At 30.1% G+C, this 144179-nt stretch overlaps 11 protein-coding genes across 11 annotated transcripts; 3 read left to right on the forward strand and 8 right to left on the reverse strand.

Moving 5' to 3' along the window:
* The first annotated feature begins 35150 nt into the window (after positions 1–35150).
* Positions 35151–36980, forward strand: LOC114181160 (gibberellin 20 oxidase 2-like). The gene is made up of 3 exons (XM_028067520.1): positions 35151–35903; positions 36002–36323; positions 36428–36980. Exons 1-3 carry the CDS (start codon positions 35326–35328, stop codon positions 36689–36691), a joined length of 1164 nt encoding a protein of 387 aa, XP_027923321.1. The 5' UTR covers positions 35151–35325; the 3' UTR covers positions 36692–36980.
* Positions 36981–45708: 8728 nt separating this feature from the next.
* LOC114181081 (carboxylesterase 1-like) lies at positions 45709–47006 on the reverse strand. The gene has a single exon (XM_028067418.1). It carries the CDS (start codon positions 46890–46892, stop codon positions 45915–45917), a length of 978 nt encoding a protein of 325 aa, XP_027923219.1. The 5' UTR covers positions 46893–47006; the 3' UTR covers positions 45709–45914.
* Positions 47007–53233: 6227 nt separating this feature from the next.
* LOC114181293 (carboxylesterase 1-like) lies at positions 53234–54528 on the reverse strand. The gene is made up of 2 exons (XM_028067712.1): positions 53909–54528; positions 53234–53789 (listed from the first exon to the last, which is right to left on the reverse strand). The coding sequence occupies exons 1-2, from the start codon at positions 54426–54428 to the stop codon at positions 53329–53331; spliced, it is 981 nt and encodes a 326-aa protein (XP_027923513.1). The 5' UTR covers positions 54429–54528; the 3' UTR covers positions 53234–53328.
* Positions 54529–60620: 6092 nt separating this feature from the next.
* On the reverse strand, positions 60621–61902 carry LOC114181294 (carboxylesterase 1-like). The gene is made up of 2 exons (XM_028067713.1): positions 61306–61902; positions 60621–61187 (listed from the first exon to the last, which is right to left on the reverse strand). The coding sequence occupies exons 1-2, from the start codon at positions 61820–61822 to the stop codon at positions 60727–60729; spliced, it is 978 nt and encodes a 325-aa protein (XP_027923514.1). The 5' UTR covers positions 61823–61902; the 3' UTR covers positions 60621–60726.
* Positions 61903–67104: 5202 nt separating this feature from the next.
* LOC114181710 (pentatricopeptide repeat-containing protein At1g80880, mitochondrial-like) lies at positions 67105–70700 on the forward strand. The gene is made up of 2 exons (XM_028068241.1): positions 67105–67719; positions 68157–70700. Exons 1-2 carry the CDS (start codon positions 67160–67162, stop codon positions 69100–69102), a joined length of 1506 nt encoding a protein of 501 aa, XP_027924042.1. The 5' UTR covers positions 67105–67159; the 3' UTR covers positions 69103–70700.
* A 231-nt stretch (positions 70701–70931) lies between these two features.
* On the reverse strand, positions 70932–72260 carry LOC114181460 (carboxylesterase 1-like). The gene has a single exon (XM_028067924.1). The coding sequence runs from the start codon at positions 72128–72130 to the stop codon at positions 71060–71062; it is 1071 nt and encodes a 356-aa protein (XP_027923725.1). The 5' UTR covers positions 72131–72260; the 3' UTR covers positions 70932–71059.
* Positions 72261–78123: 5863 nt separating this feature from the next.
* LOC114180892 (protein MAIN-LIKE 2-like) lies at positions 78124–78972 on the forward strand. Its single transcript, XM_028067186.1, has 3 exons — positions 78124–78411; positions 78488–78888; positions 78957–78972. Exons 1-3 carry the CDS (start codon positions 78124–78126, stop codon positions 78970–78972), a joined length of 705 nt encoding a protein of 234 aa, XP_027922987.1.
* A 1208-nt stretch (positions 78973–80180) lies between these two features.
* On the reverse strand, positions 80181–83226 carry LOC114180894. Its single transcript, XM_028067188.1, has 4 exons — positions 81902–83226; positions 80849–81824; positions 80569–80760; positions 80181–80452 (listed from the first exon to the last, which is right to left on the reverse strand). Exons 1-2 carry the CDS (start codon positions 83224–83226, stop codon positions 80936–80938), a joined length of 2214 nt encoding a protein of 737 aa, XP_027922989.1. The 3' UTR covers positions 80181–80452; positions 80569–80760; positions 80849–80935.
* Positions 80288–80727, reverse strand: LOC114180893. Its single transcript, XM_028067187.1, has 2 exons — positions 80569–80727; positions 80288–80452 (listed from the first exon to the last, which is right to left on the reverse strand). The coding sequence occupies exons 1-2, from the start codon at positions 80725–80727 to the stop codon at positions 80288–80290; spliced, it is 324 nt and encodes a 107-aa protein (XP_027922988.1).
* A 5263-nt stretch (positions 83227–88489) lies between the features above and the next one.
* Positions 88490–92675, reverse strand: LOC114180895. The gene is made up of 4 exons (XM_028067189.1): positions 91547–92675; positions 90760–91155; positions 90615–90662; positions 88490–89931 (listed from the first exon to the last, which is right to left on the reverse strand). Exons 1-4 carry the CDS (start codon positions 92673–92675, stop codon positions 88490–88492), a joined length of 3015 nt encoding a protein of 1004 aa, XP_027922990.1.
* A 41628-nt stretch (positions 92676–134303) lies between these two features.
* LOC114182422 (PTI1-like tyrosine-protein kinase At3g15890) lies at positions 134304–136024 on the reverse strand. Its single transcript, XM_028069291.1, has 4 exons — positions 135753–136024; positions 135513–135657; positions 135122–135384; positions 134304–135038 (listed from the first exon to the last, which is right to left on the reverse strand). Exons 1-4 carry the CDS (start codon positions 135806–135808, stop codon positions 134537–134539), a joined length of 966 nt encoding a protein of 321 aa, XP_027925092.1. The 5' UTR covers positions 135809–136024; the 3' UTR covers positions 134304–134536.
* Between the last annotated feature and the right edge of the window lie 8155 nt (positions 136025–144179).

The following is a 144179-nucleotide window of genomic DNA, read 5'->3' on the forward strand; positions in this document are numbered from 1 at the left end:
TAAATTAAATTTAAATTTCGATTTTTTGTGGATGACGGATATTTGCGATGCCCGCATTTTATCTATTTATAAATAAGTATTTAAATACTTGCTATTTGATTACCAACTATATATCACAAATTTTATCCGCCAATACTTATGAACATTTTTATCCGCTAATAATTGTGAACACAAGTATTTCTGCCGTTATAATTCTGGCGAAGAAAGTTTTTGCCATAAAATTTCACATTTTTTCTCACAACAGTTCCATTGGAGTTTGGTGTAAATGTTTCTGGAAAAAAACTGGGCCAAATCCACAATGACCCAACCAACAGAATTAATATATACCATTTGCTTGGTGCACCACCACAACTTCTTTAGCACCCTCAAATTTTCTAAATGACCCTTTTACGCTTTGCAAAAGTGATTTTGAAATTACATCTCTGAAAATTTTCTGGAACAAGTTTTTTCTGAATTTCTGGAATAAATTTTCTGAACACATAAAATGCATTTTACAACAAGTTTTCTAAATGATATAATATCTTTTGGAATGAAATGAGTTTTCCGAAGTAAACTGTTTGAAATAAGCTTTCCAACACACATTAAATATATTTTAAAAAAAGTTTTGATGAACATGTAAGATTCCAGAAAAAGAAAATTTAAAAAGAAAGATTTTGTTACGTTCTCTTTGTGACAGTTTCTTCTTGCACCAACCATTTTTCTTACCGCACCTCTTAAATTTTACCGGTAAAAGTTCTGACCTACTTTCTCTTCCCCATTTTTTTTCTTTTGATTTAATCAATAAGAAAGTACATGTTTTTGTTACAAAATTTCAATAAGGTCCTTAATTTCTAAGTTTTTCCAATTAGATTATATTTAGTGGCGAATCTTGATTAAGAATGTTGGAGGGGCCAAAGTAATATGATTATTTGATTTGGATTGAATCATTAATATAATGTTTTCAAAAAATAACTTATGTAACTGAACAATTGAATCATCAAATTGGATCATATAATGTTTCAAAATATGTGAAGAAGTAGAATTTATCTTTTATCACTTTTAAAAAAACATTTATTATTTTATTCTTCATCAATATACTTTTTTTAAATATATTAAAAAATAATTTGTTATAATCTAATAAAAAATTGAGAGACATAATTATTAAAAGAGAAATATATGGTAGTCAAGTCACAATTAAAAATCGGTTATGAAAAAACACATAATACATTATTTTTTACTTCTATAATAATGAAAAATGAATATACAAGATACTCATGAAAAAAAAAATAATTTTAATAACTATTAAACTAATATTTGATTATCAAGTAAGAAGAGAGAGTTACATCTTGTTATTCGAGAAAGAAAAGAAACAAATAAGAAATTAGAGCAAAAATAATAAGAATAATATATATATATATATATATATATATATATATATAACTTTATTTTTTCTTCAAAAACAAAAAAGAAAATACGAGAGTGAAAAACTAAAAAGGCAATGAGAAAGAAAATAAAAAAATATTTTATTAAATATTTTGTTTAATTACTCTTTTGGTTACTATTTTCAAAAATATCAAAGTCTTTTCATTTTCTTTAGTCTCAATTTGATTTCAATTGTTTAGTCACAATTTGATATTTTTAGATGAAAACATAGATAAAAAAAAATAATTAAACATAAATATTTGTATTCTTTTTTATATTTGATTTTATGATTTATTATTTATTAGTATTAAATATTTTATTTTATAAAAGAAATAAAAAAATATAATATAATTTTCTTCAATTTCTAAAATACACTATCTATAATTTAAAAAAAAAAATTAAAATACTTAAAAATTTCAAAAATATAATTATAGTTTAAAAAAAAATCAAAAATATTTGGGAATGCCAAGGTCCTCCCAACTCCATAGAAACTCCGTCACTGATTATATTATTTGAAAAGTTTTTCCAATTAGATTATATTGTTTGAAAAGTTTTTCCAATTTAAGAATTTGTGCTATAACTAATTAAAACAAATTTTTAAAAATTAAAATTTAATAGAAATTTTATAACAAAAACGAAAACTTTCGAATAATTAAACTTTTTTTTTCCTTTGAAAAGTTTTTCCAATTTAAGAATTTGTGCTATAACTAATTAAAACAAATTTTTAAAAATTAAAATTTAATAGAAATTTTATAACAAAAACGAAAACTTTCGAATAATTAAACTTTTTTTTTCCTCTCCTGATGTTGCGCACTGCACCCCGTTTGCAGATCCATCACAAACAAAACTCCATCCTACAATTAAACAATCCGAAATATATTTTCTTAATTCGATAAAACGGATTAGATATTCTGAGTTAAACATTTTGAAATATAAATATATTTTCTAAAATGTACAAAATATCTTACCAAATTTAAAAATATATTTCAGATTAAACTATTAAAAAATATTATTATATTCCAGAAACCTATAATCCGGTATTATAGTGCTTCAGCAGTGTTGTTTCCGTTGTCTCTGGACCCAACTTCCAGTTCCACTCTCAGACCTTTCCTTTATTTAAATTATATTTTAAGCAAGATTGTTTATTATTCTATGCATGTTTGAAATTGAATTGAATTGAAAAATCGATTTTGTGTTGAATCGTTTTCATGAAAGCATTAACCAATATTTATAGGTTTTTTTAAAGTGAATTTTTTAATTTTAAACTAATTTTAAAATTACACATATTAGATTTTATATTAAAAGTATATAATCACATCATACTAACGTTAAACCAAACACACTCAGAATTAGTTGACTACTGACTGAAACTCAAAGACTTACAAGCCCATAGAGCGTGAATCTTATTGAGCCTAAAAAGCCCAAATCATATTATGTTTCAACAAAACCACAATTTCCAATTGTTTAAAAGATTTTTCTGTTTTTCCACTAAATATTTCCCTTTTTTTCAAGGTACTTAACTTCAAATATTAATAAATTATTCTTTTCTTGATTCCATATAATTAAAAAGTCCATCAAGAGGAGAGTATAATAGAATAAAGCATCTCTTAATTCTAAGAATTCATTTAGTGGAAAGAAGATGTGACGTAATGAGATCATGAGATAAAATATGATAAGATAAAAACAATAGTACGTAAGATAATAAACTAAATAATAGATATAACATAACTTGAGTTAAAATGACAGTTTGTCAATAAAATTGCGCACAATTAAGTTTTTTTCTTTTATAAACTATTAAAAATTATTAAAAAATTATTTTATCTGAATTGTACAAAATCATATTTATTTATATAAATTTTTATATTATTAAAAATTATACAAGATTTTAAAATTACAATTAATATCTTAAAAATATTTCAATAATTATTATTCAGCTTATTATTCTAATAAACAATATAACTTAAATTTAATTGTTATAGTAACTATAAATAAAAATGTATAAGATAATATGTTAAATAAAAAATTATGAAATATTATCATAAAATATTAACAATTATAAAAATTATATTATACCTTACAACGTACCTTATAAAAGATTTATAAATGAATCACAGGTTTTTAAAAAGTTATATCATGATAAAACTTTTGACTCTGATGCCAAAGCAGTTATACTTTAAGCTTATCAATTATGTTTGATACAAAATCCGATGCACCTTTGAAGGTAGAAAATTGATCGTACATGTTAAAAATGACTAATCAAACATGGTGTAGTTGGATAGAATTTTGCAAATGGCTGAAACAGGAATAATTTCCCAATGAAACATGAATTAAACAGAATCCTCGTTTTAATATCACAATAAATTTTTCAATTCCACTTTTTTATTATGAGTATTTTTCAATTTAGTTTCCCTTTATCTCCAAATAATATAATTTGTTTTCTAAATTTATGGTAATAACATTATTATAATGTCAAACTATATTAATTATTGTTTATGGGATTAAGTATATTTTTAATAACTAAATTTTGAAATAAGATCAGAGTTCGTTGTATCTTTCGAAAATTTCAATACATTTTCTGTTCTTAAATTTTAAATTTTAAACATAAATTAATACAGTTATTTTAATTTAATTATGTTATATTATTTAATGTGTCAAATATATTTTATATTAATATTTGAGTTGTTTATATTGTTTGACATAAAATTATATATTTAATTAAAAGAATTGTGTATTACCTCATAAATCTTTTATTAAAATTGATGAATTTGGATATTCATGATTAGCATTTGAAAGTATGATGATTGAGTGAATGGGGGTTATGTTGAGTCAGTAGTTTAGAGACAGCACTTTAGAGAAAAAGATGTGCAAAGAGATATAGATAGAAGAAGATAAAATGTGAAGTGCGTCACAATATGTATATGAATAGGGTTTCTTTTTGAAAGGTGCAGAGTCTCGTTGGGGTATAGTTTCAACTCACAACTTTTGTGAAGATACGTGCCTTAGTTTTTTGTGACATCCACAACATATAATACTTTTCTCTTGCATGAGATAGCTGAATTCAACTACTTTTTCGGTGTAGAAAAAATGTCGTAATATGACGAATTTGGGGCACTTGTCCCATCAAAATAAAAAATGGAAATGTGCGTTAATTCCGGCCACATATTCATCATCACATTTTGCAAGATCAAGTGGAATATTTAAAGGTCTAATTTCAAAATTTGTTGAATAATGAAAGCTAATTGCTTAGTTAGGAATGGTTACGTGATCGAAGACATAAGATCATGCATAATACAATGATATTCGAAAGAGACTAATTCTTTTAACACCATCACAAACTAGGTTAAAATATTTATTTTGTAAGAAGTTTTTATAAAACATACAACTTTAAGAATTGTAAAATTTATCGCGGTAAAATATTCATTGATAAATTTTATTTATAGATTTCAAAATTTGTCGATAAATATTGATTATCACAAATTTATTGTTGAATTCGCTAGTAAATATTTGTTGGTAATTATTATTGAATTTTGATCGTCAGTAAAAATTACAGTTGAATTCTTCTTCTTTTCTCTTTTTTTCTTCTCTTTTTTTTTCATTCTTTTATTTCTTTTTCCTCCTTCCATCCCTGCGTCCTCCACGTATCACTACTACCTTTAACTTATTCTCTTCCTCCTCTTATTTCTCAACTCTTTTCTTCCTCTACCTCCCTTTCCTCCTCCTTCTTCTCTCCCTCCAACTCCAGTCGTCGTCGTCGTCGGACCTCTACGTTGCACCAAGGTTTCACATCATCATCGTGCCACCACGTTGTCATCATGCTTCTACCGTCATCACCAATTCCAAGTTTTCCTTATCCTCCTCCTCCTCTTTCTCTCCTTCTCATCCTTCTTCTATCATTCTATTTTTCTTCCCACTCATCTTTCCTTAATATGTAAAAGATATCATTAAGTTTTTCTAAAAATTTACCACTCAATTTTCTAACAAATTTACCAACGAAAAAATTCATATGTAATAGAAGTTACAAGTTATTAACGAAATTGATCGTTGAATAAATTGTTGACAAAAATATTGATTGGTGATACAAAAACATTCGTCCATAATTTAAATTTTATATTTGTCATTAAAATTCGTCATTAAATTTAAGTTTACCAACATCTTTAATTTCATTATTAATAATAAAAATTATGGTAATAAAACCTATAAAAGTAATTACTTAATTTTATTTTTCTAAACTTATACAGTGACATGGCATTATATATTAAGATATAAATCTATAATATCTATAAAATATATAGGAAATCAAAGTAGACGTCCATGGAATTTTATTCGATTATTATATGACATTTTTTGTTGGGGAAAAATGTTGATGTATATTTCAGCAGCACTTTTATATTACCAAGGTTAAAACGTTTACCTTAACAATACCTAGAAGAAAGGTTGTTTACTTCTTTGTTTTTACTTGAGTGAAATATCTCTTACGGGTACCACAAATGGTTCACTTCAGAGAAAATACAACCTAAATCAAACAAGATTTTTAGTTATATTTTCATGAACCAGGAATGTATTGCTTAAGTAGTAATCTCTCAAAGGTGACAGATTTAACTAACTTACATTTGACTGAAATAATGTCACTTTAATGAAAATATCAAATAAAAGATATCTATATAGCAATTCCAAATATTTGGAAAAGATTAAGAAATCTTGTTCTAACACTGATAACATTTTTAACTAATTCAAAACACTCCAACATGATCATTTATGAATAAGATTTTATATTCAGTTTCAAATTCGACTAAAAAGAAAAATACTCTAAGGTACACCTAATCTTAATCAATTCCAACATGCAAAAGTTATTATAAACAAAACCTAAGTTGTTCATCCAACGCTTTAATGGACCATGCACCATATTCTTAACTTTCAAAAACTACACATACAGAGCCTGATAATTCTAACATAATTAACTTATTGCTAATAATTTAATAGAAATAACTTCATTTACCTATGACTTTCTCTTTAAGTAAAAGTTACGGTTGAACTTAAATATTAATAGAAAAAAAATATTTACTTTGAATTGAATTTTGTTTGGATAAAAATATTATTAACTTAGATATAATTTGATTTTGAAAATGACAAGAATAGAAGTATATACCTAGAGAAATATATTAAACAAAAAACTAATGACATCATTTTTCTTAATAAAAAGAAGAGAAAGAAAGATAAATCATCAAATGGGATTTGGCCTATGTGCTTTACATTATGTATCCAATATGAGTTTTTGAACTAAACTATTTGGTAATATTTTTTATCTAAATAAAATCCTATTAGAAAAAAAGGTAAATAATAAGGATTAACATTAATATAGTTAAAATGAAGATGGATTTGTTTTATTTTGGTTTCTGTATGTTCCATAAAAGAAAATTATTTTGAACAAGAAGCATTTATAATATAATTAAATTAGCTCAATGAATAAAATGTTATTTTTCATAAATAAAATTTAATTAGCCTTAAGAATCAAATAGACATTCTAATTAAGGAAAGATGACAGAATTTGAAGTAAACTATTAATTTAATAGTAAAAGATTCCTTTAACTTTTAATTTTTTTCTTAAATTTACATTTCAATTTTTAATAGTCTTTGTCAGTGTATGATTCGTTTCATATGGACATATTATATCTAATATGGTCATCAAATCATATAGGTTTGTTTAATCGAAAGTCAGTTGTTTGTTCAATCTGTTTCACCCATAAAATCATTTCGACATTGAACCAATGCAAATTTGGTAAAATATGCGATTTGAATGGTTCATTCAAATTTAATTAGTCCTTTTTTAAACGAAAAAAAAAACTCAAAATGATGTTTTAAGAGTTTATTATTTCCCCTTTTCCACACGTGTGACATTCTAACTTCTAAGGATACATTAGCAAACAATCCTTGCGAAGTGCAATGCCAATTCTCTTGCTTTCATCTCTTCCGACAACTGTATTATTACGATTTTTGGTGAGATGATTGTCTTCTCCAATGACATTTCCTTTGCTTATTGACTTCTATTTTCTTACGTTTTTGTGATGAGCTTTCAATCTCTCACTACTTGCTCCATTCTTCTACGGTTTTCTTTCCTTTTCTAGTGGCTTCTCTTTTTTATGACATGTTAACTCTCAAAGTCCCTTTTAAGGTGGGTTAAAAGTAGGGACAAAACGAGTTTGATTATATTACAAGACTTTAAGTAATTTCTAAATACAAGATCTTTAAGCTAAATTGAAAGTCAAGTCGAGTAAACTCGTGTCGAATGTTGATTAAATCAGTGTGGGTTGAAGGTCAAAATAAGTTGGCTTGCGCCGAAAATCGAGCCGAGTCAGTCTAGTCAAAGGGTCAAACCTTTGGCCCGAGATGACTCGACTCATCTTCAACCCTGGTCTACTCGGGTCGACTCAACTTGATCTTTAGCTTAGGCCCCCTCAGTGCAGGCCAACTAGACTCAGTTCGACCATCGACCCGAACTGACTCTGTTCAACCTTCGGTCTATATTGACTTAAGCCAACCTTTGGTCCAAGTCAACTCGACTTATCCTTCAGTTCAGACCGACTCAACTCGACTTTTGGACCCTTCAATTGAGTCGGTTCGGGTTGAACCTTCAGTTTATGCTAGTTTGGTTGGACCTTTCATCCAGGATGACTCAATTCGACTTTTCGTATGGGTTGGTCAGGCTTCACCTTCAACTTGGATTGAACCCGCTCGACTTGACTTTCAAATTATATCAATGTAATATACATAAAATTAATTTCAAAATTCTCATTGCATTTTGAATTATAATGATTCTGTCAAGACCGACTTAGTATTTTATATTGATGTAAATTTTGCATTAATGATAATTGATTATAGCATGACTTTAATAAATTTTGTTTCGTAAACTATACATATAAGATTATTCATTATGGAGAATAGTCATGGTAACAAAGCAATAAGGTGATTAAGGAAATATATAATGTTTTCTCAAGTCAAGTAACAACAATTAAGTTATCCTAAACTATCCCAAAATGTAAATAGCGAACAATGATTTTAGATGAAGAAAAAAGAATAATGAGAACAAAGTTAGAAGAAAAAGAAAGAATAATGCGAATGAAGTTAAAGATAAGAACAATATCTAACACCTCTACCTATACTAGTTAAGTCTTTAACACTATTCAACGTTTATGTTCAATCTTCTTCACATAATTACGTAAGTCATATACAAAAGAACATATTTATGTGATGTATAGAAAATTAAGGGACAAAAGAGTAATTTGGTGAACAACACATTAAAAACACGTAATTTAAATAAAGGCAAAGAATTAATCCTATTTTTTACATGAAGTAAAGTTAAAGTTGGTTTAAAAATAGTTTGTTAAAATATTTATATAAAATTTTAGTCTAATTTTTATATAAAGTTAAATTTAGTCTTAATTTAAATAAAAACAAAGTTATTTCATTTAAGAAAGAAGATTGAATTAAAAAAAATAACCAAAAATTTAAACTAAATTAAATATAAAATATTTATACGTGATATTAATACTAACAAGTAACAATGTTCTTATCACAAAATTGAAATTAAATTAAAGAACAAAAACTAAAATCACGTTAAAAAAAATTCAACGAATACATGATCGAAATTAGTAATTAATCTAAAATAAAATATTTAAAAAGTTGTAAAAAAATATAGAAAGGTTAGATTGTGTTTTGGAATTTGATGGATGATAGGAAAGGTAAGGTTTCCATATCTAAAAACTAGCCAATCAAAGTTTTCCGACCGCCTTATGTGGGAACTGCGTGTACGACTATCATTATGTCACCTTTTACATATATGCCACTAAATTATTTCCTACTTTTTAATCACACTTCTTACTTCAACTTTTAGCTCTCTCTTAAAAATAATTTATTGCATTATTTAATACTTTTTATTTAACCTTCTTTTCTCCAATTTTATTTCAAAAAGATATACATTGGTTTAACATTATGTAATACCTCTTTATACATATCCAAATGGATTTAATGTATAATCTTTAAAATATTTTTAAATAATAAGAATCTTTTCACTTATTATTGTTGTTCAATTCAAAATATATATGATATTATGATTTAATTATTAGATCATAAAAATCCATTTTTATATGAAATTATTAATAATAAAATATTTGGTTAAAGTTAAACCAGTCTAATTTATTATTCTATCTCATTCGTTTTAGATAAACTTATACATATAAGAGTATGAGCTATATCAATTTCCAAACTTATTTATAGGTTAACTTTAATTTATAAAAGTCAATTTATTTTAGTCTTACATCAATGAATACTTCAAAAAAATTAAAAATAAACTCATTAATATGATGTTTTTTTGAAGACTAATTTAAACATATTTTTTATGTGAAATTAAATTAAAATGAGTTCCACTTGTTATGACCACATAGCATAGTGCATAGCTTTGAAACCACTTTTGTCTTGAAAACTCCTCCACGGTATTCAAGTCCTCTGCCATTATATATATTTGATGTAACAGTTCAAGTAATATCATGTGTGTGATTATATATATATATATATATATATATATATATATATATATATATATAATATTTTCATACTCATCGGTGCTTTTTGTTTTGATTCACTTGAAGATCGTATATCACTTAAGTTTTTTACACTTGTGATAATTAATAAAAATACTGTAAGAAATTTATTCAAACATTTTTACTGTTAAAATTATTCACCGACCCTAAACAATAGTGTAATAATTTTAATTTTTAAAGTGTAGGGACAAATGTTATTTCAAACAATAAATGATAATAATAAATCTTAGAAAAAAATTTCAACAACCATACTTTTGACCTGTATTTATAGTTTTTCATATGAGTTTGTGATTAGGGTCGGCTTAATCATGGCTAAACTATTTTTTAAACCTGATTACTAACTTGTTTATGCTAATTACTAACTAGTTAACTCACTCGTATGTTTTTCGGCCTATCAACCGGACGACGTAGCACATCACTTGTCTAAAATGATCATGGGGTGGGACTTGTGGGTAATCCAATTGTTGGTCGTTAACATTGAGCAGTTGTTGGTCGTTAACATAACTTACATAAAAGAACATCATGGTCTTTAATCCAATTGTTTCATATGAAAATAGAGATAATATGTTTTTATGTAATTAAAATATAAAATTATTCTTTATTTATTTGTTAAACGTATGGAATTATCATTATATAAATTTTCTTTTTCTTTTAATTTAATACATGAGCAAATAAAATTTGTATCTCCTTTTTTTTTCTTTTCATTTTTGTCTCTTATGAAAAACCTAAAAACTATATATTCACTTATTATTATTATTTTTCATTTCGTTTCTTTTCTTTCCATCGATACATTGTTGGATGATACAAATATGATTAAATTGATATGAAACTTTAACTTTGACATGATAAGGTATGTGTCATGGAGACTATTGTCTAGAATAAGGATAAGAGCAAACAATGTTTTTGAATATTTTTAAACATTGGACAGGACTGGCATTCATGCTCTAGACTCAATCATGTCTTCTTTTATAATTTAAATATTAATATTTAATTTAAATAAAAATTCATATATTTAAACATTAATTTTAAATTGATGTTATTTTAATTCTTTTATCTTTTAAGTATTTTTATAAAGGGTTAAATATATTTTTGATCCTTCAACTTTTAGTGAAAATTGAAATCAGTCTCTCTTGAAAACTTGGAACCAATTTAGTTCCTTATCTTAAAAAATATGTGGATTTAGTTCTTTAAACCATTTTTTTAATTTTATTTGACATTTTAAATACATTTCGCAGCTAACATTGGAGCGAACATGTGTCAAACGGTGTAAACAAACTAAAATACTATAATGAAATGTATTTGAAACGTCAAATAAATTTAATAAAATTTGGTTAAAAGTTGAAGGATCAAATTGATTCAGAGTTTCTAAGAGGGACTAATTCCAATTTTCACTAAAAGTTGAAGGACCAAAAACATATTTAATCCTTTTAAAAATAAGATAATTTAAATTTATTATTTTTTATTTGTGTAAAATGGTTTAATTATCATTAAATTCAAAAAAATATTTAAATATTAAATTATTTTTAATAGTCAATAAAATATAAATATTCTATGATGCACATATATTTAAGTTTAGATCGTGTATCCGACATATATGTCAAATGCTTTAAAATATTTTACCAATATTTATTAATAAAATATTTAATCTATAAATTAATATTATTTTTATAATAACAATAATTTATAACTTTTTTTATATTAATAACGTTTAATATATATAATTTAAATTTAAATTCAGACCACATCTATATATATCATAAATATCATAAAAAAAAACTCGGGTGATAATAGTTGCGAATAATAAACAGCTAGTTTCCTTTGCTTCAACCATTTTCTCCTTAATTTTTGAAAAGTAAATGTTTTGCTTGAAGATAATAAACACGTGTCACCTTGGGAGCATGTTGTAAGGCCCTGTGTCCTTTATCGGTACACTTTATCGCACACGCCCAATTACTCATTTATGAATTCACGGGCACAACATCACAACTCATAATTCATATTAACTTTACGAATACTGGCCAAAACAAAAGTAGTGTCTCTATATTTTTTAAATATTTATATTATATTATAAATTAATAATATGTATAAATTAATTAAATTAATATTTAAGAGAAAAATAATAAAATAAATAAGAAGTATTGAATGTTAGTAATAAAAATTATATATATAAAAAATAATAATATGTGACAGTTTTATATAAAATATTTTAAAACGATAGCTATTTCTAAAAAATAATAATGATTCTATTTTTAAAAATTAGTTAATAATTATATTATGAAGAATAAAATGAAATTTATATTCACAAAGAAGCATCTTTTTACATATAAATACAACTTTAAGGTAATTTTTATTTCTGATCAAATTGCTTAATTCCTTTTATTTTCCCATCGATTCATTTCTTTCAAAAATACATTTTACTTCTAACTACATCCGAATTTTGTACTTCAACATTTCATTATTCTTTTCAAATGGTCATAATATTATTTTTTTATTTCTCCATTTCACATATATAAAAACATATTTAAGGGATAAAGTTATGATAATATATATATATATATATATATATATATATATATATATATATATATATGATTAGTGAATTGGCTCTTATAATATTTATCTTGAAAAGTCATATATATTTATTTACTATAATTTGTGTTAACTTCACCGTATTAAAAAAGTTAGACTGAAAATACATATAAATTAAATATTGAAATTTGCTATGAATTAAAGTGTTCATGTCATGAACTTATACAGTTATGCTCGCCCTTATTTTTAAGGAATTGTCCAAAACAATTCTATATTCCAACATATAAAACAGCCAATAATTGGATTCATATCAGTTTAAAAGTGTTCTGACTTGACGTGATCCAATAGTAAACTAAAGATAAAATGACTTGGTGTTAGTGCACCAATCATGAATAACAATTCTCTGTATCTTTTTGTATAAATTATTATATTTAAACAAATTAAATTATTATTTTTTACACTATTAAATTATTAATATAAGTCTTGTATCAATGTATTAAAAATTTGTGATTTGTTATGTTATATAATAAAAGATTATATTTAAACTTACTTATATTTCCAAAATAATTTTGATACAGGCAGCTTACTCTTCTATATTAAGAGATTTTTCGGTACAAAGTAAACGATCCTAGAGAGTGTTTTTGGTCGCTTACCGTGCATTAAGAGATTCCTTTATCCTGTTAGATGTATTTGTACTTGTTTGGTAGTATAGTTGGGATAGATACTGTTTTGTTTTATTAAAGATATTAATGGAAGTGGGAAAACTCTGAGTCGTTATCTGGTAAAACAAGTTGTAGATTGATGTGGCTGGTTGGTACCTTCATGATGATGGAGGAAGTGCAAAGGCACTAATTGCAGCAGCACTGTAATGAGGCACACTTGGATACCAGAGTCTGAGAAAACAAAAGAGAAAAAGGAAGGGAGAGAAGACACAGAAGTTAAAGAAAACGACAGAAAAATCATGGGCATGTGGCTTAGGGTAAGGTCCTAGGCCATGATAGGGTTCCATTAGAATAAGGGTGCACCATGTTAGCTACCCTAAACCTTACATATGAACACTATGAAGCTTGAAAGCAACTTGGTCATGTCATTTCCCTTTAATAACACAACATACTCAGAGTATATTGCAATCAACTTCGCCTTTTTCTTCAAATTCTAAACCAAAAATCACAATGAGGATTGTCTGTGCCCCCCAATTTCATTCTCCCACCACACCCACCAACAAATGATGCAGACATGCAAGGACCAAAACTCGGTAACCTTTAGTGCTCATAACAACAACATGGAATGTGATGGTGACACATCCTACCTCAATGAGCTATAGTATTTTGGACGAATCCAACACTTTTTTCTGGGTCAACATTTCATTATCTAAAATACTGATAAATCTCATGACGATCAAAAAATGTTTCTTTGATTGGTTTTTATCGAGGGAAGAGGATCACCGAGAAGACATAATACTACTGAGACTTGAGTTTAGCCATAAACATTGATACTATTAATCATAATTGTCTATCAAGAAAAGAACTCATTGGGAAGATACAATACCAATGAGACTCGAGTTCAATCATCGACTTTGATACCATTAATTATAATAGGTCTATCAAGAAGAGAACACATCAGAAAGACATAACAACAATAAGACCTAAGTCGTGCTCACACAAAGGATTGAAACCACATTCAACCAAAAATCTTAAGCTAATAGATTTCTGAGTCTTCAACCTTACATGTTACTCAATTTTTTCATATTTTTTTTTTCAATTTTGAATTTTCAAGACTTATTTATCAAATGTTTAAGAAATATGATGATCTACGACTAACAGATGTTGCTAATTGCTAAAATCCAAAGCTGAAGAACATGTCAATTTCATGGGATTTGGATCACTAATTAGCAATATCTGCATGATACTGTGACAACTACACCATCATGTTAGTTGCTTCTACAAATGGACACGAATGTGCTCCTTCTGTCCCTCCACCCAATATCCATTGTCTTCTTCTGAGGAATGTTAGATTTTGGGGAAGTCTAGATCTCACGATAAGTTTTAGAATTTTTGGGACCAATGTTGGCTACTGGGAACTTGGAAAGCAGTGTTACATTCTAATTACAAGTTTCGGGAAAAAAAATGAACATATTTTATCTATAAAACTGACACGTGACTACTTAGATTCAGATGCTAAAACGCAACTGCAAATGAAATTAGTTGCTGCATTTTTTGAACAATCACAGACACACACCCACATTCTTTGGGATATGAATTTCGTAAAGATAACTCAGAGATCAATACAAAAAGATAAACATGAACAAATGCTAGTGGAATAGCATGATGAAAAAATGGGGAGTTGACGGATTGAAAGGGATTTAATACTTGTAGGTAACAAATTAAGAAAGGTTGACCATCAAACAAATGAATTGATTGATAACACCATCACTTATAATAAATGAATGAAGTATTTGGGGTTGAGAACCGAAGGTAAATCTAAGTTTTATATCAAGTACAAAATCTATAAAATTCAACTTTAAAGAAAATATTCTTGAAATTTGAGTTTAAATATCACGTTATAATATTTCCCAGTAAAACCCTTCATTTAGAAAGAAGGTTTTCATCTTTCCGAAACTTATTTCATTTGCAGAGTTACATGCACGATGATGAATGTTATATGCAAATGGAAAAGACCTGAGTGGGAAAGTTAATGGCATGATGATACTCAATTTTTTATTATCTGATGAATTATTAGATGATATTTATGAAGTCTGTTTCTGTATATTAATTAGTGAAATTATTATGTTTGTCCACTTGCACTTTTGCGAGAAAGCTTACATTTTTGGAAATGGATTTTGTATTCATGCGTATTTTTAATAATTTTTTTCAGTCACAACTTTAAACTTTCAAGTCTGTCCCTTCCTATTAGAAATTGTAACGTAAATTGTACTTTTTTAAATAATATAATATTTTTCGGACAGAGCTTTAAAACTTTTAACCTGTCACTTATTTGAAATTTCCAAGGCAAATAGTATTTCTTTTAAATAACAGTTTATTTTTTCAGAACGAACTTTAAAAATTTTATTTCATATTTGAATGGAAAGTTTCAAATTTGAAATATATTACATTTAAATTCCTTGTAATTAATTTTTTATTTATTTTTAAAATAATTGATTTCAATAAAAAATTAAAATATTTAGTATCATAATTTTATATTTGAAAAAAATAATTAAATTTTTATGAGTTAAAATTTTATTTTCATAATATTTATTTTAGATTTAATTATATTTTGAGTCTTTTATAAATTTAAAATTTTTTTATTTAAAATTCATTTCAGCAATAGAATTTGTATTCATGTAAATTTATAATATTTTCTTTTTCGGTCACAACTTTAAACTTTAAACTATGTCCTTTCTTATATAGAAATTTGTAACGTAAATTGTATTTTTTAAAATAATATAATATTTTTCAGACAGAGCTTTAAAGCTTTTAACCTGTCACCTATTTGAAATTTTCCAGGCAAATAGTAATCGGATAAAATAATTGAAGTTTTTATTAGATAAAATTTTATTTTAATAATATTTGTTTTATGTTTAAGTATGTTTTGAGTTATCGATACATTTGAAAATTTTTAGTTTGAGTCTCTAGTATTTTTTTTATGTTTTATTGAGTTTAAAATTTAAAAACTTTTCGATCAAGATCTTACATTTAAATGAGACAATTAATTTTGTAACTTGATACTTATACTGTTTCTTTTTATACATGTTGTAATATAATATCTTGTTACAAAAGACCTGTTACAAAAGACCTGACGACGAGATCTTTCTCAAATATTTATTGTGTTTAAAGAAAATAATTTTTAAATTTAATTAAAATTATTAATTACAAAATTACAAAAATATAAAAATCTAAATGTAAAATTATGAAAACAAAATTATAAAACATAAAATTACAAATTAAAAAATTATAAAAATTATAAAAATATATACTTTTACAATTACGAAAATATAAAATATACAAATATAATTTTTCTTCTTTTTAATTTTATATTTTTTATAATTATAAATTATAAATTATAAAATTATAAAACTGTAAAATTATAAAATAAAAATTATATTTGCATATTTTATAATTATGAAATTGTATATTTTTATAATTTTGTAAGTTGTTAATTTTTCTAATTTTATATATTTTTATTTTTTGTTTTTATAATTTTTCAGTTGCATATTTTATACTTTTGTAAACATTTATTTATTGATTTATTTATTTTTAATTGAATAATTTTAATTAAATTTAAAAATTATTTTTGTTAAATATAGTAAATATTTGAAAAAGATTTCGTCATCACCGTCTTTTATAACAAATATTATGTGACACTATTTATGGAAAGTGACAATGCAAGATAACTGATACATGAGAGAGTTAGAAACTTAAGTACTTAAGTGTAGAGACTCAATTGAAATGTTTTAAAATTCTGAAGAGAGATCACAAAAATTTATTAGCACTCAATTAAGAGTTTCCAAATTTATCAAGCACTTAAAACATAATTAAGCATTTATTTTAATGTATAAAATTTTTAAATTAAATTTTAAAAATATTAGTCAACTTAAAATATTTAAATAATTTATATTATTAAAGGTCTAGAGAGTCACAGTGTGAGGTTGTGAGTGAAAAGAATTTCAAATTCCATCTATTTTGAGGGTATTTTAATTTCTATTAATTTAGCAATTGAAATACTTAAAAAACAAATACTTACATTTTAAATATTTTTAATTTCTCTGTCCAACCAAAACATTTCATTACAAAAAATTTTAATTTGTCCAAATAAATTAAAATTATGAGATTCATACTCTAATTTGGGCATAATTTGTCCAACATTTTTAAAACAAATTTATCTATATTCACTGGTGAAAAAAACATTTTTCAAATCGCCTAATAGATTTTGGTTTAAAAAAATTGAGGTCTTTCAAAATGCAATAACATTTTTAAAATTTTTTGCACAACTATAAACTTCGATTCTAAAATAACTGAGACCTATAATACTAGCTTCAATATTTTAAAGAACCGATGTCTATAGTTGTGCAAACATTTACAAAACTGTCACCAGTGGAATTTTTGAGATTTTCTGCAATGTTATAGGCTTTAGTTCTTTAAATAATTGATAGCCTATATGCATTGGTTATTCTAATAACCGAGGCCTAAAACTCTGTCTAGGGTTTATTTTCATGAGAGCCTCCCTTGCAAAATTCATTTTGCAATTTCACAAAAGCCTCATTTGTGAACGTCATTCTTCAGTTCTTTCTTTTCTGTTCATTTTTCTCCATCTCCATAGCCTTTGTTCTTCTCCTCCATTTTCATTCTTCTCCTCAAGAACGCGAACGTCGTCATCTCCTTCGTCTCCCTTTTTCATTTTTCATTATTCCATTCATAACTTTCCATTCGTTCTTCTTCTTGGAAACTTGAAAGGCGACTTCGAAGCCTTTGCGTCACTCCTCTTTTGAATGTGAAGCCTCCACGCCACTCAATAATCAAGGTAACATTGTATACAAACACGATTTCCTTTTTTTGTTTTTGTTTCGTTTGTTAATCATTTGGACATGTTTCAGTGCTTTGGTGAAGGAGAATATTATTGCATTGAGAAAGCGAACCATTCTGTACTTGCAACAACAAAATATTCACCATTGTCAAACTTTTGTCCTTGTTGAAACATGTGAAGCCTAATTCCCATTTTTTTCCATTACGGGTTATGTTTCGTTTTTGAAAGAACTGAAACCTATTATTAAAGTTTATGTTTCGGTTCATAACCAAAGCCAAAAAACCACACTTTTTTTATCTCATTCGGATATGTCTTGGTTGTGGGATCAAAGAAAAAATAACCAAAACACTGGTGTTATAATTGTTTCCTACACTAATAGTTTTGAAAATAGACACCAAAAATCTATTACGCCATATAAACGTTTAAATAGTTCAAAGACAATAACACATATATTTCAATCTATATCTCACTTAACCTTTGTAAATTAAACCGTATTAAAAAATATTAACATCCGGTGGATCCGAACTTAAGAATAATTTATTTTAACATTATACCTAAATTATTAATTGAGAGTATTAATTGACTATATATATAGTATGATTGATTATGAAAAACAAAACTGATTATTGCGATTTTACCTTTAGAAATGAAATTTTTTTAAGTATATTTAAATTATATTGTAAGATGAGATTCAAGTGAGATTTTAAATTGTGTATATAGTATAATTTAACTATGTTTTTAATTAAGATGAAATATTTAATATAACATCTTACATTGATAACTTAATATTTTGAATATGAAACTAGACCTTTATAAATGATTCATCAATTATTCTACGAATCTCATTAAAATAAAGTATGATGGAGATAAAAAAAAATGGATCTTTAATCTTTGAAATCACATGTTTTAGATATGAAAACACGTAATATAATAACAAATTTGCAGCTGTAGTGAACAATCTTCCACAAAATATTGTCGGCAATGTGTGATACCTGAGTGATAAATGGAACAGAGCTATAATCAATATCTTAATTATTTGGGGCATGAAAGTGATGTTTAAGAGAGATTGCACATTAATTGTGATTATTCTTTTTTACGAATAAAAATGAAAGGAAAAAAAAATAAAAAAAGAGTTCACATGATTTGTTTTCCTTGCCTTTTTTATGAAAACTACGAACCTATCACACTCTCTTATTTGTCCTTAACTCGTATGCAGAATGATTTGTGTGATTTTCACTCGTCACTTGGTCACTTCACAAAAAGAAAAGCAAAGCCAATATCTTCCTCTCATTTTTTTTTTCTTTTCTCTCTTCTTCTCTGCAACTTTTATTATATAATTTTTTTCATTTTAACTGTGTAACACTTAATTCATACTTAAATGTTATAATATTTACATTATGTTAGAAAATTATATTATAAATATTTTATTAATATTTACATCATATGTCGTTAATATTTTATTATTGTTTATATTTTTATTATTACAATGATAATGATATTAAAATAAAAATAAAAATAAAAATAAAAGTAAAAGTAAAGTAAAATAAAATACTTATAGTAAATAAATAAATTTCACCTTGTTTATTTCCCCTCTTTCTGTAATACAATGTAAATAAAGAATAAATGAGTGTGATGTGATTCCTTGACAAAAGCTAGTAATCTCTTTTCGCAGATAAATGTATGTACATGATTCACTATCTTTAAAGCATAAATGTTGTTGTGAAAACATAATTTAAAGATCATTAGCACAAAATAGACTTTAACGTATGCACATTCATATATGATACAGAGGTATTAGACATTAAAAATATCGATCACATACATGTAAATGAGTAATTAATATTTATGTTTGGTGTCCCAAGATCAGATTTGCGATACTTACGTCTAACCTTGAGTTGTCAAATGTAAACGTTAAATTTTTTATTTCAAATCCTCTTCTCCAGTGCTTCATCTTTGTGCGCGAAAGGGTTTTCTTTATGCGCAAAAGGGACGACGACATCAAACCCACCAAAGGTATGTTTCTAATTTGCTTCCATTTTGCGTTTGCTTCCGTTTTTGTTTGTCTCCATTTTCATTTTCCAAAAGCTTGAAGCCCTCCCATTTGCAACAATGGTATGCGACGGAGTGTGCATTTCTCGTTTGCTTCCATTTTGCATTTGCTTTTATTTTTGTTTGGCTCCATGTTCGTTTGCCTCAATTTTCATATCCCAAAAGCTTGAAACCCTCCCATTTGCAGTAGCGGTGTGCGACAACGGTGTGCGACGGTGTGGTCTCCAACTGCAGTGGGGACGTGACGGTGGGTCTCCTTCGAACTGTGGCAGCTACATGAACCACCATCCATAGTGGTGTGCAGCGAGCAACCTCCTAAAGCACTATTTTCCGCGTCTTCTACGTAAATTCATGTTTGGTTGTTTGCACTAGACGTAAATTCACATCTATTTTTTTTATAAATGTAAATTTATGCCTTATGATTCTATGTCTGATCTAAAGCAGACTTAAAAACAAAAAAGTGCGCCGGACATAAAAGGACATTTTTTGTGTTAGTGGATATTAAAACTTAAAATTGAGATTATTTTTGGGTGATTAATGAGCTATAAAAAAAAATCAAATAGTGGGATGAACTCATTTGCAGCAATCACATAAATACATGACAATTATTCATATTAGGAGCGAGTTGGTCTTCATGCTACCTATAATAGAATATTTAGAAAGAGATATTTTAATTTAAGAGAATGATATTATTAAAAAATAAATTTTAAACTTAACTCAACCCTATCAATGTAAAATTTTTAACATACCATTTTATATTATTTTGAGTGTCAAACTAAATATTTGTAGATAGTTTGATAATGGTATAATACCAATTGATACAATGTGTCTAACAAGTAACAAACATCATCAGGATATATTTTAGATGACTTTTATATCATATTAAAAAGTGAACTTTTCAGTCTAACATATATATTTATCATATATATATATATATATATATATATATATATATATATATATATATATGATAAATTTTCTATATGCTTAATTTATTAATTATGATATTCACTTACTTTTTTTAAATACTTTAATATGATTTTCATAGTTTTTTCTTTAGTTTAGTTTTAGTTTTTATAATTACAGGAAAAAGAGATTAAGTTTACTTTTTGATTGAACATCTAATATTGTTACGTTGAAAAAAATAGTAATGTCGTATCATTAAAAGAGTGTCACAGATCTCTTATTCTTTTTATACATTTACTCACATTATTAAACGTTCATAAACAGTTCACGAGTGTCTAAATTTTGTTACCATTATATTATCAAAGCTTTTTCAATCATAGTTTTATTATTTGTACACTATATATGTATATATATATATATGGATAAACTATATTTTTATTGCTTTGAAAAAAATTTTTGATTTCAACCTTTTCAAAGTATTTGTATCCTGTTTCTGTAACTTGAAAAAACTATAATTATATTTTTTTTATTATTTATAATTACCAATACCATTAATTATAATTACTTTTTGAGAATAAAAGTGGAGTATTTTACAATTAAAGTGATAAAAATAGGTCAAAATTATTTTTTGAAGGATTAAAGCGAATTTGAAATTTTCTTACAGACATCAAAATATTTTTTACCTTTTTTTATATATATTTATTCCTATTCTTGTCACTGTCATTATATTCATCCTTTTGCTATCATTGACTATTTTCATTTATATTGAATATGCACACATATTATTTTGTTCTTCCAAAAGTCAAGTACACATGATTGACTCGTGTGGTTGACTTGGACCTTATTGTTTGTGGCAGAATGCAATACATGCCTCAAAGATTATCATGACAAGTGATTAATTAATTGAGTCTTAGAAGACCAATATTCAGATATCGTGATTAGTGAAAAGATCTAATGAAATGTAATTATTATGGTCGGTGAGTCTTTTATTTCAAAATAAAATTCACCAATTATAAATTTGGGTGAAAATATACAAATACTATTTTCGATTTTTTTTTCATATATATTCTTTTTGGCTAATTTGTAAACAATACCTAGAAAGAAAAATACCATCGTCATTTTCTTTAGAATCTGAAAATTTTTCACATACTAGTTATTGACATTATTGTAGCAAGTAGGAACATAGATTCCATAATCTAATATGTGACCCGCCCGAAAATGGTGGAACATGTGGAGAAAAAATAAAAGAAAAGAAAAAAACTATCTTTCTAGTGGAAAGTGAAATAACATGAAGCATGTTTTTTTTTTTTTTTTTCTAAATCGCATTAATTTTCTATTTGTGATAGTAAAACCCTACATTATATGTTCTGCAAGTTAACATTAATGGAGCATTTGCTTAGCTTAAAATTGCATCTTCTAAAATTCCTAATGGAAGTGTTTGTTCATCCTTAATTACTCCTTTAGTTATACATAATCAACGCGATGAACCTCTTTTAGCATTATCGTCAATAAATTAATTATTTACAAAATAACTTGATTTCATAGATCTAAATAAAAAGTTAGAAATATATGAAGTCAAATTGTAATTTTTCTTTGATTAATATTTCTTTCACTACTAATTTTATTTTGATCACTTGGGGTAGGACCTTCATAAAATTTTAAAAAATTTAAAATTAGTAATATATATTGTACTAATAAAAATTAAATCAAGTATATTTTTACTTATTTTATAAAATATAACATTTAATGTTAATAAATAACAAAACATAAAATTAAATACAATAAAACAAGTTTATTAAAATAATTTTTTTGTTCTCTCTTATTATCTTTATTGGTTTCTCACATATTATGACTCATATTTGTTTTTTTTTATGAAAAAAAATTAGGAAGTTAGATACAAAATCACATTTTTTATATATTTTTATTTCTCATATATATATTATTTTATTATTAAAGATAAAAGGGATAATTGTATTTTATCTCACTTGATAATGAGATATTAGTTTAATAAATAGTATTTTTCATCTTATGAATTTTGTATATATATTTATTATTTTAAGAATAGAGAAGAAAAATTATGTATTATATATTTTTCTATAATCATTTTTTAATTTTGACTTGATTATTATAGATTTTTCTTTTAGATAATTACATCTCTCAATTTTTTATTAGATTTTGATAAATTATTTTTATTTTTAAACTTTTTTTTGTTAAATAGGTATTAGATAAATAATAAAAAGATAATTCATTTTTTAAAAATGATAAAAGGGAAGATAATTGAAAATAAGGCATATTATACTTCTTCGCATATTTTGAATTCTTTACATATTTTTTAAGTATCATAATAAAGATCCAATTGTTAAATTAGAAAACATTTTGTATGATTCAAAGAATTATGGGTGCAAATGAGGAGTTTCATATTAACTCTTTGAAACATATATAAATTTTAAGTATATTTGCTTGAGTTTAAAAGAAAATTATGAAATAATAATTAGTAATAATTATTAGTAGATAACATGTATTCATGAATCAAATACCATGATAGTACACATCCAGTCAACAAAACGAATAATTAAATATTTATATTCATTAAGGATGTCACTTTAGTATCTCTCAAAGTCTTGGGTACCAATTTTTTTGTCATTCATATCCATTATCTTAATATCAGAGTTAAATGAATATCTTAGTCAAGATTTTGGCCTATCGTATTACTCACTTAAGGTTTCCTTAATTCTCATTCGATGTCCTTGACGTGAGAAAGTGTGGTGAAATTTTTACATCAATTAGATATAATACCATATTATAATATATAAATAGGAACAAACCTCACATTTCTAAACCAATTTTATAAGGTTTAGGATGTTTAAGTTGTTAAACTAAGTTACGAACAAGTCTTAGAGTGAAAAGTTGTCAAAAATGTTATTTTGTATATGTTTTTATTTATCTTAATGATTGTTAAACTACGTTAGCGAGCCAATTTTTTTTTTTTTTGTCATCCATGTTTTATTTTAAATTAATTTTAACCAATGACATTTCATTTCTATTAATTTTAACCATATTAGCAAATATGTAATCTTACCACTTAATCTTTTAAGAAAAAAAATTATCTCTCACATTCATCTTATCATTCACAAACTTTTATAAATTTTATCTTCAAATATCTTCAATTTTAATTTCAAATATCTTAAAAGGAATACATTACTTTATCCTTCATTCTTACTCAAATTCATTCTTTGTTATCCTTCAAATCATCTCCCAAAAGAAATAGAGTATAACAGATACTATTTTTATTTTGACATGTTATAAAATCATTTTTTATTAAATATTTTCTAGGTTTTTGAATTAAAATATTTTCTAATTTTAATAATTTTCCAAAGAAATGAACAAAAAGTGATCAATATCATTCAAAAATTTGACATAAAAAATAATTACTAAATAAAAATTTCGTTGAATTAAAACTTACACTAACATTTGATTTGACTATATTTAAACTCAACAATCAGTAATTTAGTAACCCATAGTTAATTTAGCTATAAAGAGAGAGAGGGGTTCAAAATGTGATAATTTTTTTATTGTAATTCTTATTTTTTAAACCATATTATTTCGGTATCTATTTTTAAACTTATTTATATAACAATTATTTTTTGCACCCATATCAATATGTTGTATAAGTTTTCATTTAATTATAAGAGCATCTAGTTTTATCAAGTGAGACTTTGAGCTCCAACATTAAATGTTCCCTAAGATCCTTCTTGTAAATGAAAAATATGTCTCATTTAAACAAACTTTCTTGTTCTATCAAAGTATCTTCGCTTATATTACTTAAAAGTTAAATCATTTAGCCACATTCAATGTACCTCGCACAAGCGATCTTTTTGTTGATTTTCTTATTCTTATTTAACAAATTAATTACTTGTTAATGGGCTGGGACTTTTTTTCTCTTTTCTTTATTTTATTTGTTTTTGTTATTTTTTTTTCTAATCTACCCTTAAAACCCCAATCTCTTACCTCCGTAACACAGTTCTATGTTCATCGCCCTTTCATTTCGTTGAACCCATGGAGCTAGAATGATTTTGTATTTTTACGTATTAGTATATTGTATGTATTGTCATGATTAAACACGCTAACCATTAACATAAAAACTATAAAAACTATAGTCATTAGTTAGGGCATAACTTTTTTTATTTAAGAGTATAAAGATGTCACGAAAACTTTATTACAAGTCAATTGATGATACTTGCAACGATCTTCCCTTTAGCAATTGTTCTACCAAAAATCTCACGGTTGGATTCAACCCTCAACAATCTCTCTCTTAACAATTATCCACCAAGAACTAAACTCGTGACCTTGACTCCAATATCAATTATTAGGATCAAGCGCTTACCACTAGACTAAAAGTTATAGTCATTAAAGTCAAGATCATGAGTTCGATTCCTAGTGGACAATTGTTAAGGGGAGATTGTTGCGGGTTGCACAATTATCTTATGACGGTGACCAAGTGAACCAAGTCACAATCCAAGAGTGAGATTCTTAGTAGGACAATTACTGCGAAAGATTATTGCAGGTGACATCAATTCTCCCGTGACAAAGCCTAAATGAACCGAATTACAATCGAATCGTAATGTTTAGACTATTACACTCTCAAGTAAAAAGAGTTTTGTCCTGATTAGTACTATAGGTTTTAGTCATTCTAACATCAATACGTATTAATTATTGATTACATCGTATCTACAATTGAGGACAAAACTCACTCATCTTTTGTCAGCAATTCATCGTGTAACTTATGTGACACGGTTTTCCAATTTACGTATACCGTTATAAACACACTATGTATCTCCTAATTATTCTATTACTGTGTAAGCATGCTTCATTTCATGCATTTTCATTTTTTTTTTCTATGTCATGCATACACATTGTACGAAATATTCAGACAACTGTTAAGTGTTGAAGATATTATAACAAGTTGGTTTATAGTTCGATGGAAATAGATTCTCTTAGTTGATTTTGTTGATCAGAAATTGATTCTGATTAGCCAAATTAAAGGTAAGTATGTGTTTCACATTACCCGATTTTCAGTAGTCTCTAATGTATCAAACATAGGATGCACATGCACTACCCAAACACTTCTTTCAAGTGATTTGATTGATGCAATCGTTGACCATACAATGTGTTCATTATGAGTTTTACTTTTTGAATCATATTCACATTCATTTTTTTTTTATATATATCATTATTTCTGGACATGTTTTCAATTTTCAAACAATAATAGTACCAACGTTTTATATCAGATTTATCTTCACCGTCCACATTGTGTAACATACATTAGATTAAACATGTATTTTTAATAATTCTTAACGCTAAACATTAGTATTGTTCTAATTACTTTTACCTAATTTTTTACATTAAAGTATCATGATAAAAACTTACATAGGAACATTTTCTGAATTATTTTGTCAAGTACGTAAGATAACAAAACTCATATATAATGATATCTAATATGAACATATTCATACGTATATGTTAGTTTCGTGTTATTTGATAAAAATGCTTTTCTTATACATCTTTTGTGTTTCTCTTATCATGTTATTTATTTTCTTAAAATTTCGTATAACTATTGATAAGAGGAACCATCCTTAAAAGTCATAATAGATTCAACAAATTTCATTATTATATTATAAAGTGAATTATAACTTTTATTCAATTCATAAAACCAATTATATTTGTAGTCACTTAACTAATATAAAAAATTCAAGTTTAATACATTTTTATATTTAATTAATGTAAGAAATTTAACGCATTAAAATGACAGTGATATATTTGTTGGAAAAGCAAAAAAGTAAAAATTTTCCTTTCTCGAAAGAGTGTAAACATATTTACCCCATTGTTGGTGTGAGGATAAAACATGTCTGAACGTACGCATGCATAATTATTAAAGCTGGGGTACACATTAATTTGAAAGGATTTTGGTGAATTATGGTACAAAATGAAGTTGGAATATGTGGATACCAACGTTCTTCAAAATCCTCCTTGTCATAGCATATAGTCTCTTATGATGTCTTTACTTTCATAAAAAACATTCAAGTTTGTTTTCATACTCCAAAACCAACACACTCTTCTCTCATTTATCAGCTTCCATTCACAAATCTTGGAACTTACTTCTTTCTACACTAAAATCACTTTTCTATGGAATTCTATCCTCTCCTACCACTCCATTCTCCGCTCCTCTCCGTCACTATGTAAACCGTTCGATGGGATGTTATTAATGGTTAAGATTCAAGATGAAACTTTCAAGATAAATGTTTTGAATTAAATATGTTTTCAATCCCTAAATTTTAATGTGAAATTAAAATTCACTTATGTTCAAAATTTTGATACATTTTGATCTTTAAACTTTAAAAATAAGTAGATATAATTCTTTTAACTCAATTACGTCAAATTTTTTTAACGTGTCAAATATGTTTTCAACTATATATTGAATTAGAAACGTATCAAATAGTGCAAATAACTTCAATGTTAATATAAAACATATTTGACACATAAAAAAATTAAAGAAATTAGGTTAAAAAAATTAGATTCATTTATTTTTAAAGTTTGGAGATCAAAATATATAAAAGTTTTAAATATGAATAAATTTTAATTTTGCGTTAGAAAAAATAATTATCCTAAATGTTTCTCCGAAGTGAAATGAGAGAAGATTAAAGAAGACGATATTAAAAAAAATATTTTGGAAGCGTTTAAGGTTTTAAAAAATGAGAAAAATTGAACTTAGGATATTTGACTATTTAAGAGAATGATAACATCAAGCATTTCAAATTATTGAAAACAATTTTCTTTGCTTAAAATATTTAAAATAAAATTTTAATCTTGTTTTAAAAAAGAGATAAATATGTTCTTTTTTTTCTAAATTTTAAAGATTGAAATTCGTATTGTTATAAACTTTAATATATTTTGATATTTAAATTTAAAAGATCATATATATATATATATATATATAAATATAAAATGTTTTATGTTAAACGAGTTTATCATTTAGGTTATTTATAATATTATGTTTTTGCTAAAATATTAATCTGATACATAAAAATATTAATAACAATTAAATTAAAATGATTATATATATTTATTTTTAAAGTTTAAAAATTAATATATTAAAATTTAGATTTCAAAATATATAAAAATTTAAAAAATAACAAATTCTGATTTTATGTATATGAACTATAAACATATTTAGTCATTTGAAAAAAATTGCCTGACATTATAAAAAATGATTTTGTTATTTGCTCTTAAAATTGGCACCTTTGATCACAACCGTGAATTTGATCCAACGGTATACAAATAAGCTGCAGAAGACCGGAGAGAAAAAAGGTAGGAGAGGATCCGGTTCCCATATCTCCACCTCTCAATTTTTTTACCGTATTTTACGAAATAAATGCACCAAATCCAAGAAAAAATCTGAAGCAGATAAAATATATTGTTTTTTTATGGGTTCGATTCCCGTACACTATTCATATATATACAGTAAGTTTCTATGGTGTAACATGTAGTTTATTTTAAAAAGTTATTCAGAAAAATAAATAAAAAATACGTTGAAAACGATTTACGATTAAGTGCTTATTTTGGATTATTCCCCACTTGCAAAACACGTTAAATGGAATCCTTGTCTCACTGTGAATTCATGTTTATTGTGCTGCAATGTGAATACCGACGTATTCTATATTAGAAGGTATTCTTCAACAATTATAAATGCTTATGATATAAAATAATTTAAAATTAATTGTGAATATAAGTTATTATAAATAAATAGTCGCATTTAAGAGGTTTGAGTCTTGCAGCTAAAATGAAAGAAGTATGATTACTCAACTTTGAAAATCTCGAGACTTCTCATGCTTCTTGTCTTAGAGAAAAGCACGACTCTTCCTAAGTTTTGAAATATGCATGCTTCTGTCGACATTCTCCATCTTTCTCCACCCTCTCAAATTTCCTACTTTTATAATTTCATTAGGTTATATCGTTGACATAATTAATCACCTTTCCCTTCAATTATTCAAAATGTGATACATATATATTATATACTTTATGCACTTTTACTTTTTACTTTATTTTAATATATCTTTATAAGTATATTAGTATGACCATTACTTTGTTGTTAGTTCTTTTGTGAGCATTAGAAATATTTAGCATCAATAAACAAATCTATACGAAAGAATTTAAGATACTACTTTCAATTCAAAATCTTAAATAATAAGTTTATAGTTTTTCTAGTTATATATTGATTGTGTTAAAATTTTTATTCAACGAGAGAGTCTCAATTCACCTTAAATTTTTAATAAATTATTATATATGTTTTTGGTTCTCTTCTTCTCTATTATAAGCTCGTGATATATCTTTTCACTCATTGATGCAATCCAAGATGTGTCTGGATAAAATCTCTCAACATCTGATTGAGTGGTCTTCTTGCAAAGATACTTTGATGCTCACAAGTCCACTACGTGTGTAATAACTTCATAGGCTTTTACCTGGCTGAGTCTAGAGTATTGTTTGATGTGAGTCTAAGTTCCACATTGAATAAAAATGAGAAAGTAGAGGATCATATAAAGATGAAGACTCATAAACTCATCAACTTAAAGTTTTGCTTAAGATTTTGGGTTAAGAGTAGTGTCACTCATTGGTGTTATATCTTCTCGATGATCCTCTCTCGAAAGACCCAAGAGACCATCTAAATAGATACCTTTCTTAAGCTATTTATAAAAATAAAACTGTTTTAAACACTTAATTAAACTTCTATTATATATGGAAACAAAGTTCCCCATTAGGTGAATATATGATCGATTCAAAGCGTAAATGATTTGATAAAATATTTAGAATGGTTTGATTGGAAACTCAGCCAATGTTGAAGGGAAACCTACCCACCACACCGACTCATATGTTCATTGAAGTGTGTGGTGTTTTGGTGACATGAACTCCTCTAACTCTATATTCGTCATTTTGTTCTTTTGTAATCTTTGGTTGATACCAACACAACCATTTGTCTAAATGTCTTTACTCTCATATTTGATACGATTTCCCCCCATTTTCCAATTGCTTCCCTACAAAAGCTGCCTCTTCATAACTTTTGTCACAACATGTAATGTCCATTTTTGTAAGTACTTCTATGTTTTTAATGTCTTTTTTTTAATCATTTTTCACCCCACTTTAACTTTTTTTACCCTCTTTCTCAAATAAATTCATTCAATTTCACAGATATTTTATTGGCATGCTATGGTGATGGAGAAAAATGGTATTCCAAGACTAGAAACATAGCATAGTGGACAAGACTTTTGTAGTTTCTTCTGCTTTTGCCTTTCATAATTTGCATTAACTTCTTAATGGTGTTTCCCGTAAAGTGGTTGAAGGAGTTTTTTTAACAAACCGACTTTGAGTTGGATCGGAGGTATCAATGTGGAGTGTTTGTTTGAATTTAAGCATTTCATAACAAAATTTTTTATAACTTTTCAAATTTAATTAGAGTTCAGGTAAATTTTATTTTTTAAATAATGTTGGAGATTCTATATCAATTATATATAACTTAGATTTTCAGCATATAAGTGTATGTAAATTTTCAAGTCTTGTTTATTAGATCTATCATGTCATCATTATTAATATCTAATTTCATATTTGAAATATTTATACCTTAGACGAGAAATATGTTAAAAATCTCACATATTAACTATAAATAAGATCAAATTTTTAATATATAAGTAAATACAAAACTCATTTTACAAAAAATTTTACAATATTAAATTAAACTTGAAGTCCACTTCTTAAAAAATAATTAAAAAAAAGTGCTAAATATACTAAAATAATATTTAATAACAACTAAAATTAATTCAATATTTCGAATGAAATTTCAACATTTAAACTTGTAAACAAATATTATTGATCATTAAGTTGTATTATATGTTAAATTTCTTAGCTAATATCTCTTTTATTCTTATTTTATTTTTAGTGAAATTCCTTACTTAGTTGATACTCATTGAAATGAAAAGAGTGGATTATTTATTTATTTATTTATTTTTATATTGTTTAAATGTAACTTAAAGAATACCTCAAGCGTGTTTTATGGAACTCATCCCTTCATTGATAAGTGAAGCATGTAAGATGAAGTATTATTGAAAAGATAAAAGGTAAAAAAAAATGAATGAAAAGGTGTTCTTTAGCTAAGAAGAAGTATGATTTTGTTTGCTACTATTAACTTTATTTATTAATTTTTGTTATAATAATAAGATGATAAATAGGCATAGTGGTGTTAAAGAAGATAATATTAAGGATATCATCAAATAAAACACGTACATTTGTTATAAATATATATAAATAATAAGTCCAAATATGTTAACTATGTATATCATAATCCAAACAAATATCTAAAAAATAATTTGTTTAAGCATAACACATAATGTATGATTATTACAAGCCACCCTACTCTTTGATCTAATTATTATGAACACAAAAACGTACATGTTTCAACTAAAATTTCAACTAATTAAACCCTAATCATCATTTCATTCTTCATAAACGTAAGACTCATCATTATCCTTCGTACTCTGGAGAAAAAAAAAAGCCAAAAACTCCGTCACAAAATACAAATACCATAAGAATTTGGACCATTATTTAATTAATTAGGAAAACTTAGTTAATAATAGTATTTTTTTCTGTCTTAAATATAACAAAAATAAGTAATTATACAATGGTTAAAAATGTGACTTAAATTTATTTACTTTTTTAACTTCACAAAAAAAAAAACATTTTTAATTATTCTTTGTAAAGTCTCGAGCCTTAAAATCCTATTTCTTTTCTTTCTTTTTATTTCTCTCTACTTTTCTTTGTTTTTTTTTATCGTTTATTTTTTCTTTCAAAATTTTATTCTGCCGTTCTCTACCGATTTCTTTTTACCCAATTATCATATTTTTCAAAATCAAATTACATAGTAAGTAACAAGTCCATGATCACTTTATTTGGAATAAATTTCAGTTTAGAGTAAATTTAATCTTAAGTTTCTTTTCTGTTCATATTTATGTTTAATATAGTTAAGTTAGTTAATTGGTATTGTTTAATTTTTATTTTTGACTAAAACTGGTATTGTTTGATGTTGTCTAGTTTTATAAGATTTTGTAATTTTTATCAACTCTTTTTAGTTGTTATTTGTTTTGTTATTAATTCGGTTACTGTTGATTCAATAAATTTTGTTTCGGTTTTTAGTGAAATAGATTTGAAGAATTGGAAAGAGAATATAAAAATTGTTCTTGACTACATGGATTTTAATGTTATATTGAGGAGTAAGAAATTAATTTATCTTAGTGTCTCTAATACTTCTAAAAGAGATTATTCAACTTGCATGAGTCTTATGATAATTAAGTGTGATATTTCTGAGGTCATTTTGTAAGCACCATTAAAGATAAGGATTGCATTAAAAAAATTAAGGATCATAAGGACGAAACCGTTAAGGATTCAACACACAAAAAAAAAAAATCAGGGTGACAATTATTTCTTTTGCAGAAAAATGGTACATGTAAAGAAGAAATATATCAAATGTGATGTTTGACATGTAAAGAAATGTACATTTCTTAGTTCGATCCATTCTCGGAGGTCAATACTAAAATTGACAATATTATCTAAAGAGCATTGTGACACAAACACCTAGGTTACATTTCTATTAATAGAGTTGAATGACATGTATTAGATGAGATCTTGGATTCTATCGACTTCACAAACTTTGATGTTTGTGTTGAATGCATTAAAGGGAATCAGGCCAAACTAAAATGAAAAATCTCAAGGAAAGTATTCAAATCATTTAAGGTTGTAGTTAAAAATCAACTTAACAAAAGAATTAAGACCATTATCTGATCATGGTGAATAGTATGATATATATGATGGTTCAGGTGAAAAACATCAAGGACCTTTTTCTAATTACCAGGATGAATCTAGAATTGTTCCACAATGCATAATGTAGGGGTCACCTAATATGAACGGTGTGGCTGAAATACGAAACATGACTCTTAAATATATGGTAAGGAACATGATTTATTATTTTACCTTATCAGAGTCATACTGAAGATAGACATTAAAAACTGCAATTTACATTCTAAATAGAGTGTTCACCAAATCAACTGTAAAAACACCTTATAAACTTTAGATTGGACGGAAGTCTAGTTTAAATTATTTTTGTGTACATTGTTCTTCAACTAAAAGAAAGCATTATAATATATATATATATATATATATATATCACAATTCGTAAAAATATGAATCAAAATAGAGATACTTTGGTCACTTATAATTCATATATAGAATTATAGAATATCTTTAAAGTATAAAATTAATTTCTTATTTATATAACTTATATATATATATATATATATATATTTATTTATTTATTATGTTTATAAAATATGTAAAATTATAATTTTTAAAATATTTTAAATTATAGTTATTGAAAAAATTGTATAAATTTAAACATTGGAATAGTTTTGAAGCAATAAATAAATAAAATAATTAAAATTTATACATAAATATTATTAAAAATATTTGTATTGCTTAAATTTGAATATTGTTTCCCATGATTATATATATATATATATATATATATATATATATATATAATATCATAAAAAATATTCGTTTTTAAAATAAATTTATTTTTAATATATAAATGAGTTCTAAATAAATCCATTTTATTATGTTGGTCTCATTAATATAAAATTTTATATCTGTTAGTATAGCTATTGCTTTATTTTTATTGTTTATGAATATAAAAAGTCAAGATTTATTGAAGTGATTCCTTAATTTTTAGTAAAAAATGAAATTAGTTGGATCTTTTGAGAGGGGATTATCGGGAAGATATAACAATAATAAGACATGAGTACTCTAACTCATACATAAGGGATTGACATCACTCTCAACCCAAAACTTTAAGACAATGAGTTTCGGTCTTCATCCTTGTATGTTGCTCAACTTTCTCATCTTGACTCAATGTCGGATTTACACTTATACTTGGATTTCCAACAAAACTTTGGCTTAATTTAGTCTTCTGACTTTATAAATGTTTGGATTTAGTCATTTTAGCCAAAATTTGTTAAGTTGACTTAACGTTTTAAATTCGTTTTATGATAACATTGAGTTTTTTACATCCTTTTGACACATCTCCGCTTCAATGTTAGCTAAAAAATAATCTTGAAATACATTTGAAACATAAATAAACTTAACAAAATTTGGTTAAAAAGACTAAATCCAAAATCCAAACATTTGTAAAATTGAAGAACTAGATTGGGTCAAAGTTTCGAGAAGGGACCAATTCCAATTTTCATTTAAAGTTAAGAGACAAAAAAACATATCTAATCCTTAAATGAATCTAGAAAAGGAAAAAAATATGTTTTTGTCCCTAAAGTTTGACTTTAATTTGAAAATGATCCCAGTTGAAACTTGGTCACTGTTTGATCTTTACAATTTCAAAATCATTTTTTTTATCACTATTTCTAGATGGCGTTAAAAATAGAAAACTATGTGCTTTTGTTATTGAATTTTTTTATAAAATAAAAATCTAGTGTTGACCCACGATGAATTAAAAAATTAAAATATTAGCATTGGCATAATCCATGATATATTATTATATATTATAAATTAAATTAAAAGAAAGCTTAAGCTAGGTTTATGTTAGTATTTTAATTCTTTTAATTTCTTTTTTATGTAAGAATAATTTATTTACTTCCATAATTGTAACCAATAACTGTAGGGAAACATGAGAATTGTTCAAATTGTCAGAATTCGAGAATTATAAATCTAAGCCACTAAATCATTTACAAATGATCAAGGTCACAAATCAGTTAGTGTGAATCTTAAAAGAAACACACATATTTATCTTTTAATTTTATCCATTTAAATATAGACTAATTTTATTATTTTTGTTTCTTACAATAACTAACGGTTCTTAGATGCTAATCTCTATTCATATAAAACACTGTAAAAAAAGAATTGATTACAGAATGCATTAAAAAAGGTGTGCTAGGAAATATATTTCATTATTTTAAAAAGGATAACAGATAAAAAATATGTGTGAGAATACGAAAATATATTCCCTTTTTTGAAAGAGAGAGAGAACCTGTGCCTATATAATGCTGAATCCCTCTCTGTTTTCTCCAATAAGGGGCCTTGGCTTTTCCTTCATCCTCTCTCTTGAACAACTTATTCATTTCTCTCTCACTCACTCTCTGTTTTTCCTCTGTTTCTCTCAAACCATACCTTTAACTATTCCCATTATTTTAGTATTAGAAACTAGTTTTGCATTGTTAATACAATGGCCATAGACTGCATGACAAATATACAAACCATGTCTCAGCCACAAAAGCAGCACCAGCACCAGCAAGACCACAAAGAACACAAAGAAGATGAAGCTCCATTGGTTTTTGATGCCTCACTTCTAAGGCACCAACTCAACCTACCAAAGCAATTCATTTGGCCTGATGAGGAGAAGCCATGCATGAATGTGCCTGAGCTTGTTGTCCCTCTCATTGACCTGAGGGGGTTCCTCTCTGGTGACCCTGTTGCAACAATGGAAGCTGCAAGAAGGGTTGGTGAAGCATGCCAAAAGCATGGTTTTTTTCTGGTGGTGAACCATGGGATTGATGCCAACTTAATCTCTCATGCTCATAGCTTCATGGATGACTTCTTTGAGGTTCCCCTGCCTCAGAAACAGAGAGCTCAGAGGAAAACAGGGGAACACTGTGGCTATGCCAGTAGCTTCACTGGCCGATTCTCCTCCAAGCTTCCATGGAAAGAGACACTCTCTTTTCAGTACTCAGCTGAGGAGAAATCATCCACTATTGTCAAAGACTACCTGTGCAACACATTGGGCCAGGAGTTTCAGCAATTTGGGTAAGTTGCTGAAACTGTTTGTGTTTTTTCAACATTTTTTTTTTCTTTGACTGTGTGTTAAAACTCTGTGTGTGTGTGTGTTTTCCATTGTAAAACAGGAGGGTTTACCAGGACTACTGTGATGCCATGAGCAATCTTTCTTTGGGGATAATGGAACTTTTGGGAATGAGTCTTGGAGTTGGAAAAGCATGTTTCAGAGAGTTTTTTGAAGAGAACAACTCAATAATGAGGCTGAATTACTACCCTCCATGTCAAAAACCAGACCTGACTTTAGGCACAGGACCTCACTGTGACCCAACATCTTTGACCATTCTTCACCAGGACCAAGTGGGAGGGCTCCAAGTTTTTGTTGACAATGAGTGGCATTCCATTAGCCCAAATTTCAATGCTTTTGTTGTCAACATAGGTGACACCTTCATGGTATGTTTGGTCTCTCTTTGAATATGCACCAATGAAAGAGATTTGTTGTGTGATGTTGTTCTTATTAATTAAACCTTGTTCCACTTTGTTTTTGTGTTGTGTAGGCTCTTTCCAATGGGAGGTACAAGAGTTGCTTGCATAGGGCAGTGGTGAACAGCAAGACAACAAGAAAATCTCTTGCTTTCTTTTTGTGTCCAAAAAGTGATAAATTGGTGAGTCCACCAAGTGAATTGGTGGATGAATCGAACCCAAGGGTGTACCCAGATTTTACATGGCCTATGCTGCTAGAGTTTACTCAGAAACACTACAGAGCTGACATGAAAACCCTTGAGGCATTCACCAACTGGCTTCAACACAAAAGGAGCTGAAAATTTTTCAAGAACATCAATGCCATATTATTTATTAGCCTTTGATATTCCCATATGAAGATGAATAGTGACATGTGTAATTGATGGCGGAAAAAGGGTAGCAGCAAAAAGGCACTGAGAGAAGAAAAATTCATGTTTTGAGTGTTGCACACCAGTTATTAGTGATTAGTAGTAATGAAGAAAACGAGGGATATATAATATTTATAAGGAATATCCATAAGAAAGAATTGGGCAGCTAATTTTGTAATTTTTGTTTGGTGATATAGAAAAAGCTTTATTATTAATTAAAGTTGCAACATTTATTTTGTTTTGGTGTGAAAATAAAAGCAAGGGAAATAAGTGAGGTTGTGAATTTGGAGAATTATTGTGTTTTGTTATGTGAGGTGGAGTTTGACTGAATCGAAGAAAACGAAGGTTAACACCTAATGAATCCAAAAGGGTACTTAATAAATTGGTATGTATATGTTATAATGTTTGTTTATGTTGAAGGTGTTAAGAGTTGGAAGTATGTGAGGGAAAGGTTAAAAGGGAGGAAATAGATCCAAGAAAAGATGAGGCCCACAATTTGAATGATTCGGAGGAATAGGGAGCTAAAATCCATTGAGGATTGGCATAGATCTCATTTGCAATTTCTGCAACTTCAAGCACTTGTTTTTTGGTTTTATTATCCTGATTTTTCATACCTGGAAATTTGGAGGGTTCTGTAATTTAGAATGCTCACTACAATCCTCCCAGCACCTGTCTTGAGATGCTGCAACATTCTCCTCACGATACTTTAATCATTGCCCTTAAAAATTATATTAAATCATCTCTCATCTCCCACTATCACCTTTCTCTATTTCCCTTTTTCTAAAATTTAATAACATCAAAAACTTTAGTCTTTTCAATAAACCCTTCTAAACATTCACCATTCCCCAAAATATATATATATACAGACACACACTATGCTAAGCTAATCTTCTGCTTATACAAGATGAATTATTTATTAAGATTGGTTTCAAAAACATCTAACAGTTAGGAATTTAAGTGTGAATCTAAGTCCTACATCGGTTAAATATGAGAAAATAAAACACTATATAAGGATAAAGATCTATTAACTCATTGTCTTAAGATTTTGGGATCACAGTGATGTTAATGTCTTATGTGGTTGGACTTAGGTCTCATTGGTGTTGTATCTCCCTAGTGAAACCTCCTCTTTAAACTTAAGAAGTAGTATCAGAGCTGATAGATCAAATAAAATAATATAACTATTATATTAAAAAAGTTTTAAAAGCAAATTTTATTTGGATATACACAATTAAATAAAAAAAAGGTATGATTAAATGTATATAAATAAATGAAAGATGTTGAAAAAATATAAAATATGTTGATAATTAGTTTTATTTTTGAGTTGCTAATTTTATTGAAACATTTTGATTCATTGACACATACCTGTAAATGACAGTTTGAAGGGTTGTAACAACATATGAGAATGAGACATAAATCTATGTATCTATCCATCCAAGAATGTCAACATGTTCTTTAAAGGTTACATTCATCTTTTTTCATTTTGACACCATAAAACACCAAACATTGAAGAAAATGACATGTCATACGAAAAAAGAAAAAAAAAAGAGAAAATTATAATGATGAAGCAAATTGATTGTGAAATAATAAAATTGTGATGGAAAAGAGAGAGAAAAATGTGAATTTACAAATCCAGGCTTTTGTAGATTGAGTGTTAGTGTTTGGTTTATGGCTATGGAAAGGCACACAGCCGCCACAAGTAAGGACAATGACAGTCCCATTCCCGTACTCTCTTCCAAAAGGCCCGCATCACGTGGAAACCATTTCTTGTTTCTTCTGCCATCGCTTCTAATCCAACTCTTTGCATTATATTATATATGGTCATCAACAAATAAAACTTTACAAAATATAATTTATGCAGATGAAAAAAAAAAAAAAACAAAACATTTGTGTATGAAGCACAACTATGCTCTCTTGAAAAACGACATTTCTTAGGATTTCTGTCACAGATACCTCCTCTCCTCACCTATCTGTACCATTCTTGTTCTCTAGTTCCTTTCATGGTTCTTTTGTTTTCATCTTCATGTTCTCCTTTCTCTTCTTCTTTAAACAAATCATAAAAGCCCACTGGTTTATATTATGCACTGGATTAGGTTTCGATTTATTGAATAATGGGTTAAATATGTTTTTGTCTCTTAAGTTTCAGTGAATTTTGGAATTAGTCATTTTTTAAAACTTTATACTAATTTAGTTCTTTATCTTTAGAAATGTATGAATTTAGTCCTTCTTACCAAATTTTATTAAATTTATTTGACATTTTAAACGCATTTTAATATTTGAGTTAACATTAAAGTGAAAATGTATCAAACAGTGTAAACAATTCAAATATTATCATGAAATGCGTTTGAAACGTCAAATAAACTTAACAAAATTTGGTTAAAAGAATTAAATTCACGTATTTTTAAATATGAAGAACTAAATTGGTCCAAAATTTTGAAGAGGAACTAATTCCAAATTTCATTGAAACTTGAGGGATGGACTAAAAACATATTTAACCCTAGAATAATTGTACACTCATAGACAAAACACCAATGAAAAATAATTACAGTTTATATCAAGATCACTTTAATCCAAAATACAATAAATTTATGAATTTAATTTTGATTTAAATTTACACTTCGATTTTTTAGATATTAGAATCTTGGTTGAACAACCTAGCTAGTATTCAAACCCTAACTTATCCATGTCATCAAATATGATATATTCATATTGCTACCACACCAAATTCTCACCAACTTATTTGGTTGAATGTTTATAGGGCATCCCATAACCTCTAGGGTTTGCTACACCTTAACAATCCTATCCCACCATTAAAACGTGCATAACACACTAGGAATATCCATCCCTACTGCAGAAAACGTTGCCCATTCATGGTAAGCAAGGAACCCCACTCCCCTATGAGAAGAGGACAACCCTTGGCCAAGACTTCATGCCTATACCTTCTCTATTCTAATCATGACAATACATCGACTCTATAAAATGATTCATTTTTCAAGTCATTTTTATCGAAGTTTAAGTATAAATCTAAATCTCACATTAAGTAAATACTATATAAGAATAAAGATCCAAAAATTTATTATTTTAAAATATTGGGTTAGAAATTATAACAATCTCTTAAATAGAATGAGTTCGTTGTGTCTGTTCAGTAATCATCTATGTATTCATCACATATCAACTTAACAAGATTAATTCATTTATTATTGCATATATTCTCTTCATGCAAAATGAGTATTGTGGAGAAGGTGTTAAGTGGAGTTAAAAGGATTTGGATTCAATTGTGGAACCATTATTGGTTCATAGAGAATTAATATGTATAGGTTTTGATGTGGACAAATCTTCTCCTAATCTAAATCCTGGTATTGAAATGCTTGCTGCCATTTTCATTCAAATTTGTAACCTCTGAAGAGGCACAAAAATGGCAACAAGCGTCAATCTTGTCTTCGGAAGCTGCCCAATCACGAGTACTCCTTTTCTGCCCTTTTCTGTACCGCCGTTATTCTTAACGGGACACGCGTATTAACCATCGGCTCTGATACCACTTGTCAGGTTTTACAGACTGGGGAGAACAACACCGATGAGATCTGAGCCTAACCACATAAGACACTGACACCACTCTCAACCCAAAACCTTAAGACAATGAGTTTATGGGTCTTTATTCTTATATAGTGCTCTACTTTCTCATTTCTGGTCAATGTGGGACTTAGACTCATACTTGGATTCCTAAGATCAATTTTATTACTTCCATAAATCAAAGCCTTTTTTTCTTTTCTTTTTATGCGTACTTAATTTGTATTATTAAATACAGAGAAGGACAAAGTTTGTTCGTTTTCATTGGTATTCGTATTGTTATTTTTTGAAAGAAGATAACACAGCAAAGTAAAAAAAGAAGAAGAAAAGAATCATATATGAGCAATAACAACTGTAATAGGATACAATTTAAACTGCTCCTTGCAAAATGACAATCTCAATCTCATTGAATCTCAAAAATTTATCTTTATCTGCTAGCTAGAGCTCTAGGGATACTGCAATTTTTGTTGCAGCAGCTGTTGATTGAAATATATGTTTTTGTCCTATCTCATAATTTTCATTACATGCAAACGACAAAATTTCAATAATTTTTGCATTGCCATCTAGCTATATGTAAATATTAAATAAACTATAGATTTGAGCATGGAAAATAGGAGTACCACTGCAACCTCCAACTACCCCTGTTGATTATATATAATAATTATATTTAAATTTGATTAGTAGACACAACATGGGATAATTATTCTTTAATGAATAAGCCAACATCACTTACAAGATTAGGTCACTCCTGTGTTGCTAAGTTGGCCATTTGAGCACCATTAGGACCACAAAATGACAAAAAATTCAAGCTTTTATCCCTACCAAAATAAAATAGTTAGAATTAATCAGAAGTGGTTTTATAATTTTTTTTGCTTCAAATCTCATTCCATAATTACGTGCCAGGATGTCCAACACCCATAACGGTTTAATCAAACGCACGAAATCTTATTTCTTCTATGGTTTTGTCGTTTCTTTTGTTAGATTGTGTTGAAGGAGAGTGAAATATGCAAGAAGAAAAAAAAAAGAGCAAAGATATAGATATGTTTGAAAGATATACATCGTGTGGGTGAGCTTGCGAGAATGGCTTCCATTCGTTGGTTTTGTTTCTTTTCTTGTTTTTAAGACAAATGGAAATTGACTACTCGAAAAAGATACAACTACAATTACCTATCGCATGTTAAGCAAGGAACGTTTCAAGATATACAAATTCCAGTATCAACACACACAAAAAAGTATATATATGAAAACGTATATCTAAGCATTTTATTTTATTTTTATTTCCCAATATGAAAAAAAAAGATAAATATTAAATTTGATGGTAAAAGAAAATAATTCTTGCACTTTCAAACTCTTCAAGTTTTCAATAAAGAGTTTAAAGCTAATTATTTCATAAGAAGAAGAAGAATTTAATGGTGAGATTCAACGACAAATTAAGGTATAAAAGAAGAAAATAATGTCACTTTCATCTCCAAGTTTTAAGATAATAGATTTTTGAGTTTTTCTTTTTTTAAATATTATTAATTTTTTTCATTTTTGTGATTCATACTTGAATTTTTAATCATTGTTTTATTTAGATTATTTGAAGTTTTTCATGAGGACATATACGAGAGATTTGGCATAAATGAGTTATTAACAAGCTTATAAAAGATATTAGGATACTTTTTCAAACCAAAACTTTAAGGAATTTTATAAATTCTTTTACTTATATATTGATCATCTTTTTCATTTTTTTATCCGACATGAAACTCATTTTAAACTCTGAACAAATTATTTATTCTGAAAATAGTATTATAAAAAAAAAGGTTTGCATGCAAAATTATTTTGTCTTTACAAAATATTGGACATTTTAAAAGATTAAATGGACTATTTAGAGACAAATGTAATCCATTTCATATCCCATCTCTAAGTTCTTCTCAGCCAATCAATTATAATACAGATTCAAAACTATCACCAAAGGTGTGTACAATAGTTTTTAGATAAGAATAATCATAAAATTGAGGTGGAAAAAGATGCATATATATATATATATATATATATATATATATATGTTCTCTTTATGACGTCTCATTCTTTAACTAATAACACGCACGTACACTTCTCGATAATTTTTCAAATTTTCGATACTTCTTCTACATGAAAACCTCAAGAGCAGTGTTTTTCTTTTCTTTTTTCACAGCTCCATGTGCAAGAGATAGATATATACCTCAATCACTTCTAGAAGACAAGAAGTAATAAACTAACTACACTGTGTTTATACAGTGAATTTAGTCAGAATGACAAAGGTTTTTGGTGTTTGGTGTTGGTGACACACGTGATATTCTACCCCAAACAATAGCTCGAAGTAGATGATAAGGTTTGGCTTCAAATAAAAACGAAGTTTTAGTTTGTTTCAATGCATGAAAAAAATAAATATATGTTTATATTTTCTCTGTTGTTTTATGTACTTAAAAGGGTGATACAATTCGAAGCATGGTCCATGGTTATTTATTTGTGGATGATTATTGTTGATATCATCAAGATAGTGCCATGTTTAAGACACTTGTTAAACAAATCATAGAGTTCTTGATTAATACGCAGCTTGACTAGTTTGTCTGATGTTACAAAAACTTGTGTCACTAACAACATTGTAGTGAGTTTTTAATTACTTGTGATGTGTATGCACTTTTGTTTGTGGGTGAAGTTGACAAAGATAGAAGTTGGAAGAAACTCTCAAGATGGTTGCTTCAGTGCAAATGAACAATGCAAGCATAAAATAAAGCATGTTTCACGTCTTAATATATTTTTCATTTTTTAGTGCTGTTTTTTTTTTCTCTCTTTTTTTTTAACTATTTCCTTTTACTTACTTCCAAAACCTCTTACGTAATCCTTGAATGATGATATACTTGAACGTGATTCACTTATTTTTAATATTTCTTTCTCAAACACTTGTTCAATGACATGAATTCTAAACTAAAATAAACGGTTGAAAGTTTCACATCGACCAGAAATAATGTCAACTCACAATATATAAATGGGAACAATACTCATTTTACAAGTCAGTTTTGTGGAGTTGAATTAGGTTTAAAATCCAACATCTATTAGAACCAGGTTAGAGCTTATTCTAGCGAGATTTGTAGTCTCACGCACGATATTTGACGTGAGAAGAGTAAGTTGGAAATTCCATTTTATTAGATTAAAAATATTTTTAATTCTTTTCTAGTCACTTCGAACTTAAACTGATTAATCATATTTTTATTAGATTAATGATCGGTTGAATGCTCGACTTAAGTTTGATTGGGTTAATGACTAAATTCTATTTTTAATTCTTTTTGTGTCATTATTTTCTATTTATTCTTTCATATGTTATCCTTCTAAGAGAGTAAAAATGTTACGTAGCGAAGCTTACTCCATATAGAAGCATTCGCATTTGTTTTGGATCAAATCTGGCCCAAAATTAGAACCATGCGGGGGACAGTTTCTGCTTTTGACACCTCTTTTTCACTGTTCTCACCCGACTTTTGTTTCTCATATGTGTTGTATGCATATAGAAATATGTTGTGTAGAATGTTTTTGTTGTTTGTTCTATATTTCAAAATTAATTATCCGTATTTTAAATTTGAATATTTTACGTGAATAAACTTTTAATGATTCATTAACATGTGGGTCTGACATGCATTTGAATAAATACAACGATCATTCTTTTATTTACTATGTGCAATCTAAATTATTGACATGTGACTTGAATTTGTGCAATTTGGATTCTTGAGTTGGCATAATCTCAATCTTGTCTTTTTATTGACAAAGGCTTTAATCACTCACTTACATTATTTTCTTTTCCTAAGAACATGGATCCACTCTTTATTGTTGTATATTACAATGATATTTTCATAACAACTATTCTGAAAAAGTTTTTTTGTCAATTTATGTTTTAAAACTTTATAATTATGTCCCATTACTCATAGAACATGTTTTTTCTTTTGGATTCCTAACAAGACCAGTGTTGAGGTTCCATTACGCAGAAAAAAAAAATTAATTAATCAAATGAGTGATGCATGAGAAAAAAAAAACATTCACACACCTTATACCACTTAGCCAAGTTGGTTCCATCTAAACAGAAAGTTCAATGGCGATATAAATAATAAGTCCCCATAATCTTACATTGTAAACTATGCATGTTAGGCCGAATAGGTTTATTCTTTTTGCACCCGCATAATTTCTTTTTGTACCTTTATTAGGTGTGAAAAAAAGTTCAAATTGCTCATGAATATATTTTCAGATTGCGTAAATCAGAATATGTTTCTAAACTATGTACTCTGAAATATATTTTCAGATCTATAAATATTTTGGATTACATTATCTATAAATTGCGAATCTAAAAATGTATTTTTTTTATTGCAAAACCCATAACTCGTAATTATATTTTCATACTGGGCATTCTTAAATAAAATTTCAGATTATTTATTTTAAAATGCATTTCAGGATTTAAAGTTGCATGCTAAACATACAACATAATATTACGAATTTTGAAAATTATTTTATGTTGTACAATTTGAAATTCATAATTACGTGATTATCAAATGGAATGTTCCATAAAAAGTTTATAATTTCTAAATCCATAATATTTTGAAATGTATAATTTGAAAATAACTCAAAAATCAATGTCTATTTTCTCAAATATTTTGAAAATCATGAAAAACTTATAAAAAGGAATTTAACTAGTTTCAACACTTACAAAACATTAATAATCAATAGACTCTTTACTAAAATCAAAATGTTTATAGCAAAAGCTTACAAGCCAAGACACTAATATGACACAATAATAGATTTTTTTGGATATAAAATGAATTATAAAAAAATAAATAGCACAAAATGAGCATTTTAGAAAACTAAGGGGTGCAAGAATAAAGAGCCGCCCAAAAGTTTTTGTTTCAGCTATTTGCTCTGTTAATTGTGGACGTATGTGCATTGGACCACATAACATTAAAATTAAACATTGTTAACATTTTACATTATTCCAATTAGTTTAATACATAAAAGTAAATACAAAAATTATAACCAAAATTATTCTTTTCAAATTTTATTTTCTATAAAAATCAATTAAGACAAAGTCACAATGACAAAAGTAAATTTCTTCTTTTAAAATTGTCTGTTTCTAATATTTTTTTAATATTATTTTATTTATCCATTTCCATTGCATCACTCACTATTCACACCCCTACTCTATTTCTACTAGCATTTTCTTAAGGCGACACATTTTAAGAATTCAAATTTTTTATTAAATTTTTTAGTACTGTCATCTGCCGGACACTAAAAATATATTTTACTAATATCTTATATCTTTTTAATATATTTTAAAATATTAAAATTAATAATAATAAGTGTATTATAAAAATACAATAAAAAAATAACATACAAAAAACTAGCAGAGAATCAAATTCCACTTTTAACGCACCAACTAAAATAAGGTTCTTAATAGTTACAAGGAGAAGCACATAACTTTCCCTAACCTAATTCAATCAAATGAAACATCCCAAAATGTAAGCAAAATACATGACAATATAACAAACATCCTTGTATGTCTCTAGAAATCCCTAAAACACATTTTTAAACACTAAACATCACTGTATGAAACGAAATTTTTCACTACTTCAATGAATTTTGTAGCCTTTGATTCATTACGATACTCCACCCCATGAGACCCTTCTTCCTCAAAATCACTCACCACTTCCACACCCTTCTCTTTCAAAATCTCCACCAACTCTTTCTCACGATCAATCAACGGATCTCCACCGTTCCCACTCACCAACACCCTCCACCCTAGATCCCTCACTCTCTCCAATTTCCCTACCCACTTCTCAGCCCTCGGATTCGCATACTCGTGATCACGGGCAGCGCCAACGGGCAGCGCCAGCTCCCAAAGCAAATCCGCAACACTCAGCGGCAAAACCTCGTCGTTCTCTAATCTCACCTCGGACCCACACCTCTGGACCCCACCAAAAAACACCTGTCGCAATATGAGCCCTTGGATTTTCAACGGCTCCAGATCACGCACCGTGTCGGTCACACGTAGGCCCGCGATGTAGGCGATTGTTGCTCCCGCGCTGTTCCCCATGATATAACAGTTACCTATGTCGGCGTGTTTCTTCAGCCACTCTTCCTGGCTGCTTCTGACAAACTCCAACGCCTCCACTGCGTCGTCGTAAGCCGCCGGGAGACGGTGCTCCGGGGCGAGGCGATACTCCACGGAGGCGACTACGGCGGGGACGGCTGAGGCCATGGCGGAGCAGAAGAGGTGGAACATGGTGGAGGCGGCGCTGGACACGACGAAACCGCTTCCGTGGAAGAAAATAATGAGAGGCAGCTTCTGGCGTTCTGGGTCTGAGGTTAGTGCTGTTTGGGGTAAGAATAAACGTAGCCAGGTGTTGTTGTGTGCATTGATGGTTATGTCTTTGGTGAGAACTGCGAGAGTGGGGTCTGAAGAGGGTGGTGTGGTTGGAATGTGACGTGAACGAGTGAGGGTGCCGTTAGGATTTAGAACGAAATCGAGGTGGCGATAGGGATCAATGGGTTGCTGGTGTTGATCAGACATGGTGGTGGAAGAAAGCTAGGAAGAAGAAGATGAAAGTGTTGTGTGGTTTTCAAAATGTTGAAACTGGTGTGATTTTAAAAAGTATCCGAATCAAATTTTGACAATTTTACTTTATAATTTATTTGTAATAAAAAAAAAGTTTACTTTGCAGTATATAAGGCTGAATATATAGTTTGGAATTTTGAAAATTCAATCCGGCTTTAATTAAATAGGTCGAATTTAAATTTCATAATCATGTTTTTAGGAAAAAAAATGAAAAAAAATAAATAAATAATATTAACTTAGACGTTAGTTTCTTATCAAATTGAAAATATAGTTTTGTCATTATTAACTTAATGTGTCAAACTTGGATGCATGAACCAGAAGAAAAATTTGTGGTGTGCCGGCATTTTCTTTATCGCTGATGGGATTCTTCACTTTTAAATTTCAAACATTCGTACTCATAAGTCACGAGGAAAGAGAAAATTAACTTTATGATAGATAGAGACATTTACAAGAAAATTCAAATTTGGTGACACTTTTTAAAATACTACATAAAATTATTTTCATTTTCAATCATAATAAAAATTAGTTTTATTTTCAAAGTACAATTTCTGTTAATATTAGAAAATAACATTTTGTTGTTGAATTTAAGGATTTAAGAATTAAAAACATATTGAAACCAAAAGAGTATTTTAATCTAAATATAATAAAAAAAAAAATTAAAAGAAAACTTGTATTAACAAAGTTCTATATATATATAAATAAGACAATGTATAGCATACAACATTAATATATATATATATATATATATATATATATATATATATAGATTGGACGGTCTCTATATATAGAATTTATGAATAACATAAAATTGTTAAAATGCTGCAACAATAATAGAGAAGAGTGCAAATCGCAGCACAATGAAAAGGATAAGCGAGAGAAGAAGAAATTATGTAAATAATCGCTCTTTCGACGACAATTCCAATTTTAGTTATTGTGATCTCATACAATGGCGATTATCCGTAAGTCCTTTATCATATCCTAATTTTGACGATATTTACTCTAAAATCGTCATCTTCTCAACTTAAAAAAAACTTACCAAATTGTGAATGTCGTCATTTTCAATAATAATTATTCTAAAACTATAATCATTTTACGTATTTGCAATAACGATTGACGTATAATCATTGCCAAATTTTTTTATAACTGTTATCCTATCACCAATATGAAATCATTTGCCAACAACTAGAACATAAATTCAGATATGTCATTGCCACCTTTTACATCCACAATGACCATAAAATCGTCGTTATTTAACTTTTTTTACAATGATTATAGAGATTATCATCATTAAAATTAACAAAGGTGCTTTCTAAACTAATTTGTTACTGTATATTGTTGTGTACCTTAAACGTCGTGTTGTTACTGATTTTATAAAATTCACTAAAAATAGTTATAAAAAGATTTTGACTTAAGTTTTTTTTAATAATTTTTATTAGAATGCATTCAAATGCAGAGTGTTTAAGTCTAAGATATTGATAACAAATTTAGAGTTATAAAAATTTAGTGGTGAAAAACTTAAAATAATCATAACTTATTTTACGGACTTCTAATGGAGATGCTAAAAAAATGAAGGTCGTTGGGAATGGATGATCAAAGCGTTAGCCTATCCGGAAGGGGATTAGGAGCCTTGAATTTAAAAAAAAAAAATCATTTGTGTCTTCTACAATGGAATCTCATAACTGAGATTCCCGATAATTATTTCCATAATCTTCTTATGTCCGAAAGATGATTCATCGTTTGTTATATGTTTTTTATTTTTTTATTATTTTTCACCTATTTTTCCGTACTTACAACTTTATATAAGATATTCATAGTACTTACAAAATTCTGAAATTTTTGAATTGTATTATTATATTGTATATTGATTTTTTGAAAGAAAATATTGACAAAAAAATTAAAAAGAAACAAAACAATCCAAAAATTAATGTTTGTGTCCTTACATCATATATTTATTCATGTCTATTATAAATATAACATTGTTATGATTGTCCATTGATTTGATACATGTATTCATATGATTCATTACTCTTTATGGTAAATATTTGTATTAACTAAGTTGATTTGTTTCCTTTATGGATTACATATTGTATCTATAAACAGGACTCTTCCTATTAATAATAATACATAGATGAGTTGTTGCTCCCTATTCTCTCATTCTCTATTCTCTTCTCTATTATCTGTCGTCATTCTCTATGTTATTCGATTTATTCCATAACACGTTATCAGCACGATGCTCCAACCAATTGAGGACTAGTGAAAGTTTTTTCTCTATAACGACAATGTTATGCGTGTCTCAATCCAGGCTCTTTCTAATCCTTTCTCAAATTATAATTTTACCTTATATTCTTCCTCTTGTGATAAGAATTATTTAACTTTATCAATTTTCATCTTCGTCTTATTATTTTTATTTTTATTTTGACGGTGATTATTATTATTAATATAATTATTTTATGTGCTAGTTCTAAACACACGAAATGTTGCAAAATTTGGATTTGTGACCCTTGATATTACAAGGAAGAATTCCTTATATTGGATTTTAAATTTTGAAATATATTTAGATGCAATGGATATTGGGATACAATTAAATATATAAATAAAGCATCTAAGCAACATGACAAAAATATTGTGAAAAGAGATTTCACAAATATTGTGAATTTATTTCATGCCTATGTATGGCTGGCTGGATAAAGCAATAAAGCTTTTGATGAAAAATCATGAGATCCGCCTAATATGCTCCATTCCCAGAAGTGAATGCAGCGATCAATATTATGAATTTATTTCATGCCTTTGTATGGCTGAACAAAGCAATGAGCTTTTGACCTCAAGAAAATCATGAAACATGTCTAAATTGGTTCTGCTTCATTTCCAGAAGTGAATGCAGCAACATTTTATTTATATTTTCATGATCGTGATCATGATCTTGATTTTGGACATGGTTATAAAGAAAATTTCAAAGACACATTTTGTCACCAGAAGTGGCATAATAATGTGAAAAAAAAAAAGAAAAGGAAAATGTGAAAATATTGACAAAAAGATGAAAGTATTTATTACCATTACGATGGTAAAGGCCATTTGAGTTGTACTTATTGTACACCAAAGCATCTTACAAATAATGAGAAGAACATAGAAACACACTTTGCTTATGAAGATGGTGATTCTGATTATGGCCATATGGATGCTACTCATCTTGATATTGTTATTTTCTTTGCTAAAGAAAATGGAAGCATTGATCACCTCATTGATTAAGAGAGTGTTAAAAAAAAATCTCATATTGATATTTACGTTTATATGAAAAACGAATGTTTGCACTAGTACCAAAAAGATATGTGTCTTATTGATAGTGCAACAACTTATACAATTCTCAAGAGTAATAAATTTTTCTCTTGTTTGATAATGCGAGACATCAATGCTAGTATTATTTATAGTACTACAAATATATTTGAAGACTCTAGAAGAGCTATTATACTTCTACCAAGAAGTTGAATAGAATAGAAACTTATTAAGTTTCAATGACATTTGTCTAAATGGATATTATATTGAGACAAACAATGAAAAAGCTATGAAATATTTTTATATCTCTATGATTGAGTTGAAAAAGAAAGTGTGTTGAAGAAATTATCAACATTCTCTTATAGTTTGTACTACAAGTTTATTAGTACAATTAAAATGTATGTCATAGTAAACCAGAAGTTTACAAATCAAAATGATTGTCTTGTTTGACATGATCAGTTATTATGATGCAAAAAAAAAAGGGTTGAAAAACTCATGTGGACACGTTTGAAGCGTGATAGACCTATTGGTTCCAAATATAAAAACTCTTCAATGAGAAAGGGAGCTAAAATGCAAAATGACCTAATCGAAAAGGTTAAAATCCCAAAAGATTCATTTGACATAATTAATGGTTCGGTTCCATAAGAACATCAGGTACCTGAAATGGTTGAAAATGATGAGATCTCAATAAATTATATCATCAATCATATAATATGAAACCAAAATGAAGTTAACATTGACGAAACTTTTACTTATAACATAGCGATGAATGCTATGAATGACAATGAGGATCAATAAGTAATGATCATTGAAGATTGTCGGCAAAGAAAAGATTGGCCAAAAATGAAAATATGCAAAGAAGCATAATTATATTTGTTTGCTAAACGAAAGGTTTTTGAACATATAGTTCGCACACCTAAAGTTATGAAACCCGTTGGGTACATATGGATTTTTGCGCAAAAATCAAATTAAAAATGATGAAATTGTTAGATACAAAGCATAATTGGTTGCTCAAGGTTGTTCACAAAACCTTGTATTGATTAGTGAAAAAACATGTTCACTAGTATTGGATGCAACAACATTGCAATATTCGATTATCCTAGTTGCACAACAAGGTTTGCATTTACATCTAATGGATGATGTTACAACCTATTAGTACGGTTCTTTTGAGAATCATATTTATTTGAAAATCCCTGAAGGATTTTATTTGTCCAACAAGACAAACTCTAAAGAGGGTTATTCAATAAAATTGAACATGCTCTTTTATTGATTAAAGAAATCAAGACGTGTGTGGCATAACCGTCTTATTGAGTACTTATTAAAAGAAGGATATAAAAGTGATCCTATTTGTTCTTGTATTTATATGAAAAGATCCAAATAATGAATTTGCCATAATTATTGTTTATGTAGATGACATAAACATCGTTGGAATTCCTAATGAGCTCACAAAGGCAATTGATTACTCAAAGAAATAATTTGAGATGAATGATCTTTGAGGGCAAAGTCTTATTTGAAATTAGAAATTGAGTATTTAAATAAAGGTGTTTTTATACGTCAAGAAGCTTATATAATTAAGGTGCTTAAAATGTTCTAAATGGACAAGTCATGTCCATTATGCACTCCAATAGTTGCGAGGTCGTTAGATGTTGATAAAGACTCTTCTTAGACCTCAAGAAAATGATGAAGATCTTCTTGGTCTAGAAGCACCATATCTTAGTGTCATAGAAACACTAATGTATCTTGCGAATTATACTCGATCTAATATTGCATTTGCTATAAATTTGTTAAGCAAGATATAGTTCTTCAACTACAAGAAGAAAATGGTTTGGAGTAAAACATATACTTCGTTACTTTAAGGGTACTACGAATATGAGCTTATTCCATCCAAATGATTCAGATTCAGACCAATGGGTTATGGATATGCATGTTATTTTACATATTCTTACAATGTCACAATGGTTGATCACAAGCAAGATGTTTGTACACATGTGGTAGCACAATGGTTTCATGAAGGTATATGAAACAAACCATAGTAGCAACATCGTCTAATCATACAAAATTACGAGGAAAGTTATGAATATGTTTGGTTAAGGTTTATAATTCAACATGTGCAAGAAACTTGTGACTATCCCCGAGAAAGATGGAATCAACAACCATATATGAAGACAATAGTGTATTGTTCAATTGAAAGGATGATATAGATATCCAAAAATTCGTTCATCTGAAAATATGACAAGTCTATTTGTAAAGTTTTTGCCAAGAAAAACTTTTGAGCAAATGACTCACAAATTCGGACTCTGTCACCTTAATGATGTAATGAGGGGGAGAAATAGAATATGTGATGAACAATATTATATTAAAGAATACAGAATGTTGTACTCTTTTTCCTTCACTAGGTTTTTTTATCCAAAGGGTTTTTCCTAGTAAGGTTTTAACGAGGCACATTCTTTATCAATGGACACTCAAGGGGGAGTGTTATGAATTAATGATTGTCCATTGATTTGATACATTTACTCATATGATTCATTACTCTTTATGGTAAATATTTGTATTAACTATGTTGATTTGTTTCCTTTATGGATTACATATTGTATCTATAAACAGGACTCTTCCTATTAATAATAATGCATAGATGAGTTGCTCCATATTCTCTCATTCTCTATTCTCTCTTGTTCTTCCCTTCTCTATTATCTGTCATCATTCTCTATATTATTCGATTTATTTCATAACAGACATACATTAATTGACTAAATTTACTTAATGTTAAATAAATTTAATAAAGTTGAGTTAAAATGATTAAATTTACACATTTTTTAAAAATAATGAACTAAAATTTTAAAAATGGACTAATTACATTTTTCACTAAAAGGATAAAATGTATTTAACTTTAATAATATTATTAATAAAACTATGAAGAAGAAAATATCATTTTATTGTTCAATTTATATTATGGATGAAGACTCCAATCATAAGAGTTATTGTAGAAGACAAAACTTCTCTATTGCAACAGTTATTTAGATGCATCAGTGATGTCAATCTTTTTGTGGCAGAAAGTTGAAATAACTATGAATGTAACATGTTAACAATTGTGTTTGGTGCAGGAGAACACGATAATTTAGCCCTAAACACAGTTAGGGTTAATGAAATGTTTAACTAGATCAATGAACTGGCTTGCCTTCAATGGGTCAAAGAGTTCAACTCCATGGAAGCCTTCTTCCTGAAAATCCTTCACCACTTTCACCCCTTTTTCTTCCATCAATTGCGCCAATTCCTTATAACGATCCACCAACAGGTCACCATTGTTGCCACTCACCAACACCCTCCAACCAAGGTCCTTCATCTTCTCAAATTTCTGAACCCCATTTCCAGCCCTTACACTGCAATATTCATGGTCACGATCAGCACCAGTTGGCAGTGCCAACTCCCACATCGAATCCGTAACACACAGAGGGATGAGTCGGTTATTGGCAAGCCTTAACTCTGACTCTGTCCTCTGCACTCCGCCAAAGAATGGTTGACGCAATATCAACCCTTGGATCTTCACTCCATCAAGATCATTCACCTCTTCAACTGCACGTAAACCTGCAAGGAAACAAAATTCACTTTCATCAAACAAATCTTCAGACTTATAATTAATGTTCACAAAACTCATCATTTATAAAGAATTTAAAACGGATTCAGATGAAGTAGAAGGAGATGACCTGTCCGGTAAGCGATGGTGGCCCCAGCGCTGTTCCCCATAAGATAACACTTGGAATAATCCGCGTATTGACGCAACCACTCATCTTCGCAGTTTCCGATCCACCGCAGTGCTTCCGCGCCATCGTCGTAGCCCGCCGGCAGTCGGTGCTCCGGCGCGAGACGGTACTCGACGGAGGCCACAATGGCCTGGGCGGAATCGGCCATTTGGACGCAGAAATCATGGAACATGGAGGAAGCCGCACTGAGCAGCACGAATCCCCCTCCGTGAAAGAAAATGATGAGAGGAAGCTTGTTGGGGTTGGAAGGGTTGGAAGAGGATAGCAGTGATCGTGGGAGGAATAAGCGCAGCCATGTGTGGTTGTGTGGGTTGATGGTGATGTCTTTGGTGAGAACTGAGATGGGAAGAGAGGGGTCTGAAGAGGGTGCGGTGGTTGGAGCGGCGTTGCCGCGAGTGAAGGTGCCGTCGGGGTTGGGGAGGATTTGGAGGCGGTGGTAGGGGTCAATGGTTTCGTTGGACATGGTGGAGTAAATGGAGAAACTTTTTTTGTTTTCTTTGATATTGCAGTGAAGATTGCACCGAGTCCTTTAATGCTAAGAGATCGTTTGTGTAAGAATAAGAAGTTGAGAATGGAGTTATTTATTGTGTTCTTTAATATGCATGTGCAAGGAGAGAGGATTGTTTAATTTGGTTGACCAACACTTTTGTGGTTATATATATATATATATATATATTTTTTTTTTTTTTGCTAAGAGTATTCTTGGTATCACATTTACGTGGATATGTGAAATAGTTGTAATATTAACTTACCACGTGGGATTGGATTAAAAAAAATATATTTTTGATAAACGTGTAGAAGTTTGGTTGAATTAACTTGATCCATATTAAAAGGATCCCGACTGAGATTGAAGGTGATTTGATGTATAATACATTATTAATAATATTATTTTATATTTTGGTAATTTTATATTTTAAAATTTTATAATTTAATTATTACTATGTGACAATTCCAAAGGTTATTTCTTTATAGATAAGTACTCAAATTATGGGGCTATGCAACTTAATCTCTAGAGCTCTGTCTTTGATAAAAGATAATAAAAATAATTAATAAGGCATATTTTAATTTATTTTAGCAGTAGTTTATAAGTTAGAAGATATTTCACTTTAGTTTGTAATTTATAGCTTAATTATTATTATTTTAATTATTATATTTTATATCTTAACATATTTTTTATCTATTATTAATACGTTTTAATACTTTATAGTTAAAGATGAAGATGGATTCCAACATTTAAGGTATTAAACATTAAATTTTAATTTTAATTAGGTATTATTTTTAATATTTATCAACGTATTTTTAATTCAAATGTAATTTAAATTTAAATAATTTATAAAATCTAGTAAAAACATATGTGTCCTTCTAATAACAATGTTTTTTAAAGAAAATAATACTGTGACTTTTATTTTTATTCCTCACATGACTTGACTTAGTGTGAGTCACCACCGCACCAATACCTAGGTCACGTATCCGTGTCCGACACGTATCCGTATATAATACTTTAGGATACCTATACTTATCAGAGAAGTATTTAATTTACAAAGTCGTAGTACAGTACAAAAAAAATCTTTGAATGATGATCATTTAGTAACGAAAATAATTAGTCACTATATAGTGACCAATTTAAGTATAAATTTAAAAACCAAAAATTATTGGCAACTAAAATATTTCCAAAAAATTATAATTAGTCTCTAAATTTATAATTAAAATAATTTTTATTATGAATTGATTTCTAAAATGGTCACTAACATTAGTTACCAAGATTTTGACTACCAAAATAATTGGTTTCTAAACATTAGTTACCAAGGGTTTGATTACCAAAATAATTAGTCTATAAATTAGTCTCTAATTAGGGAATTGGTCTCTAATATATTTTTTGTTACTAAAATTGGTCATTATTATTTAAGAGTTTTCCTACTATGGTACTTTTATGATGACAATAATTTATATTTTTTATGTTGATAATTTTAGTACATATAGTTTTAATTTGGATTAACACAATAACAATCATATATTTATTATGTTTTTAAGAATTATTGTACCAATTTTTCAATATTCATATATCGCGTATCTATCACGTATCATGTCTTATTACTTTCAAAATAATTGTACCGCCAGCCATATCGGATACATATATCGTAATTTATTATGTCGTATATCGTATTCATACATCATAGATGTGAGTTATTGATTCTTTTAAAAGAAAAGACAATGGTATATTAATCAATAGTCCATATTAAGTTACGTTAGGAAATAAATGATGAAAGTTAATAAATGGTAGTCACAATACCATTTTTCTTTTTATAAAATAAACATAAACACTACAACATTTAGCAAAATATTCAATATGTTTTATAAAATTGATCAATGGGTTGGTGGTATTGATGAGACATATGGTGGTGGAAGAAGGCTCTAATGAAGAAGAAGATGAAAGTGTTGTGTGTTACAGTGTTTAGAGAAGCTGTGAAGTGAAACAAACAAGTTTTCGTTGTGTTATTTTATTGCTGCTTCGTGTTGGTTTGAGTTGGTCAAAGTTCGCAACTTTCTCAGCTTCGAATTCAATCCTTTTACAAATCTCATACATTTAAATAGGGGTGGACATAATATACTGAATTGTACTGATCCATGGTTAACTGCATTGTTTTATATCGAAAAAAACTGAACTATTTGTAATTAAAACTGAACTTAACTGTTTTTCAGTTCAGTTTCAACAAACCAAACTTATATCAGTTAACCCGTGTACGAATTGAACTGGGTGTCCCTTTCCTATTCTATATTAGAACAGTTTCCATTTCTTTTATTTCAATCAGCACCCACTCTCAGAGTAAAAAAGCTTAGATTTTTATGTTTGAAAGCTAATAAACAAGGTTCAAAAAATATGGACAATGATAAACTTTAACGAGAAAAAGAACCAATTTGGATGCATGTTTTTTCTGCAAAGAAACCATTAAAGTTATTGACGTATTTGTTAAATATGGACTTCCTCTACAAAATTAAAGAGTATTTGTTAAGCACCCATAGGATGTTAATATGTTTTTCCATTTCTATTTTAAAAAAATATATCTTTATTTAAATTCAAGTTCCTGTGAATAATAATTCAACCCTTCTTACATTTATATATATATATATATATATATATATATATATATATATATATTTTCTTCTATATTTAAATTCATCACTTGTATTTTACTTAAACATACATTTTATAATGTGTTTGCAACTAATAAGATGAGTATTAAGACATGTTTAAAAGAAAAAAATTAATAAAGTTGTAAAATTAGTTTCCTAAACACTTTCAAACTTTGGTTTAAAAATAGTATAATTTAGTTTAAAAGTAGTATAGTTCGGTTTAAAATTAGTGTAATTTAGTTCAAAAATAATACAATTTGGTTCAAAATTAGTATGATTCGATTTAAAAATAGTATTGTTTCGTTAAAAAATAATGCAGTTTAGTTCAAAAATAGTATAGTTTGGTTTAAAAAATTGTGTAGTTGATTCAAAATCAGTGCAATTCGATTCAAAAACAGTGAAATTCAGTTCAAAATTAGTGCAATTCGGTTCAAAATCAATGCAATTCGGTTCAAAAACAGTCTAGTTAAATTCAAAAGTAGTGCAGTTCAGTTAAAAAATAGTTAATCTAGTTCAAAAATAGTGCAGTTCATTTCAAACTTAGTGTAATTCATAAAACAGTTCAGTTTATAACAATTCAGTTCAGTTCATATTATAGTGCAGTGCAGTATAGTACAATTCAGTTTATTAGAAAAAGAAAAAAACAGTGCAGTTCAGTTCGTCTGAACTGTTTTTCAGTTCAGTACAGTTCAAGCGAACTATCTTTTAGTTCAGTGCAGTTATTGATAGTGCAGTGCAGTTCGGTATATTTTGCCCAGTCCTACATTTAAATGATTTGGATATAACGAATTTTTTAATTTTTCTGAAACTGGTTAAAAACTGCTGTGGTTTTAAAAATGAGTTTTATAATCGATTGATTATTTAAATTGGTTCTAAAATCGGTATTGAATTAGCATAACAAATTCAAAGCTGATTAACTGTCAAAAACTGGATTTAAATCAATTTTAAGTTAATAACTGTAATAAAAAAAGTTTACTTTGCAGTATATAAGGCTGCATATATGTATAGTTTGGAATTTTGAAAATTCAATCCAGCTTTAATTAAATAGGTTGAATTTAAATTTCATAATCATGTTTTTAGGAAATAAAATAAAATAAAAAATATAAAAAATTATATTAACTACATTAGTTTCTTATCAAATTGCAAAAATAGTTTTGTCAATATTAACTTAATGTGTCAAACTTTAACGCATGAACTACAAGAAAAATTTGTGGAGTGCCCGCATTTTCTTTTGGAAAATGAGTTTTTCATAATTTTTTTTCAAAGTTGACAAATTTTTTATTAATAATATTATAGTAGATAAATTTTTATTTTTTAATGAAAATGAAGTAATAAAGATAGTAATTTTTATTTGTCAAATTTTGTTAAAAAAAACTTTTTTAATATATCATTTTCTTTTTCTTTATCGTTAATGGGAATTCTTTCAATTTAAATTTCAACCATTGGTATACATAAGTCACGAGAAAACTGAAAAATAAACTTTATGAGATAGAAACATCTACAAGATAATTCAAATTTGGTGACATTTTAAAAAATAGGTTAACTAATTGGTTTTTATATTTTAGAGAAATTATAGATCGGTCCTCTTGTTTTATTAGTTTTAATTTAGTTTTGTTTTAGTAAATTTGTTATAATTAATTTCTTTCCGATAAAAATATACTAACCTCGTTAAGGAAGTATATGGTTATTTCGTGGTTTTTTTATTTTTAAAATTTTTTAATTCTTTTAAAATTTAAATTTTTTTACCATATGTCTTGTCGACGTTGTATCACGTCACGGTATAATATAACAATGAGAGTAACATATATATTATTTATATGAAAAATCACAACTTTGTTTCTATCTTTGTTATCTTATCTTAATTTAATTCAAATTTATGTTTTAAACTGAAATATTACAATGATATTACAATGATATTTTTATTATAATTAAAATTTTTAAATAAATTAAATTTATTTAAATTTATACTGTGCATTAAACTTTATTTAAATTTTATTTTAAATATTTATATATCAATAATTTTTTGATAAATGTTAGAATTGTTAAAAAACTTTATAAAATAATTTTAAAACAATTTTATAGCATGTGCAAAATAAATTTATTTATTTTAAATTTTATTTAACAATTATTAATATTTTAAATTATTATACAAATATTTTAAAATTGTTATAGAATTGTTTTAAAATAAATTTATTTAAAAATTTGTGACATCTAAAATTGTTATAAAACTTTTTAAAATTTTACATATCAATTTATAAAGTTATTATTTTTAAACTAACTCTAATATTTATTTAGAAATCATTAATATATAAATATTTAAAATAAAATTTAAATAAAATTTAATGTAAAATATAAATTTAAATAAATTTAAAAAATCGTCATATCCTAATTTTGACTATATTTATCCTAAAATCGTCGTCTTCTCAACTTAAAAAAAAAAAAACTTACCAAATTGAATGTCGTTATTTTCAATAATAATTATTCTAAAACTATAATCATTTTACGTATGTGCAATAACGATTGACGTATAATCATTGTCATATCAAATTTGTTTAGAACTGTTATCCTATAACCAATATGAAATCATTTGCCAACAACTAGAACATAAATTCAGATATGTCATTGCCACCTTTTACATCCACAATGACCATAAATTCGTCATTATTTAACTTTTCTTACAATGATTATAGAGATTATTATCATTAAAAATAATAAAGGTACTTTCTAGACTAATTTGTTATTGCATATGGTTGTGTGGGCTAAAGGTTTTGTTGTTACGTTTTTAGCTTAATTATGATTTTGTAAAAGAAAATTTTTGACTCAAATTTTTTTATTATAATTTTTATTATGATGTATTTAAATTTAAAGTGTTCGACCATGGGATATTGGATGTATACTTAGAATTGTGAAGATTCAGTAATAAAAAATTTCAAATGGTCATAATTTTTATTAAAAATATCTGGTCAAGATGTCAAAAAAATTGAAGGTTGTTGGAGATGGGGATGACGAGGACATTAGGCGATTCCTAAGGAGATTGAGAGTCTAGAATTTTAAAAAAATTCATCATTTATTGTATATTATTTTTCATAGTTTTAGTGAAAAAAATATTGAAGAAAATTTTTAAGAAAACTCACAAATTAATATTTGTTGTCCTTGTAACATGTTTATTAATGTCTATTATAAGTGCAACATCCGTTAATTAACTACATTTCTACATAAAATATCAAATAATTTTAATAAAATTTGGTTAAAATAATAAATTTAGACATATTTAAAGTAATAGACTAATTGATGTAAAATTTTGTAAATAAACTAATTATAATTTCACTACAATGATAAAAAAACATATTTAATCTTTAATAATCTATTATTAATAATAACTATGAAAAATAAAATACCATTTTATTCCTCAATTTATTCTATGAACGAAGACTCCATTCATAGGAGTTATTGTAGAAGACAAAACTTCTCTATCACAATAATTATTTACAAACTTTCACAAATTACCTATTTAAGTAAAAAGTTTGTCAAAAAGATAATTTTCCTTATTTAGATGCATCAGTGATGTCAATCTTTTTATGGTAGAAGGTTGAAACAACTATGATGCACAAGAACATGATAATTTAACCCTAAACACAGATTGGGTTAATGAAATGTTTAACTAAATCAATGAACTGGCTTGCTTTCAATGGGTCAAAGAGTTCAACTCCATGGAAGCCTTCTTCTTGAAAATCCTTCACCACTTTCACCCCTTTTTCTTCCATCAATTGCACCAATTCCTTATCACGATCCACCAATGGGTCACCATTGTTGCCACTCACCAACACCCTCCAACCAAGCTCCCTCATCTTCTCAAATTTATGAACCCCATTTCCAGCTCTTACACTGCAATATTCATGGTCACGATCAGCACCAGTTGGCAGTGCCAACTCCCACATCGAATCCGCAACACATAGAGGAAGGAATGGGTTATTCGCAAGCCTTAACTCTGACTCTGTCCTCTGCACTCCGCCGAAGAATGGTTGACGCAATATCAACCCTTGGATCTTCACTCCATCAAGATCATTCACCTCTTCAACTGCACGTAAACCTGCAAGGAAACAAAATTCACTTTCATCAAACAAATCCTCAAACTTAATTAATGTTCACAAAACTCATCATTTATAAAGAATTTAAAACGGATTGAGATGAAGTAGAAGGAGAGTGACCTGTGTGGTAAGCGATAGTGGCTCCAGCGCTGTTCCCCATAAGATAACACTTGGAATAATCCGAGTATTGACGCAACCACTCATCTTCGCAGTTTGCGATCCTCCGCAGCGCTTCTGCGCCGTCGTTGTAGGCCGCCGGCAGTCGGTGCTCCGGCGCGAGACGGTACTCGACGGAGGCCACAATGGCCTGAGCGGAATCGGCGATTTGGATGCAGAAATCATGGAACACGCAGGAAGCCGCACTGAGCAGCACGAATCCGCTTCCGTGAAAGAAAACGATGAGAGGAAGCTTGTTAGGGTTGGAAGAGGATAGCAGTGATCGTGGGAGGAATAAGCGCAGCCATGTGTGGTTGTGTGGGTTGATGGTGATGTCTTTGGTGAGAACTGAAATGGGAAGAGAGGGGTCTGAGGAGGGTGCGGTGTTTGGAACAGCGTTGCCGATGAGGCGAGTGAAGGTGCCGTCGGGGTTGGGGAGGATTTGGAGGCGGTGGTAGGGGTCAATGGTTTCTTTGGACATGGTGGAGAGTAAATGGAGAAACTTTTGTTGTTTTCTTTGATATTGCAGTGAAGATTGCACGGAGTCCTTTTATGCTAAGAGATGTTTGTGTAAGGCCTAAGAACTTGAGAATGGAGTTATTTATTGTGTTCTTTTAACATTCATGTGCACGGAAACATCATTCTTTTGACTAATAAATTTTGAGATCTTTATCTCATAATACGATGTGTTATTTTTTAAATAATTTTAAAATTTTGAAAATGAAAAAATAAAAAGTTAAAAACCATTATAAGTTGTCAAAATTTTATAGTTAAAAGTAATTTTTCTTATTGTTTATCGAGAAATTATATTTTGATAAAGTTTGGTTTGATAATATTTAACTAATTATTATTTTCGGTAAAAAAATGTTAAAACTTTATTATTTTATTTTTGTAATTTTAATAAAAAAATAATTATTTATTAATTTTGTCGAAATTTTGTTTGTCTAAAAATCATTTTATTGTTTAATTTGGTTGACCAACACTTTTGTTGTTTTATATTTATTTTTTCTAAGAGTATTTTTGGTATTACTTCTACTTGGACATGTGAAATGGTTGTAATCTTGACTTACCACGTCACGTGGGATTAGAGTAAAAAAATATTTAATTATTGATTTAGTACTTTAATTTATTGTTTTTGATTTATTTTTGTCTTTTTATTATGGTTAAGTTTAATTTTATCTTTTATCTTTAAAAATATTAATTTGGTCTCGTTATTATTTTTTATTCAATTTATGTTTCTTTCTCTTTAAAATATCTAATTTTGTTCTCTCAAAATTGAGATTAAGTTAATAATTAAACTTAATTATAATTTATATATATATATATATATATATATATATATATTTAAATTTTTATATATAAAATCACTTCACCTAAGTATAAAAACTTTGAATAATTAGATGAAGTGTAAGAAATAAAATAATTTAAAAAGTCTCCATTCACAAATAAAGAAATTTAAAACTAATGAAATCAACTAATTGATAAAAGAAAAATTACAAATTAAATATGTAATTATTAATTACAAATGTATGAATTTAAAAGATTTCAAAACTATGAAATAAAAAACAATCAATCCATAATTAGACAATTAAAAACAATTAATAGAATTAATGGGTCAATTAATGAAAAATTTTAGAAACGGATCATATAATTAGTGAAATACTTATTATATCACATAATTTACACAGGAAAAGTCATTGTTAAGAAAAATAAATAAAAAAATGTATTAACATTTTGTAAAAAATATCTCATTCTAAAAACATTAATATTTTAACTGTATGAAGACTAATACATTTATAATGTTTTAAAATAATAAAAAATGGTTAACTCTTTCAATATACTTTTTTACTGTAACTTCTTAACCATATATATATATATATATATATATATATATATATATATATATATATATATATATATATAATATAATGTTCATACCCGTGTTTTTTTTGTGAAAAAGGTTAATATCAAAGTCTTATATGTTCATTTAGTAATATTTTCATGTTTGTTGGTGAATAAAAAATAGTTGATACTAAAGTATTCAATGTTGATTCAATAATATTGCTCCTATTGTTGGTCAATAAAGTAAATAAAGTTTTATAATACGGCAATAAACTGTGTGGGAGTGGAAAAAGCAAATATTTAATTAAATAAATACAGAAACTAAATAAGATGATATTATAACTCGTTTAAAGTTCACTCTTAAATCCGTGGTAAAATTAAACAATACATTAAATTGCAAAACTATTTATCAAAATTAAACAATATATTAAATTGCAAAACTATTTATCAAAATATGTAACTAAATTTTTTTGTCATTTTACTCTTAATAAATAAAAGGGTTAAATATGTTTTCGTATCCCTCAGTTTCAGTAAATTTTGTAATTAGTCAATTTTCGAAACTTTATATCAATTTAGTCCTTTATCTTTAAAAATGCGTAAATTTAGTCTTTCTTACCAAATTTTGTTAAGTTTATTTAACATTTTAAACGTATTTTATGATAATATTTGAGTTAACATTGAAGCGAAAATGTGTCAAACGGTGTAAACAATTCAAATACTATCATGAAATTCGCTTAGAACGTTAGATAAACATAACAAAATTTGGTTAAAAGGACTAAATTCACGCATTTTTAAAGATGAATGACTAAATTTATCAGAAATTTTGAAGAAGGACTAATTCTATTTCACTTTGAGAGAATAAAAAAACATATTTAACCCTAAATAAAATAAAATAACTATTCAATATATTAAAAAATATTGAGATAAAAACCAATAAAATTTCTTCCGGTAATTATAATAGTAAAGACTTTTACACATCAAATCTTTATAAATTTGAACCGCAGTATTTCGTCATCATGCTCTGGAACATATCACCTATTGTTGACCTAAATCATTGCATGTCCTCACGCTAAAATCCCCCACCCTTTTGTTTTATTTTCTCTAACTTTGTCCATATTAAACTCCTCCACTTCCTCTAACATTCTCATGCTATAAGAAAGACATATCATGTTAGAATCATCCACACGAAAAGAAAGTTTTATTAATTCAGTAGATGGTTTTAAAAGGAAGCTAATGAAAGTAATGAACACAATACTAAGCAGCCATCGGAGCTTTTACATTGAAACCAGAAACCAACTTTATTGTCAATTTTGGTTGTCCTCAATGCAATATCAATTAAGAGACATAACAATTACAGTCAAAATAATAATCGCATTGAGGACAATGAGAAGTCTAAAGTATTCCAACCCACCATTGAGCAACCATTCAAACTTGTTAGACTTGTTATTAGTACCAATTTTTCGCATAATGATAATGTGTTACTTTCTATGGTTCCCTCTCAAGGTGATCTTAATGTACCCATATTCTTCTCCAAGCTTCAAATATGTTCCAATACTTGTAATACGTTCCTAATAAACAAAATTATGACGAACCTGTTAAAATTAAAAGATAAAGTTTCAAACAATGTCAAATTAATAGCAACAACACATCCCAGTTGAATTAAAATATAATAATGTCAAAATAAAATATCAAAATGGAGTATGAAGTATACTAAAACAAAATGCAGTAAAAAAAAAGTCAAAACTTTTTAATTTTTTTCCAAATTTCAAACAATATTGCCTTTGTTCTACAAATTTACCTCATCTGAACAATGTGAGCATTGACCACTTTTTGGATCTTGTTCATCACCATATGATTTTTTGTATGTTCCTGTACAGTCTTGAAATTTTCCATGAAATCAACCAAAACTTGCATAGATAGTACAAATCTAACTTTGATAAGCATGTCAGATTCTTGTTTAACCACATCTAATATTTAAGGAATAAAGTAAGCAAAATTGTCTCATAACATGGTCTTGAGCTTATATCTTCGTGGACCTAAAAAAAATTCAACTCAAACTTCAAATTAATAGGATTGAAAGCTAGTGCTTGTTATAGGCTGTCACACAAAGCAAACAAATAATTCATCAACGAAATCCATAACAAACACAAACAAAAGCTTTTTACAACAAAATTTAGCAAACCCCTAACTGTAGAACAAAAACATAAAAATATATCCAACTAACCTAGCAATAACATTAGAAATCCAAAAAAAATCCAAGAAATATACCCTGCTTAACTCCGTAGACCTATAAGAAACTCGACTCAAAATTTGAACTCGAGTCAAAATCTAAGAACGGAAAAGATGTCTGGATATATTTTACCGAATAAAAAGCAAAAGAATGCCCTTTGATGAATGAGACCTATAGAGATGACACAGAAACAAAGTTCAGTTAAACACAAAAGTAGAAGAAGAATCTTTTATGAAGAAGGAGAACTCAAGCTATTGAGATTGAACAATACCTAACGTTCAATCGATGTTAACTGATTAAGAAGTAGAAAAAAATCCTTAGATCAAGATGAAGAAGGATAAGTTTAGAGAAGAAATATATAAAAAAAAAACCCTTTTATAAAGACCGAGAAGGAGAACTCGAAAATAAAGTTGATTTATTATAACTTACCTTCAAGTGGATATGGTGTTAGAAGCAGAAGACGAAGAAGAAGAAAAATGAGAATCAAAGGCTGAGAAACCAATCCAAGTATGAAAAATAAGAATCTAATAAAGTAGAAGAAGTCAGAGAAAAGGAGAAGAAGGAAGAAGATAAATGGGAGAAGGTGTGATACAGAGGAAGAAGAATAAAAAAAACGTCTGATACATCAATCAATCATCTCACTTGCTACCAAAAAGTAGTAGTAGAAGAAGTAGTAGTGAGAAAGTCCAAAGAAGATAAAGAAGATGTAAAAGGTAAAAAGCCCTAAATGTTTGGACACGTATCAATGAATAACAATGTCTATTTCAGTAATTTCACTATATTAAGATTTTCTTACACTAATATTTTCTTAGATTTATAGTAGATTTCACTTTAGTTTGTAATTTATATCTTATATATTTTTTATTTGTTATTAAAGATGAAGAGTGATTTCAATATTTAAGGCATTAAACATTAAATATTCATTATAATTAGGTATTATTTTTAATATTTATCAACTTATTTTTAATTTATATGTAATTTAAATTTAAATAATTTATAAAATCTAAACATATATGCGTCATTTTTTATTGTGAAATAAATAGTGAATTAAAAAGATAATATAGTTTTTATTTTCTAAATAAACATAAACACGACATGATTTAGCAAAATATTCAATATTTTTTATAAATTTAAAACAGTAATTACAATAATATCTTAAAAATACAAATTTTACTTATACAATAAATTTTTTGTATTTATTTAGTTTTAATTTTAATTTATGAATTAGTTTATCATGTTATACATAATTTTTTCTGATCCAATAAATAATTTATCTGTTGAAACTCGGATGATAGATTAATCTTTTCAAAAGAAAATGATATTCTAACCCATCTTTTTTAATTTATTTCTAATCCAATATTTTAATTATCATTAGATCATTTATTTTGATTCTTTTTAGTGATATAATGATCTAATGATAATTGAAGTGGTGGATTAAAAGTGGATAAAAAATAATGAATTAAAGTATCGATCCTTTTCAAAATAACCCTATTTATATCAAGAAAAGGGGTGAGAACTTTCTTAACCCTCACATTACATAGAAAAGTTGTTTTGCGTCGAATATTTTATTTAAAAACTTGAATTAAAATTTTGTATTTTATTAAAAACACAGTTAAAAGATTTATTGGATACTTACTTAGGGATATATTAGGACTTACAAATTATTTAACCGTAAACTCTTTCCTCTCTCGTGTCACTGAAAAAGTTATGCGCCCGGCGTGGTAAAGGTTGAAAGTTGAAGTTCCAATGGCTACACCTCTCCGGTTACTCTGCTCTTACTCTTACTTTTCAATCGGTTTGCACGGTATCGCAAAACGAAATTCCCGAGTAACTGTACCTGTATTCAGAATTGGAAGCGGTAATAAATTTTCCTCTGAGGCATTTAATCAAACAGTTTCGTTACACTCTCGGACTCGGAACCAGTACCATGCTCCTTTCGACTTCGACTTCGACTTCGACTTCGACTTCAACTTCAACTTCAACTTGGACGACCCATCACCACCAGAGTTTCTGGAATTGCTAAAAAAAGTTGCCCATTCGTCATCGCAAGCAGAGGGTCTCCACTCATCAAGTTTCCAAGCAAACAGGGATTTGATATGTTCCGCTATCTGGGCATTGAGGGAGGAATGGAAACCTGCATTGCTCGCCTTCAAATGGAATTGCCATTATAACGACGAGAAAGTTTGCAACTTGATGGTATGGGTCTCGGCAACTCATGGAAAGTTTTCCCCTGCTTGGTGTATCATTCGAGATATGCATCATTCGTCTCTCTCCACGCATCAGGCTATGCTTATTATGATTGATAGGTGAGCTACGTCAACATTCGAAGTTCAAATAATTATTACTCTAAATTGCCTTAGTTTTACAAAGTTATCTTCGTACATTTGGAACAACTGAACTGCTGGAATGGAATGCATAGTTGATAGCAAATTAAGTTTACAGCTCGTTCTCCTTCAGTCTATTGTGGATATGATTTTTGTGGCCATCTTTAAGAAACTCTGTATGTATATCGTTGTAGGACTTCTTACTTGCTGAAGCTGTTGAGAATATCTACCGTGACGAATTGTTAGTGTTAGACTGTTGATGCCAGTCTGGCATTGATTTTTTCTGATTCATGACATGATCAACCTTGATTGTTTTCTTGTGGATCATAACTTTTGTCGGTTCTTGATAGTGTCATGTCAACTCTGTTCGTAGTAGATAATTTCCCTCCTTTTTAACTATGGTATTTTGTTTCGATCAGATATGCATCTGTAAACAACACATCCAAGGCTATTCAAACATTCAACTTTATGGACACGTTCAGATTGACTCCTGATCAAGAAGCATTTCATGCACTTTTGGCTGCTCTTTGTAAATATGGAAACGTTGAAGAGGCCGAAGAGTTTATGCTAGTGAATAAGAAGCTCTTCCCACTTGAGACTAAGAGCTTTAACATTATTCTTAATGGATGGTGTAACATAACAAGGGATGTATATGAAGCAAAAAGAGTTTGGAGAGAAATGTCAAAATACTGTATAACACCCGATGGTACTTCGTATAGCTACATGATTTCCTGCTTCTCAAAGGAAGGGAACCTCTTTGACTCTCTTAGACTCTATGATCAGATGAAGAAAAGGGGATGGACCCCTGGAATAGAGATATACAATTCATTGGTATATGTTTTAACTCATGCCAATTGCTTGAAGGAAGCTCTTAGGACTATAGATAAGTTGAAAGAACAACGTTTGCAGCCTGATTCTTCCACCTTCAATTCCATGATACTCCCTCTTTGTGAAACTGGAAAACTAGCGGAGGCAAGGGTAGTTTTTAACACAATGGTAGAAGAGAATGTATGTCCAACAACTGAAACCTACCATGCATTTTTTGAGGGAACAGATTATCAAGGATCATTGGAATTTCTGAGTAGGATGAAAGATTCTGGTCTGGGTCCAAATAAGGATTCATTTCTCATAATTCTGACAAAATTCTTAAATTTGAAACAACCAGTAAATGCACTGAAAATTTGGACTGAAATGAAGGCATATGATTTGGTCCCTAGTTGTGTGCATTACAAAGTAATGGTTGAAGGGCTTGTAAATTGTAGGTGGTTCATAAAGGCCAGATATTTTTATGAGGAGATGATTTCAAATGGATGTTCAGCAGATCCAAAGCTTAATAAGCTCTTCCAGAAAGAAGTACTAAGTTAGTGGTGATAAAGGAAAACAGAATGTTAAAAATGCTATTAATAGTAAAAGTGTGAAATATTCTATAAAATGATTATTAGAGGAAGCAGAAAAATTATTAAGACCAGTGGAGGACATTCTGTAACTTGTAATTGAGAAGCAGATGTTCCCCATATTTGCCATTCCACATTCTGCCACAGTGCATACTTTATTAGCACTTACTGCTAATATTGTTAACTGTGGCACGATATCTTGCGAAGTTCCATGTCATAGTCCTTATAGTTCACGCAGTCTGGCTGTTGCCCCTTGATCTCCTACCAAGTTTTGAAACTTTGTTACGGGAGCAGCAGATGTACTGAGGACTTGGGAAATATTGAGCGAACCAATTATTATCTGATCATAAGTAAATGCTTGATGATTTTGCTTGCAGCTGCATGTTCCAATCCTCATACATCTTTGTTATGATCGTCATGGTTCATAATACAAAGTCATACAAAACTCATATTTTGGTTGTCTTCGTGGGTGTTCTCCATTGATTACAGAAGACCAGAAGACTGGACCCTTTCGAATCATTGCTTTCTACTTTATTCATCCTAAGTTATTCTTTGGTGAAGTTGGCATATCTGAGTGCCTTATATTTTTTAGCCTTTTATGGAGGTTCATGCTTCAAAATATGAATCTGTAAGGTTGATGATATAACCGGCAAGTGCCCACTCTCAACTTGTACATACTATTTTCCTTAGCATTGTCGAGAGCTCAGTTCTTTAGCATGCCATTCTAAAGTCTTCCATTATGAATACCATTGATGATACTCGTCTTGATGTATTTTTTGCTAGACCATTTGCATCTCTTTTAAGTATGTTTTAGTGTTGAACTCTTAGTTTTTGATTCAAATTCGGTTTAGAGTAAGATAGTTGCAGTCTTTACTAAGTGTCATTAGATTAGCCTTTGTTATGATATTTCAGTTTAGTTCTTTAATTAGATAGACTTTTGTGTCTAAGTAGTAATATAGCTTAAGTTTACATTCAATATAGTCTTGTTCTTAGAAGCATTAATTGTATATTACATTTAGATATAGTTTGTTAATAATTATGCAAGATGAAGGTATTAATTTGGTGCTGATTTTAAAGATGTACAGTTCACTTGAGAGAGTATTTTGGCTTAAACATGAGTTGGCTAAGATGATTGAAAGAATTGGAAGAAAATGCAGCTGCTGTGAAGACTTGTAAGTCTGCTGCCACACTGGATGAGTTAACTTGCTTCCATGTTGGTGCTTAGCTGAGCATGTTGCCACGTTGGAATAAATGAATGAAATGCTGTCCAGCTGAAATTGAATAAGTGGCTGACCTGGACATTGAACAGCTGGCAAATTTGAAAAGCTGGTTGACTTGCAGTAACCAGTGACACTTGGCATAGCTGACTTTTGGAGACCTGCCGCCGAGAGAAGTGGGAGCAAAAGCACACTGTCATGACGGAATGCGCCAAAGGCTGACATGGCAGAGGCAATGTTTTACGTAGATACAAGAGACATTACATTATAAAATTGTAGAGGTAGTTTACATAGGATTTCTTTTGCTGTTTTTAGTTTAGTTTTGAGTACTTCGTTCTATTTTAGTGTTATGCTACATGTATCATAGTGAAATTTTGCATTCTTTGCTGTTTTTAGCAATTGGATTTATTTTTAGATTTCTTTTATATTTTAGACTTGCTTATATAGATGTTATGTAGTTTCTGTATGAACTTGTAGGTTTTGCATAATTACTTGTTTGCTGTTTTGGTCCTTAACTTTTACTATGATCACTGGAGGATCACATCCAAGGTGCAAGAGAAAAAAAAAAACTATAAACTTGTAATGAACTGTGAATGAAGACCAGAGCTTTGTAATGAAGACAAAAAGAAAACAAATTCTTCACTCTTTGTCTTTACTTATTCAACGATGCAATTACTAGAAATTCTTACTCTAACTCTTAAGCAATGATGATTAATTTAAAGCTGAAATGAAAGTTTTGATAACTCCATATAGCACCTTTGCCTTCAATGGTTCACTATCTTGAATCCCATGATAATCCCCTGGGGTGAAATGCCCCACAACTTTCACACCCTTCTCTTGCATCAACTTAACAAGATGCACCTGACGATCCACCAGCGGGTCACCTCCACATCCGGTAACCAGGACCCACCATCCAAGCCTTTTGATCAATTCCAATCTCGCACGACCCTTCCCCGCCGTCGGATTGCAATACTTGTGATCACGGTCAACCCCAACCGGTAATGACAACTCCCACATCGCGTCATTAAAGCACAGCCCCAGATGAGGTTCGTTCGCCAGCCTCCGCTCCGAACCTGTCCTGTGGGTCCCACTGAAAAACGGTTGAACCAAAATAAGCCCTTTGATCTCAGGAATCTTGTCGTCGGCAGCCGCGGCTACACGTAGACCGGCGTTGTAGGCGATGTTTCCCCCGGCACTACTCCCCATGAGAAAAACATTGGAGTAATCGACGAGGTTTTTGAGCCAGTTATCCTGGCTGGCTTTTATCCACTGCAGCGCCTCCACGGCATCATCGTACGCCGCGGGTAGTCTATGTTCCGGTGCGAGACGGTACTCCACGGACACTACGACCGCATCGACGTCATTTGCCATGTTGAAGCAAAACTCGTGGAAGATCGTTGAGGCTGCACTGAGAAAAATGAACCCTCCACCATGGAAGAAAACCACCAGGGGGAGCTTGGAGCGGTGATCCTGTGCTGCGCGGGGAAGGTACACCCGCGCCCATGTGCCCTTGGATTGGTTGATGGAGAGGTCTTTGGAGAGTACGAGGAGAGAGGGATCCGCTGCGGGCGGGCTGTCGGGGGGTTTGTTGGGGCGTGTGACGGTGCCGTTTTGGTTAAGGATTAGATTGAGTTGCTTGTAGGGGTCTTTGTTGCATGGTGTTGAAGTGGATTGGGGTTGGAGAGTGAGTGAGTTTGCAATGAAGAAAAGGGTTAAGAAAAATGCAAATGCAATTGAACATCTCCAAAGGAATTTGTAATGGGAGAAAGAGAAGAGGGGCATGATTGATTTTTGAAAACTATAATTATAGCATTAAAAAGATGTGTGGAAGGTAGAAGAAGAAGAAGCAATGGAGAAGAAATAATTGATGATTGATATGATGATGGTGTGATATCTTCTACATCAGATTTGGATTTTAGATTCTTTTTAGGGAATCTCCCTATCAAAATAAGGAAAATGATAGAATGACTACTAATTTTTACTACTTCTCTTACCACCTTACGTGTCCTGACACATTCCATTTTATTTTCTTTTTTGAATTTAATTAAAAGTTGAACAATGTGGCAGATGAAAGTGGGAGCTCACTTTCGCGCGTGGGCTGAAAAATTCTCACTCTCTCACCTTATCCTATTCTTTGAAACATTTTTAAATAGAACTCCTTTTCTTTTCACTTCGAAATATTCCCACTCTCTCACCCTTACCCCATTCTCTTTCTCATAGAACCCTTTTTCTCTTCACTCTTAAAATTTCTCAAACCTCTCACGCTTCCATTTAGGAACCCCACCCTCCATCCCATTTGTTATAAACCAAGTATTGGTTTCCATTATGGAAACTACAACCGGAAAAAGAATTCTCTTCTAAACTTGGTGGACCTAGGTTGTGCACACCAATAACACATCTCATTCCATTTGTTGTAAACCAAGTATTGGTTCTGTTGTGGGAAAACTTTCCTGACCCATATGGGTAATTAGCTTATGACCCAAGACCAATTAAGTTGTAACCCAGCGACGACTTTTTGGACAAAAGTAAAATAACAGATTTGGATAGTGCAGGTGGATACAAAATTCCCTCCCAAACTTGGTGGACCCCAAGTTGTGCACACCAATAACAAACCTCATCCAATTTGTTGTAAATTAAGTATTGGTTTTCATTGTGGGAAAACTTTCCTGACCCATGTGGATAATTAGCTTGCAACCCAAGATCAATTAAGTTGTAATCCACAACTGACTTTTTGAACAAAAAGGTCATAACAGATATGGATAGTGCAAGTGGATACAAAATTCCCTTTGAAACTTGGTGGACCTCGGTTGTGCACACCAACAACACACCCCATCCCATTTGTTCTAAACCATGTATTGGCTTGAATTGTGGGAAAACTTTCCTGATCCGTATGGAATATTAAATTGCAAGCCAAAACTAATTTAGTTGTAACCCGTCAAAGACTTTTTGGACAAAAGTAAGATAATATATTTGGAATTGCCTCTCAAACTTGGTGGACCCCAAGTTATGCACACCAACAACACACCTCATCCCATTTGTTCTAAACCAACTATTTGTGCATTTGTGGATGAACTTCCCTCGCCAATTTTTAAATTTAACTTGCAATCCAAGACCTATTAAGTTGTAACCCACCAAGGATTTTATGAACAAAGATAAAATAACATATTTGGATAGTGTAATTAGATACACAATTACCTCCCAAACTTGGTCGACTCTAGCTTGTGCACACGAATAACACACCCCATCGCATTTTGGTCTAAACCAACTATTTGTGCATTTATGGATGAACTTCCCTCGTCCATTTTTAAATTTAACTTGCAACCTATTACCAATTAACTAGTAACCCAAAAGTCACTTTTTGAACAAAACATAAAAAAGATTTGGAAAGTGTAGTTGGATACAGAATTCCCTCACAAACTTGGTGGACCTTAGGCTGTGCACACCCTGTTTGTTCTAAACTAACTATTTACGCATTTGCTGGAAAACTTTCCTGATACATATTTTAAAAATTAACTTGGAACCCAAGATTAAATAAGGTGTAATCCACCTAGGGATGGCAAAAATACCCGCGTCCGCGGATATCTGCGGATAAAATCCGTGGCGGATAGTTACTACCTGTGGGTAACGGGTAACAGGTATTTTAATACACGCTTATAAACGGGTTGGGTACGGGTATCATACTATCCATTCCCGTGGGTACCCGTTACCCGCAAAATATTAAAATTAAAATTTAATTTATATTTTATTAAGTTAAATTTAATTAAAATTAAAATTAACGGTATATTTTATTATGTCAAATTTAACTATAATTATAATTTAATTTATATTTTATTTTTATAATTTTATATTAAAAAAATTATAAAATATATTTTTTTTAAATATTTGCGGGTATCGGGTATCCACGGGTACCCGCGGGTTTTAAAAATATCTGCGGATATTTTTTAAACGAATACCCAGCGAGTAAACGGGCAGGTAGCGGGCGGATTGTTTTTTGGCGGATCGGGTTGGAAAGTCCACCAAGTTTGGAAGGGAATTATTTTTCCAGTTGCAGTTTCTACAATGGAAACCAATACTTGTTTTACAACAAATGGGATGGGGGTGGAATTTCTAAATGGAAGCGTGAGAGGTTTGGGAATTTTTTAGAGTGAAGAGAAAAGGGGTTCTGTTTAAAAATGTTTCAAAGAATAGGATAAGGTGAGAGAGTGAGAATTTTTCGGCCCACGCGCGAAAGTGAGCTCCCACTTTCATCTACCACATTGTTCAACTTTTAATTAAATTCAAAAAAGAAAATAAAATGGAATATGTCAGGACACGGAATATGTCAGTAGTAAAAATTAGTAGTCATTCTATCCTTTCCCTCAAAATAATTACAATTATTTAGCAGATCTAAAAGTTTAGAAAAAGGGATATACATGGTAACTAGATTTGTCCTTTTTTGTTGATAGTTTTGAACCTTTTTGGTTTATCATTTCTGCTGTTTTCTTGGCCTCATGTTCTTGATGGATAAGATTTTTTTGGTACGTTCCTTTTTCAATAAATCAGAGATAGAGTATAGATAATAGTTTCTTTTATGTTTAAAGATTAAACTGTCTATTTAACTAAAATAAATCATTCTTTACCTCATATAGACAGACATTAACTAAAGCAAATAACATTTTCTAGGATATCTAAGAATAATTAATAAATATTAAATTTTATAAAAATTCATAATTGTAAAATTAAACATGTTTTGACTTTAATAATCATTAATTATAAAATTCATAATTGTAAAATTAAATGAGTTTTAACTTTAATAATCATTAATGTAGTTTTATTTTGTTTAGAAAAAAAATAAATATTATACATTTGTATACACTAAAAAAATATTTTATTATTAATTAAGTTTAATGACCAAAATTGTTAGTTACTATAGTAACTAATTTAAAAAATAAAAAAGATGTTGGTTACTAAAATATTCACTATTATAAATAAAAAATTATAATTAATCACTAAATTAGTCAGTAATTAATTAGAGACCAATTTATAAACTAAGTCATCGTAGCAACTAAAATCTTAGTAGCTAATTTTCAGTAATCAATTTTCTTTGGTAGCTAAAACCATGATAGCTAATTTTAAAGACTAATTTAGTGACTAATTATAATTTTTTATTCATATTAGTGACTATTTTAGTAATAAATCATTTTTTACTTTATGAACTAGTATCAAAATTGGTCACTATAGTGACTAACAACTTTTTGTCACTAAGATTGATTATTAAAGAAATATTATCTTGTAATAATTAGTGTTATAAAAATATAAGTAATAATTCAAATTATGTAGACAAAAATAGTTAAAAAATATGTTAATAATAAAATAATTTTAATGTTGTTTTACTGTTTATTTTGTTTAACGGTTTCTCTTCAATTTTAATATTGTTAAAAACTAAAATACGACTAAATGTAAAAAAAAAATTAAAAAACCGAGAAAGTAACAAATGAAAAAAGAAGTAAGTAATTCAATATATTAAATTTTAAATAATTAAGGGTTAAAAATTTAAAGAATATTTGTTTTCTTCAAAAAATTTATTATGTAAATTTATATTATTTTAATTAGTGGAATTAATAATTTTAAATTTTAACACATAATGTGTGTGAAATAATAATCATTAATTATATTTTAAATTTTTATAAAATCAAATTAAGTATAATTCAAAATTTTTATAAAGTCAACTTAATGTATAGTTCTAAATTTTTAACTCATGATGTAGAAAATTAATATTAAGATGTAGTCATTTAATAATTTGTTAGATGTCTAGGTATCACATAATGACATGTTAACAGAAAAGATTAGGGTGATAAAGGATCAGTATTAGGTCTGTATCAAACATATGAAAGAGTTATATTATCCCTCAAAAACATTTACTGCAACTTCTATAATCAGAAAGAAAGTAGGAAGAGAAAAAAATATGGTAAGATAAGATTGAGGAAGGTATGAAGTTTACAATAAATAATAAATATTGGATAGCTTAATTAAATTTAAGTACATTTATTATATTTTTAATTAAATTCTTGTTGAATTGAAAATTTTTATTTTTTTACGAAAGTTTGAAATATTTTTTTTATTTAAGTATTGAATTATTGAATTTTTTATTAATTTGATAATGTGACCGTTATTTTTATTTTTTTGTTTTCAATTTTTTTAATCGAGTTAATAGATAAGTTTGAAAAAAAAATACTAGCTAACGAAAATAATAATTATGTCATCTTGTTGACAACATAATAAAACAATGGACCACTTAGATAAAAATAAAAAATATTTAAATAATTATTGAAATGAAAATTTTTAATAAAAAATTAATTAAAATTTAAATATATAACATATTTAAAATTTAATTAACCCCATGTAAGAAGATTTCATCAGTAATAAAAAATTCAACTTGTAAAATAAGACAGCTTTTATTACCTAGCAGTTAAAGTCAAAGTTCATTATGGAAATTTTTTAAAAATTTGGAATGTTGAAGAAATGTTTAGAGGTGGAGGAAGAAACTCCGGCTTGGGGGCTTCTCCCTGCACCTCCAAAGAAATCTCCTGTACCCCCAAAACGTACTTTATTTCCAACGTTGCCCCTGGTTAAAAAAAAATTTACTGTGTCTTTTCTCAATTTCACCGCACTCCACCCCCAAATACACCTGCACCCCTCACAGCCTTAGTGCACTGCACCCCCAAAACCCCTCCACCGCAACCCAATAAAAAGCAGATTCCCTCTGCACGCACTGCACCAACTTTTTGGAATCTTTGACCTAGCCTCCCATTCTTCTCCCCTTCTCCCTCACTGCAGCGCACTCACTCTTCTCCCCTTCTCCCCCACTGCAGCAGCGCACTCATTCTTCTCCCTTTCTCCCCCGTGCACTCATTCTCCCTCTTCTCCCACAAACCATTCTCCCCACGCCATCCTTTTCTCCTTTTCTCCTCCACACACAATTCTTCTCCCCACCGTCGGCAACCATATTTCATCGTTTCCCGCGGCTTCCCAATTTTTGCAGGTAAGTAATACTGCTTTTTTAATATTAGATATCCTATATTTTTATTTTAATGCATGTGTAGGTTTTTATATGTAGGTTTTTGTTAATCCTGAAAAGGTGGGAAAGGTGGGTTGTGTTGATGAGTGGTGTGCGTTTGAGAGGAAGGGTTCGGTTTTTTTATTTTTTTTAAGGAAACGGATTGTGGATTCCGTTTTTGAATTTTTTTTTCTGAAACGGAATGTGTAATCCGTTTCGGTATTTTTTTTTTTTTGAAACGGATTGTGTAATCCGTTTCTGAAATTTTTTTTTTTGAAACGGATTGTGTAATCCGTTTTTGAATTTTTATTTTTTTTTTGAAACGGATTGTGTAATCCGTTTCTTTATTTATTTTTTTTTTTTGAAACGGATTGTGTAATCCGTTTCTGTATTTTTTTTTTTGAAACGGATTGTGTAATCCGTTTCTTTGTATTTATTTATTTATTTTTTTGAAACGGATTGTGTAATCCGTTTCTGTATTTTTTTTTTTTGAAACGGATTGTGTAATCCGTTTCTTTGTATTTAATTTTTTTTTTGAAACGGATTGTGTAATCCATTTCTGTATTTTTTTTTTGAAACGGATTGTATAATCCGTTTTTTTATTTTTATTTTTATTTTTTTTGAAACGGATTGTGTAATCCGTTTCTGTATTTTTAAATTTTTTTTTCACGTGGGATCTGTTTCCCCTTTTTATTTATTATTTATTATGTATTAATTTGTCTTTTATTTAATTATAGATATGGTCAGGACACGAGGAAATATGTCTAGACGTGGTTCAAATGATGCACCCGAGAGTTCCAGACAGGGTGCTGCACGAAAGAGACCGACAGCATCGGCTCGTAGAAGGGGTCAGCATGAGGCTAATGTCGTTGAGGATGACATTGTTGAGAATGAGGTTCCTGACGTTCATCGGGAGGACGAGCAGGTCATTGATAACGACGGTGGAGGATTTCCTGGTGGGCCGTATGATACATCTTTATTGACGCAGTACCAGGATCATGTTGCACGCATGATATGGGATGGTCAGGTCAGTAAGAAGTTTTTATATAGGTTTAATTTTATTGTTGTTAAGTATTTTTATTGTTGTTTGTTTCTTCTGGTAGGATCGAGCTGTGAAAGTGGTCTCCCATATTAAAAAAGTTAAGAAATTAGGACGTCCTCACCCTGCTGTTGCACCTTTTGTGTTAGCTTCTGGATTATCGCCTTTGTGCGATATTTTATATGAATATATCGATCTTGGGTTAGTATTGGGTTTCGTGGAGAGATGGCATCCCGAGACTAATACTTTTCATTTACCCATTGGGGAGATGACCATCACTTTGGATGACGTATCGTCACTTCTCCATCTTTCCATCAGTGGAAACTTTTGCTCCACTGAAAATCTGGAATATGAAGATTCTGTTCAGATTTTGACGACACTTCTTGGTGTTGACCGGGCCATGGCATGTGTGGAGCTGAATCAAAGTCGGGGTGCACAAGTCCGACTGAGCTGGTTGAGAGACTTGTATGATAGCTGTTGTGAAAACGAGCTATGGGAGTTTGCTGCACGTGCATATCTTTTGCACCTTGTAGGGTGCACGATATTTGATAACAAAAGCGCCACCTATGTTCGTACACATTATCTCGAGCTATTTAGAGATCTTTCCACATGTCGTACATATGGTTGGGGAGTTGCTGCTCTTGTCCACTTATATGAGCAGCTAGGAGATGCCAGCTTTGCAAATACAAAGCAATTAGCTGGATATCTACCTCTTCTGCAGGTACCCATTTATATAACATTTTATTCTTTATTTCACTTGTTTTTAGTTTTATATGATAATGGTTAAATGAAATATTATTTGATACAGGCTTGGATATACGAGCACTTCCCTACATTGGGAAGGAAGCAAGTACGGGATACATATGTGGAGACCGAACCCCGTGCTCTACGTTATGTCACTGGACGCGCCATTTCCGCTATAGCTGATGTTAGAGTCTAGTTGGATGGCTTGACATATGATGGGATGATTTGGAACCCATATGTAGCACACAGAGCTGCACGACAACTGGTAACACATAGCATGTTTTCTGGCTTCCTGAGGGTTGGGACCGTCGTACAACGTCATTTGCCTGAGCGTGTGTTGCGACAATTTGGCTTCATCCAGCCTATTCCACGACCGCCTAGTTCGGTTCCCATGATGGACTTTGAGGCTATTGATGATCGGTGGAAAAAGCACGAGCAGTTTTTTGTACATCAAGTGGTCCAAGCACCAGCTCCCTTTTCATGTTCGGATGGATATTTGCAGTGGTTTAGGAGAGTCTCCCATCCATACATTTTACGTGGAGCTGAGGCCGACCGACCTAGCCTTGTACTTGTGCCCCGACTTCGTCGGAATTTGCCAGATGACATAACAGTTCAGAGGACGTCACCGTCATCATCTTCCAGTGGTTTATTGGTATGTCACACATTTAGTTGTTAATATTATTAGTAACTATTAATATTTGACATTAACTTGTTATTATGACAGGGTCTCGTGAAACACATTGTAGGTGGTCTTCAGCGGATGATAGACTGTAGAGATGTTACTGAGGGCACAGTTGCCTGGGATCGCACTCATGAGTTATTGCAGATGGCTCAAGATGGACTTGAAGAGGAAGAGACTAGAGGAGGACGTAGAGTTCGAGGTCGACGACCATCTACGTCTGGATAGTCGATTTATTTGTATTTGATGTTAGAGTTGACATTTGTATTGGATTTTATGTTAAGATATTTCATCTATATATGGTATTTTATATTAAGTTCTTTAATGTTAGCAATGAGGCCAAAATATATCCGTCCCTTGGCCAAAGGAGTTAGAATTTTATATATTGGTAAAATAATTACAAACTACAACAGTGAAATACTTAAATACAATCAACAAATATCAGTCTTCCATGAGATCTACATAACTACGATCCACTATGTGTAAATCTAGGAATGCTTGCATCCTATCTCTATAAAATGATGCCCACCCTTTTGCCTTTGGGTAACGATTGCTAGATGATATGATATCCACTGTCGGTAATGGACAGCCTTCTTGTAGACGAACCTGTAAATACGCAATTAGTCAATAGAGAAATAAAGTTATTTATAAAAATAATATATATATATATATATATATATATATATATATATATATATATATATATATATAAACATATATACCTGAACAAAATGAGAATTGTAAACATGTCCGATACAAATTAGTCGATGTTGACTTTGCGAAGTAGGTGGGGATGTACGAAGTGGGAATATAGTCAAATTCTGAACTGATGACAAGCACACGAGGATTACATTATACCGATTAGCAATCGCATACCCCATGTCTGGTATAGTCATCCACTTGTCTCGATTAGCCTGTATATAATTAATTAGATTATAATAAAACAAAATCATAAAAAACTTGTAATACATAAATTTCAACAGTGGTGTATAGAAGTTATACCCCTGATGGTGATTGAACTAGCAAAGACTTTCTCAGTTCTTCCAGACGATCATAGCCTCCAACTAACGTTGCATATTCATCTCGCCATTAGCTAAGTTCTTTGTATAGATCATGTCTGATTAGAGGCCACGACTCCTCACCCATACCCAACAATGCAGCAATGCATCTATATCCACAATGACCGTCCGCCACAACATCGACAACATCGAGTATATATGGATGAAAAACAGGATTGAACTGTTCTAGCATGGGTATTACTTTCTCTTCAATTACACGTTTGCTCTTCACCTTGTTTTCTGTTTTTGCAACAAATGTGTCTTGTCTTGAGGACTCTATGAAGGCGTCCACATGCTCAAAATAGGAGGGATCACGTTTGGTTGACTTCTTTGATCTATGACTCTTAGCTGCACCTTTCGTCTTAACTTTACTCGGTGGTGGTAACATCGATGTCATGGAAGGGCTAACTATGTCAAGTAATTTATGTTTTATGGTCACTTTTCCTGCAATATCAACTTCTTTGAAAAGATTAAGCAGTAGATCAACCTCCCTCTGAATAGATAATTGCCCTTCAGATTGTGAAGACGAGACATTGGAGAAGCTCAACCTAGTCCACATGACATGAATTTCTTGGAGAGGAATAATCCCAGGATCATATCGTGCTAATTCACACGCACATGGTAGACCATAAGTTTGTCTGAGAATGCAGCCACAACGACTACTATCGAATCCAATCTTCTTTACTCTTTCCAATTCTGGAGCAAGGAGTTCTAAGGCACATCTAGAAATATTACCCACTAATCTTCTATAACTCAATGCCTTGTAAGAGTCACTGATCAGATTTATACTTCTTTCAAAAGACGCCTTAATTTCGTTGTGTTGCAAGATAATAACGTTGTGAATTCCATCCCAACACGAACAAAGGTCTCCCATACTACTTCCAAGAACTTTCTTCAGACTCCAGTGAGCAGACTCAACCCTAGTACAATTTATACAAGGAAATCATATAAACCATTAATAAAAAAAATTTTAATTAATAGCAAAATACAAACATACCTGTTTGATGTTGTATTCCCCAAATGCATAACTTTGTTCGTCCATGCCTTCACAAAGAATTTCTTATAAGGAATGATCCACGAGTCGTTAACATATTCAAAGAATACAGGCCATGGCTGGCTAACAAGCTCAAGACGATGAACACACTCGTTGAACTTTAATTCATCTTCACAGTCCATGACATTCTCCCAGGCTTGAAGTACAACATCCCATGCGTCAACAGAATTTACTAACATTTTGCACTTTGCCTGCACATTTTTTTGAATGTGGAAACGGCATAGAAGATGATAACACTGAGGGAACACCATGCCAACAACATTCATTAGAGCAAGATCCCTATCAGTTACAATGACTTGTGGACCACCCTCGGACGTCATAAATAGACCTCTTAGCCTTTCAAGAGCCCAAATGAAATTATTTTGCTTTTCACTAGATAAAAATGCAAAAGCGGCCGAGAAAGTTAATCCCGTTGAGGTCACACCAACAATCTCAAGTAATGGCAACCGATATTTGTTGGTTTTATAGGTACTATCCATTAAGAACACAATGTTGAATGAATTTAACAACTTCACAGCATCAGGATGGGTCCAGAACAAATCGCTTACCACATCAGATTCATCAAGACATCTACTAAAATGGATGTAGTGATCACGTTCCAACATCAACATTAACTGTTGTAACTCAGTTCTTGAACCTCTTATTGAACGTTTGTACCTATATCTCGCATTATACACTTGCTTCAGAGTTGTAACATTACAATCATCTTTTTCTTTCAAAGTGAGAAGTATATTTGCAGGTTTGACTTGACTTTTGGTCATATCAACAAGCAACGACTGTTCAGTAGACTTCAACCTACCCGCATAGGGGTGACCAACTAGAGTAGAAGAGACATCGTGATTATGGTAACCACATTTTACGTTCAACACCCATCCCTCCCCTTGAGAGATGGGTCTCCCTCTCAATCTAAAGGGACAATCACATTTTCTTGTCCCAGATAAACTGGGTTCTGCATCAGACTTGTATTTTCTATATTTTCCACCTCTTTCACAACCTAATAATACATGGGTCTTTCTTCCTGGTTGTCCATTGTATTTATCCGATCTTAGAATAATAACGACAAACCCAAGATTATAAGCAACCCCTCTAATCCATTTAATTAAATCTTCACGTGTTGAGAAAATATCATCGGTTGTAAAATGAGATGTATAATCTTGTTCGCAGATATCATGAACAAAATCAGAAAACTCTGACATGAGACTACAATTTTGTTGAGAATCCGCTTGAGAATCCAAGAAACTCAAATAACTAAATTCATGCTCTTCCATAATGAACTATAATAAAAAAGAAATTTTAATAAGTAAATAACCCATCTAAATGCATAAAGAATGCAACACGTATCACAGAAAACGAGTGAATGCAACACGTATCAAAAATTGAAAACTAATTGCATGTTCATATTCAAAAATTGAAAACTAATTGCATGTTCATATTCATTGCATAATTTAAGTTAGAAAATTCACCAATCACACAGACTCACATTAAAAATTCACCAATAACACAATATACACACCAACACACAAAATCAAATTATGAAACGGAATACCATGAAACGGAATAGCTATTTCGTTTCACATCTTTAACACACGGATTATGTAATCCGTTTAGAAAAACAAAATTTTGGTTTCTATTTCATGTTCAAGTATGTGGACTTCAAGTGTATGATGTGTTGGACAAAACATCCATACAAATAAGGAGCGGAAATTTCAATTATTCAATTCTGATACATATGCAATGATACAAAATCATAATTTATACGAAACGGAATACAGAATCCGTTTCAAAACTGTATGAAACGGATTCTGTATTCCGTTTCATAAAAAAATTTGCAAATTTTTTTAGAAACGGAATACAGAATCCGTTTCATACAGTTTTGAAACGGATTCTGTATTCCGTTTCCCATACATTTTCAATTCCAAACGATTTCTTCAAACAAATTCAATTTACAAAGTATGAAGGCTAACCTGACCACTTGGAGGAGCTAACGCAGTTACTTAGAAGAACTTCCTTCAAAGAATCAACCTTCAATCACAATAATAATCACAATAATGCAGTCAGTGTGTGACAGAATGAACAAAAAAATAATCAAATGCATGAATAAACAAATGAGGATACAAACCTCTTCTAGGGACCACCAACGAACGAAGATACGAGGGACCACTGCAGAGAATGAAGGGCTGAAGCACTGCAGAGAATGAAGGGCTGAAGCAGGAGTGAGAGGGACCACTGCACAGAATGAAGGTCTGAAGAAGCACGAATGAAGGGCTGAAGTACGTATACTAACGTTTTGGGGGTGCAGCGAGGTTGACGCAGTAAATGAAATTTACTGCGTCCGTACCACTTTCAACCATTCTCAACCATTCTCACAGAATATTAAATAAGGGCAGAAATGTAAATTTTGGGGGTAGAGGAGATTTCTTGGAGGTGCAGGGAGAAGGACCCCTCCGGCTTTAATTAGTAAAGTCCATAACTAGTAGTCCATTAACTATTGGACCCCAATTTGTTAAAATCTTTCAATTAGGAACGTTCTACCTGCACCTCCAACACTCTCATCTGCACCCCCAAAGCTTTGTGTTGATCACTATAATATCCCTATTAGTAAAGTAGGTAACAGTAATTAATATAATTACTGAGGCTTGTTAGTGTTTGTTTGTTTTAAAGTGAACTCTTGCACCCTCTAATTCACTTACTCAAAATATTTTTTTCATTTACCTGGAAAATGAGAAAGATATATGTGTGCAGAAGCTCGAAGGAATATGATGAAAGAGCAAGTAACCAAAATGATGGAAGATGAAGGAAGATGTGTTTGAGAGGGGATGGGGGGTGTGAACAGTGGTAAAAGGTGAAAACTTCTTTTGGAAATTTCAGAATTATTTAGAGGTGCAAAAGAAAGTATTGGAGGTGAAGGAAGAAGACCCCTTCAATTATTAAATAGATTTTTTTCTTACACCGAGCCCAAACATTTACCCCTTTTTTTTAAGTGGGCCATGAACCCACTAAAATAACATACGTCGGAGGTGACCCCTAAGCGTATTTAAAAACGAGTCTGTAAAAAGTATATTTGAAAATTGATTTAAAAAAAATATATTTTTCCATCTATTTTTCTTTTAATATATTGGTACTTTAAATCTCTGCTTGGAAATTAAGAACTTAACTCAACCACTTACTGTATTTAAAACTTATTACATTTAAATATAATCTTATATCTATGAAAATCGTTTTATATTTTAATTATATCATGACTACGATATATTTATATTCATTAAAATGTTATTATAAGATTGTTTAATTTATTTATGAACACAAAAAAGAAAATTAGAATAAATCTCTATATTTGACAATTTTAAGTGTAATATGTCTAAGATACTTTTATAAAAGATACTTACACTTATATAATATGTCAAAGGAGAAAAGTAGCTTTAGGAAGTGAATTGGTTTCTAATTTAATTTTCTCGTAAAGTTTTTATTCATTTATATATAATGGTTACATTTTTAATTGATTTGAAAATTCTAATAAATCAAAGTGATTAATTTGTAAAAGAGTAAATAATTAGTTCAGTACAATAAATATATGATATATTTCGTTTTTAGTACGATGAAAAAAAAAACCCTCAACATCAATACAATAACGTTAAATATGTTCATTTTGTTTGAACTTTAAAATAATTAAATATTTGTTTGATTTTATGGATTGTTAAATATGTTTAATTAGAAAAAAGTTTTCATCAATATTAACCTCAAATGTTCACTTAATAAACATAGGTGACAATTAAAAAAAATAGTAAAATGCGTTTTTTGTTCTTTAAAAATTGTATCTAATCTATTTTTGAAATTTTAATAAATTTAGTCCTCCAACTTTATAGATGCGTGGATTTAATCCTTATAATTAAACTTTTTTTAAATTTATTTGATATTTTAAACGTATCTCATAATAGAATTTCAGTTGTTTACACAATTTGATCCATTTCTGTTACAATATTAACTGAGAAATGCGTTTGAAACGTCAAATAAATTTAACAAAATTTAATTAAAATAACTAATTTCACACACTTTTAAAGTTGAAAACTAAACTAGACCAAAATTTTGAAGAATGATTAATTCTTATTTTTACCGAAAGTTAAGGACAAACCATATATTTAACCTTTTAAAAAATATATTTAATTACATCAACAATTATTAAAGTTAATAATGTTATTATATTAATGATGTAATTTCTTTTTATTATTCTAAAAACAACATAAATAAATATTTGCTTCAATAAATGAATTATTTACTCATAAATTATAGGACACTAAAATGAAATCAACTAGCAAAAGATATTTTACTTTTATTTCATTATTGGTATGTAAAAGATAGACATAGTTTTATTATTGTTTGTGATTGTTGTGATTCTACTTTGTATGCAAGAGTTCCTCATCTGAAACACTGGAATTATGCATATATGTTTGTTTGGACCACGCTAGGTTCACTGAGACAGTGGGTTTGAATACGCACACATAGGGTTGCTTTAAATCAGTGGCAGTGAGATAATGTAACTCATCATAATCACCAAAAGATTCATCACACTCGTGGGACTAACTAAGCATCATAGGACCAGTTTCACATCAATATAAACACATGATCAAAGGAGAAAGTGGCATACACTTCATCAAAACCATACACACAACAAAAGGGAAAGCGATGGTCTGATCTTTTGTCAGCCAAGGCTACAAAAAGAGTTATTAAATGCGTGCATACCTTATTTTACGAGTCGATTCTATAAGATTTAGTTAGACTTAAACTTACTAACAGGGTACTAGAGTAGTCGTAAGTTTATTCTTACAAACTAGATTTATTGTTTGTTGGACATACCATGTCATTGGACATATCAAATATATATACATTGGCATGAATGAGTGTGTTGGAGTCCGCTCTTGCGGGTGGCAGCAATTTTCCCGTGGAGGAAGCGGCCGGGTGGGTCGAGTCACAATCGAATCATTGTGTTTGGGCTTATACGCTCTTAAGTAGAAAGAGTTATGTCTTGACTAATAGTTATTGCTTTTAGCCAAGTGATAAGTGTTCAATCCAACAATTGATATTAGAGTCAAGATCATGAGTTAGTTTGATTCCAAGCAAGTAATTGCATGATTAAAGTTAAGATGAATTTACTGTATATAAATTGATAAAAATCTCACTTACAAAAGATGAAATTATACTTAAAATTCACCTATTAAAAAAATACTTATTACGAAATTTTGCTTGTTATATTATGTTTTTAAGAATGAGGAAAAGTTAAAAATAACTTGTTTTGCATTAACTCATCAACATAAGATGGTAAGGAAATTAATTCGTTTTTGTATCAAAATTACCTTTTCTTTATTAGCAGCACTTTTCGTCTTCGTGACACATTTTTTAGTCTTTCACACAACAATATTCAGGTCCTTATTACTTCCTTCAAAGACACACCATCTCACCTGTTCAAAGGTCAAAATTTTTGTCTTTAAACTTATCACCAATAAAAAAATAAAAAGTTTATCTTTCAGCTGGTAATAATTTGTTCAGAGTGGAAGGAAAAGTTAATAGCAAAAACCAGATTAAGTATGAATACACAGAAGATACAGCTTTCTTACTTTTACGTTGATCTCATTCCTTTCACCTTTGTATGAAAACTTAAAAGAAACAAATTAATCTTTAATTATAAGACCGCGTGCAATCCCCATGCACAGATTTTGGTCATTAATATTCTTCATCCATACTCAAAGTAGCTTTCATGTTTCAATTCTTTTCTTCATTGTTTCTTTTTACTTTCCTAACATTGGTGAACTATGGAACACTTTAATCACAGTTATATGCAATGTTTTCTCTTACAAGTTTTATTCAAAATTTATTGCTAAATTAATACTCACTATATAAACCGTGTTTTTTTTAATAAACCATGTTTTTTTTCTTCTCTATGTTGGTGGTAAAAGAAGGAACACCGATGAAAAGATGAAGCTTCTTTCTCACCTGTGAACACACTTTCAATTCTCAAGATTCTCAGCCACCACCAGCCGCAATTTCCACTACCAACTCCAATGTCTACAAACACATCTAAAATGTTAAAAAAAGGTATGCATTTATTTACTTTAGTTTTAATTTTAATTTTTTTATTTTATTACTTTACATTGATGAGTTACTACATTAAATTAGACAGATAAGACTGCATTCATCTTTAATGTTGTATGAAAAATAGTTAACACTTATCTGTACGAAGAAAAATTATAATGGCATTCGGAATTATTGAATTAAAAGCTTCTAAAAATAAAGTCAAACTTCCAATGAATGAGAAACAGTGACATGTTCCAAATAAAATAAAAAAAATCCATAACAAATAACATTATTTGAAAAAAAATCATTTTCCCTTTCAAATTCTCAAATCAAATAATATCCAATGCCAAAAAAGTTACATATCCGAACCTAGACCAACAACGACATTATTCTCTGGGACTCATCTCTCAACGCATTAAATTAAAAACAACCAACCAAACAATGCCTTTCCATTCTCATCATCAATCACATCATCATGACTCCCCCGGCGGCGGCTGACAGCGATGACTGCAGCTGCAGCAGGTGGTGGTAGCAGTCCGCCGCCGTGGGCCTCTGCTCCGGGTTCTGCTCCATGCACCGATTCTGCAACTCCCTCAGCATCTTCGGCACCCCTCCCAACCCACACGTCCTAATCAAGTTCCCCACTCCCCACACATCCACCTTCACCCCATGCAACCCCCGTTCCATCTCCGGCGCGTTCCCACCACGCGTCCCTGACACGTGTCCCTTCAGCTCCGGCGCTCCCGCCGCCTCGTCAAACCCGCACACAAACCACTCCTCCCGATCCCTCCGCCGCATCACTTTCTCCCACTTCAAATCCCTATGCATGAACGACAAGTCGTGTAAAGCCACCATCGCCTTCGTCACGAACTTCAATGCCTCCACCAACTCCTCGCAGTTCCCCGGCTTCACACGACACCCTCTTGGCTTAAACGACAACCCCAGTTCCCTCTCCGAAAAACCCACCATAACCTCTGCATGCGGTATCCTGTGGTCCAGAATCTCGTAAACCTCCTTCACCGCCATCCACTTCCGCTTCTCCATAAACACCCTCGTGCACGTGCTCGGCGTCACCTCCGTCACCACCCCGTTACCGTAGCAAACCCTCTCGAAATCACTGTACGTAAACCCCTTGCAGTTGCTTGTACTCGCGCAACGCTTACTCAACAACGCTAACAACAACCCTATTCTGAAACACGGAACCAAAGCTTTCAGCTTTTCCACTGGGGTGCTCAAGTTCACTTCGTGTAAATCGGTGCGGTTGATTATTCCATCCTGCGACCTACTCAGCGCGCAAAACGTCACTGTGTTGGCCACCGCGTAGTATCCGAGAATGTACGGAAGATCCATGTAGGTCCACATGAGTTTCCCCACTAACGTCGTTGATGGATTGGGTTGCGACTCTTTTAACTGGTGCGTTTCTTCGCCTCTCCAGAGACAGTAATTGTTGACGAAACCGGTTACGTTAGGCCATTGGTCTTGCAACATGGACTGGTTCGTCGATTCTGGTGGCGGTGACGTGGGTTTTCGGATTAGGGTCAGTTCTTCGGGGCAGAACTTTTGGATGACGCGGTTGATGCACTCGTCCCAGAGGGGGATAAAGGAGTCGCGGCTTGATGACGTAGCGAGGGAGAGGCTAGGGTTGTGGGTGCGGATGATGGGGCCCACGATGTCGTACATTATGGTTCTGCAGTCCAAGGGCTCGGGTGTGGTCGTGAAAAAGAGTTCCTTCCCTTGGGGAAGTTCCTCGTACACATCTCTTCGGAGAGGAAAACGTAGGTCTTCCGGTGGTGGCTCTTGTAGGTGACGCTTTAACTCGTACAGGCTTGGGAGGGTTTGTGGTGACGCACGTAACAGACATTCCATGTAGTATTCTGTTGGGTCTCGAAAATCCAATGTAGCAATCGCTGCAACACCAACACAGTATAATAATTCTCTGATCAATTTCACATGATAATGTAACTACAAGAAACTTGGTAAACTACTCCTTCAGTGTGTTGTCATTTTTTGTTTAAGACTAAACTTCGGAACTGATTCTTAAAGTGACTACTTCCTTTAGCATTGTCTTCTTAAGTTATGCAAATACAAGACATATCCCAGACAGATTTATAATACTGCCAAATACTGTAATTTTTAAAATCTTAGGTGCTTTTAAATTGCTATGAAAAAGGATTGTTTCATAACAAATTGATAAACATTCAATGCTTACGGATTAGTTAAATAGCTTTATTACTTTAGGGTTATCTAACCGGCATTGAGAAACAATTAAATAGCGGACAACAAAACTGATACTGTTCTACGATATCTTTTTTAATGGTTTGTCAATGTTTAAATTAGAAGAATAAGTATATTTAATAATCTTAAGAACATGAAATAAGCTCATACTAAGATGAATGAAATACAAAAGATATTAATAAGTTATAAAAAAAAGATTAGAATGATTGAGATAGGAATGAATACTTTTGTTGTTATCGCTGAAAGTTTCCTTCATTTTTTGTAAATTGAAAATATCAAATAAGAGGTTATTTAGAGAGAGTACTGGTAAGAACATGGAGTGAGGGTAGTGACCACTGGGAAAAAGAGCACTCACATCTAATGGGAAGTGCTTTGGAGGGAAGTTGGACTCTTTCAGCAAAACCTGGGAAAGAGGGACAATAAAACAGTTAGATAGAATCCTAGAATATGTAAAACAAGGCAACGTAGTTTAATTTAAGGAAACAGGTTTGGTTTGGCACCAGAAGAATCTGAGGCTGGGGAAGACTTTCTTCTGCCAAAAACTTTGACTTGCTGTCCCGAAACGAATCTGTCAACAGAAAAACCTTTCAGAGGCCCATCTTCGAAATATTCCATAGGACAAGGCACCATGGCATCATCAAAGCAAGTGAGTTCATCCGCGTTCAAAAAGCTAGAAGATTGAAGCCTCACTCTCCCTCTATGTATTTCTCCTTCTTCTGCCCATAAACTCACTGATTCCTCCCATGTCATTCTTATCTTCCCTATCCTACGGAGCTCTTTAGATGATGAAGAAGAGCCTGAAACATCCAAGAGTGTGTCTAACCCTAATAAACCCCCTCTTGAGCCATGAAAGAAAGGTTCAACCCCACTTGTTATGGCCAATTGTTTCGTCGTAGCTGCAACAATAACAAGATGGGTGAATAAAAAGACAAGCTTGGAACATTGATAACGGACACTGATAACGTTTCCATTTCTCATTTTCTAATACATTATTCTTCCCTATAAGGGTGGTAAACAGTGCTTTTAGTTGTAAAGGACAGAGAATCGAATGAAATATACTGTTCCTTTGAATCCTTCACGAATACATCAGAATCACTGTGCATTCCATAAAAGGGGAAGCAGAAAAACTACAAATGAACTAAAGAACAGAAACTTTATTGTGTGTGAAATTACGTTGGCAAAGTGCATTGAAGATTAGGTGGTGAAGGAAAGATGGGGGGAACTGAAATAAAACCAAAAAGTAAGATATTGTGATTTCCCATTTTGATGCTTCAACTATCTACAAACCTGAGAGAGGGGTTTCATCATCTTTGAAGGGTCGAGGTGGTGGTGGAAGAGCTCTTGCAGCTGTTCTAGCTTCGTCTCCTGACACAAAAGATGAACCTGCCCTGCCATGAGAAGATCTCATTCTGGACCCCATGAACTGTGCAAGTTCTTCAAAAACATCTTCATCAAAAGAAGCTGGGAGTCTATGTAACTTTCTCTCATACGGTGAAAGCCTGAAATAGCTCTTCCCAATTTGTTCCCTTTCACCCCCTCTTTCCCATTCGTATACTTTTCTGAACTCACCTAACATGTTATCCCATTTAGTGCCTGCAGTTTTAGCATCTCTATTGACCCCATGCCTCTTGAGAAACTCAGCCACTTCCTTATCCTTATCAGCCCTAGTTTTTCCTCTCGTGATTCCCAATTCCGCTTGATGTTGTTGTTCTGCCCTTGAAGAAGATTCAGATCCACCACCACCACCACCACCTCCTTGGTACTGTTCCTTCCAAGCCCTTGCCAGCCACAGCATTTCGTTGGGCTTCCAAACTGGGCTCACATATTTCCCCTTTCTGAGTTGCTGGTGAACTTGCTCTCCCTCTTGCTTGCTCCCTTCTTGGCCAGAACCTCCCGAGAGTAATGGGAGAGAGTGAGTTGGAGAAGAGGAAGTGTCAGATGAAGAAGCTGTTTGTGTCTGGGGTTGTTGTGGATTTGATGAAGTGTGTGTGGTTGGTGAAGGGCTTGATTCTGTGGTGGGAAGCATGGCCATTTGGGACTGTTTCGGCTGCGCAGGAGGGGATGGTAGAAGCTGCTTCCATTGTCCACTATATCTGGGTCTCTTGGGGTTCAGTGTCTCAAACTGAGGCTCATAGGGTGAAGAGCTTGCACCGCTGGAAACATACAAAGGACTAGAAATGAAAGGGGGTGCTCCAGTCACAACCACAACCGGCGATAATTGTTGATGGTGGTGGATTGGCCTAACTTCTGTGATAGCTTCCTCACGCGGGGCTTTAGGAGAAGATGAAATCTGCTGAGTTTGTTGTTGTTGCTGCTGTGTTTGTTGTTGTTGGTGGTGAAGGTGAGATTGAGGTTGAGGCTGTTGAGGTTGTTGTTGTTGCTGCTGCTTCTTGGTTGTGTCTCCCTTGTCGCCCATTATGGAGTAATGGGCCCTATGAAAGAAGGGGTTTTGACAAGAGAATGAGACACAAAGAAGGAAGTTAATTAGGAATCGGAACAAGTGTGGTAGTAGTAGTAGTAACAAGGAGGTGGCTATGCTTGCATTGAGGTTGAACTAGGTTGGGTTGAAGTTTAGTTTTTGAATTAATGGGGGGTGTTTGTTTTTTGTATTTGTTGGGGTTGTGGGTGTGACATGTTCTCAAAAGGGTTTTGAATGCGCTTGTTGGCTTGATAGATGGATGATGGCACTTCTGCCATATCTTCAAAAGGGAAAGTCACAAAGTAGAGAGGATCGCAGCGAGCAAAAGCAAACATCCGAAACGATGAAAAGTAGCAACAGAAAGGAGAAAGAACTAAAAAGTCAAGAGAGTGTGTGGGAACTGCCGTGAATAAGACGGTTCGGTTTGTGTTTTTTTATTTATTTCCCCTTTTCTTTTATTATCATTAACCCTTTTGTAATTAAGTGTAGAAACATAGAAACAGCACCGTTGTTGTTTTGATGTGTCATTCTTGACAAGTTAAAGAGAGAGAGAATGCAGTGTGGTGTGGTGTAAGTGCATGATTAGAGAGGGGGTGTGATGATTGTACTAGCTCTGAAAAACGCGGCTCTAAGAACAATTTACATTGTTTTTTTTTTTTTACTTTTAGAATTTTGCATTTATGTTGTGTTTTGGGGTGAAGTTATTGGTTAAGTAACATCATTGAATGTGTGTTTGTTGTTATGTTTTTTGTGATGTTTGAGAGTTGAGAGAAAGAGATGTTGGTTCGTTCCCGCGCAGAGTGGAGACTTGAGTGTGCGAGTGAGGTTTTTGGAAAAATGGGATAATTAGTGAGTGTTGTTTGTTTTTGGGGTTTGTGAGAGTAAGATAGAGACTTCACGAATCGATGCCTCTGCCCCAATAAGAGACTTTGCCTATGACAATTTTGGCTCTGTCCTATTTTTCTTCCATTTTTTTTCTTTTTTCAAATACAATTTTTTCTCTTCTTTCTCCTCCACCTGTCCCCTTTCCATTTCTAGGGTTTTCTTCATTTGCAAGCAAGTACTGTTACTGGGTCTCATTTTACTCCTTCACTGCTTCTTCTTCAAAAAAAAAGAAGAAAAAAAGAACACATTGTGAATAATTCAGCCATAGCTAGCTTCTATCCTGCTGAGAATTGAGAATTTAGTGTGTTTGTTTGTTTTTTCTTGAGTTTCACATTTATGTCTTTCAAATTCATATAGCAAATAAAAATGAAGTTTAAGTTGTATTGTAGTAATTGAATTGCTTAGGACAAGTGAAGTGTCTCTGTCCTTGTATTAATTGTGTAGGTGTTTGAGTACGAACTTTAGGTTCAAACCCCACTTAGCACACTTTGTCAATTTCTAACTTTAACTATTGCACGGATATACCTTTTTTTTTCATCTCACTTTGCACAAATTTATGTGAAAAATGCCTTTCAACGTTGTAATTTTGTATTTTTTTTAAATATTCATTTTTTTTCTTATAATGACTAGGCTTTGTCAATCAAATGTGAATCGATGATCTTGCACATAATATCTAATTTTCCTATCACTAAGCCCAGTGTCTTCATTTACATTCTATTTTGTTTACATTTTTATATCCCACTTTTTTTTATGATTATATTTTTCATTTTTCTCGGTTTTCAATTTTTTTATTCATTATTTCACATATTTAATATTTCTTTCCTTCAAGTGACAACTTCAACTATTAAACATCCTATGTACAAATATTATAAACGAACACCTTTAATAGTAAATTTGGAGTTGGGTCTTGATGATGCAATGCAGATAATACTCCCATAAAACTTATATTTCATGCATTAAAGGAGTAAAGGTTAAAATCTAATTAGAACAATGTCAACTAACACAGAAAAAAAAAATCTCTCTCTATTTTTTACTAATATATATATATATATATATATATATATATATATATATATTTCTATTTTATTTATTTTTCTCAAACTTTAGTAACAGAAAATAGAAGAAAAAAAAGAAAAAAATTGACCATAGTACTCACTCCTTATCCACTGATATGATGAAAATTTTGGACTATTACTGTACATTTTGCTTCTTCATTATTACCTATTTTTACCTTTTTTTTATCAGAGCATTTCTCATAATTCTTCAATTTTTTTCTATTTTGTTTTTATTTAGCCTTTTGTTTTTGTCTGAAATAAGACAAATACAAGAAATGGAAAAGAAGATATAAAAAGAAAAATGAAAAAAAAAAATATTATTTAACTAAAAGAATAAATGAAAATAGAGATAGTACCATAAAGGAAAATAGTATAATAAAAAAATTAATTAGTTATCATTATTATTATAAAAAAATAAAAATTATTGTAATCGAATCACTCGAATAGAGTTTCTGGAATAAATACTTTTTTAGTACAATAAAAATTGATATATTTTATTTTAGTACAATAAAAGAATCATATTTTTAATACAATAACTTTAAGTATTCTGTTTTATAAAGAAACTATTATGCAATATTTTTTTTAACAATTACTACGTGTTTAATTTACTCAATCATTTAAAAAAAATATCAAAATACTTATTATACTAAATAAATTATTTATCCTAAGGTTTAATTAATCGGATGATACTCACTCTCATTTGGATGTATCGGTTTGGTACCCGCTTTTAAAAATGTTCAATTGAGTATCAACTCTTGAAAAGATGCCTCAATCATGTTTCTTTTAGAAAAAAAAGTATTAACGTTGTTAACGATATTGATATTTAAAATGACTTACAAAATTAAGTATTGATATTTATATTAAAATTTAATGGTAAAAGTCATAAATAAAGTTAACGGCATTAACAATTTTTGTCTGTAAAGGACTTAGTTGAAACATTTTTTCAAAAGTTGAGACTCAATTGACATTTTTTAAAGCGAGTACCAAACTGACACATCTGAACGAAAGTAAGTATCATCCCACTAATTAAACTTTATCCTAACTTTTAAAATCAAGTGTATATATAATTAATTATATTATCTTTCTAAAAATGTTTTTTTTATTCTTTTTTTCTTACAAGTTTGTATTTTTTTTTTTTTTCATTTTCCCTCCCCATTTCAAAACTTGTTCTGACGATGATGAAATTTTCTAAAAAGCATATGGAGTCCAGGGTTTCGTATTTCATTTACAAAAATAGAGGAAAAAATGCAAATATAAATAATAATTGTGGTTGATGAAAACAAAAATCTCATATAATTGATTATCATCATCTTCTTTATATTTCAATTATCTCACTGTTATAATTAATTATTTTTTCCCTTCACTAATATGATAGATAACAATCGATTTGATAACGAAAATGCAAAGAAAGAGACGGTAAATATGTTGAATATATTTGAAAAACATGGTTAAAACAAAATTTACCAAGAAAAGTAGTGAAAAATGTTAATAATAGCTTGAACTTTTGTAGTTCCTATATGAGTAGTGTTACCCTAATAGCCACTCTTGTCTTGTTTAGAAATGGCTACAACACAATTTTTCTACTTTGGCAGCACTCTCAAACTAAAAACCAAAACCCAACCCAATCACCTTTGTCTGCCAATACCCAAACATTTTTATTTTTTTCTTCCTGCTTCCTAAAAGTAAAACTCCCCACACCTATCAAAATTCTCAAAATTATACATTATAAAAATTATATAAATGGTGTGAAAAGTTTTAAATCTATTTTATATTATATATTTTAAATCATTAAGTTTAGCAAGTTCTATTTTAGGTATCTTCTCCTTTAAATAACAATTTATTTTTCAAAATAGTTGAATATACATTTTAATAAAATTTAGTTTTGTTGAGATATTTTGTTAAGATATTTTCCCAAAATAGATTAGAGAAGTTTGTAATGAATGAAGATTAATTATCTATATATTAAAGTTATGATTTTCTATTTTTAATTATGTTTTTACAGTTTAGTGGGGTTTTTGTTGGCAGGGGGAGCTTTTCTTCCATAAACAAAGATCAATTTTGATGATGTCTACTTATCTAGGATAAAACATAGCTTGATCTAATTAGAGTATGCATTAGGAATTAGCTTTTCTTGTTCAATTGTATTTCAGGTTTGCTGTGTAACTCTGTATGCGATTAGCTCTGTGACTAAGAGATTAGCTGTGAGTATTGTACTAAGTAAGTGAAAACATACTCACGATAATCGATTAGATAAATGGCTAATTGAATTAGTGACAGCAAAAACCTTAGTATAAAAGCTGTTTTGTAATCTGTTTTGAGTCTGGATTTTTTGGAGAGATTACGCTGTCTGCATCTAACAAAGAGCCATCTGATAGACACAAGAACTTCAGAAGATTCTGCAATTACCTAAGCACAGATCCAAGAATGTTTGATGGTTGACTCTACCATAATGGATCTTGCTTGATTCAAGAAGCTTCAAGTCAAATCTGCACAACATAGGTGTTTTCGTTTCTTGTTTTGCTTTCTGTATCTTTGTTTACAGTAGCTTCAGTGATTGAAGTGTGGACCTAGGTGCAATTGTGTGGATGCATTGCTCCTAGGGGGAGTTCTTGATTGTTGAATCAAGTTCTTGGGTGTTTGGGGTAGAATTACATAGGTGTGCTTGTAATTCTTGAAACCTTTGTGTTTAGTGGAATCCTCCTAAGTGCATTACTTAGGAGAAGACTGGATGTAGATTCGCCTTGAATCGAACCAGTATAAATTGTGTGTTTTGATTCCTCTTCTCTGTGTGTTTGATTAACTAAGTTTTAAACCTTAAAGAATCCTTCAAGATTCACTTTAAACAAGTAAGAAACTCATTAATCAACACAGATCCACTTGTGGTTAAGAATATTACACAGATCTGTTTTAACAATTGGTATCAGAGCTGGTTAATCGCACGCTAATCGATTAGAAAGATCCTGTTATGTCTAATACATCTCAAACCTTTGCTGAAGGGGCATCCATTAACAGGCCCCCTCTGTTTGCTGGGGAAAACTATCCCTTCTGGAAAATTCGAATGAAAATATTTCTTGAATCAGTAGACAAAGGGGTATGGGATGCAGTGGTGAATGGACCTTTTAAACCAACTAAAATAGTGGATGGAGAGACTTTTCCTAAAGAATTCTCACAATGGACCCCTGATGAGAATAAGAGGGCACATTATGATGTTAGAGCCAAAAATATTATATCTTCTGCACTAACTTTGGATGAATTTTACAGGGTATCTGTGTGTGAATCCGCCAAAGAAATGTGGGATGTTTTGGAGGTCACCCATGAGGGCACAAATGAAGTCAAAAGGGCAAGGAAGAATACTCTCATTCAAGAGTATGAGATGTTCAGAATGAAGACAGGAGAAAGCATCTGTGATGTGCAGAAAAGATTTACACATATAGTAAATCATCTTCTAGCTCTTGGCAAGACTTTTGACAAAGAGGAACTAAATATCAAAATCTTGAAGAGTTTAAATAGGACATGGCAGCCCAAAGTGACAGCAATTTCTGAATCTAGAGACCTCACTAGCATGAACATGGCCACTCTCTTTGGAAAATTAAGGGAACATGAATTAGAGCTTGGAAGACTCAAGGAAGAAGAGGATGGAGAAAAGAGGCACACTATAGCCTTGAAGAGTGCAGTGAAATCTGCAGTAAAACAGAAAAGGACAGATTCTGCAGATGACTCCAATGATGGAAACTCTGACAGTGAAGCCTTGAGCTTAATGGTGAAAAAGTTCTCAAAATTTTTGAAGTACAAGAACAAGACAAACAACAGTTATGCAGGGAACAAGAGGCAGACCAGATCTGGAACTCAAACCTGCTATGAATGTGGTAAGACATGACACATCAAAGCAGATTGTCCAGTGCTGAAAATGAAGCAGAAACTGGATGAGAAAAATGAGGCAGAGAAGCACATGAAGAAGAAGAGAGCCTACATTGCATGGGAGGAAAATGACTCCAGCACATCCAGTGATTCAGATGATAGCACTGAAGAAGAGAATAATCTGTGTCTGATGGCTAAAGCTGAAACATCAATTAAAGCAGAATCATCCAAAAACAGTGTAAGTAATTTCACATCTGACCATGAGGAAAATGACTATGATGAACTGCTTGATGCCTTTAATGAACTGCATAAGGAAGCCACAAAACTACAAAAGTCAAATAGCAGACGTAAAGGAGAGATTAAATGGCTGGAAGGTAGAATAAAGCAATTAGAAGAGGAAAATGAAAATCTAACATCTTGCTTAGCAAAATTAGAACAATCTGAAGACTACTCCAAGTCTAGATGTAGGAACTGTCCAGGACAGCTAGAGAAGATAGAGTACTTAATGAAAACACTATCAAAATTCACTTTAGGAAGATCCAACCTAGATGCTGTTTTAGGATCCCAAAGGAGTGTGCTGAATAAAGAGGGAATTGGTTATAGTGGCAACCCTAATCGATTATCGTGCAGAAACTTTCTCAACATCAGCAAACCATCCTCCATTATCTGCACCTATTGTTCTGAACCTGGTCATTTCTCCACGTCTTGCTACTTTAAAAACAGTGGGGTTCCTAGTGGGAAATTCAAATGGGTACCTAAGAGAACTGCAATTCAGTCTAACACAATAGGACCCAAGTTTGTTTGGGTACCTGCTTCATCAAATTAATCTGTTTTGCAGGAAAATGCTGAAATTAAGGAGGCTATGTGGTATCTGGATAGTGGCTGTTCTAGACACATGACAGGTGATAGCTCTAAATTCAGCAAAATCTCTTACAAAGTAAGTGGGCATGTCACGTATGGTGACAACAACAGAGGTAGGATTCTTGGTTCTGGAAAGGTAAAGTCATCTTCAGCTGTGGAAATTGAAGATGTTCTGTTGGTGGATGGGCTTAAGCATAATCTTCTTAGCATTAGCCAACTTTGTGATAAAAATCTGAAAGTAACTTTTGAAGCTCATCACTGCTTAATCTGTCATGCATCCACAAATGAACTGGTTTTTGTTGGAAAAAGGATTCAGAACATATACATGGTAGACTTTGAAAACACTTCCTTTGATTCTATTGCATGCCTCTTTGCTAAAAATAATGAACCTTGGATTTGGCATAAAAGACTTGCACACATACATATGGGTCACCTAAATAAACTGGTATCAAAGAAGTTAGTCATTGGGTTGCCTGATATTAAGTTCAAGTCAGATAAGCTATGTGATGCATGCCAAAAAGGCAAACAAGTAAAAACATCCTTTAAGTCAAAACTGCATATCTCCACTTCTAATCCATTAGAACTGTTACACATGGACCTGTTTGGACCTTCTAGAACCAGAAGCCTAGGAGGAAATTACTATGCGCTTGTTCTTGTGGACGACTATTCTCGCTTTACTTGGACCTTCTTTATCTCATCTAAGAGTGACACCTTCTCAGTTTTTAGGAAATTTGCCAAAGTTGTTCAAAATGAGAAAGACTTGAAAATCAAAGCAATTCGAAGTGACCATGGGGGTGAGTTTCAAAATGAGTCTTTTGAAAAGTTTTGTGAAAATCATGGTATCTCCCACAATTTCTCAGCCCCTAGAACGCCACAACAGAATGGCGTGGTTGAGAGAAAAAATCGTTCCTTGGAAGAGTTGGCTAGGACTATGCTCAATGACAACTCTCTTCCAAAGTACTTTTGGGCAGATGCTGTAAGTACAGCCTGCCACGTTCTGAACAGGGTGTTAATTAGGCCTATTTTGAAACTTACTCCCTATGAGATCTTCAAAGGAAGAAAACCCAACGTTTCTTATTTCAAAGCTTTTGGTTGCAAATGTTTCATTCTAAATAATGGAAAATCAAACATTGGCAAGTTTGATCCTAAGGCTGATGAAGGCATCTTCTTAGGTTATTCCTCCTCTAGTAAAGCCTATCGTGTCTATAACAAAAGAACATTAACCATAGAGGAATCCATTCATGTTGCATTTGATGAAAATTTTGATAATCACGTAGCTAATTCCTCTGGGTCAAGAAATAGTGCAGATTTAAATGATACAGGTGCAGATTTGACACACCATGAGCCTGAAGCAGCAGCAGAAGCAGCAGCAGAATTACCACCTGGAGCAGCTGAGGCCTCCACCTCTGCAGCAGACTTACCCGCTGATTGGACAGTGCCCAAAGACATGTCTCTTGACAACATCATAGGGGATATTTCTAAAGGCGTTTCCACACGCAGGCAGCTAGGCCAGTTCTGTCTAAACGTAGCTTTTGTCTCCCAACTTGAGCCAAAATCAGTGCAGGATGCTCTCAAGGATGAACACTGGTTTTTAGCAATGCAGGACGAACTGGATCAATTCAAGAGAAATGATGTTTGGGATCTTGTTCCAAGGACTCAATCGCAGCAAATCATAGGTACCAAGTGGGTATTTCGCAACAAGCTGGATGACTCTGGTGTGATTATTAAGAATAAGGCTAGATTAGTAGCCAAAGGTTACTGTCAAGAAGAAGGGATTGATTATGATGAGACCTATGCTCCTGTAGCTCGACTTGAGGCCATCCGAATTCTTCTTGCCATCTCATCCTTACTCAAATTCAAGCTCTTTCAAATGGATGTGAAGAGTGCCTTCCTAAACGGATTCATTAAGGAAGAAGTCTATGTGGCACAACCCCCTGGTTTCACAGACTATGAGTTTCCAGATCATGTGTATAAGTTAAAGAAAGCTCTCTATGGACTTAAGCAAGCCCCTCGCTCATGGTATGAGAGGTTAAGTGAATTTCTGATTCAAAACAGTTTTCGAAGAGGGCAGGTGGATTCTACACTTTTCATTAAGAAAGCCAAAAGTGATCTACTATTTGTTCAAATTTATGTGGATGACATCATTTTTGGCTCAACAAATCCTAGTCTCTGCAAAGATTTCTCAAAAACCATGCAAGATGAGTTTGAAATGTCCATGATGGGGGAGCTGCACTTCTTTCTAGGACTCCAAATTAAGCAGGGAAGGCATGGACTCTTTATTCATCAATCTAAATACTGCACGGAGCTATTAAAAAAGTTTCACATGGAAGCTTGCAAGGAATCATCAACCCCTATGGCTACAAATTGCTATCTAGACTATGATGAAACAGGGCCTGCAGTGGATCAGACTAAATATCGTGGAATGATCGGATCACTTCTCTATCTCACAGCTAGCCGTCCAGATATTATGCACAGTGTGTGTGTATGTGCCAGATTCCAATCCTGTCCCAAAGAATCCCACCTAACTGCTGTCAAACGGATTTTTAAATACCTTAAGGGCACTAGAAATCTGGGTCTGTGGTATCCTCATGGCTCAAATATTTCCTTAGTAGGGTACAGCGATTCAGATTTTGGTGGTTGCAAAACTGACAGGAAGAGCACCAGTGGCACCTGCCATCTCCTAGGTGGCTCTCTAATTTCATGGCACTCAAAGAAACAGGCCTGTGTTACTCTGTCCACTACTGAAGCAGAATATATAGCTGCTGGCAGCTGCTGCGCTCAATCTATTTGGATTAAGAACCAGCTTGAGGATTATGGCATTTATCTCACTCACATTCCGTTAAAATGTGACAATACCAGTGCAATTAATCTTACAAAAAATCCTGTCCTGCATTCCAAGACCAAACATATTGAAATCCGCCACCACTTTATCAGAGATCATGTATCCAAGGGAGAGTGCAAGGTTGAGTACATTGACACACAACATCAACTAGCAGACATCTTCACAAAACCTCTGGCCAGAGAGAGATTTTACACTCTTCGAAATGAATTGGGTATTTTGGACATCACTTGCTCAAATTAATTCTGTCTCTTTAACTGCTGTTTGTGTGTGTGTGTCATTCTTGTGTTACTACTGTATGCATAGTTTTTTTTCAAATTAAGTCTAATCTCAAATCATGTGTATTTTGTTTCTGGTTTCTGCATCTGCTGTATGTTTTTTTCTGTTCAAACTGTATAGCTGCTTACCTAATCTTTGTCCTAATTCATTATCGTGCCTTGTCTAAAGCCCAGTTTTAAGCTAAGTCCTGCCTCACATAGCTACCACTTAATTTCTTAAAAAGAAGCCCGATAATCCATTAGGAAAGTAAATTCCCTGTTCCTAATAGCAGCCTTAACTTCTGATCCTAGGAGCCTAGTATTGTCTAATCCCTAAAACAAAAAAAACAAAAAGAAACCCTAGGTCCCCCTCCTCTCTCCACATCTGCTCCGCCGTCACCTACACCCTTCACCACTACGCCATGGCATCCTCCTCTACCTCTCGCAAACGAGTCAAGCGCATGGCCACCAAGCAACGGGATCCTGATATTGATGGTTGGATCAGTGACAGCGCCGCTCAAGAACACTTCAATGAATCCTTCCGAAATCGCAAAATCATCAACCACAAGCATGTTCAAATATCCTTCTTTCGCAATCCCGGTTTCTCCTTCCCAGAGCTTATCTCCCACCAACACCTGGACACGTTCGTTCAACTCACCGGTGACATTTACCCCGATCTGGTTAGGGTTTTCTACGCAAATCTCGCGTGTCACGATGATCTTCTCATCTCGCGTGTCAAAGGGGTAGACATTTACCTCACTACAGATGTTTGGACCGACATCGCTGGCTTCCGCATTTCTGGTATTCCAGCCCATCGAGGGTTTCCTGGGGCAAATCGCTTGGATGTTTACCAGGGTTGTTTGAGGGATCCCAAAGCCAAACGCGATTACAGTATTTTTCGCGCTGGTGGGATGAAGAAGGATGAGCGCGTACTTGCGTTCTTGACTGCCTGGATTCTGGTTCCCCGCAACGGCAACCATGCTCAACTCACCACAGAGGACGTCTTTCTTCTCCATGCCTTCAAGTCAAATGTCCTTGTAGACTGGTCTGAGGTTATCTCTGATACAATGCAGAAAGCCATCAAGTTACCAAATTATCCTCTGCCCTATGCCGTTTTCGTGTGCAAAATTCTCGAGCTTTACAAAGTGGACTTCTCTGGCGAGGCTTCCTACACTCCAAATCACACCAGTCTGATTGGGGAAACTGCCCTTCATCACATGGGGATGTCTTTCAGGGGCACCACCTGGCGCTTCAAGGATGAACCGGATAGTGACCCTGAGGATGCTGCTGAGGATACTGCTGATGCCCCCAGGACTCCTTACGAGCAGGACATGCTGCGTATGGTCACGGCTCTTTTTGATCAGCATCACATCTGGACGACAAAACTGGAGTCCATTGAGCACCAGTTAACCTCTGTTCAACAACAACTGGAGCAACTCAACACTGGTCGTGCCTCCCCTACTCCTGAAGCTGCTATGGACAATGAAGAAGGGAGTGAGAGTGAGCACTTTGAGGATGCCACTGACGACGAATAGCCTAGCCTCTACCCACACACCTTCCTTTTGCGTACCATCCTTCATAGTTTTAGGCTGTAGTTCTTGACCTTAGGATCTTAGTAGTCCTAGCAGGGTGTGTGTTTCCTTATTATAGTTATCCTAGCAGCCTAGCTAACTTAGACTAGTTCATTTTGGTTTGGACTATAATGCACAGTTGATTATCATAGTTGTTATGCATATTTTACTTCGCTGCGTATTGTATATCATAGTTATCATGTGTTATATCTGCGTATTTTACTTTGCTGTGCTGTTCAGTTTTCTTCTTTCCCTCTTGCATTATATATTTTTTTTTTTGCTACTGTCCAAAAAGGGGGAGAATTATCTTGCCACCGCTTTGATACCGCTTTGATAGGCTATACTGATAGGGGGAGCATAAAATGAAAGTGACATCTGTTATATGCCTATGCTGTTGTTTGCATTGTGTGCCTGTACTGTGTACTGCTGTTGGTGTTTGCTAAATGTATTGCAGGTAGGTTTATCTCAATCATCTCAATCCATGTTTTGGACATCATCAAAAAGGGGGAGATTGTTGGCAGGGGGAGCTTTTCTTCCATAAACAAAGATCAATTTTGATGATGTCTACTTATCTAGGATAAAACATAGCTTGATCTAATTAGAGTATGCATTAGGAATTAGCTTTTCTTGTTCAATTGTATTTCAGGTTTGCTGTGTAACTCTGTATGCGATTAGCTCTGTGACTAAGAGATTAGCTGTGAGTATTGTACTAAGTAAGTGAAAACATACTCACGATAATCGATTAGATAAATGGCTAATTGAATTAGTGACAGCAAAAACCTTAGTATAAAAGCTGTTTTGTAATCTGTTTTGAGTCTGGATTTTTTGGAGAGATTACGCTGTCTGCATCTAACAAAGAGCCATCTGATAGACACAAGAACTTTAGAAGATTCTGCAATTACCTAAGCACAGATCCAAGAATGTTTGATGGTTGACTCTACCATAATGGATCTTGCTTGATTCAAGAAGCTTCAAGTCAAATCTGCACAACATAGGTGTTTTCGTTTCTTGTTTTGCTTTCTGTATCTTTGTTTACAGTAGCTTCAGTGATTGAAGTGTGGACCTAGGTGCAATTGTGTGGATGCATTGCTCCTAGGGGGAGTTCTTGATTGTTGAATCAAGTTCTTGGGTGTTTGGGGTTAGAATTACATAGGTGTGCTTGTAATTCTTGAAACCTTTGTGTTTAGTGGAATCCTCCTAAGTGCATTACTTAGGAGAAGACTGGATGTAGATTCGCCTTGAATCGAACCAGTATAAATTGTGTGTTTTGATTCCTCTTCTCTCTTTTAATCCTTCTTGGTTGTTTTAAAACAGTCCATTATCCCAGAACTGTGTGTTTGATTAACTAAGTTTTAAACCTTAAAGAATCCTTCAAGATTCACTTTAAATAAGTAAGAAACTCATTAATCAACACAGATCCACTTGTGGTTAAGAATATTACACAGATCTGTTTTAACAGTTTTTCTTTTCACTTTTTATTTTATTCTCCTCTTTACAGTCCTTTTTACTGTTTGTGACGTTTTTATATTTCAATTTATTCCTTTTCTTTCCTTCCATTTGCTCTAATATATTGTAATACTATATAAAAGATTATGACATTATCTTAAACTCAAAAGTTTAAGATTTTGTATGGATATTATCCAACTAAATGAATGTTTAAATTCCTAAAAAAAATGAAATTGATTCATTCGAGTTAAATCAATCATAAAAATTAATATATAACATTTTAAGTTATTCTAAATCTTAATCAAAACTTAACAATTAATAATTTATAATAAACAGAGAAAACTATAATAGAGTTAATCCAGAAGTTAAAGTATGTCATACCTAGTTTTAAGAATTTGTAAACCCACATCAACTATTATGTACATCTAATACACGCAGTCACACTAATAAAAATATTTGTAACACGTTCAATTAAGGTTGTAACACATGATATTGTTTTTATTGTTTCAAACATTACACAAGTCATTAATAAAAAATGAAAGTGATTGATAATTTAAAATATATTTCTTAATTAAATTATACTTTTATTATATTGTAACTTTTAAGCATGTGTAATGAATAAAATCTCACTAAAATATTATTCTTTGACAAATAACTATTTTCATTCAAATGTTTCAATTTGGTAACCGCTTCTAAAAAGATGTGAATCGAGTCTCAATTTTTAAAAAAGGTGTCTCAATTAAGTATTTTTTGAAAAAAAAAACATTAACGTCGTTAACTTTATTCATGACTTTTACCACCACTAAAATTTTAATATCAATATCAATACTTAATTTTGTAAGTCATTTTAAATATCAATATCATTAACTGAGTTAATAATTTTTTTAAAGGGACCTAATTGATGCATCTTTTTAAAAGTTAGAACTCAATTGATACATTTTTATAAACGAGTACCAAACTGGCACATCCAAAAGAAAGTGAATACCTTCCAATTAATTAAACTTAAATTTTAGACAAATTTGAGAATTTTTAATTGAGTCCATATTAAAATTGTGTGATCTATTGAATTTTTAAAATTTAAAATTTTTTCAATTGAGTTCATGCAATGAAATATTATATGACGTGAGATCTTATGAGAATTCTTCAATGTTTAACTGTATTTAACTAAAATTGTTTTAAAATTAATTAATATTATAAAATTATACAATATAAAATATTTAATTATATAATTATGAAATATAAAATTATAAATAAAAAAATTATAAAATATAAAATATGTACTATAAAATTTTGAAAATAAAATTATAAATTAAAAAAAAATACTAAGTTAAAAACTTTACAATTTGATGATTTTATAATTTTATAATTTTATATTTTTACAATTTCATAATTTTACAATTTTGTAATTTTAAAGCTTTGTAATAATTTAATTTTACAATTTTATAATTTGATATTTGTATATTTTATAATTTTATAATTTTGTAATTATGAAATTATATTTTTATAATTTGTTAATTTTTTTATTTTTGTAAATTTATTATTTATAATTTTATATAGCACTTTATGATTTAATAATTTTAGTTAAATTTAAAAACCACATTATTTAAATACAATAAAAATTTGGGGAAGATCTTGTTCATGATTTATTGTGAAGACTTTTAAGTAAAGTCACACTACAAGATAACTTTCCCGTCACAAAATTAATATGAACATATAATCATAAGAATTCAATAAAATAGTTTTAAAATTTTGAAAAGACAATTGAAAGTTTCTTAATTTAAAAAAAATCAAAACATAATTAAACCTATATATATATATATATATATATATATATATATATATATATATATATTTTGTACTAACTAGAAAAGAAAAGAGTGTGTGATTAAAATGGAAATAGTGCATTTTTATACATAAATTACCAAAAAGGGTAAATTTAAAATAAATTATACAATTTAGAGTAAATCGTGATCAAATCATTAAGCTTAAACTTTTATTTTATTTTATAGAAGTCACTTTGATTGTACAGAAGTCGTGAGTTTAGAAGAAGTTTTTGAACTTCAATCTTGAAAATCAAGAGTTGTGCGGAGAGATTACGCTTTTATCACTAAAGTTGTGAGCTCACCACACAGTTTTTTAACTTTTTTTTAGGTTAAATTAGTGTTTTGGTTTCTCTATGTGTCATAAAATTTCACTTTGGTCCTCAAATTTTTTGTTGTCTCAATTTGGTCTTTATTTTCTTAAAAATTACTCAATTTGGTTCTCACTGTTAACTTTGACCAAACTGTTCAATTTCTGGTTTTTTTGAATTTTTAAAACTTTTTAAATTTTTAAATTTTTTTTATTTATTTTTGACACGTGTCACTTAACAGTTGTGTCACGTGTCCAAGTGACTCAATTTGGTCCCTATATTTGTTTTTAGTTTCAATTTAGTCCTAATTTTTGTAAAAATGAAATAATATTGTCCTTCTTAGATTGAGACTCAATTTAATCTTTGTATACAATTTATGATGATATTCTTAATAAAATTGATGTTTTTATTAAATATTTGTAGAAATATTTTTAAATAAGTTTTTTTTTTTTAGTTTTATTATTAAACAAAGTTAAACCCCGAACTTAATTTCAAAAGTTAACAATTTTGACATCACATATTATACAAACTTATTAAAAATTAAAAATCAAATAACTTGTCACACATAAGTTTAGGAACTAAATTTCAAGTTCAAAATAAAATCAAAGTCTAATGTTTTTTGTAGAATTTAAAGTTAATTTAAAATATTTATAGAAATATTTAATAAAAATATTAATTTTAGTAAGAATATCACCATAAAATTTATAAAAAAGTAAATTTAGTGTCAATTTAAGGAAGGACAATATTACTTCATTTTTACAAAAAATGGGACTAAATTGAAACTAAAAACAAATATAAAGACCAAATTGAGTCACTTTGACACGTGACACAATTATGAAGTGACATGTGTCAAAATAAAAATAAATAAAAAAATATTTAAAAATATTTAAAAAACAAAAAAATTAGAAATTGACACATTGACTTTAACTCCGTCTGGTAAGTTAACGATGAGGACCAAATCGAGTCATTCTTAGGACAATGAGAATCAAATTAAGACAACAAAAGATTTGAGAATCAAATTATATGACAAATAAAAAGACCAAAAGACTAATTTAACTTTTTGTAAAGTAGCATGTTTAAAGGTGAAGTAGTTCTCAGAGTATACGACTTACGAGTAAATTTTTATGAAAGTGAACTCACTCCCATTAGTAACTACTTCTGTGGTGGAAACTTTTTTTAGTAATATATTAACTTAAGTGGTATTTAACATAAAAAAATTTTTTGATGAAACTTTTGCAAAAGTGGGTTAACTTTGATTATCATATATATACAAAATTTAAATTTTAAAACATTTGGAATAAAAATTATAGAATAACTTGAATTTATTTATAATAATTTTGTAAATAATACAAACATGACAGTGGCATTTTCTTTACAACCCACTTGAAATTAGTTAGAAATAAAATATCTCACCAAAGTCAAAACTTAAGTATCATAGTCATTAATTAATTAATGTAGAATGAACAATTATACAAAAATATCTCATACTAAAAAACTATTAGAAAATAAAATAATTGTTGGAAAATATCAAACGCAATAAAAGCTTAAAATCATAACAAAATGTTTGAACATGTACTTTTCTTTCCCGGTTTTGGCAGCTTCTGAATTTATTAATTCCAATTCATAAAGATCATAAACTAAATAAATTTTACTCGCCAAATAAACTAAATAATTATTTTCAAAACTATATATTATATTAATTTTAAAATAAACTTATAATTATTTATTAAATTAACAATAAATGTGTTGAATTATTTTAATTTTTTCTTTTATCCACGTACCATAATAAACAATTTCTACCTAAATGCTAAAATATTTTAGTATAAAAATATACAAGGTAGTCCCGAATTCCTTAAAATAAATAGTTGCTATTCACCAAAAAAAAATTATTTCTTAAGCAAATTTTATTCTACTGTTAAACACTTTCTATTCTCAAAGTATCGTAAAAAAGAAAATATAATACGGCAAAATTGTAATTAAAATTAAAAGAAGATTTATGTAAAGAAAATCTTTAGCTGAAAGCTCGAGTTCAGTATCAGAAATTAAAATTGTAATCTATCTCGAACTCATGATTTTACTTGTCCACAATTTCTATAAAATGGAAGTTGAAGTTGTATGATTTGAATACAACTTACACCAAATTGTGTAATTTATTTTAAATTTGTCTGTTTTGGTAATTTAAATATAAAAGTATACTATCTTAGTAAAAAAAAACAATAAAAGAGAGAGGAAAGCAGGATTATGACAACGATGAGAAAACAATATTGTAAAACTGATATGAGAAGAGTAAAACTTGATGTTAAATCAACGGTTTAATTAGTCGGATGATACTTATTTATATTCATATATTTTAGTTTAATGTTCATTTTTAAAATAGTGTCAATTGAGTTTTAATATTTGAAAAATTATTTCAATTAAGTTTTTTTTAACAAAAAATATTAACGCCGTTAAATTTACTCATGACTTTTATTACTAAATTTTAATATAAATATAAATATTTAATTTTGTTAGTTATTTTAAATATCAATACTATTAATGACGTCAATAATTTTTTGCTGAGAGGGACCTAAGACATTTTAAAACAAATTAAAATTCAATTGATATATTTTTAAAGATGAATACCAAATTAATACATCTAAACAAAGGTAGATATGATTCTCGTTAAATTAATATAGTATTTATATATTATTGTTTCTTTTAATAATTGATGCAGTGTGTGATAATTTTTATTTATATAAAAATTACTGTATATGCTATGTCAATTACTTTTAAAATAATTTTGTTTTAAAAATCAATATCGTCTAAAGTGTCTATTTATTGTGGTGGAAATTTTCTTTTGGGTTGTCTTTTTGTGATTGATTGTGATAGTGCAATCCTCAACGTAATGTCCACATGTCGGAATTTTCCAAAATTTTAGTTAAGTGTTTGCACTCTTTTGCTTAATTTGTCGTTTTCTCCTGAGAGCTCTTTAATGTTTTGCTATTTTAGCTTCTTCTGGGAGCATTTTTAAGTGCTGTCCTTATCTATATTTATTTTAAATATAAATTTTATTTTTTAATTAAAATAAATTTATATTTATATGATGAATGTTTAAAATGTGAGACTTCTAATATAAATTTTTAAATTGAAGATATTTTGTGTTCATGTTAATAACATAAAAATTAAAAAATAACATTTTAGAATTAATAATAATCTAAAAATAGTAAAACTTGATTAGTTTAATATGAAAAAAGCTTAATATTAATAGAATTAATTTTGTTCATTAATTTAAAATATACCATATTTTTAAAAATTGTTGTTTTAGAGTATTTAGACTTCACTTTTCTCTTTCTCACTCATTGTTTGTCTGATCGAAGATCTGAGATCATAAGACTGATTCTCGCAACGAATTTTTCAATTTGGATCAATCAGTTTCTTCAACCGTACAAGTTAAGTTTTTTCTCTTTCTCCATTGTCCAGTATGTTTTATCTTGCATGTGGATTTTTCATGCTTGCATGTGTTATTTGAATCATCAAGGAGCCTCTGTTCATCAATGATCATAACGATATGACATGACAATGATGTTTTTATATGTAGATAGAACATCCTTTGAAAATATAGGTGTTTTGGTTGTCTATAATCGTTTGATGTGTTCTCCAAGACAAGAGAGGTTAATTATGCTCTTTTCTTGTTCGAATTATGAAATGGAATATGTATTGCAATGTTTGATTTGTTCAGAGTTTGAAATGAGTTGGTTTGACTAAAAAGTTGAGTTTATTTGAGTATGAAGAGATGTAATTAAATTGGTTTTGTTCCTTGGCATGCTATTCTAAGTGTAGTGTTAAATATTCAACTATTGGTTAATGGTTTTATGGTTTAATGTGTATTGGCATGTGATCAAATATGTGATTCATAACTTGCGCAATTAGTCTCATTGGTATCAAGTAGAAAATGTTTTGAATTTTTTTTTGAGTACAAATAAGAGAAGGATACCAAATTGCATAATTGAACAAGTTAAAATGTTGTTTTCATGAAACATTTGATGTGGCACTGAGTGATGGCATGGTGAGCACTAGCTTAAAAATCCAAAGTCTGTGGTAAATTTCATGACAGAGCATTTGTAACATCCCTTTTTTATAATAAACTGTATTATTTATTTTAAATAAAACATTTAGAAAATATTCTATTTTTACTAACGTTTTGTATTTTATTATGATGTAGTTTAAGCATTAAAAATATTATTTTAATAGGTGTGTGTGAAAAAAAAATATATGAAGAATTTTCTAAAAGAGAAAAAAAAAATAATAATAATAATATAAAAAAAAAAAGAAAAAAAAAAGAAGAAGAAGAAGAAGAAGAAGATAAGATTATGAGAAAAGATAAGAAGAAAAGAAATAAGAAGATAAGAAGAAAAGATAAGAAAGAAGAAAAAAAAAAAGATAAGAAGAGATAAACATTATCTCTTAATGAAGGCAATTATGACTTGAAAAAAATCAAATAGCACATGCATAAAGGCTTATATATATGGATGAGGGAGGGAGCTTACGTGAAAGTGAAAGAGAAAGGAGAAAGAAGGAGAAAGAAAAAGAGAAAGAGAAAGAAAGGAGAGAGAGAGAGAGAAAGAAGAGAGAGAAAGAGAAAGAAGAGAGAAGAGAGAGAAAGAGAGAAGAAAGAAAGGAGAAAGAAAAAGAAAATAGGAAAAGAAAGTTTAGAGCAAAGATTCAAAGGGATCCTAGTCCTCTACAAATATTATTAGTGTGCTCTTCAATCAATAAGGTAAGGGGGGAGTGAGGTTAAGCTCTTATATATTAATCTTGATAAGCTCATGGGTTTTATATTAATCTTTTATTTATTTTGACTCATATATTATTCTTTTTACTTTCATTTAACTTATTTTCATTTATTATCCTCTTATATTTATTTTATTTAATCTCCAATTATATACTGATCCTGTTTATTTATTTATTTTATTTAATCTCCAAATATGTATTGATCCTATTTATTTATTTTATTTTATTTACCTCCAGTTACGCACTGGTCCTGTTTATTTATTTATTTTATTTTATTTATCTCCAGTTACGCACTGGTCTTATTTATTTATTTTATTTTATTTACCTCCAGTTACGCACTGGTCCTATTTATTTATTTATTTTATTTTATTTATCTCCAGTTACGCACTGGTCCTATTTATTTATTTATTTTATTTTATTTACCTCCAGTTACGCACTGGTCCTATTTATTTATTTATTTATTTTATTTCATTTACCTCCAGTTACGCACTGGTCCTATTTATTTATTTTATTTTATCTCCAGTTATGCACTGGTCCTGTTTATTTATTTCAATTAATATATCTCAAGTTATGCACTGGTCCCGTTTAATTTATATTTTTATATTTAATTATAATGTTCTAATCCTTATCTAATTATTTACTTAAAGTTCTCTTGCTTTGATTCTTATTTTATCATTATTTTATAATTAAAAATAAAAATAAATGTGAAGTGAAAGTAAATATTATTTTATTTAGTGAGTTTGGATAGAAGAAAATTGCATATCCATTTTATCGTTGTTTTATATTCTTAGTATATTGTTTATACAATGACATGAATTGATAGTCATCATATTTAATGACCTTTGAAAATATCCAAGAGTATGTCAGTTAAGTAAGAGTTAAGTCTGGTTTCAATAAGTTGAGATTAAATCAGTGTCAAAGTGTTTGTATTTGGGAAGTCACAGTTTGGTACACTGCGGGATGAAAGGCAGGGACCATGGTGGGGTCTAAGGAAGTTTTACCAAGTAGGTGAATATCTGGATAGTTCAGAATAGCGCCCTGGACTAGGATATTCATAGGCCAAACTTGGGACTATCCGATACCTGCTCGGCATCGCCAAGGTTAGGTAGTGAGTATATATCTCTTTTGTGAGCCGATGAATGGCTAATATTCTCGAGAAAGAAATAATTATGATTGTACCATGAGAAATACTCAACTACCTAATCACTTCCCAAAACAACTTTTGATGTTCAGATTGGATCATCAAAAGTGAAATATGGATCCATATGTCTAGTAAAACAAGATCAAGTTTGGTGGTTATAGGTCCAAATCTAGGCCCCCGGTGTCTGCATTGTTTGTTGAGTTTATTAAGATTGATATTTAAGGCTTATAAAGACCTCACTCCTTTCATATTTTTCTTTCATATGTACCTGTTGCATGAGCAGAAGAGGAACCTGCTCAGTGAAAGTTGTTCGGGATATTATTGGTGGATCCTCTGAAGATTGACTCATGGATAATTTCTATTAATATCTTTAGGAGATGTTAAAAATATAGAAAATCTTCTATTCTGATGTAGGACTCTTAATATTTTATAAATCTATATTTTTGTAATATTTCATGAACAATTATAGAGATATAAACTATATATATGAATATGAAGTTATGTTATTATTAATGTTCTCTCAAGGATAATCTTATGGAAAAAAAAAATTATTAATTCCATATCATTTTATCAAGAAATAATTATTTAGTATAGTAGTTGGGGTGTCACATTGAGTGGTATCAGAGCAGTTCCTTCTGTCAAGACCTTGGGTATGGTGTCTTCCATGTTTGTAGTCTCTACTAGTAAGTAGAGGTGCAAGTTGTTTGTTCTTACATTTTTCTTGTAAAAGAGAAATGCAAGATAAGTAGATTAATAAAAGTAAGTAATAACAACAATTAACACTTGTAGTAAGGATAAATTTTAACAATAATTAAAAAAAATAAATAAATAAAAATCTAAAGAAAACTAAGGAAATTGTTCATTCTTTCAGGAAAAGATGGATAACGGACCAAACATTACCAATGAGTTGTTGGAAAGAATGACAATTGTCCTGGAAAATATGAGCCAAAAACAAAATGTTGAACCCATGGAAAATCAAGGATTAGAAACCTTTCGCAGGAATAATCCACAAAAATTTAAAGGGGGATTTAATCCTGAAGGTGCTCAATCATGGATAGCAGAAATTGAGAAAATTTTCATCGCAATGACGTGTGCAGATGCAAATAGAGTCACATTTGCTACATTTATGCTCGTTGAAGAAGCTGAAAACTGGTGGAGATTTACAAAACAACAATTGGAGGATGAAGGGAGACAAATTACTTGGGAAGTCTTCAAACAAAAGTTTCTGGAAAAATATTTTCCAGAGGATCTTCGAAGGAGGAAGGAGGTTGAATTCCTTAATCTTCGTCAAGGAATCATGTCTGTAGGAGAATATGCAGCAAAGTTTGACGAGTTGTCAAAGTTTTGTCCTTACTTTCATGATAGAGTTGATGAACGTTCCCGTTGTTCCAAGTTTGAAAGTGGACTAAGACCTGATATTAAACAAGCAGTTGGTTATTTAGAGATTTCTGCCTTTCCTACTCTTGTAAACCGTTGTAGGATTTATGAGGATGATACTAAGGCAAGGCAAACTCAATGGAGGCAAGGAGGGCCTTTGAGGCACAAAAGAAATGATTTTAATAATAAGAAACCTTACCAGCGTCCATCTTATGCTTCCTGGAATTCTTCAGGACAAAAGCATTCCTCTCTTGCCAATAATTCAGGCGCAACCCACTCTATCAAATGTTTTCACTGTGGAGGACCTCATCTGTCAAGAAACTGCGCCACAAGGACTATAACTTGCTTCAATTGTGGGAAGTTGGGTCATTATCGTAATGAATGCAAAGAGTTAATTAAGGAGCAAGGAAGTGGGGGAAGCAACAATAGAGGAAATAATCAACTTGGAAGACCAAAGACAACCGGGAGAGTCTTCACGATGAATGGTACTGAAGCTGTTCAATCTGAAGATCTAATCCAAGGTAAATGCATCATAAATGGTCACCTCGTTAATGTACTATATGATTCAGGTGCTACTCATTCTTTCATATCACATGAATGTGTCAAACATTTAAAGTTACCTGTCTCTTTATTACCATATGATTTAACTGTGTCTACTCCTACCAATGTTCCAGTCACGACTTCACTTGCATGTACAAATTGCAATATTTCTATAGGGAATAGAAAATTTTCTGTAAATTTTATATGTCTACCCTTGTCTCATTTGGATATTGTTCTTGGAATGGACTGGTTATCTTCCAACCATGTTCTCCTAAACTGTCACGATAAGACTTTAATTTTTGAATCACACATAGGTGAAGTTTTTGACTCAAAAGAATTAAAACAGAGTACTACCAACCACAATGAAATCCCAAAAGGATCTCAAGTATACATGATCTTAACTTCTCTAAAAGTCAAGGAAATTCCAGACATTAATAAGTTCCCTGTTGTTTGTGAGTATCTTGATGTTTTCCCTGAGGATGTTCCTGGGTTACCTCCACAAAGAGAAATAGAATTCACTATAGACTTGGTACCAGGATCAAGACCTGTGTCTATAGCCCCTTATAGGATGTCACCTCTAGAGTTAGCAGAATTGAAAAAACAAATAGAAGAATTGTTGGATAAACAATTTATCAGACCTAGTGTTTCTCCCTGGGGTGCGCCAGTATTGTTAGTCAAGAAAAAGGATGGCACTATGAGGTTGTGTGTGGATTATCGTCAGCTTAACAAAATCACCATTAAGAACAAATACCCTCTACCAAGGATTGATGATTTGATGGATCAATTGAGAGGTGCTGTGGTATATTCCAAAATTGACTTAAAATCTGGTTATCATCAGATTCGAGTCAAGGCGGAAGATATTCAAAAGACAGCTTTTAGGACAAGATACGGTCATTATGAGTACTTGGTAATGCCTTTTGGTGTGACCAATGCTCCTGCCATTTTTATGGATTATATGAACCGTATTTTTCATGAATTTTTGGATAAATTTGTGGTTGTTTTCATTGACGACATTTTAATTTATTCCAAAAATCATGAAGAACATGAGAGACATTTGAGGATTGTGTTACAAATTCTAAGAGAGAGACAATTGTATGGAAAATGGTCAAAGTGTGAATTCTGGTTGAAAGAAGTTCAATTTTTGGGTCATGTGATATCACAAAATGGCATTGCAGTTGACCCCTCAAAGGTTCAAGCGGTATTGCTTTGGGAACAACCAAAGAATATCACAGAAATACGTAGTTTCTTAGGATTAGCAGGCTACTATAGAAAATTCATTGAAGGATTTTCTAAATTAGCATTGCCTTTGACTAAGTTAACACGTAAGGGACAACCTTTCGAATGGAATGAAGCATGTGAGTTTAGTTTTCAAGAGTTGAAGAAAAAATTAACATCTGCACCTGTTTTAATCCTTCCTGACCCTACAAAAAATTTTGAGGTATATTGTGATGCATGTGGACAAGGATTAGGATGTGTGTTGATGCAAGAAAGAAAAGTTGCAGCTTATGCTTCACGACAACTCAAGCAACATGAGCTTAATTATCCTACACATGATTTGGAATTAGCTGCAGTGGTGTTTGCATTGAAAATATGGAGACATTACTTGTATGGGGCAAGGTTTGAAGTTTTTAGTGACCATAAAAGTTTGAAGTACCTTTTTGATCAGAAAGAACTAAATATGAGACAACGTAGATGGATGGAATTTCTTAAGGATTATGACTTTGAGCTGCAATATCACCCTGGGAAAGCAAATGTTGTTGCTGATGCTTTAAGTCGAAAGTCTATACATGCATCCATGATGATGGTGAAAGAATTGGATTTGATAGAATCATTCAGAGACTTGAACTTAGCTGTAAAACTTAGACCCAATAGCATATACTTAGGAATGTTAAAAATATCAAGTGAATTCTTATAAGAAATAAAGAGAGCTCAAGAAAGAGATCAATTTTTGCAAGAAAAATTGATAGCAAAAGTTGAAGGAAAGGAATCTGAATTCCACAAAAATTCAAATGGAATCATCAAGTTTAGAGATAGAATTTGCATACCTGCAAAAGAAGAGTTGAGAAAGTTGATAATGGAGGAAGCTCATAAGAGTAGCTTAAGTATTCATCCGGGTACTACAAAGATGTATCAAGACTTAAAGAAAATGTTTTGGTGGTCTGGGATGAAGAAAGAAGTGGTGGAGTTTGTTGCACGTTGTCTAGTGTGTCAGAAAACAAAAGTTGAACATAGAAAGCCTTATGGGGAACTACAATCCTTAGATGTCCCAGAATGGAAATGGGAAAGCATATCCATGGATTTTGTGACAGGTTTACCAAAGACTGTGTCAGGTCATGATGCAATTTGGGTTATTGTAGATAGATTAACAAAATCTGCCCACTTTCTACCTATTAACATTAGATTTTCCTTAGAAAAGTTAGCTCATTTGTACATAAAAGAAATTGTCAAGCTGCATGGAGTACCCTCTAGTATAATTTCTGATAGAGACCCTCGTTTCACATCTAGATTTTGGGATAGCTTACAAAAAGCCTTGGGAACAAAAGTTAGGCTTAGTTCAGCTTATCACCCTCAAACTGATGGACAATCAGAAAGGACTATCCAATCTTTAGAAGACTTGTTGAGAGCCTGTGTTTTAGAACAAACTGAAAGTTGGGAGAAATTTCTACCACTTATAGAGTTCACTTATAATAACAGTTTCCACTCAAGCATAGGAATGGCTCCATATGAGGCTCTATATGGGAGAAGATGTAGAACCCCGTTGTGTTGGTATGAGAATGGAAATTCCTTAGTTTTGGGTCCAGAGGTAATTCAACAAGCAACTGAGAAGATTAAAATGATCAGGGAAAAGATGAAAACTTCTCAAGATAGGCAGAAAAGTTACTATGACAAACGAAGGAAACCCATTGATTTTGAAGAAGGAGATCATGTTTTCTTGAAAGTTACACCTGTAACTGGGGTTGGTAGAGCTCTCAAATCTAGAAAACTTACACCCAAATTCATAGGTCCTTTTCAAATCCTTAAAAGAATTGGTTCTGTCGCATACCAAATTGCTTTACCTCCAAACCTTTCAAAACTTCATAATGTTTTTCATGTGTCTCAACTTCGTAAATATATTCATGACCCTTTTCATGTGATAGAACCTGATATAGTACAGATACGAGAAAACCTTACTTATGATGTGCTTCCTGTAAGGATTGGAGATCGAAGGATTAAACAACTTCGAGGAAAGGACATACCTTTGGTAAAGGTATTGTGGAATCAACAAGATGAAGGTGATGCAACTTGGGAATTAGAAAGTAATATGAGAGAGATGTATCCCCATCTTTTTACAACCACGTGAATTTCGAGGACGAAATTCCTAAAAGGAGGGGAGAAATGTAACATCCCTTTTTTATAATAAACTGTATTATTTATTTTAAATAAAACATTTAGAAAATATTCTATTTTTACTAACGTTTTGTATTTTATTATGATGTAGTTTAAGCATTAAAAATATTATTTTAATAGGTGTGTGTGAAAAAAAAATATATGAAGAATTTTCTAAAAGAGAAAAAAATAATAATAATAATATAAAAAAAAAAAGAAAAAAAAAAAGAAGAAGAAGAAGAAGAAGAAGATAAGATTATGAGAAAAGATAAGAAGAAAAGAAATAAGAAGATAAGAAGAAAAGATAAGAAAGAAGAAAAAAAAAAAAGATAAGAAGAGATAAACATTATCTCTTAATGAAGGCAATTATGACTTGAAAAAAATCAAATAGCACATGCATAAAGGCTTATATATATGGATGAGGGAGGGAGCTTACGTGAAAGTGAAAGAGAAAGGAGAAAGAAGGAGAAAGAAAAAGAGAAAGAGAAAGAAAGGAGAGAGAGAGAGAAAGAGAAAGAAGAGAGAAGAGAGAGAAAGAGAGAAGAAAGAAAGGAGAAAGAAAAAGAAAATAGGAAAAGAAAGTTTAGAGCAAAGATTCAAAGGGATCCTAGTCCTCTACAAATATTATTAGTGTGCTCTTCAATCAATAAGGTAAGGGGGGAGTGAGGTTAAGCTCTTATATATTAATCTTGATAAGCTCATGGGTTTTATATTAATCTTTTATTTATTTTGACTCATATATTATTCTTTTTACTTTCATTTAACTTATTTTCATTTATTATCCTCTTATATTTATTTTATTTAATCTCCAATTATATACTGATCCTGTTTATTTATTTATTTTATTTAATCTCCAAATATGTATTGATCCTATTTATTTATTTTATTTTATTTACCTCCAGTTACGCACTGGTCCTGTTTATTTATTTATTTTATTTTATTTATCTCCAGTTACGCACTGGTCTTATTTATTTATTTTATTTTATTTACCTCCAGTTACGCACTGGTCCTATTTATTTATTTATTTTATTTTATTTATCTCCAGTTACGCACTGGTCCTATTTATTTATTTATTTTATTTTATTTACCTCAAGTTACGCACTGGTCCTATTTATTTATTTATTTATTTTATTTCATTTACCTCCAGTTACGCACTGGTCCTATTTATTTATTTTATTTTATCTCCAGTTATGCACTGGTCCTGTTTATTTATTTCAATTAATATATCTCAAGTTATGCACTGGTCCCGTTTAATTTATATTTTTATATTTAATTATAATGTTCTAATCCTTATCTAATTATTTACTTAAAGTTCTCTTGCTTTGATTCTTATTTTATCATTATTTTATAATTAAAAATAAAAATAAATGTGAAGTGAAAGTAAATATTATTTTATTTAGTGAGTTTGGATAGAAGAAAATTGCATATCCATTTTATCGTTGTTTTATATTCTTAGTATATTGTTTATACAATGACATGAATTGATAGTCATCATATTTAATGACCTTTGAAAATATCCAAGAGTATGTCAGTTAAGTAAGAGTTAAGTCTGGTTTCAATAAGTTGAGATTAAATCAGTGTCAAAGTGTTTGTATTTGGGAAGTCACAGTTTGGTACACTGCGGGATGAAAGGCAGGGACCATGGTGGGGTCTAAGGAAGTTTTACCAAGTAGGTGAATATCTGGATAGTTCAGAATAGCGCCCTGGACTAGGATATTCATAGGCCAAACTTGGGACTATCCGATACCTGCTCGGCATCGCCAAGGTTAGGTAGTGAGTATATATCTCTTTTGTGAGCCGATGAATGGCTAATATTCTCGAGAAAGAAATAATTATGATTGTACCATGAGAAATACTCAACTACCTAATCACTTCCCAAAACAACTTTTGATGTTCAGATTGGATCATCAAAAGTGAAATATGGATCCATATGTCTAGTAAAACAAGATCAAGTTTGGTGGTTATAGGTCCAAATCTAGGCCCCCGGTGTCTGCATTGTTTGTTGAGTTTATTAAGATTGATATTTAAGGCTTATAAAGACCTCACTCCTTTCATATTTTTCTTTCATATGTACCTGTTGCATGAGCAGAAGAGGAACCTGCTCAGTGAAAGTTGTTCGGGATATTATTGGTGGATCCTCTGAAGATTGACTCATGGATAATTTCTATTAATATCTTTAGGAGATGTTAAAAATATAGAAAATCTTCTATTCTGATGTAGGACTCTTAATATTTTATAAATCTATATTTTTGTAATATTTCATGAACAATTATAGAGATATAAACTATATATATGAATATGAAGTTATGTTATTATTAATGTTCTCTCAAGGATAATCTTATGGAAAAAAAAAATTATTAATTCCATATCATTTTATCAAGAAATAATTATTTAGTATAGTAGTCGGGGTGTCACAGCATTGGGCAATGGTTTCTGTTGCCGAGCGCACTCAAGTCAGTGAGCTCTAGTGGCCTTAATATTGAGCATTGATTTTCACTGTTAAGCGCTCTCAAGTCAAAGAGCTCCAGGGGTTGCCAACGTTGAGTGTCAGTTTGTGTCGTTGAGCACTCCTTTGACAATGAATGTTTGCGCACACTGGCTTTGAGCGTGTCCTGGTACCGTTGAGTGCCAACTTGTATTGTGTTATGCTTTGATATTTTTCATCATCTATGTTTTTCTGATCTTCAAATTTATGATTTTCATGTGATTAATGGTGTGATCCAAGGTTGAAATGGTATAATTGATGGTGATGTGGGATTCCCAGGGAAGGAAATCCTATTTGATGTAATTAAGTATTGTGTGCATTGATGTAAGGACTCACTGTTGGAGGTTTATCTTAGTACTCTAATAACCATTCAAACTCATATAAAGTAGAATGAGTTATGTGGTGAGAGTGTCAATTGGTTCTAGTCTATGGGTTTTTCCTTGGCCTAAGATGCAAAGGGGGACTAACCTTGAGTGTGGTAAGGTGAAACTCATTGGTAATACCTCTGTAGAGTAGTAGAGGTCACCACAAGTGCAAAAACCACTAAGAATGATACAACAGTTCTTGTATGTAGATAATTGAGTTCAAAGTTATCTTTGTGTGAGTGATTATATGATATTGTCTGAAGTGGTGTGTTTGAATTGTTGAATTGAAATTTTTATTGATTATATATATATATATATATATATATATATATATATATATATATATATATATATATATATATATATATATATATATATATATATATATAATCTCCTCTTTTGCAAATTAGCTTACATTTTTGTTGCAGGTATAGAGACACCTAGTAAAGAATGAGGAGCCATAAGTTAGAGTAAGGAGATGCTTTAGGAGCATGAGTGGTTATGTTTGGTATAGGATTTTTGTTGGTTTAATATAATTATATAAATGTCATATTTCTTAAATGTTATCTTTTTAATATTTTCTACTATAAACTATTGATTTTGAATATTATTGTCAAATTATTATTTTATTAGTTTAATGCTACTAAACTAAGATTTTATACAATATATTTAAATTTTGAATAGGATAGACTTTGAATTGTTTTTATACTAATAAAAATTTAATTTTATCTTAATTTTATAAAATTAACTTAATATAATAAGTTTTGCTATTATTTATATAGTATTTATACAATGTAAATTAATCGTATTGATAGTTAATATAAAATCTCCAACAACTTTCAATATTTATTAATAATATATGGTATATTTTTTTAACTTAAAATGGATAACTTTAAATAAATAGCAATTTATTCAAATTGAGTACATTTATATTTCACATAATGTAGATATTATTTTTGAAAAAAAAAATACTTTATTGAAGATTAATAGTTAAAAATTTAAATATATATAATTCGAAATCTCAAATCAAATAAAAAAAGTAATATATAAGAAAGAAAAATTCATACTCATTATTTCTTTTCTGAAAATTTTAAATTAAAAGTGTTATCAGTCTATTATAATATATCGGAATATGAATTTTGTTTTTCTCATTCTTACGAAATCTTATTAAATCTCAAATTGAATCCCCTAATTAGAAGACCCAACCTTCATATCTATAAACTCTCGTTTATCTGATCACTACCTACACTTCTTTTGTATTGTCATACCCAAACAGATGAAGATGCATTTTTGTCGTTCATTAATTATCAGAAACAATGGAACATATTTAGGAGACAATACTCATTTTTTTTCCCCCAAAATTTCTTATTTAAAAGCAAAGCTTGATAATCTTCAGATTCCTGAAAGAGTATGTCAAATTTCTAGTCATCCTTAAAAATATCAAAACTAAAAATTAATAATGTTAACTTTTTACATAGACAAGGCTAACTGCAAAACTTACTTTGTCGGCATGACACATGACACATTATTAAGTTTAGGATAAAATAATTGTTACTAGACTATGAATTTTAATTTCCATATTTTAAAAAATTAACAAGAAAATGATAAATAATTTCAAAGACAAAAAAGAAAAATGAAGAGATGAATCATTAAATCCCAGCAGCAACAACTTGTGTTTGTTGGCACTACAATACTAGGTTACGAATTTCCCTATACTAAATTCTTACATCTACAACACTGATTCAGTTGTAGCCGAGGAGGCTAACAAACAATGGTGCAGATATTAACTACGTTGTCCATTATTTTAATTAACGTTCTTCTTAACATAATTGTCTCTGTTTCTCAATTACACTCCTGTTCACCAACTACAATGAAATTGTTCCAATTCAATTAAAGGTCTCAAATTTAAATATTAAAAAACATTGCACCATTGATTGATCATGATAGGGATTACCCAATTCATAAAAGATTATTTTTTTATAAAAAAAAATACATGTGGTATGTGTAATTTTTTTTGACTTATTAAAGTGAATAGAAAGGAAGTTAATTGGATCTTAATTATGAAGCAGTAGGAGGCCGGCGCAGAGCTAATTCATAGTTAGCACACCAAAACCATAGCCAAATACAAAATTCAGAATCGGAACTTCATCACTCACCACCACCTATCAAACCCTATCTCTCTCTCTTTCTCTCTGCATGTATGCGTAGGTTCTTAGTTATCACCACGAATATGTCGCCACAACTTTTTTTTATAATCTGATATATTAATCTTTTAAGAATTTTTTTATTTTTTTTATTTTTTAATTTTTTATATTCTAAATCTATTTAAAAAGTATTATCTCATATTATAAAAGAATCTTGTCACGAAAACTTTTGATATAAAGACTATACTATAATTGTTAAGTTTATAAGAAGGGGATTTCACTGAGAAGATACAACACCAATAAAACCTGAATCTAACCATATAAAACATTGACACGACTCTTAACCCAAAATTTTAAGATGATAAATTTATAGGTCTTTATTCTTATATAGTATTCTACTTTCTCATTTCTAACTAATGTAAAACTTAAATTCATATTTGTATTCCTAACACATTATTTATACATAATTTTGTATCTTAAAAGTATAGTTTAGGGTTATATACATAGATAATTTTTGGGTTATATTTGTGAAGATATATTAAATTTCTAAAAAAATATACTAGATTGTACTAATGTCCAAAGCTGTATAAGAGACAGGTGCAGCAGCAGCTGAGACGTCATTATTAATCGAATAGAATAGGAAAGAATATACGAAATGTTATGATTGGCATAACAATCTAAATGGAGAGACAGCAGAGGATAACTAAGGTGTATCAGAAACACTTTTTCGATCTTCTGTGTAGCTGCTTGTGTTCTCTATAGAGGGCTACCTCTCATTTTACCATCTGTTCTCCATAATAATAAACTTTAGTTGTTACAATTACTTATATCAACTTTCTTTTTGTAATGAAAATTTGATATTTATTTGAAAAAGAGAAAAATCATCAACTTTACTTAGATTTCAATATATATATAATTATTTATTATTTTAACATAGTTGACATCAATAATAAATATGATTTTTCTTGTCAGAAATCTGATAATATAATTGCGATATACATTGATTGGTGATATAAGCTTACGTAAGTGTTCTCCTCTGTAATTTTGGATGTCACACTCATCTTACAACCAACACTGCAGCGTATAATGGGGTAGAATTTTCAGTTCAAAAGTAAAAGCTGTTAGACATTATTTAATATCACCGTCTACCTCAATAAATGTAATTGTCACAAATAATAATTAAAATTACTAAATTTTTGTAGAGTGATATTTGCAATTTATCAAATACAATAGCAAAAAAGTTATTTATAATTCACTTGGTAGGAAAAAAAATCACATAAATTTAAAGAAAAATGCAAACATTAATATTTATATTATCTAATTTAGTATAAAAGAATTGAATAACAAAAGAGAATTAATTTGATTCGTATGCAAAAATGTTAGAAGTAAGTTCATCTTCTTTTCTTTCATTCTATTTCCCACAATTTTTCAATTTAATTTAATTTAACCTTTTACTAAAATTTAAAACTTCTATGCAGATAGTTTTTTTTTCCTGTTTGAGTGATCTAGAAATACTTATGGAAGAATAAAATAACAAGTAATTCTTTTATTAACTTATGTATAAGTTAAACAGCTCATTTTTAAGATGTTAAATTAGAGGCTTTTGCAAATTAGTTTATACATAAAATAATTTTAACTTTAAGAATTCTATTTTTTTTCTCTTAAAAGTATTTACAAGAAAAAATATCCAAATACTTGGGTTTAATTGTACCCACAGGTGAGAAATGGGTGTGTATGTATTCACCCATATTGTTTTTCAAATAAACGGAGAAAATAAAATATTTTACTTGAGGGAAAATAATATTTAATGAATATATATATATATATATATATATATATATATATATATATATATATATATATATATATATATATATATATATATATATATATAAAGAATTACATTATTACTTTTAGATTTTTTTAAAGCTTCCTTTTTTAGACAATGAAAAGAGAAGAAACCATTACAATAAAGGTTTAAATAGTCATTTGATTCTAGTTTTGGTCAAATTTTTTTACTTTGATTCTACTTTTGAAATTATTTTCAATTTAGTCATCCATTTCGTTAATTTCATTCAATTATATTATTCTTTTCTTTAACTCCGTTTAAATAGTTAACAAACCACATTGGCCACTGTCCTTCTAATTATTTAGACGGAGTTAACAAAAGGGATCTAATTGAATGAAATTAATGAAAAATATGACCAAATTGAAAACAATTTTAAAAGTAACATCAAAGTGAAAAAATTTGATCAAAATTAAGACCAAATGATTATTTAAGCCTATAATAAATTATAAAAAACAAATTCTTTTCAAGAAAATATTTATTTTCCGTATAATGGATATTGCATTTTTCTATTCATTTTTATTATCAAAACCAACCATTCTCCCTCCTTTCTCTCTTTATTTCTTTATATGGAGAAAAAAATAATAATTAGGGAATGACTCACTAACATTATTTAAATTTGATTTTTTTCCTATTCATGGAAACTTTATTTTTCCTTGATAATACTTTCTTTTCTCTTTCTTTATTGCCCCACACAAAACCTCAAGGTGAATTCCAGAAGTCAAAGTTGACCCATGCAAAGTTGAAACTGAAAATAGAAGAATCATTGACTTCGTAAAATCTATACAAAGATTTCGCACAGTGAATTGTAGTTATATGCAGTCATGAGCTACCCCACCTTTACTCTTTCAAATTACACATGTTAAATATATATATATATATATATATATATATATATATATATATATATATATATATATATATATATATATATATATATATATATATATATATGTCATTCCTAATGATAGCCCTAGGTTTAGAGAGACATCATAGGATGCATGTCCTCCTGCATACAATTATGAAACATAAATAGCTTTTTTACGATACGAAATAAATGTAACACAGGTACATTCCATTGTTTTTACAAATTTTTTAAATTTGAGTGATTTTTTAAATATAGATAAATTATATTTGTATGACATGATTTAAAATTAAGTTATATGGATTATATCTATTTATTTTTAAAATTTAAAATTAAATTATATTAAAAATTTGGAAAAAATAAATCCTAATATTATACCAAAATTTTTGAACAAAAAATATATTCACCCTTAAAAAAATAATTAAAATCATCTTTGACAATCGATGCATGTGACTTCTCCATTAATCCAAAAGTTTTATACAAGGTCCACGTAACTTTACTTTTAAGAACCTAAAGTGATGTTATGCTTATACGATTTTTTCACAATAAAAATATATTAAAATTTAAAACTTAAGCATTTTGATAATTTACGTATAAAATTAAATCATTATTGTAAAAAAACAAAAACCTGCACAATGTTAAAACTATTTTTTTAAGAGTAGTATGATGTGAAAAGTGTCGTGGAAGTCAACGTCAGTAGAGCTTATTCTAATATATGTTAAAAATTATCACTTACTCCATTCGAATTCAAAAATGAAAAAAATAGTTGCTATTATTAAGAAAATTAATTAATGTCATTTAACTTTAGTAATCACATCTATATATTTTATGGTAGGTGAAGAAAAATAAATTAGATGGAAATAAGAAAACGAGTAAAGATATATTATAATTAAAGTGAAAGTTAAAGAAGTTTGGCTGAAAAGAAACAAAAGTCCTATCATTTATTTTCTTTCTTCCATATCAACTAACCTATATTAATGCCATCTTTTTCTATTTTCTTAGTAAACTATCACACCAGTTTTTTTTTGCTAAACTATATTCCATTAATATTTATTATCAATATTTAAAAATAATATAAATTAACTAAAGAGTACTTTTATGCAAATAAAATAAAATACTCAAAATTTATTCACAAATAATCTCACCAAATTTGTACAGACCTAATTTATAATGAGAGGAAAGATAATTTCCCACACCAAGTTTAAGAAATAGATGTTATATATTCTCTGTAGACTGTTTGTTATAGTTCCTGAAATTGAAGAAATGTGAAATAGAGAGGATTACAAAGACACATGAAATACTTTTATTTTGTTACGTTAAAAACAAAAGAAACAGAAGAAATGTGAAATAGAGAGCAGTACAAAGACACATGAAATACTTTTATTTTCTTACGTTAAAAACAAAATGAATGAGGATTTTAACTTTACGAGTTAGTGCATTTTTGGATTCATGTCGGAGACAATTAAAATCAATTTCTAAAATCAATTCATTCATGTTCATAAACTAATTGAATGTTCTGTGAAATAAAATTTAAGATAGAAAAAACAACTTTTTCTAATTAAATCATCAACTAAAATCGATTTTCTTACTTAAAATAAAATCAATTCCCTGAACACATATTTAAATACACCCACAAAATAAAGAAGTATAGAGAGAGTTTAAGATGCAGTGGAAGGAAGGTAGTTTAAAGGGCGACAAGTTACATCAAATTCTGTTGCATGGAGATGACAGGGACTGAATCAACATGAATTTTGGGGTTTGATCCCTATTAGCAGCACTAGTAGTAGTAGCAGCAGAGGAAGAGCAGAAACTCGTGACTGCTACAACATGCCATATCCCATCTCTCCCTTTCTTATAAAGCTGCTATCTCTGCAACACTCCTCCATCCATATAGCTGTATGCCATCATATATATGTACATACAAATCTATACTAAACACTCTCACTTTCTTCCTTTGCTTTGCATTTCTAAAACCGTTACCTATTCAACATATTCAATTCTCTCTCACTTTTCTCCTATCTCCTACCCCTCTTAGGCCGGCTCCAACCTCTTCCACCTACGCTTTCTCTTCTCTCTCTTCATCATAATACTATATATGTACCCGACCTCACCCAGGGAACACACCTTTACATACAATTTCAATTTTTTTTTTAATTATTCAAACGGTACTCGTCTTGGTTTATAGTATATGTTTTCAAAAGAGTATCAATTACATCTCAACTTTTAAAAAAATATTTTAATTAAATCTTTTTCAAACAAAAATAACTAACTTCATTAACGACATGTCACGTATCACTTCGTGATTTACTCGATTTTTTCCCTTCTGCATTGGCACCGTCACAACGTCTATGGTCTATAGTGTATTCCCTCTTGTGTTTTCTGTGTTGCGATGAGTACATAGGCAACGGATATTTAGGGACTGGAATTCTGAGCTATACAACACTCGTGTTATTTATATAGATTTCCTTACCCTATTCACTACGAATCACTGCTTCATTCATATGTTGGGATTTGGGATGATATAAAGCTGTTGCCACTTCCAATTTGGCTTCTTCCTCTTGGCTTATAATGCTTATATTATTATATTACAACTTAATATTTTTTATATTTCTTCTAAATTTCAGACTTTTTCTATCAGTTTGGTTCTGTTAGATAAATCACTGCTTAATTTAGGTTATTATCAGTTAATGCCACATGATGAAAAAAAATAATTTTATGCTTAATTTGTTTGAATTTCTGGTATTTAATTAAAGTTGAAAAGATAAAAACTTAATGGAGTTACATTCTAATCTAAAAACAGAAGAACGGACTCCTTCTCTCTTGAACTAACCCAAAAGAGTATGCCTCAAATAAAACAAGTTAATTATTCTTTATAATGACATGTTTGCATAAACACTTCTGACATGGAAAAATGAAACAAAAAAATCTGAAAGTTTTGCAGATTAACTTATATAATTTTACTTTATAATAAATTTCTTTACTTTTACTTTTTTTTTATTATAAATAATACAAAAACTTGTTCACACATCCTTAAACTCATACATAACATCATATGATTACTTTGTCGAAGCTAACCCTTTGTTTAAGCGTTTGTACCACTAAATTAAACTGTTCGAAACATGGGCTATTATGTCAGGCCCAAATAAAAATACTTAATGGCTCTAATAATTTACACTTTTTTTCATTCAATATTTATCTTTATCAGTTTTTCATGTTCTTATTAGAGTTGTCAAAATAATTAATTTAACTGGATCGATCTATAATGCATTGACTAATTAATGAACTAATTCAACTCGACTTAATTAGAAATTGGATTCTCAACAAAAATGAGCTCAAAAATTTGAACCATCTCGACCTGTTGGTGATTATACAGGTTGATTCACTTAAATAAAAAATATTATAACTCTTTTTTGAACATAACTTTTTTAATAGGTATTCAATGTCCAAACCTACTATAATTTTTTTTCTTTCATTTTCGACGAAAAATAAATCATTCATCCCAAAAACTCAATAATAATTCTAAACAAAAAATATGAGATGATATATATATATATATATATATATATATATATATATATATATATATATATATATATATATAGAGAGAGAGAGAGAGAGAGGTTGGTGAGCCAAGTTCTTAGTAGGGATGATCATGGATTAGATTTTCAGATTCATTTTAGATCGAAATAATTGGATAAGATTTTGGATCCAAATCCATTTTTTTTTTGTAGAACTAGTTTAGATTTTTTTTAAAATTCAGATCCAAGTATTTGAATTAATATTTAAATCTACATCCAAATATTTTGACCAAGTTCAAAATTCGGAATTTACCTTTTATAAAAGAAATTTAAATTTAATTTTCAAAAATTTGTGTCATTGAGGCCAACACAAACGAATTTGATAGAATTTTGATCGGGGACGACTCAGCGGAATTTAGCATGAGCCGACTTGGCCAAATTTTAAATGGGGTTGGCTCGGCTGAATTTTGGTCACAACCGACTCGGTTGAATATGACCAAATTTTGATCGGGGCTGACTCAGCTGAATATGACCAAATTTGGGTCAGAGTCAATCCGGTAAAATTTTGGTCCAGGTCAACTTGACTTAATTAAGCCAAATATTGGTTGCGGCCGACTTGACCAAATTCGGCCGAATTTTCACAGGCGCCTATTCAGCAGACTACAACCAAATTTTGGTAACAACCAACTCGACCGAATACGTCCAAATTAGAGTCGGGGCTTGATTGGCCAAATATGGAAAAATTTCGGCCACGACGGACTCGACAGAATTTTCCTGAATACAACCAAATTTCTTTCGAGGTCGACTCGGCCGAATGGGTTAAATTTGGGACAAGACTGACTCGGCCAAATTTCAACCAAAGTCGACTCTAATGAATTTGGTCAAATTTTGGTTGGGGTCGACTTAGTAGAATGCGGTAAAATTTAAGTCACGACTGACCCGATCAACACGACTTAACTGAATTCAGACGAATTTTAGCTAAGATCAACTCAGTAAAATACGACCAAATTTCAATCGGGGCTGACTCAGCTCAATACGATCAAATTTTTGTGATGATAGACTCAACTGAATTTAGTTGAATATGGCACAATTTCATCTTAGGTCGACTTGGTGATGTACGGTCTAATTTTGATTAGGCCGACTCGGTCAAATATGGCCAAATATGGGCCACTGTCGATTCCCCAAATTTTGACTAGGGTCGATGCGACTGAAATCGACCAAATTTCGATTGGGGCACACTCGACTGAATAAGGCCAAATTTCGTCAAGTGCCTAATACGTTTGAATTTGGGTTGAGGCTGATTCGACCAAATTTTGGTCAGGGTCGTCTTGGCCGAATTTTGGCCATGGTCGATGTTACGAAATTGGCAAGTGTACTAAATCGTACAAGTAATAAAAAGGACAAGTCCATATATCATTTCTGCGGAGACTAACGTGATTTAAATTAATGGATTGTTTACTAATCAAGGATACGAATAAAAAGTCATGGTACATAAGAAAATTAATTTTGAAATATAAAAATAAAGACTTAATGAAAAATTTTCACAAAGGAAACAATAAACTTGATTTCGAAAGTATAAGATAAAAGCTTTACCAGGGTTGGGTTTCATGATTCCATTCAAAATAAAAACAACAAACAATATATTTCTATTTTCGTTTCTCATACTCACATCTTTTGTAACTCACCTTGATTTTGTCTTAGATAAGCTTAAACTTGAATAATAAAAACTCGATGTCTAGCAATTTTTACTATTAAGTTTGCATTAATGAACTATATGCTGATATTAAGAATTACCACCGACCACATCTATGTCTAGCATTTGAAATCAATAGCTTTTTCATCGTACTCAGCTGGTACTCCCAAATATCCACTAGATCAAGAACATGCAAGTTGAAGATTATAATCAAGTTTCCCAAACTATCTTTTAGATTAGTTGGTACTCCCACATGTGAAAAATTCATAGACTATGTAGTTAAAACAATAATAAAACATAAGAGATTATGGAAAAGAATTATATAGAATGAATTATATAGAAAAATACATTACACTCAATCCCCGTGAATGAGGAAGTTAGTTACTCCTAAACATACTGAACACTAGACTGATGATGAACTTGAATGCCTCTAGCCTTCATAATGTCTTTCTACCATTAATTGTATAAATATCAAATTTCTTTCTCTTCAAGTGTGTCTTTCAACCTCTGTCAGACCTTAATTCATAGATTTTCCGAAACGCACAACTCGCTGGGCGAATTAAGCATGATTTGCTGAGAGATGGTCCTTCACTGGGTGAATGGCGCGACAGTGAATTGGCCTGCAACTTTGTACTTGATTTTGTACTGGAATTTCCTATTGGATATATCTTTTTATCTTTTAGAACTCCATATTTTCAAATTACTCTTCAATTCTTCTGACTTTTAATTTGAGTAACCATTTTTGTGGAAATCTAATATTGTTGATGATCTTTGATTATTCAATATTTCACTCATTATGTTGATAATCTTCTCAAATATATGAGATTTTCACTTATTTGCAAAATATAATCCAAACATTTATCTTTTCCACTTTTATTGAATAAAACATGAAATATCAAATAAAATAAAAAAATAAAATAAAAATTAAACATAAAAATAAACTAAAATGAAAAATGATAATGCCAATTATCATTCAACTCGGTTGAATTTTTGCTGAGGTCAACTCTATCATATTCTGCCAAATTTTGGTCGAGGCCAACTTAGTCGTGTACGAAAAAATTAGGCCAGGGTTGAATTTGGCAAAATTTTGCTCTCGGTCGACTCGGCTAAATTCGATCGAATTTTGGTTGGGGTCGACTCGACTGAATTCTAGTCAGTGCCTTCTTGGTCGAATTTCAGTCAGGGTCGATCTGTTTCGACATTCAGCCTAAATTGGTCATTCTCGACCCCTGGTCTAGTTTAGCCCATCTTGATCTTCAGCATAACCTAACTAAAAGTTTAAATTGAAAATTTGGTTTGAATTTTTTGGATTGTTTATATTTGAAGATTTGGATTCAGAAAATTGATATCCAATCCATAAAATATATAAATTATAGATCAGATTGAAATTCGGATTCAATAAAATAGATTTTAACTGGATTATATTTTCAATAAAATTGATCTTAAATGGATTGAATTGGAGCAAAGGTGGATCGAATCAAGAAAATTTGATATATTTTTAGTGGGTTGGATCTATTTTTTGTTCATACTGAGATTTGCAAATCTTTTTAATCCAACCCAATTTGAACTTGTGTTAGATCAGCTTGGTTTATGAATTTTAATCGATTGATGGTTCTACCTGTTTTAGAATATTCCCTTTTTGAATCACATTTTTATTTTCTTGCATTTTAGAAAGTAAATTATAAAATACTTTTTCCATTTTTTTTTCCGAAATGTTAAAAATATAAAAATATGTTTTCAAAAGTTCATTTAAAAATGTACAAAGCCGAAAAAAAGTTTTAGGTGTTAAAATCCTTTCTTTACATTCTATATTATTCTTTCTAGAAGACATTCTATTTTCTTAACGTTTCACACAATAATTTTCAGAGCATAAAAATAAAAAGAATACTCCAAAATTTAAAGAGAATATTTTAAAAGGCACTTATAAAAATACCCTTATGTCTTTCACATTTGAGAAAGTACGTACTTTCCGACCATGAAATAAAAAAATGTCATCTTAAATTAAAGAATTAAAAAGGTAGTGCGGTTAGCAAAAGATGGGAGTCTAAATAGAAATACTCGAATTCAGCCCCTATTTTCAGCACCAGTTTCAGTTCATAGGCCCAGTTTCTCTCGTTCTCCTACATATCACAACACTTGGTACATAAGTTGTTTGAATACAAGAAAATTGTACTTTCACTCTTAAATAGTAAATACTTATAATGTCATTCAGTTTTTGTTTTTTTTTTTGTATAAAAATAAAATAATTCACACTTTTACCATTATCTTTATGTCTTACTATTTTTTATTTTACTTTAAAAAATGCGTATTTTAAAAATACACTCTAAAATTACAGAGAATAATGATCTATAATATAATAATCTTTCACAAACCATTTTCCAATATTCTCTCTCTACCTCTTTTTCACCTAATAAATATTAAATACAACATAAAACGTTCAAGAAGATTCGTTGTGAGAAAAATAAATACGAAGTTGAAACCCCTAAACAACATCAAAAAGGTCATATATAGAATTGCGAATATAGAGTTATAGCCCCCAACGGATTCTACACTACAAAACTACAAAACCTAGTCCTGTGATTTTACCACACCTACATCTATAGAGAAACATTAAAGTGTCACTCAAATACCTTCAATTTTCACAAATTTAATTAATGCAAATCTCATTTCTCAAACAGAAAGATGCATAATAAAATATCAGAATAAAAAAACAAAGAAATCATATCACTTTATACACATCATCACTTTGGTACTTTTCTTTCTTAACTATGACTGTTTCATATCAGTGTCATCATAGTAACAATTTTTGTGATTTTCATCATCTCCATTTCTTTAATCTTTTCTCTTAAGTGCTCCCTACACCATTCTTGAGCCAATCCACCACCTCTTTCATGTTAGGCCTCTTATCTGCACTATTATCAGTGCATCTAAGAGCTATTGTGATCACATTTTTCAACTGCTGCAAATCAAATTTCCCCTTCAATTTTGGATCTGCAATATTGCTGAAGAGACCTTTGTTCACAAATGGTGTGGCCCATTGAACAATGTCCCTTTTCACTCCTCCAGGAAATTTCTCAATGGGTTTCTTGGCACTCACAATCTCCAACAGTAAAATTCCAAAGCTGTAAACATCACAACTCTCAGAAACTTTTCCCCACATGGCATATTCTGGTGCCAAATATCCCAGTGTGCCTTTAACCTTTGTGGTCAAATGAGTCACTCCATCTGGTACAAGCTTTGCAAAACCAAAATCAGCAACCTTGGCTTGGAATTCAGAGTCCAGAAGAACATTACTCGCTTTTATATCTCTGTGTATGATGTGAGGAGTTGACTCATGGTGCAAATACCTTATCCACAAACATCAATTTGTGAATTCAGTGTGATTGCAGTTTAAAACCATGCAAGAAAAATATGCAGAAGCAAAACTTACAATAAACCTTCAGCAGCTCCAATTGCTATGCTCATTCTTCTTGTCCAATCTAATTGACATTCCTTTGCAAGTGGACCATGCAAATGTGTGAGCAAGCTATGATTTGGCATGTAATCATACACAATCAATCTTTCATCTCCACCTGCATGAAATCCCCTCAACCCCAACAAATTCTTATGCCTCACTCTTCCTAATACTTCCACTTCCACTGCAAACTCCATTTCTGCTTTAGCACTCATTGTCTTCAATCGCTTCACTGCAATCTGCACATTTTAAAATCTATTCAGATCCTCATATTTTATGCAGTATATATATAGATCAGTGACATGCAACAGAAAAAATGCCATGCTTAAACTTTATATAGAATCAAAGAAAAGTTCAAATATTTTGCCTGAACGCCTTTACTTGTTCGACCAAAATAAACACTTCCAAATCCACCCTCTCCGATCTTATTATCTTGATGAAAGTTGTTTGTGGCTCTGAGCAACTCCTTCAAGGTGTACGTTTCCCATGGATAATCCCTATGGTTCTTGTTCCTAGCAATAACAAAAAGAAAAAAAGAAACAGCTGAAAAACTAAAATTATGATAATTCACGCATGAAAATTAAGCAGATATAAATAAAAACCATACTGATATTTGCTTTGGCCTTCATCTGAGAGGAAACAGCAGTATTGCTTCAAGTTCATTGTTTGAAGGAAGAATCTTTAGAATCTTAGTTCAGTTTGACAGAAGAGAAAGTTGGAAGGGTTTGAAGGGGTTGAAGTTAAAAACAAAATGAAAGAAAGGCTCAACTCAAACCCTGCAAGAAAGAAGCATAAGAGTGTGAACCGGCAAATGCAAAGAAGACAGAAGATGTTTATGGTATCGACAAGGGACTACCTTGGAAGTCAAGGACTCTTAAGGTTAATATAAACAAATTCTGTGTATATTTTATGCATTAAGTTCTGGCCTATGCCTTTGTCTTCTAGCCTTCGTTAAGCTTCCTTTTTCATTGGAATTGTCACACATTTTATATTACTTTTGGGATAAACAACTCAACACTAATTAATGTGAGCTTAATTATCACAACAATGTTACTTCTTGTATAGAAAAATTGATGGTCCTGTTAGAGCTTGATTTGGATAATTTTACACCAATGGAAAGTGATGCTGTCACTGCCATCCCAACTTTTTATCAACGGCGCAAATTTGGCAATGGAAGAAGATTCCATGTTTGGTGTAAACTAAGAAGATTTTTAATTCTGTAAATTTTTTGGTTTCTTTCAGTTCGCAAAATGTCTCGATCAAGCACAGTATTAGCTCTTACCCTTTCACATTATGGAATTGAAAAAGATACTCTTAAAATGGAAGTTTAAACCTCTCACAAGATCAATTTCAAAACAAAGATTATTTTTACTTTTATATTGTAAATTATCAACACCCATTTTTTTGTTTTTTTTGATAAAGGGCCTTTACGTGTTATTATGGTGTTGAAATTCCAGAAAGGTCTCTTCAGAGTAATTTTCCGAGAAAGGTTAAAGTATACAAAAATCTACTCAGAATGATATGCACTTTTAATTATATATTATAATTTTGCCACCCCATATTAATATTTGAGAAAATAAGTGACGTGACAGACATTTTCCAATAACAAAGCCACCAACCAAAGTAATCATGATTATTAATAAAAGGAAGAAATATGGTATGAGAGATTTTGACACTCCTTTTCTGATACATGGATTCAAAGAACTCCGCCTGAACACAATAAGTTTAATCACATTTAAACATATATTATCAAATGTTTTAAATAAGAAAAAGAAATATATTTTATCTCTCGTTATGTTGTTGTATAAGTGGTGTTTGTTGATTTGTAATTATAATTTATCATTTTAAGTAACAACAATAAAGTTATTTTGAATCTAGATGTCATTGACAATTAATTATGGTTTTCATAAAAGACAATATTATGGTGTGATTTTGCTCCTTGCACAACTCACTCCCTAACTATATTAAGTAAGTAATAAATTAGTAATAAATTCAATGTTATGAATTTTCTTTGTTGTATAAGTGTATCCTAAAACATTCTTTTTGTCATAGTTCAATTGTTGGACATAACATGTTGTTAGGAAAATCAATTGCTAAGGCAAAATGGTGCTCCTTCTCCAGGTTTGGTATTTTGATCTACAATATTAGAATTGTTTGATTCCTTTATTTTCTCAACTATTTATAATTGTGCGTTCATGTCGTAGTGTAATAAACAAATCGGTTTATATGAGTATGGTTACTATGTAATAGAATGGATGTCAGCTCTTGTTCGTGTTTGTATTACAAGTAATTGGGAAATAGTAATAATTATATTGAATCAAATACTTATAAGCAACTTTGTCTTTTTATATACTAATTGAAATTATTGTCCTGTGTGCAAAAATTCAAGATTCTTACATCAATGCCTGACAAGTTCATTAAGTATTTATGGATGGCATGTGCAAAATACATTATACAAATGTACGACAATATTTAGTACATTTGTTTGTTGTAAGGATAACATCTTAGTACATTTAGTTCATTAAGTATTATGGCTTATTTTGATTTGATAAATATAATGTTTGGTTCTTCACTTGTTATTCGGTATTCTATGCAGGTTTAATAATTAGGAAAAAACAAAAAAAAAAGTAATGTATTTAAAAAAAATGCATACTTTATACCTTGGTTAAGACTAAAATTGAAGCGTAAAAGAGATATTTAGTCTTAATTATGACCAAAATCGAGACTTAATACTAGGTGTGAATAAATAAAATTTAAGTTTTAAGGGTACATCAATTATGACCAGAATCGAGGTCAAATTAAAACTTAATGATATTTGACACTAATTCTAATCATAACCGAGATCAAATATCCTTTCTGATTTAAAATTTTATTTAATTTTAAAAGTATTAAGCTTTAGTCATTAGTATAATCAAAACATAATGTCAAACTTTATCTTAATAGCCCAAGCCAAATGTACTTTTTTTTTTTTTTATTTAGTCGATATGTGTCTTGGTTTTGAAATTGAAACTCAATGTCAAAAGTAACTGTGATAAAAACCCTTACCATACCGATAAGGCGTAAACAAAATAGTAATATTTTTGGTTCAATTTTTTTATATAACATATAAGACATGGCCAACTTATTAACCCATCTACATTATGAAAGTCCGAGACATGTTGAATATATATGATTAATTGTGAAAACAGTGGCTTTCGGTTCCTACGAAAGCCAAAGTAAATTAGGGTCATAAGTAAAAGTCAACCACTGTCTAGAGAAGAGATACTCCTAATGAAAGGTTTATTTTATAACTTTAATTATCAAATTTAACATCTTTAAAAAATGATCAATAATATTATATAGAGAGATAGATAACACAAAGCTTTATTAAAAATATTCTTTCTTCTACCCATTCCAGTCCCTTCATCCGTTTATCTGATAGCTATAACAGTCACAAAATTTAGTTGCTCCAAATTCAATTTCCCCTTTTTATTATTGAAGACACGTTATTGAGAACTCAAGTATAAGTGTAAGTACCACATTCATAAAAATGAGAAAATTAAATACTACATAAGGATCAAGATCTATAAATTTATTATTTTAAGTTTTGGGTTAAGAGTGATGTTAATTCTTTATATGTGTTGAACTTATGCTCATGGGTATTGAATATTTCCGGTGATCATCTCCGGAAAGATCCATCACATGTTAACCCTTTAAAGGGTCCTATTATCCCAATTGGTTTCTGGTCGCCAAAAATCTACAAGAACAATATAAAAAAAAAATCATGCTGACGTTGAAGACGTGCAAGGTGGAGTCCGTTTACCAATGGCAGAATCAACTATGAAGTTTTATAAATACAGCTATTGGGTTTCAATAAAGGGAAAGGCCAAGAGAAGAACTCACGATAAAAGAAATATTATGGCCTCTTCTCAACTTAAATATGCAATAAGAACAAATGCTTTATAATTCCAAATTTTATTAGCCCACATTTAGCACTTAGTTTTAAATTTAATTAAACTCTTTCACCTGCTTCAAGAAAGTTCATGTGAAAATTTGTTTTATTTGGTTAATGTGTGATTAGCTAATGCATAGAGCTGTCAAAATAGGTTGAAATTCGCGAGCCAACCCAACTCATTATATTACAGGTTTGGGTCGGGTTGAGTTGAAATTTTTTTACAAATTTCAATACGGGTTGATTTTTTACCCGACTCACCCGAGTTGAACCCGTGGTGAGCCGGGTTGGGTCACCAACCTGCAAATAAAGGATCACACAAGTATTTTTTGTTAAGTTAGACTTTGTATTTGGATCATGTTAGGTTATTTTTTTAGTCAACATATAGATAATTTGTATTTTTGTGATTTTGGTTTGTATTTGAATTGTATTAAAGTTTATTTAGATTTTAATTAGAATTATAATCTAGTTTTGACTCAAAAAAATAAAATAAAAAAATAATATTTTTTTAATTAAGTGAGCCCGTGAGCTAACCCGTTTAACCCACTAAACCACGGTGGGCCGGGTCAAGTTGAAATTTTTTTGGCTCACTAATTAATGAACCGAATTGAGTTGACTTACTAAGTGATTAATCCGTGATTAGTCAGACCAGATTGGATTGACTTACTGATTAGTAATGTTTTTTAGTCTTTTAAGATGAAAAGGAAAAAAAAGGAAAGTACAGAAAATTGTAATAAATACATATACGGGTGGTTTTGTAAATAATGGAACCGTTTTCGTTTTTTTTTTTCTTTTAAAAGAATAGTTTAGTGTTATTTTAATTTATATATATATATATATATATATATATATATATATATATATATATATATATATATATATTCTTAAAAGAAGTTATGATTTTTTAAATATACAAAAAACGAAATATTTTGCCAACTTTTTTTTAAATACAACCTATAATTTTACCTGATTTAACTGAATATAAGTTGGATTGAATCATGTTGCTTGCATCACTTTGGGTTATCTTCAGCATTGTTGGGTCAATTTTACTTCTGCACTATTTGTTTATTGGTGTATGAACCAGAACTATTTTCCTTGTAGTGCAGTATCTCTTGGAGGCCCAAATGAAAAGCTATATTTTGTCCAAAGATAATGGGAGCTGATAAGTCAACAAGCCACCTTACTTAAAGCCCAATAATAATAATAAATAATAAAAAGAATAATTTATATCCATATATAAAAATATAATTTTTTATCTAGACAAATTTTATTTTCATTTTATATTTTATAATATAATTATCAATTAATTTTCTAAAAAATATAATTACTAACTTATTTTTTAGAAATAACCACTATTTTAAAATATTTTATATAAAACTGTCACGATTTTTTTATTTCTTTATTATGTTTATAGTTTAACATTCAATTATTGCGTTTTTCTCTTATATATTAACTTAATCAAGTCATATATATTATTAACTTATAATACAGTATATATTTTTAAAAAATGTAGATATAATGATACAAATGAGAGGAAAACTGGAAAACCTTGAGATTTTTATATTACCAATGTTAAAAATTTAGCAAGTAACATAATTATTTTGTAAAACAAATCTCATAAAATATAATTTTTTTTATCAGTGATCGTTCTTCAAATAAATTGCTTTCTGATTGATTTAACCTTGACAGCTAAGAAATAGCTATGTCCTCTGGAAAAACAGTCAAAGTAATTGTCAATTACGTACACTCTTTCAATTTTGGGATAAACAATGCATACTTTAATCCTTCTATTAAGAAACTTATATTTTTTTTTTTTAATTTTGTTTTAAAATTATTTTTTTAAAAATATTTATAAATTTTGTTATAAAAAAAATTTGTAAAAATTGCTATAAATTATTTTGTAAAATATTTTATATAAAATATTTTTCGTAACAAATTTTATAAAAAATACTTGCGAATTTTATAATTTTATAAAAAATAATTATTTACGAAAGAAATATTTACAAATTAAATTTTTTTAAAAAAATAACGAGAAAAAGTCTTTTCTTATAAATCTTTTTAACAAACTTAAAAAAAAATTTATATAATATGAAAAATTTTAGTTTTTTTAACAAATTTATAAAAAAATTACTATATATAATACGAGAACTTTTAATAATGTACGAGTAATTTGGTCACTAAAATCATGGCCAGCCATTTTTAACCTACCATTCTTCACCAAAACATGGGAATCTTTACTGAGTCTTTTATTGCATTACATCCAGCATCCATATAACAGTTTTCACTCATTAAGTACTGTATTCAAGTCATAAAGCACATTGCTTTTGTATTTCCACCTTGCATGAACACCATCATATTAAAGAATATACATTATTTACGATATTTATCTCTATATAATACTAAAATTAGCTTTTAACAATGCTTATCAACGTTCATATCTGCATATATATACATATATTAAAGTAATGAGGTTTCAAGAAGATTCGAATTGATAGAAGTGTATTCTTTGGACTTTGTTTATTTTGGTATATATCCCCACCTACATCATATTTATGAACAGTTTCTCTTCCATGATGTTGAATTAAACACAATCAATGAAGATCTACGTGGAGGTTGGAACAACATTGATCCTGGCCTAAGACACTGTTCCATTAATATGGTAGTGGACCTGTAGGGACTACCTACCTGCTTCTGATTCACTTTCACGATTTGTGGACCAAATTTATTTATTTCACTATGTTTTCGCCATACCAGCAACACTGCACAACAAAATCTGATACGCCCATACTAATTAATAACACAATTATGTACTTAAGGTTGTTTTTTAGTGCAACATGGAGAAAACTATAACTTTTGTCAGGCTTTTTTAATACAATGAATTGAAGGAGGATATCGAATACTGATTGAGTGAAGTTCATGCAAAATAATTTTACTTTTGGACCGCATGAAGGTAGTTCAATATTATGGAGGAAATTAGAAATTATAAAGACGTATAAGGTTGATTATGTTTGTGTGCTTTAGGTAGATTTTGGATCATACTTTATGACATGAGTTCATAATAATGCATTTAAAGCAGTGCAGCGAAGATTATCTTAGTTGTCAAATCTTCGCTTATAATGATTCTGATTATAATTCCTGTGATTAATAAAATAATTGGATAATGCTGGGTTCATATCTGCTAAATATAGTTTGCTTTGATACCCGACCAAGTTTTTTGTCGCATAATGGACCAAGGATATACACGAACGCAATCACTTAAATGGAAATGGTTTTGAAACTAACTCTAAAATCAAATTATTATTCTCTTACTTTTTTCTTCTGCTTTCATATTCTCTTCTGAGTTTGAGAAATAGTTAAACTTTAAATATAAATATATCTTAAAGAATATTAAATATTAGTTAGTTCTATTAGATTCAACTCTTCCATGTTTACAAAACTTTGCCTGCTTCAAAGATCCTACAACTACTGGGTAAAAAAAAACCTAGCTATGTCATCAACATCTTGGTTGGACCATGCTTATAACTGTTAGTGAGGTGCAATAAAGAGAAAGTGAGGGACCAACATATTTATGGTTTAAATGATCATAAATAATGTACATCCATAGGTTCTCTAAGCAAAAAGTATATTTATTGCAGAAGGCTAGATTGGCCTATCTTCAATTACAATTTATCAGTTCAATTAAATGTCAATTATTTTGCAATTTGTGAGCTGCATGAGTTTCTCAGAACAGTTTAAGTTTTGTTATATTTCAGCAATATACTTTTCCTCTTGTTTTTCCTTACTAATTAAGTACTATGAAGTTACCTGCGTCCGTATTCTTAAAATATTACTAGTAAACTTCAATAATACATTAATTTAATTTACTATCTATATACTTTGAAAACAATTTTTCTTTTCAGTATTATGTATGGCCCTTTAGTACATTGTGTTTTATGTACATTTATGACTCTGCATCTCAAGTCAAGGAATATTCTCATGATGCATCACTAATATTCATGTCTATTATCATTTGTAGAATTAAGGTATTTGTGTATAGAAATATAAATGAAGCTATCAATTCCATCGGAAAAATAGTGTACAATCTGGCATGCTCTCTTCTTTTCCGTTAAAGATCAAAGTGTTTTTTGTATGTCACCTGATAGAAAAAGATACTACGTAGAACTATATAATTGTTACAGAAGATGCTGCTGAGTAGAGAGAAACAAAATTTTGACATAAAATAAAGACTTTGCGCTGGATATGTAACAAAACTGAAACCAAATTTATATGTTGTCTAAACTATCACAGTCAAATAACTAATGTTGTTAGAAGTAGACCTTAAACCTAACTTAACCCCACTGGTTTGTAAGATAAGGTTTGCACCCCACTTATATAGTGTGAAATTGCCTTATCTCTAGTCGATGTGCAACTTAAACCTCACCTTACAAGTCAGTTTTGTCAGGTTGAGTTAGACTTAAAGTTCACTTCTAACATGATATCAGAGCCATGTTAGAGCCTATCCTAGCTAACTTTTGTTCCACCCGCTATCGGATTGTTAACGAACCAACCATTTCTAGACCCATGCACGAGATGTATATACCTCGACTTGAGAGGGTGTGTTGGAAGTCTCACATTGACTAGACATGTTAGAGCCTATCTTAGCGAACTTTTGTTCCACCCGCTATCGGGCTTTTAACGGATCAACCATTTCTAGACTCACGCATGAGATGTATATACCTCGGCGTGAGGGTGCGTGTTGGAAGTCTCACATCGATTAGAGATAACACAATTTCGTAATATATAAGTGGGATGCAAACCCCACCTTACAAGCTATTTTTGTGGAATTGACTTAGACTTAAAGTCCAGTTCTAACAAATGCAGTTATTATTGAAACTCCAGAAAAAGAAATGAATAGTGTTCTAATTAGTAATTGATTGCAGAAGAAAATATCAAGGTTTTAAAATGGGACAATGATATTTTGACTATTAAATACTTTATATTGATATTTTAATTTTTTTTAATATATTTAAAATCTTTAAAATCAATGACAATCAAAATATTTTGAAGACATAACATAAAAATAACACATAGAAATCCAACAAAAATCCAAATTCATTAAGTAAT

Source organism: Vigna unguiculata, chromosome 4, assembly GCF_004118075.2.
Source record: "Vigna unguiculata cultivar IT97K-499-35 chromosome 4, ASM411807v1, whole genome shotgun sequence".
Taxonomy (NCBI): domain Eukaryota; kingdom Viridiplantae; phylum Streptophyta; class Magnoliopsida; order Fabales; family Fabaceae; genus Vigna; species Vigna unguiculata.

What these genes read in the sequence shown, in the direction of transcription:
- LOC114181710 (XM_028068241.1), top strand. Translation starts at nt 67,160, where the DNA reads ATGGCTACACCTCTCCGGTTACTCTGCTCTTACTCTTACTTTTCAATC. An exon ending in ATGCTTATTATGATTGATAG is followed by an intron (nt 67,720 to 68,156) that starts GTGAGCTACGTC and finishes TGTTTCGATCAG; the next exon opens with ATATGCATCTGTAAACAACA.
- LOC114180892 (XM_028067186.1), top strand. Translation starts at nt 78,124, where the DNA reads ATGGTCAGGACACGAGGAAATATGTCTAGACGTGGTTCAAATGATGCA. An exon ending in GCATGATATGGGATGGTCAG is followed by an intron (nt 78,412 to 78,487) that starts GTCAGTAAGAAG and finishes TTCTTCTGGTAG; the next exon opens with GATCGAGCTGTGAAAGTGGT.
- LOC114181294 (XM_028067713.1), bottom strand. Translation starts at nt 61,822, where the DNA reads ATGTCCAAAGAAACCATTGACCCCTACCACCGCCTCCAAATCCTCCCC. An exon ending in CACTATCGCTTACCACACAG is followed by an intron (nt 61,188 to 61,305) that starts GTCACTCTCCTT and finishes GTTTCCTTGCAG; the next exon opens with GTTTACGTGCAGTTGAAGAG.
- LOC114181460 (XM_028067924.1), bottom strand. Translation starts at nt 72,130, where the DNA reads ATGCCCCTCTTCTCTTTCTCCCATTACAAATTCCTTTGGAGATGTTCA.
- LOC114181160 (XM_028067520.1), top strand. Translation starts at nt 35,326, where the DNA reads ATGGCCATAGACTGCATGACAAATATACAAACCATGTCTCAGCCACAA. An exon ending in CAGGAGTTTCAGCAATTTGG is followed by an intron (nt 35,904 to 36,001) that starts GTAAGTTGCTGA and finishes ATTGTAAAACAG; the next exon opens with GAGGGTTTACCAGGACTACT. An exon ending in ACATAGGTGACACCTTCATG is followed by an intron (nt 36,324 to 36,427) that starts GTATGTTTGGTC and finishes TGTGTTGTGTAG; the next exon opens with GCTCTTTCCAATGGGAGGTA.
- LOC114180895 (XM_028067189.1), bottom strand. Translation starts at nt 92,675, where the DNA reads ATGGGCGACAAGGGAGACACAACCAAGAAGCAGCAGCAACAACAACAA. An exon ending in TGATGAAACCCCTCTCTCAG is followed by an intron (nt 91,156 to 91,546) that starts GTTTGTAGATAG and finishes TTATTGTTGCAG; the next exon opens with CTACGACGAAACAATTGGCC. An exon ending in CCCAGCCTCAGATTCTTCTG is followed by an intron (nt 90,663 to 90,759) that starts GTGCCAAACCAA and finishes CCTCTTTCCCAG; the next exon opens with GTTTTGCTGAAAGAGTCCAA.
- LOC114180893 (XM_028067187.1), bottom strand. Translation starts at nt 80,727, where the DNA reads ATGGGGTATGCGATTGCTAATCGGTATAATGTAATCCTCGTGTGCTTG. An exon ending in ACAATTCTCATTTTGTTCAG is followed by an intron (nt 80,453 to 80,568) that starts GTATATATGTTT and finishes GCGTATTTACAG; the next exon opens with GTTCGTCTACAAGAAGGCTG.
- LOC114181293 (XM_028067712.1), bottom strand. Translation starts at nt 54,428, where the DNA reads ATGTCCAACGAAACCATTGACCCCTACCACCGCCTCCAAATCCTCCCC. An exon ending in CACCATCGCTTACCGGACAG is followed by an intron (nt 53,790 to 53,908) that starts GTCATCTCCTTC and finishes GTTTCCTTGCAG; the next exon opens with GTTTACGTGCAGTTGAAGAG.
- LOC114181081 (XM_028067418.1), bottom strand. Translation starts at nt 46,892, where the DNA reads ATGTCTGATCAACACCAGCAACCCATTGATCCCTATCGCCACCTCGAT.
- LOC114182422 (XM_028069291.1), bottom strand. Translation starts at nt 135,808, where the DNA reads ATGAACTTGAAGCAATACTGCTGTTTCCTCTCAGATGAAGGCCAAAGC. An exon ending in GAAGGCCAAAGCAAATATCA is followed by an intron (nt 135,658 to 135,752) that starts GTATGGTTTTTA and finishes TGTTATTGCTAG; the next exon opens with GAACAAGAACCATAGGGATT. An exon ending in GAACAAGTAAAGGCGTTCAG is followed by an intron (nt 135,385 to 135,512) that starts GCAAAATATTTG and finishes TAAAATGTGCAG; the next exon opens with ATTGCAGTGAAGCGATTGAA.
- LOC114180894 (XM_028067188.1), bottom strand. Translation starts at nt 83,226, where the DNA reads ATGGAAGAGCATGAATTTAGTTATTTGAGTTTCTTGGATTCTCAAGCG. An exon ending in GGGAATACAACATCAAACAG is followed by an intron (nt 81,825 to 81,901) that starts GTATGTTTGTAT and finishes AAATTGTACTAG; the next exon opens with GGTTGAGTCTGCTCACTGGA.